This window comes from Sphaeramia orbicularis, chromosome 11, assembly GCF_902148855.1.
Source record: "Sphaeramia orbicularis chromosome 11, fSphaOr1.1, whole genome shotgun sequence".
NCBI lineage: Eukaryota > Metazoa > Chordata > Actinopteri > Kurtiformes > Apogonidae > Sphaeramia > Sphaeramia orbicularis.
Window position 1 is genome coordinate 9,188,271 of NC_043967.1, and position 144,179 is coordinate 9,332,449.

A 144,179-nucleotide genomic window follows, 5' to 3' on the forward strand; every position below is an offset into this window, starting at 1 on the left:
AAGTGATTATGTCTTATTTTAAGTGTGATGAGATATTTTGACTAGCAATGAGACAAATACACTTCGTAAGATTTTGATTTTTGCAGTGTTTGTCATTTTCAGATGTCTTTTTCACATTTTTACTATTTTTTGTCTATTCAAATAATAGTTTAATCAAATCATACATAATTATAATAACTAGATTAATTGATTATAAAAAATAATTGTGAGCTGCAGCTCTATTTGACAATACACATGTTTGTACGATCATACTCTAATGAAAATATAATTCTGACTATTACCTTACATTTCTGCAATTAGATCCTCCTAAATCCCTCTGAGCTGAACACACGGAGTGAACGTTCCTAATAGTTTCTAAATGGTTCCTAATAGAGGATACAGTTGAGCTCAGTTAGCTGACGGCGAAGACATTTTAGAGGAGTCAAACAGGACAGATAGTTATTTTCACATTTCCACATGCTTCATTTGTCTCCCTCTCTCTGTCTCGTTCCCTTCTCAGTATCTTTCCCCATTCTTTCCCTTCTTATTTGTTGATCCCACTATCACAGGAATTACTCATGGTTGTTGTTTTCTCTAAAACACACCTGGCTGCTAGTAAAAACATAACACAACACAACATACCAACAGCAAATATTACAGCAGGGGTATGCTTCCTGTTCAATATTTCACTTCCTCCTGTCATACGTGACTTGTAGGAGCTGAATTTTTCATACGTTCTCAAAAGCGTCTCACACAGGTTTACATGGACGAAAGCAGACATGTGATAAGACATGCCATAAATGATTAATAAGTGTTTTAATGCCCGAACAGTGAATGTGAGTCTCTAGAGTCTCAAAGGGAGTAGAACTGAAATGTACATTAGCATTTTTATTTTTCAACGCTGAACTGAAGAGTGTAAGCTTTAATAATGGAATTTGGACAAATTTTAAATTAATAGGTAAGGAGAAATACCTGCCCTTTCTAAATGAATGGTTGTCAGCTTCACATAAGAACCCCTTTAGTCACTACGCTTATTAAATCTCTTTAAAAAATCCAGATCATAATGACAGGTATATTGTTAAGAATTATTTCTTTTAATGCCTAAGCACTAATCACACTGGAAACTTTTGACACAAATGGTCACTCTTTGACATAGTGGTGGTTCGTGGGGGGAAATGAAAGGGGAGGCTGATTGTAAATTATCGGCAGCTCCTATGGCTTGAATCAAAAGGAGCTCAATCACAAATATATTCGTGCAGTGAAAAAAAGAAAGAAAAAAAAACAACAAAAACCTTAGACTCCTGGTTCCATGGCCATTAGTCCAAGAAATTTTCCTGACCTCTTTGACTGTGAAAAAAAAACTTCAGGAAACTAAAGTTTGAACATTCAAGGTGAACAAGAGTTTTCTACCAACATGTCAGAGAAGTTTAGGCGATCTGAGCGAAGGACAGACCCTGAGGGGCCGCAGGCAGCGCTGCTACCGCTGCCTCCTCCTCCAAATAATCAGCTGGCAAGGGATTATTGTGCTGCACACGGATTGTTGAGCAGGTCAGGGTCGTGAGTATCTGTTTCTGATAAGTGAGCGTTATATACATTTATTTATTTATTTTTTTAGTTTTATTTGACCTTTATTTACAAAGGATTATATCTTTATCTTTTCATTTGTGGAGTTCTGGCCAAACTTGGTGCAAAAACACACAAACCGGTAGACACACACAAGAAAGAAAACAGAATAAATTCAACTTGAAACCTATAATAACACACTTGTTGAAATGATACACCAAAGAAATTTAACTATGGTTATTTAAATACAGATCATTGGAAATAGTTAATTATCTGTGGCAATGTAAAATCAACATTGGTGAGAAATGTGACATGGTAAGACACAATTTTCTTGTGAGGGACAAAAGGAAAAAAAAAAAAAAAAGCTTAAATGACACATGAAGTGTTTGTAAATTCATTGCAAAGATACACAACCTAGTCAAATATAAACTCCCCGTCTATCCAACATGGATTTATCTGAGTCAATAGTTCAGACCCTTCCATTGGACATTTACTGGGGTGACAGGGTGGTGCAATGGATAGCACTGGTGCCTCACAGCAAGAAGGTCCTGGGTTTGATTCCAACACCAGTCGATAGGGGTGGGACCTTTCTGTGTGGAGTTTGCATGTTCTCTGCGTTGGTTTTCTCTGGGTACTCCAGCTTCCTCTACCATCCAAACATATGCACTGATAGGTTAATCGGTTAATCTAAATAGCCCCTAGGTGATTGTTTGTCTCGATATGTTCAGCCCTGCGATGTGAACCCCACCTTTGGCCACAAGTAACTGGGATAGGCTCCAGTGACCCTAGTGAGGATAAAGTGGGTTCAGATAATGAATAAATGATCAATATGATTCAGCTGCAACAAATTCTTTAACCCTTTAACTCTGGATGTCAAAGTCATTTGAAGGGGCCACACACAGCCCAATGGGATCTCAGGTCGCCCAAACTAGTAAAATACTAGGGATGATGACCTATACAATGTATTTTTTCCTCTTGAGTTAAATTTTTAGTTAAATGAATATGTGAATAACCTGAACAACCATGTACACCCTAAAATATCGAGGAAAAAAAAGAACAAAAAGTGCAATTTCAACAATATTATGTCTTGGCTAATTATTAACACAATTTACAGACCACAGTGGATCTGTAAATGCACAAAACATTTAGTAGCAGGCATTGTAATCTTAAAATTGTAGGTTTTTTTTTTTTTTTTTTAAATGTTTTTTCAGGTTATTCACATTATATTTTGACAGGATAGTTTGTAAATGTAAATATTTTCCTAATGTAATTAAACTTTTTTTCACCTTCAACCCAAATTCAAGGAGAGAATTTGGAGTTGTTATTATTATTTAGAAGTTAATATGCTATTATTTTACTTGATGTTGCATTGAGTTGTATGTAGCTCCTGACCACCTTTGACTGTTAATATTTTCAGTGTAATATTTGCAGTTTGGTAATTCATCCTACTGAACCATTTGACAGGCCAGTTTTGACCCACAGGCCGTATGTTTGACACCCCTACTTTAACTTATGCAGCGAGTAGCTTCTCATTTCTGAAACAACTATCTGTTTGATAAAGAGCATAAAGATTGGACTGAGTTTCAGCGGGTAAAGGTCATGTGATCTGGTGAGTCCAGAAATACCCTGTTCCAGAGTGATGAACACATCGGAAGAGAAGGTGATGAAGTGATTACCCATCATGCCTAGTACCTACAGTACAAGCCTGTGGGGTAGTGTCATGATCTGGGGTTGGTCTAGGTTCACCAACATTATGTATCCATAAAATAATGGAAATAAAATGACAACATTGCATAGGCCTGCTGAAACTCTGCTGTAGTTAAAGCTAAAGCTGGTTTCTGTCCGGCGCTGTAGATTCATGCTCAAGGGCAACTAAACTGGATTGATGTTAACAATCACAGGGGGCCTAATCATTTCCAAAGCAGTATATTAAGCCAAAGAATTGTAAAATCATAACTTACATATCTCAAAATCATTTAAAATGAGTAACTATCTGTAAATATTTTATTATGTTATGTGTTAATACATTATTTAGAATGTGCCCAATATTCAAAACAGGAGTAGATGTAAGTTTTACATTTTTCCCCAGAATCAAATACACCTTAAAGATTTTTGTGTTACTGATGATCAAATCGTGTTGAGCCTCATGCAATTTTATAAATATCTTTTTTTTTTTAAATAGCCACCAATCTTCCACTCTATGTGAGTCCATAATTAACCAACGTTCAAACAAATCAAACTGAGACCTAGTGGAAAAAAAAGGACATTAATATTTCAATTTTTCTCTTATTAATTTAATCACATTTCATATGCTGATTTGAATTGGCCACGCTCCTCCACTCTGAGTTGACTCTAATCCCAATCTAATTACTAATTATACGGTTGGAGGTTGATTGGACCAATCATCCCAGCCAAGGCCAATTTGACTCCTCTGATGTTGAGCACCTTTCATGTACCATGTCTCCCAGGTTTTGAGGACACTATGTGTGTGTGTGTGTGTGTGTGTGTGTGTGTGTGTGTGTGTGTGTGTGTGCTAAATGTGCACCCCTATGCCTGTGTTTTAATCAAATCATTATTCTGTACCCTCAGTCAATAACAAATGAAAATGTTTTCCCACTGCTTCTAGCAGACTGAAAAACAAAACAACTAAAAGATTTGACCCCCCGGTCAATCCTATTAAATGAAAAATTGAAAAAAGGTTGATTTGCTTTTCAAATGGTTTCCAGTTATACCAGGAAACCTAATTCATGATAAATACTTTAACTTAAAAGACTGCTGAGATATAGTCATTTAATCAGCAGAATTTAGATGGAAACAATAGTGACAGGGCTGCTGCTGCTGCTGCTGCTGCTGCTGAGACCTTCAAACTTTTAGCAATATTAACAATTAATAAAACAACAATTATTGCATTATATTAATGTGTATCTAAACTATTACCAGGTATCATATGATAAGTTTCAACTACTTCATTTCTGGAAACATTTTTATTTGTGCTGTGTTTCATGGGGTGCATGGTTCAACTAAAAAACAAAACAACTAAAAGACTTGAGCCCCTGGTCAATCCTAATACAAGAAAAAGTATGAAAAAAAGAGCTTGATTTGTTTTTTGTAATGGTTTCCAGTATCATTGGAAATCTGCCATTTAACACTTCCTCTTTGTTCTCTGGGCCATGAACAGTTATAGCTACATTTTAGCAGTGACATCTCTACTTTGTGATTCTTGGACACTTCATAGACTAAAGAAAATGCACAATCCTTTTTTATCAGTTGTTAGTAAAAAAAAAACAAAAAAAAAACAAACAAAAAAACAAACAAACAGAATGTTAGTGTTCCACTAGCATTAGTCACTGTGTAAGTAGTTGCTTGTTTGCTGCTAGCTTACAGGTAGTAAGCTAACTGTAGTAAGCTAATGACTTATGGTGAATCGCATTGTGTTGGAATATTATTTACAGCTATATGAAACGTGAAGGACGTATATTTTCCACCAACATGGAACAGGGAACAGGGGCTATTCCAGTGAACCTTATTCTGAACCATGGGAATTAGCTTTGAACCGAGAACCCTTATTCTCAGCTGGAACCAAAAATAGAAGGTTTTCTGTTGAACTGAAGCATTATGGTTATGTCATATTCAGGATGGAAAGAGAGGACTGCAACGATGACAACACTGCAGTAGAGAAAGCAGGAAAGACAGAAAGTAGCACAAAAACAGAATTAAAAAATGTTGTAAAAGATGTGGTAATATGTCACCATGGTCTGTTGTGCACAATGCAATGACACATCTTATCATCATTCTTCTCAATCTGTAGAAGCACAAGCTCCTTCACTATGGAAACATGGTGCCAGGAATCCTAAACAGAACCAGTCTAAGATCCAAGACTGATTGTGTCGAAAAGGCCCATCGGTGGTTCATAATGCCAAGTTCTAGTGACTGTGAGACAAGCATACCCTGGACCTTTAATGAATGCTATGGTCTGTAGATACCAGTGCAGTCATTAGTGCATCTGCTGCAATGAGTTATGCATGTGCAATGGAAAGCAGCTTGGTCAGTGACCTCCTGCTCCTCACTGGCTCAAACATCTCCAAGTTTCCACTAATGATGATACTGGCCTCCTGGACACATTTATTGATCCTGCTGGTCACTCTGGATGCACTGAAGTCAGACCACAGCAGAGCAGATGGCACTCACCACCACAGGCCAGTAAAAAGATCTCCAGCATCCTGGATCTGGAAGGATGTGAACTTCCTAAAAAAAAACTGAGTCTGCTCATCAACTTCTTGTGTCCTTGTTGTATTCTCATCTAGTTCAGTTAACCGTTTAAATGGACACCTACGTATTTATAGTCCTCCACAGTCACACCCTAATGTCAATGGGCTCTGGCAAAGTTCTCCTCCTCCTCAAAACCTTCGTTTCCTAAGTCTTGTTGAGCAAATATTAGTTCCTTTCCTTAGATTGCACTAAAACTAAACCGATGTTGAATCTAACAAAAACTGCAGAAATTGCAATTGCAGATTTCATGCATTAAAGCACAAGTGTCAAACATGCGGCCAAAACCAGCCCACCAAAGGGTCCAATCCCATCCATGGGATGAATCTGTGAAATGCAAAAATTACACTGAGATATTAACAGTCAAGGGTGTTAAAATCACTTTGTTTGGGTTCCACATTCAGATCAATATGATCTAAAGTGGGTTGGACCAGCAAAATATTATCATAACAACCTATAAATAATGGCAACTACAAATTTTTCTCTTGTTTTAGTGTAAAAAAAAAAAAAGTAAAATCACATGAATATGTTTACATTTACAAGCTATCCTTCCACAAAAAATATGAATAACCTGAATAAATCTAAACAGCTTGAAATGTCTTAAGAAAAGTAAGTGCAATTTTAACAATTTTCTGCCTGTTATTAAATGTTTTGTGTGTTTATAGATCCACTGTGATCTGTAAGTTTTAAATGATAAAGTGAGAGAATATTTTTGAAATTGCAGTTGTTTTTCTTAAGACATGTCAGGTTGTTCATGTTATTCACATTTTTTAAGGAAACTTTGTAAATGTGAACATTTTCATAATGTACATTTACTTTATTCACTGTTATTATTTTTCCTGGCCCAGTTGAGATCATATTGGGCTGAATGTGGCTCCTGAACTAGAATGAGTTTGAAACCCCTGCATTAAAGGATGATAAAAACCAATATGTTTGCCTTTTTTTTTTTTAACAGTATCAGAAGGTATCACAATATACTGAATATATTGTATTGTTGATAATACCCTGCTGTAGCAGGATATAGTCGCTGTGGGCTTGGATGAAAACCACAGAGCTTGGGCTGCATTGCAACAACCATCCTGCAGGACTGCTTCTCACCCAGAAGTACCTCCTCAGAATCCAAAAACGCTGTGCCAGTTTTAAATGACAGTACAGTATACTATACTTCAGTGTGCTTCAGTCAAGCTGGGCTTCACTTCTGAATACTTTACCTGCCCTGCGATGATTGAAGTCAACTGAATAAGAACAGGAAAACAACTGTGAGGGGCCGATCGAGAACATTATGCTGAGTTATAAAGAAAATAATTAAGACGTTAAATATTCCGAAATTAAATTAATCAGACAATTCTGTTTGTTTAAGAGCTTATTGAATATTTTTGTGAATCAGTCATGGCTCAATCCAGAAATGTGGTCTGCGCCCAACATTTACACACTCAGACTGAGGTTGATGGAGAGCTCTGGTGGAAATAGCTACAGTAACACAGGTTTGGAGCATAAATGCTGAAAATGACAGAGAAGCAGTGAGAAGCAAAATGGTCCCTGCAAAGGATTAGCTTTACTACTACTCCTACAAATATTGTGGTTCCCATTCCTTTTTCATTTAATAAAATACAGTAACTAAACACACTTTAAGCTAAATCCCCAAATAATGGATTGCACCCCCTAATATTGTTGGGAACTGTTGTTATCATTGCCTGCAATCTGCTGCCTCAATTTGCCTCAACATTCCACTGTTTTGTACTGAGGTGCTGCTCAACACTCTTTATAAATGTTAATATGTTACGTGTTTATCTATGATGCCTGATGTTCATGGATCAATTTGTTATTAATTTCATGACATTCTACTGATTTTTGGGTCATTTTTGTTTTGCTTGGATTATTGACTGGAAAAGTGATCAATAATAGCAACAAGAAAATAATCTACATACCTGAGATTGGAATATTTGTTAAATTACTATTATGCCTCATGCCACTAATTTGCAACGTCGTTACTGTATGTGCTATATTCAAATTAACAATCTCCACTTAATTTAGCATTTTCTTGACAGCAATAACACAAATAATTTATTCATTCATTCATTTTCTGAACCCGCTTCATCCTCACTAGGGTCACGGGGGTCGCTTGGAGCCTATCCCAGCTACATAGGGGCGAAGGCGGGGTACACCCTGGACATTTCGCCAGTTCATCACAGGGCTGACATATAGAGACAAACAATCACTCTCACATTCACACCTATGGGCAATTTTACATTAACCAATTAACCTATCAGTGCATGTCTTTGGATGGTAGGAGGAAGCCGGAGTACCCGGAGAGAACCCACGCAGACACGGGGAGAACATGCAAACTCCACACAGAAAGGTCCCACCCCCCATCAAATGGTGTTGCAATCCAACCCAGGACCTTCTTGCTGTGAGGCACGAGTGCTAACCACTGCACCACCACAAATAATTTATGTCTTATACAATTGTAAATGCATCTAGGCAATAAGGGGTTAAGGACATATTCACAAAGTACTTTGCAACATGATATGGTAACACAAACACACCCACAAAGTTTTTGCATCTGGGTGTAAACTGTACTTGTCTTGCATCAGAGTTTCAAGTGTGTCGAGTAGTGCTGGGCGATGGGCTGCCACACTTTTATGATTTGATACAACACCGATTACTTTTTTGGCATATACATTTGATACCGATACGTTCAGTGACTTTTTAAAACTAAAGTGTTGCACTTAAAAGACATCTCACATGACAAATACTGTCCATTTAACAGCTCTAATATGCAAAACCTTTGGTAGCCATGTTTTTAAGCAATGAAATAAATTTAGAAAAATACGTCAATCATAAATAATTAACATAAACATCAATTAAAATATAAAAATAATACACAAATAAATAATTACCTCACTAATTAAATTAAAATAAAGAAATAATACTGTGACAAGGTGTGGTGAAGACCCAAAGTTTAGCGGTAAGGTTACCAGGGCTGAGATGAAGGTTCGAGGCTATTTGTCGGAACCCTGTAACACATGGAGAACCCAACACTGACCAATTTATACATTCCCAAACTGTCCTTAATTTCCATGCTGACATTTCCTATTAATCAGGACCATTTTATGCATTCATCAAATGCGTCATTGTCCAAATGTAAAAAAAACGCCATTAGCCATGACAGACGGTGTGCGTTCTGTCACACTAGGCAAAAGAGGACATTTGATCACCCCACTGTAGTTACACACTGTATATTTCATGTAACAGATCAATACATGTGTTGCATGAGGGAAATGTTGCCGAGAATATAGCATTGAGATACCTTATCTCACTGTCAAAATGAGGTGTGAGATCCTCTCTGTATTTAGTGATGATTTGTGCATGGTTACCCATTCATCTAAAGCTTGCAGCACATGGCATGTAGCAGATTTCAACTTCTTTTTCTTTCAGTAATGTAGGTAGGGCCATACCAAGTTGTGGAGGGTGGTGAAGGGGGGTGGGGTGGGGATACTATAGGCAGGATAGACACAGATTGCAATGAAATCTAAAAATGAACTACATATTCAATGTGGTTGATACATTGGATAAATAAAATTATATGTTTGTGAATATCTTACTCAAAAATAGATGGTTAAAATATCAGTGTCCTCTATGGATCCCCCAGGAATGCTGGGCCCCATGAATTTGTCATTGCCCCCCCCCCCCATTGGCGGCACTGGAGATACCCATTTTTACCAAAAAACATTAGTACTAATATTCTGTCAGGTACTCACAGCTGGCTGCAGCACTACACAAAAACTGAACCATAATTTTCAGAATTCTCAAAGAATCTGTGTGCATTTATGTGTGACGCAGCCGTGGTAACTTCATTAACACCAGATCATTCAGGATGTGAATGTGAGTTGTGTTGTGAGTTCTGCAGCTGATACACTCAGCTCTACTTCTTTGTAATCTGCCTAGCCTCCATCACTGGGGTCAGGACATTTAAGAAGCTAAAAGTTCAAGAACATCAATTGGATTTCTTTTAAGCATCACAAACTCGAAGATTTGAAGAAAAAGAGAGAGACAGAGTGAGTGAGGAGTGATTTTATGTTCAGTTAACGTCACCTTTCTTCAGGCGTTAATTGCATTAATCCAGTCTAACTCCATGTGGCAATTTATGCTGGTCTTTTGTGAATTAGACAAGTTCTGCAGTAAGGCTGATTTGCATAAAGAGGGGCCCATTTTCACGCTGAATCTATGAATATTCCTCCATTTATATCCATGCAAATGATACAGGTGCACCATGATGTTATTTTCTTGGCAGTGCAGTTTGCGTTCAGTTTCACCCTCTGCAACTGTCTTTGTAAATTACACACTGTGTTTGTGTCTCATTTTTCACTGTTTTAGTGACTGCAATACCTGAATCTGGCCCAAAGTGTTAAATGTGTACTATAAGAACGCACCATTAAGTATTGTAAGGCTTTTGGTCAGGTTTAAAAATTTCAGAGGGTTGTCATAAACACCCACCTAAATTTAGAATTTAAGAGGAGAAACAGGGACTTCACTAAGTTTTTGAAGAATTTTTAACAAGACTATTAAACACTTCTCTATGTGAAAATCTGACTAAATTATATGTTAACATGACTGGAGGGTATTGTTAAACAGTATCATTAATTTCCTTTTTGTCTATTTCAGTTCTGAGTGAAAAACACATTGTCTTAGTGTGATCACAGTGTCATCTGTGACTTTGTGAAACCCGCTGAGCACCCACACATTTCTACTTTGACGTGCTCAGAACAGAACGGGATAGAGGAAGATGGTGGATACTGCGTCATCCTGAAAGAGTCCATGATGGCAAGAACACAACAGAAAAGAAAACATACTACCCCTTGAATCCCAATTATCACTCTAATTGCGTTACTCAGTTTTTTATGAGATCTGACAAGATTTCCTATTAGTGTACTTTTTTTCTGGGTTGAAGTGGATTCACAAGTTTCAGAAAGTGCTCTTTCAGTCGTCTGTTTTCAAAGTTTAGACACGTTTCTAAATGTTGCCTCACTCTCAGTTGGGAAATGATGCATCCTCCTGTTAACCTGCTCTGGTGGACGCACTGGTGGATCTGGAGCTCCTTCACCATTCCACCTCATCTTTCACAATAAACTGCTTTGTTATACAGAGTTTGTACTGACAGTGGAACACACCCCCTGGGCAGAAGTGAACGGTAAAACATACAGTAACACGACTGCATTTGAAAAGGGGAAACTACAAAATCAGGAGGAAAACAACAAATTTTCTTCTTCAGTTAAATGCAGATGAACTCTGTATAGTTTATCAGAGAACCTGTACCTTATAAGATCACTAATCCTGTCAATACAGGTAATGATTAAAATTAGTAAAGAATTATTTACCTTCGCCAAGTGAAACAGTGGAGGTTATGTTTTCATCAGGGTTTGTCTGTTTGTCTGTCTGTTAGCAAGACAACTCAAAAAGTTACGGATGGATTTTCATGAAATTTTCAGGAAATGTTGATACTGGCACAAGGAACAAATGATTAAATTCAGGTCGTGATGGGGGTGGGGGAGGGGGGGGCTGATCTGCCTTGGCGGAGGTCTGTGCTCTCAGAGGGCTTTTCTAGTTATTATTTTTTATAAGGAATACCTAGTAAAAAAGAAAATAAGTAAAATGCAGTTCCTCAGTTTTTCATCATCATCAAAAATGACCCATTTGGACATTCAGAGACTCTGTGGTGAACATGGAATAATACAGAACAGTTAACAACAAAATGTGCTTAAAAGTCACTTTGTCTTCAGTTTTCTCCATTTTGATGAACTAACCTTTGAATTAATTCTTAACTGTATGAAAATCCACAAAAATAGTAATTTATACATGGGATAATGTATTCTTTTCTTTTCATGCAAAAATTTAAAAAGCAAGGCTAGATGTGGAGAAAAAATTATTTGAAAGTCACCATGAAAATCGTTCTGTTTTTAGCAAAGATAACAGTTTAAACAAAACTAACCAATGCAATGATATTTATCACAATATAAAGCTATATTATGATGTTAGGGGTGTAACGGTACAGAAAAATTTTGGTTCGGTATGTTTTCAGTACAGAGGTCTTCGGTTCTATACATTTTTGATACGTTTTCGGTATGGTGAAGGAGACCGGTGTGGGGTGGTGGTATGGGGGGGGGTAACTACTAAAAGTGAAACTTAACGCACTTCGAACTTCTGACTCAGCTTCTGTGCCTCTCGTATACTCTCTGTTGTCATGTTTATCCCCTTTATCAGCGCCCCAGCCTCAGAATAAAGTGTTTAGGGTTTTTTTGCAGCAATGCTGATAATTTGCCGTTGCTGAATGTATGTAGGGGAAACTCTGCACATGGGTTCTGCTCATACTGTGTGCATTTCGCTTCAAGGTTTGTGTGGAAACTTAAGTCAAGTGTTTGCATTCTTCACATAAGCTACATGTATTCATTCGGTACACCTTCATGTTGTATCGAAGGCCCCGAGCCAGTGAAGTTTGGTACAAATGAGTGCACCATTGCACAGTATTGTTTTTTATCCCAGACACCTGATAGAAAAGAAACACCTGAATTCAACATGTCCCAACACTTGTGTCCATATAGTGTATGACTTAGGTAATTATGCCATGAGGCAAATGATTTTTTAAATTGTAAAGAGACTTTGTGGACACCCTGTATGAACTACAGGGTGGGGAAGCAAAATTTACAATATTTTGAGGCAGGGATTGAAAGACAGTGTATGACCAATTAGTTTATTGAAAGTCATGAGAATTTATTTGCCACAAGAAAATTGACATAATAGAAAATGTTTTTATTCTATGTGTCCTCCTTCTTTCTCAATAACTGCCTTCACACGCTTCCTGAAACTTGCGCAAGTGTTCCTCAAATATTCGGGTGACAACTTCTCCCATTCTTCTTTAATAGTATCTTCCAGACTTTCTCGTAATAGTTTTGCTCATAGTCATTCTCTTCTTTACATTATAAACAGTCTTTATGGACACTCCAACTATTTTTGAAATCTCCTTTGGTGTGACAAGTGCATTCAGCAAATCACACACTCTTTGACGTTTGCTTTCCTGATTACTCATATGGGCAAAAGTTTCTGAAAAGGTATGGATAATAGTGTTAGGTATGATTATGACATCAATATATGTTTGGTTTCAAAACAACTGACGTAGTGCCTGCTGAGAAAAAACAACTAAATGTTCATTGTAAATTTTGCTTCCCCACCCTGTACATAGCATGGTGGGCAGCTATTTTCCATTGCGTTGACTTGTCCGTCAACGTTTCGATAGGTGACCAAATGTGTCTGAGTGTGACGTCATGTGTGTAACCTTTGTTTGGCGAAGGTTTAAAAATATATTTTGTTATCAAGGCAGCACTTCCCCCAACTGTCTATGGAAGAAAACAATTGCAAATGTTTGGGAAAATATACCAGTTTTCTGCATCTGTCTCTGTCGTGTTTACCAGTCTAACCTCTCATTTCAACATAGAGAGGATTTTATGTGTCAGCACAGGAACCATGTTTTCACGTAAAAGGAATATGTGTGTGAGTACCGAGGCAAAATAGAAGACAGAATGCAAACACTGCTGCAGGTTAAAGGTTTTATGTCATTGTTTGAGTACATAGGATGTGTGTGTGCAGCTGTAACTGCTCATAGCAGCATGGGCAGTGTGTGTGTGTGTGTGTGTGTGTGTGTGTGTGTGTGTGTGTGTGTGTGTGTGTGTGTGTGTGTGTGTGTGTGTATTTGGAAATGTCATCTCAATTAGTTGTTGAGCCCCGAGTCGTGAGAGCTCTGACAGGGCAGTAATGAATGGTATCACACTGGGACTGAAATACACCACGGCAACTGTGAGGAATGACCAGAATATTTTATTTCCTCTTAACAACTTCTTGCTGTAGTGATTGTGTGCAGGACAGAATGATAACTGAGTGGGTGGTTTTGCTGTGTATGTCACCAGGAACCAGAAAGCAGCTACTGCAGCTGTTGGCACCATAAAATGTACATTATATCTTCATCATCTTTTATCTTTTAGCTGCTGTGTTTAGTGTTAAGGACAGACTCACACATTTCCTCCATCCTTTAAATTTCTTGTTTTAAATCCCAACGCTCGTTCATCGTTTTCATCGTTTCTGGCCTCATAGGCGACATTTCCCTTTTTTTTAAAAGGAAGCCATAATATCAGCCATTAAAAGAAAATCATCCTCATTTTCGCGATTGCAGTATATGATGGTACAGATTCAAGGCGGATGTAATGGAAGCTCTGCATGCAGACAATTAGGGCATCATGCAATTAAACAGTCTTTTATCTATCACCGTCATTCCATGAGTCGCATCTGAAGACAGAATGCGGACATTAGGCGAGTCACATTAAAATGTAATTGACTGGTAAATAAAGTAAACAAATAAATTATCATCACAGCTGAGTGCTTGTGCATTAGAGTTAGGAAAATACCTTTAAAGAACCCTGTGTTTCCCCTGACAACCTCTGACTTCCACTTCTGAATTTCTTCCATTTCTGGGCACAGACAGATAAAGTACAAATATTTAGTTGTTTATACTTCAGTAGAGTTTCAAGTATCTGTACTATACATGAGGGCTTATTTTTCTCACATTTTACTTCTACTTCAGCCATTTTCATATAAATATCTTTACTTTCTCTTTTCATTTCCAAAACAGGCTTGTTACTTTTAGATTACATTAGATCAGATTGGATTAGATTAGATATTAGATTAGATATTTATAATTTTTATAATCACAGAATAAAACGTATAATAAAGTGATAAAAGTAATAGTCGTAACAGCGATATATAATAAGTATAATAAGTAATTTAAGTATGTAATGTTACTTTTTTTGTTTTAATGCACTTGAGGGCACTTTTATATTATTTAGATTTTCAATTTCAGAGCAACTTCCCAACATAAACACTAATTTTAACCTAAATGGACCTAATCATAGGACATGCACACACACAAAACAATTCCTAGGTGAAACCATTGGAACACATCACATTCCACCAACAAAACAAGAAGAGGACATCGTAAACAAGATGAAAACAATGTAAAAGATAAAAGACAAAGAATGAAGCTGAACATGATGTAAAAGAAGACACTATTAAAATGACATAGAAAATGAAAGAATGTTTATTTGTTTATTCATGTATTTGTCATGGATAATGTAGACCTAGACCATATAGCTTTGAACTGATGTTCTTCACAAAGAGTATATAGCATTTAGCTAATTCACAACTTCCATACCTGGTTGGAACGAAAATGCAGCAAAAGATGCAGCAAAATGAAATAAAAGACAAACCAACCCAAAAAAGTTTTGCGAGGAGGCAATGAAAAAGATATGATAATAACAAACAATTACAAAAGATGTAAAGGGTGAAGTAAAACAACAAAAAAGACAATGAGATGAAAATGACTTACAGAAAAAATATGAATACTGGGTAGAATGAAAATGACATAAAAGACAAAACAAGATGCAAACACCATTTTAAAACATAAACAAAACATAAACAACATACGAGATGTAACAAGATGAAAAACAATGTAACAGGAGAGACAAGATGAGAATAAAAACAAAATAAAAGACAACAAAACAAAAACTATCTGAGATCTAAAGATGAAAACAGTGTAAAAAGATGAAACAAGAAAAATGATGTAAAAGGTGTAAACATGGAAGACAAAATAAGATGAAAACAACATAAAAAACAAAGACAATGCAAGAAAATGAAAATAAAAGTGAAAACAAGGGTGAAACTCAAATTAAGATGAAAAAAACAGAAGAGATGAAACAAAATAAGACAACAGTAGAGACATAAAATAGAATGACATAAAAGACAAAAACACAGCTGGCCACCGTTTTTATGATTTAGTTCTTTGTTTTTCTTTCACAACAGTACAGATGTAACTATCACTGCTTTTAACTTTTTCACTGTTACTGCGAGTGAAGACGTTGACTCAGTCCTTCTGCTGTTAGAGTCTGTTTTTAACCAATCATCTGTATTTCCACTGAAGGAAATAAACACCTCAGACTCTGTCATAACCAGACCTAAGTTTGTTGTCTTGACTCCTTTCGACTCGGTTCCCTGCCGTTCGAACCAGAGGTGACATCAGCATCTGAAACTACATGGTTGCCAGAGGAAACTGTCAGTAGTGACTTTTGACAGACTGCGTGACGGTGGTTTCCAACAGAGTCGTGGTCTTGTTATTGACTGTGCTGCACAATGGGCCTGATTTAAATGCACCAATCAACCCTTATCTAAATATCAACCCTGATTATTAAGTAGCTCCATATCACAAGCACTGATTGAAGACATTTTATTATTAATTATTTCAGTAATCGTGGCTCAGACAGAGATAGGATTATTGTTTTCAAACTCCCTGTTTTTTTAAAGGATCCAGTTTCTCCTTGAAAACTGATTCAATCTGTTTCTTACCGATTGGTTTTATGCAGAATTAACCCTTAGATGCATACATGGGTCAAAAAAACCCAGTGAGGTTGTTTTCTTACAATATTTTTGAAATAAAAAGTTGATATTTTTACATATTCCATGTGTTTCTCAATAAACATGTTATTGACATCATACCATTTAGATTTTTAATTTACTGTTTATAGATTTTGTGAAATTGTAGTTTTTGTGTTACTACCCCAAGCCTCCATAAGTGGGTCAAAAATGACCCGTTTTCATTTTCAATGGAGTTTCATCTGAACCTTTGATTCATTCTACATTCTACACTCAGTCATTCTACACTCAGTCATTCTATATTCTACAGCAAGACCAAAGGAAGGCACACACTGAACCAGGTTTACACCTACACCTGCTTGTGTCAGACACAGAGGTGGTCAAAGGTAGTGCTGTAACACCAGGGGTGCCGCTACCAATTGTGGACCTCATGAAAGGTGAACATTGTGGACCCTTCAATAAATTCAGGATCTTCTCGATCTGTTGGAGCAGGGGGTTGTGGTGGTGGTGGTGCTGTCAGTACATAATGTCACTTACACCAGCACGGAAACAGAACTGTAACTTAACATACTTTCAACATCAGACTCCCGACTTCTATGCCTCTCCTATACAGTGGATCTTACATGACATTTTCACAACTTCTAGCCTGTATCCACTGGACGCCCTCCACAGATGCTGGGCCCCGTGAATTTGCCATGTTTACCCCTCCCCTTATCGATGCCCCAGTGTGACACCATAGGCCACTATATTATAGAATACTCATAGGTTAAATTGGGCCCGAGTGCACTGGAGCTCAGCTCTGCCTGCTTAGGTCCACAACAAACCCAATCACCAGGGTTCAAATCCCAAACCTCAAACCATTTTACCCATGCTAATTTCAGTTCATTTTTAGCTTACCGGCCGACAGGCCGTAAGCTATTGTCGTCATGCAGCATCCGTCGTCGTCGTCTGTTGTCGTCGTCTGTCGTCGTCGTCTGTCGTCGTCGTCTGTCGTCGTCGTCCGTTACAAAACTTTCAATCTTCTTCTTCTCCGACACTACAATTCCAATTGACTTCAAACTTGGTATGCAGTTTCTTTATTATGCTGTCAACAAAAGTTAGTGAAATTATTTGGATCCGGATCTGATTCTGGATTTGGTGCGACTTTGAAAAATTTCCCCATTATAAGAGATAGGAAGTGGATTGATGCAATAACTCAGTAAATATAAATGATTCCAAGTGTAAATTTCTACAGTCCAGCCCTGATGGGGAGATGACCAAAACATAATGGCCACATGCTGATCAGGATCTTCTTCTGGATCCGGGAACTTACAGAAAATTTAACATGGGCTCTTATGGGGAAAAATTTCAATCATCTTCTTCTTCGAAACTCCAGTTCTGATTGACTTCAAACTTGGTATACAGCTTCCTCATGATGATGTCAACACAAGTTATTGAAATTATTTCAATCCGGATCTGATTCTGGATTTGGTGCGACTTTGAAAAATTCCCCCATTATAACAGATAGGAAGTGGATTGATACAATAAATCAGTAAGTATCAATGATATCAAGTTGGAATTTGAATTTTTTACAGATCTGATAGGAATATGACCAAAACATGGGCCATTTCTGTAATATAATAAATACACATAAGTGGGTGATAATAGATGGCATCTGGATACATTTCCCAAAGCTTTTAATTTGACCGGTAAGCTACAGGGCCATTGGTCCTATTTCTACATGTTGCATTGACCACACACTGTATTCTGACAATCTGAAGTTGAACTGTATGAGGCTTATATTACTGTTCAGTGTATCTGCTGTACTGTATTTTACCCTCTTCATGTACCTTTGTAATGTGCACATAAATAACTTGTTATTGTTGCATGACAAAATTCAAAAGATAATAAACTGAAAAGTATTACCTATGCAATCACACAACCTACACATTGAAACCCAACAAAAAAACCCAAGAAGTCTTACATAAGTTATGAGCAATGGAAGGGCAGTATAATGTAGATGCACATGAAATAAGATAAATAAGATGACCATTGACCATGGACTACACAAGCCGCCCCCCCCCCCCCCCAAAAGCCAGTTTAACCACTGAGCATATAAGCCACCATACTTTACATCAGTGCCCTGACCGTCTACACCTTTTTCACAGCTCAGCACTGAATTCATGAGTGGTACCACCACTGCACAATAGCTCTTCATCAATAAATTCTCAAAGGAGCTTGTCACATCATACATGTGAAGGCGACAGAATGTTGTCCCCAACTGTTCACCCCATCATTGAAGGAATGGGAAGGTGTGGGGTGACAGAAGCCACTACTCAGCCACAGGACCAAAATCTAATACAAATGATTATTTCTATCATGACAAAATGACAAAAGTGCCATTAAAACTCATTGATTTTAACACGGGTCATTTTTGACCCACTTATGGAAGAGTGTAGGGTCCAATGATTTGTGCGTCTAAGGGTTAAGAACAGACACGTCGCCAAAGCTCTGACATTTCCTGACATTAATAATCTTTGTGTTTGTTGTATGTAGATGTCTTACAGAGGTAGATGTTATACAGTCATTTAGAAATATTTATTCTGTATATTTATTCATTGTCACCCTGTTTGGTGCAGTCAGTGAAAAAAGCATTTCTGCAGTATCTGAATATCCTCCGTCCCTCCTGTGGTTTTTTTGCTTCTCTTCTTCACACAGTGTTGGCCACAGTAAAACTGATCTGACATCTCCAAATTGCACAGCGATGAAACCATATCACAGTGTTCAGATTTCAATTCTTCTCCTTGGGGAAATATTGTTTCAAGCCATTACTCTTCATCAAGGGGACGTCATCCCACTTCTGTGCAGCTATTGTCCTATATGTCCTGTGTCTTCAGCTGTGCCCCTGAGACGATGGCCTTCATGATGTACGAGGCGCTGAACCGTGTCCATGTGGAACCACCACATGATGATCAAAAACCCCTGCATGGAGTTTGGACTGAAATGTCAGCGTTATGTGGAATCAAACCCTTTAATGTGATAAGGTGATCATATGGTAATTACCAAACAAAGCCCTGATAAACAGATCTGTTCTCAGTGTATGGTTTCGTATTGGTTACACATTGAACATTTATTGAAATGTGACAAGTTTAGAGGAGGTAAAATCACTATTTGATGGAGCTGTTAACAACTCATAGACATTTGGAATGTGAGCCAGATTACACAGAGATGCCAGAAGAAAAAAGACTGAAACAATGTGTTTGATTTCCAAAGCATTCTCACTGTTTAATATTGAATATTGTGTCAAATCTTCCTCTGAAAGGAACTAAGCTTTCAGACAAATGCAGCGAAGTAAAAGTTATCTAACCTTAGCTGCCCTCCACCGCTGGTTTATACTTCTATTTGTTTCTTACACATTTGGAAAAATGTGCCATGTACAGAATATTCAATTTATTGTAATGTATTTTATAAGATTATTTGCACCAATAAACACTTCATTAAACAATTCCCCTCATGTCATTTCATTTTTTACAGCCAGTTATTCTTTTTTTCTCAGTTTGTTTCTGGAAGTTTATGTTTTTTGTTTTTTTGAGTGGCCCAATTTGGTTTACAAAACAGTAGAAATACAGGGTGGGGAAGCAAAATTTACAATATTTTGAGGCAGGGATTGAAAGACAGTGTATGACCAATTAGTTTATTGAAAGTCATGAGAATTTATTTGCCACAAGAAAATTTACATAATAGAAAATGTTTTTATTCTATGTGTCCTCCTTCTTTCTCAATAACTGCCTTCACACGCTTCCTGAAACTTGTGCAAGTGTTCCTCAAATATTCGGGTGACAACTTCTACCATTCTTCTTTAATAGTATCTTCCAGACTTTCTCGTAATAGTTTTGCTCATAGTCATTCTCTTCTTTCCATTATAAACAGTCTTTATGGACGCTCCAACTATTTTTGAAATCTCCTTTGGTGTGACGAGTGCATTCAGCAAATCACACACTCTTTGACGTTTGCTTTCCTGATTACTCATATGGGCAAAAGTTTCTGAAAAGGTATGGATAATAGTGTTAGGTATGATTATGACATCAATATATGTTTGGTTTCAAAAGAATTGATGTAGTGCCTGCTGAGAAAAAACAACTAAATGTTCATTGTAAATTTTGCTTCCCCACCCTGTATACTACAACCAGAATGACTGCAGCAAATAATAAATTGCATACGTAATTATATCTGATACAAGAACTTTAGTGGAGTAAATTTAGGTCATCGTCATGCAAATGGGTTCTTCCATAGCTTTGTGCTTGTTGCCTCCGCATAGAACTGGAGTTCCATCCAGTACAGTCACACAAGTAACCGTTGATGTGCTAATATTGGCTGACCATATGTTGATTTCCAAAAAAGAGGGCACTCACCTCCACCTGAAGATACTTGATCACACACTGTGTATGTATCATAGTATTCTGTGCAAAGCACTTATAACCCCAGAGAAAATATTCCAGTGGAACAGGCTACTTGGAATTATTTTATTATTCTAGCTGTAGAAGTGTCATAAAAGCTGCTGTGTGGATGTACTTGTGTCTTTTTTTTCAGGACTACTACTTTCAAAATCTGGTAAGATCAGGTTTTGGTTTACTGTGTGTTTTAGGTGTGGAATAATAGACAAAAACAAAACAACAGAATTGGATTTTTGTAGGTTTTTACTGAGTGAGGCAGTTTATCATTTATACATGTGCATTATAAATGAAGTGGTGTGAACTGTTGAGCTGATCAGTTTTACCTTCACTATTACAGCTTCCAGTTAGAAAATATGTTAGTTTCAGTTTGATGCCTGCCAGATAAGATGTAAGGGATAATTTAGTCATCCTTAAATAAAATGAGAGAAATAATATCCATAGTCAGGCTCATATCATAGTAACATCATGGAAATGATATATTCATATTCACTCCTTCATACTACCATTTCAGACCAATAAAAGGATAAAGTTGATGATCAGATAGTTAAAGTTAGGCCTACTCTGTGTAAAGCTGGTACGTAGCTGGTAGATCATCGTAATAATAATGATTTGAGTTTATGCCTCTAATCTTTATCGAAACAAGTGGCAGCCATGTAAAAGGTTGGGTAGGAGTGAGTGAATAAGTGATTTTGATTAGAGTAACTAAAAAAAGACATACACCGACATGGAAATATCCATTCATCATTAATGTAAAGTATTTAGGGCTTTTAACTATAAAAACTGATTTAATGATGTTTTAAAACAATCCCCAAAGTCTTCATATATAAACATGTAAACCTGTGTCATACTCTGGGGTGCTTCTGCCCCCCAGAATTTCATCTGACATGACACCCCTAGTTCCACATGCATAAAAGTATCCCAGTGTAGTTTAGAAAGTACCGATTAAAAAACAATGCATGTTGAATCACTTGGATACTGGGAAGTTCCCTACTGTCTTACTTGAATATTCTCAGTTACAAAGTGACTGGCACAGCACCAATGATCCATGGACGCACCCCATTCATCTTCAGCGTTCGCTCTGTGTAAGGAATGCCACAAATTACAACCCTGGTGGATTCACGCTGCTCTAATCCTCAGCAAAACTGTGAGGGGTTATATGGGGAACCCTGCCAGTTACCTTGGGGGGTGAATGATCTCCCCGACCTACCCCTACTAACCCCAGTGGTCGCTCCGCAACGGGAAAAGATCTATCTCTGCTTATTATTACTTGTGCCTCCCACGAACGGCGCAGAAGATGAATCATACCTGTCAATCCTCATCCCTGGTGCAGGGAGGCCATGTTTGTTTTTATTGATCGGCGGCATATGTGGCACAGCTGTTGCCGGAGGAGGCTGGCGCTGCTGGCAGAGGTTTGTTCACACTTTCCCTTGGCAACAGTACAGTTGGCAGCCGAGACAGCGAGCAGTACGCACTTGACTAATCAATACAAACAATGAAGCAGCAAATCAAGAATAATGTTGGAGAAGACAGAAATAAGGGAGAGAAGAAAGCTTTTGATTATTTGGTGCTCAGAAATGGTTTTGTTTCGGGATCTAATAAACTGTGTGTTCATAACTGGTGTGTCTATGTGTTTAAATGATCCAATGCAATGTTGTGTAGTTTGGTTATGAGACTGTCAATGTCTGTTAGAAATCCAATGCACCATTGTTTACATTTATATGACTTCACTCTAACTATTCACCATCAACTGTAAAATACAGTATTTAACAGAACATAAAGATTATTTAACCCATAAAGACCCAGTGCTACTTTTGTGGCAGTTTCCAAATTATAATTTTTTTCTATTTTCACCCTTTGTTAAGCAATTTATCAGCATTTTTTCCAATATTATGATCTGTATTTTACTTTTTTAAGAAAAAATCAGGTATTTTCCCATATACTGATCATGTAGATGTCAATAAAAGTTTGGGATAAAGTTGGGGGTTATTATGTCATAAACAGAGAAAGCTGAAGAAAAAGTGTGTTTTTCAATAAAATATATCATTAACTAAACATAAACCAAGTGTCTCCATCCACTATCATTCATCAAACTCCATGGGTTTTACTGGTGAATCAATGTTGTAGAAGATGTCTGTGTGTCCACATTCGCTACAAAGCCTCGGCATGTCCAAATGGGTCATATCTGAAAAGATAATCAACTGCATTTTACACTAATAAATTGATAGGATTAGTGGATTAACAGATATCAAACATTTTAGATGTGGATGTTTGGGTCTTTATGGGTTAAATTCAACATAGACTGTGTAAAATATGGATTTTGGGATTACGTTATCATCCACTGTGTTAAAAAGAACTGTAAATGTGGTGGTTACAGCAGCTGCTATGTTGACTGTGATGGACAGTAGAGATGTTGGGATGCCATATAATCAGCCTTATTGACTGTGTTTACATACACACTAATATCCTGATTATGAAGCTTATCCTGGTTTTGATCATATTTGGATTAGGTCTTGTTCATGGAAAACATATTCCAGTATACATGTTAAATGCTATTGTGGGCCCGGTGGTGTTGTGGTTAAGACTGTTACACCAAAAAGGTGCTGAGTTTGATTCCAGTGCCCACTGATGTGAATGTGACAGTGAATAGTGTTTTGTCTGTTTATCAGCCCTGTGATGAACTGGTGACAGGATGAAAACCACCTTCACCTCCGGGGTCCAGAACCCCCACGACCCTCTCGAGAATTAAGCAGGTTAGAAAATGAATGAATGAATGCATCTCTCTCATTTATCTACTTCTCATAATATTGCAGATTCTTATTTGGGTGTTAGATCTGCAGATACATATGGTATGATACAATGATATGTGGTTAATGTGTGAGTTTTTACTTAACTTCATGTCTATGTATTCTTTCTATTTTGTTTATTTATGTACGTTTATTGTCTGTAGTAACTGTGTATTGTAACTGTGTGTTGTATTTCATGCTGCCTTTTGGCCAGGACTCCCTTGGAAGAGAGGTTCTTAATCTCAATGAGATCATTTTTCCTGGTTAAATGAAGGTTAAATAAAATAATTTTAAAAATTATGTTGAATTATATTGAATAAAAATGTCCTTTAGCTTCCTTTAGAAAATGATAAATTGAAGTAGAAGGCTGGTAATATAAAGTATGAAATATGTCTTTTGTTTGCCTAGTTTTCATAAAATTGTAACTTCTGATTTTATGATTAAATCGTGCCATTTGTAGTTCTCTTACGACCTGTATGTTGTGTTGAAAAGACTTATGTTTGAAGAGTCATGCACAGGATGTGATGTCAAATCGGTATCAAATATGGTTGACCTATAGATGGATAGATAGAAAGAGAGAAAGAGAACACCATCTGAGGTGAACATAAAACTCAGTATTTGGGGTTTTCAACGGATTTTTATGGTCAGCACATGACAAACACTTAACAAGTACATAACAGATAGATAGATAGATAGATAGATAGATAGATAGATAGATAGATAGATAGCCCCCCCACCCCCCATCAACACCAACATTTATTTCATTTGTTCATTGTGCCAGTATCAATATTTCCTGAAAATTTCATGAAAATCCGTCCATAACTTTTTGAGTTATCTTACTAACAGACAGACAGACAGACAGACAGACAGACAGACAAACCCCGATGAAAACATAACCTCCGCCGTTACACTTGGCGGAGGTAATAAAATGTAAAAAATGTCATTTAGTTTTGATTACAAGACAAGTAAGCTTGATATAGGAGTGCCTACACGTTCAGTAGAAGCGTATGTATGTATATATTTGTAATGTATGCACATCTTTGTTGCTTAGTAGTTTGTGTGAGAACTCAACAAACTATACAGTTGCAGAGTAGTGTGTGAATGCAAGAAATCATAAGTGCAAGTGTAGGAAGTGGGGCAAATTACTCAAGGTGCAGCATCTGGCAATGATTAGTGGCCATTAATTGGTGTTAACTGGTGCTACTAGTGTTTACAGAGTTGAAGGATAATTAGCTCGGGGTCAACTCAGGGCTGAAATTAACATGTCAGAACTCTGCAGCTGTCTCATGACAACTAGGGAAGGCAGCCGTGGGTGTACCAAATTCTGTTGGCAGGATAGTGTAGGATTATAAACGATACAACTGTGTGTGTATGTGAGGTGGATTATTACGGCACCAGGTATCATTTGACAGAGTGAGCGAGTCAGTTAGTATGTGGTGTGTACATGACGGTGTGTGTTTTAGGAAAAAAAACTAAACACAGCAAACGAGTGTTGGTGTGTCTGTCCTGCTGTGGCTCACGGCATGAGTCAAAGTGACAAAAATTAAGCACCTCAAGAATAGCTCTCAACAGGACCTTGACCGGGCTTTCCAGAGTAAACAGTGAAAAGTAATACTGTGCAGACCAGTCGGCCAGTCTGTGGTGTGTCCTTTGGGGACCCGAGAGCTGAGATCCAGCTGCTGCACCTGCATAAACACTAAAAGTCAGTGTGGGCAGCCGCCGCTCACAGCTGGGGACAGAAGGGCTCAATGTGTGTCAGAGAGAATGAAGCAGAAGCCCGGCTCTGATTGGAGGTTTGGTGCAAAAGCTGATGCACCATCTGTATCCAAAAGGCCGGGGATGGAAAGGTGTTATATCATCCATCCGTCACAGACAGTACATGTGGGGCCCAGTAAAGATATCAGCACTTAAAGGAGGTCTAGAAGGTTAGAGAACAAAGCTGAGTGTTAGATCATCCTCACATCAACAAGTGAACATGGACCTCTCATATCCTCCTGAGACCCAGCAATGCATTTTTGTCCTCTGTAGTGGACAAAAGTTCCACAGTTTTACTTAAAAAAAAATGTTGTCCATTGCAAAGGACATTCCATTAAAAAATAAATAAAAATAATTTTAAAGATGTATCTGAAAAAACTGTTGCAAAAAGCTAAAACTCTCAGGAAGATATAAGAAAGCAGTGGGATGGAGAAAAAAGGGTGTTCAGTCTTTACACCAGCATAAACAACCCACAAAGACGTCATCATAAAAGAATGATTTCAAGGTACCTTTAAATATAAAGTGAAAAAAGTTTATTAGCCTAAATTGTTTGTTGTTTTCTACGGAAGCGTATTGCATTCACAAAAAAAAATAATTTCGGCTCTGTTTTTCTGAATTAATGAGATAATTATCTCATAATTACGAGAAAAAATGAGTTAAAAAAAAAAAATCGGCACTGTTTTTCTGAGTTTATGAGATACTGTTTCCTAAAAAAAAAAAAAAAAGCTCTGTTTTTATGAGTTTACGAGATACTGTTTTCCGAAAAAAAAAAAAAAAAAAAGCTCTGTTTTTATGAGTTTACGAGATACTGTTTTCCGAAAAAAAAAAAAAAAAGCTCTGTTTTTATGAGTTTACGAGATACTGTTTTCCGAAAAAAAAAAAAAAAAAAAGCTCTGTTTTTATGAGTTTACGAGATACTGTTTTCCGGAAAAAAAAAAAAAAAGCTCTGTTTTTATGAGTTTACGAGATACTGTTTTCCGGAAAAAAAAAAAGCTCTGTTTTTATGAGTTTACGAGATACTGTTTTCCGGAAAAAAAAAAGCTCTGTTTTTATGAGTTTACGAGATACTGTTTTCTGAAAAAAAATAAAATGTGGCTGTGTTTCTCTGTCATTGGGACAGTGGTCCCTGGTCCAGGCAGGAGCTCCTTCTATCTGTGCTGCTGAAAGCCTCTCGGGGGAGCGTGAAGTTGTTTCCGTTCTCGTAACCGGTTCCGATTACGGATCATGGAACTAGTTTCGTTCACAGAAATCAGAACCAAGCCCCGCTTCGTGCACGGATCAAGCCCTTCAAGCACACCGGCGCTCGGAGCCTGTAACCCGGCTTCCTGACAGGGCACGACCGCGGTGATGGGAGTTGGCATTAATGAAGTCAAATAAAATGACATTCACCAGCATTAAAGAAAATATACACAGCAGAAGAGTGCAAATGTGGATTCATTTATTTGTCAGACCTGATGGAAAGCATTAGTCAGAACTAGATCCATGGAGGAGCGGCTTGGTGTACCGGTTCGTCCCCCCTCCAATAACTTTCCATCAGGTCCAGGTGGACAGCTATCCGCTCCCCGGTGTGTAAGCCGGACTGGAGCGGGTGGACGGAGCAGCTCAACTCCACAGAACCCCGGCGCTCGGAGCCTGTAGCCCGGCTTCCTGACAGGACAGGACGCGGTGATGGGAGTTGGCATTAATGAAGTCAAATAAAATGACATTCACCATGATTAAAGAAAATATGCGTCTTGGTGTCCCGGTTCACCCCCCACCCCCGGACAGCTTTCCATCAGGTCCAGGTGGAAAGCTATGGGGGTGGGGGGTGAACCGGGGCACCAAGAGCTCCTCCACGGATCTAGTTCTGACTAATGCGTTCCATTAGGTCTGACAAATAAATGAATACACTTTTCCACTCTTCTGCTGTGTATATTTTCTTTAATGCTGGTGAATGTCATTTTATTTGACTTCATTAATGCCAGGACCTGGAGTACGCTGCTGACACCATCCTGCTCAGCACATCCTACAGTCAGCTGACAGATGCTCTGGGCAGTTACAGTGAAGAGGCACAGAAGCTTGGCCTCCAAGTGAACTGGACAAAAACCAACCTCACGCATGTCGGTGATGGGCCAGATCCACCTCCCTTGCAGCTTAGTAATGACATTGTAGAACCTGTCAAGAGCTTTGTGTATCTGGGGTGATGACAGACAACGGGGACCTAAAACCAGAGATTACCCGCAGAAGGGCCCTGGCAGCATCAGCTCTGCAGTCTCTCTGGAAACCACTGTGGTGGAACCAGACCATCTCACGCAGGACGAAGCTCTGGATCTACAACTCTGCCGTCCTCTCCATCCTGCTCTATGGCTCGGAAACATGGCCCTTAAACCAGACTCTGGCTGCCAGAATAGATGGCTTTGATAGCAGGGCTCTCAGAACCATCGAAAACATCAGGTGGACCCGGCGGGTTTCCAATCAGGTGCTTGGAGCCCGCACACGCCAGCCCAAAGCATCCAGCCTGGCCGCGCAACGTCGCCCCCGCTGGTTCGGTCATGTCCTCCGCCTCCCTCCTGACCATCCAACAAGAGCCATCCTTCAGTTTGACCCAAAGGCCGCAGACTGGAAACGACCACAAGGCAAGCCCTGCACCCGATGGCTCGACGTCATTGCAGGCGACCTCCAACAACATGGAGTTACCATGGAGGACGCAGAGCAGCTGGCACAGGACCACCAGCCATGGAAAACACTGGTTCACCTGGTCGGCCCAATGCACCGGGACAGGACACCCGCCCCATGGCATGAGTCCTAGTAGTAGTGGTAGTCATTAATGCCAACTCCCATCACCGCGTCCTGTCCTGTCAGGAAGCCGGGCTACAGGCTCCGAGCGCCGGGGTTCTGTGGAGTTGAGCTGCTCCGTCCACCCGCTCCAGTCCGGCTTACACACCGGGGAGCGGATAGCTGTCCACCTGGACCTGATGGAAAGTTATTGGAGGGGGGACGAACCGGTACACCAAGCCGCTCCTCCATGGATCGAGTTCTGACTAATGCTTTCCATCAGGTCCGACAAATAAATGAATCCACATTTGCACTCTTCTGCTGTGTATATTTTCTTTAATGCTGGTGAATGTCATTTTATTTGACTTCATTAATGCCAGCTCCCATCACCGCGGTCGTGCCCTGTCAGGAAGCCGGGCTACAGGCTCCGAGCGCCGGTGTGCTTGAAGGGCTTGATCCGTGCACGAAGCGGGGCTTGGTTCTGATTTCTGTGAACGAAACTAGTTCCATGATCCGTAATCGGAACCGGTTACGAGAATGGAAACAACTTCACGCTCCCCCGAGAGGCTTTCAGCAGCACAGATAGAAGGAGCTCCTGCCTGGACCAGGGACCACTGTCCCACTGACACAGAAACACAGCCACATTTTATTTTTTTTCAGAAAACAGTATCTCGTAAACTCATAAAAACAGAGCTTTTTTTTTTCCGGAAAACAGTATCTCGTAAACTCATAAAAACAGAGCTTTTTTTTTTTTTTTTTTTTTGGAAAACAGTATCTCGTAAACTCATAAAAACAGAGCTTTTTTTTTTTTTTTTTTTTTTTGGAAAACAGTATCTCGTAAACTCATAAAAACAGAGCTTTTTTTTTTTTTTTTTCCGGAAAACAGTATCTCGTAAACTCATAAAACAGAGCTTTTTTTTTTTCGGAAAACAGTATCTCGTAAACTCATAAAAACAGAGCTTTTTTTTTTTTTTTCGGAAAACAGTATCTCGTAAACTCATAAAAACAGAGCTTTTTTTTTTTTTTTTTTTTGGAAAACAGTATCTCGTAAACTCATAAAAACAGAGCTTTTTTTTTTTTTCCGGAAAACAGTATCTCGTAAACTCATAAAAACAGAGCTTTTTTTTTTCGGAAAACAGTATCTCGTAAACTCATAAAAACAGAGCTTTTTTTTTTTTTTTTTTTTTCGGAAAACAGTATCTCGTAAACTCATAAAAACAGAGCTTTTTTTTTTTTTTTCAGGAAACAGTATCTCATAAACTCAGAAAAACAGCGCCGATTTTTTTTAAACTTATTTTTTCTCGTAATTATGAGATAATTATCTCATTAATTCAGAAAAACAGAGCCGAAATTATTTTTTTTTGTGAATGCAATACGCTTCCGTAGTTTTCCAGAGATAATGATTTTTTTTTTTTTTTTTTTCCAAAACGAACACAGAACCAAATACTTTCATTGTTTTCGAAGGTTATTTAGTTGAACTTCCTTGATGATGATGATGATGATGATGATGATGATGCCTGTGATATTTAATATCTCACTTGAAATTGTGAAAATGCACTTGTGTTTCATTAGTTTGCTCTTCTTCTCTAACCTCAGTGTTTTTCTGACAGTTTAATACATCCATTGCATACACTTCTTCTAATGCATAACCTACAAATGTGCATTTTACTTTTCCATATAATCTGCAGTTTCATCATATAACTGATATAAAACTTTTTTTTTTTTTAAATTTATATAAAAGCAAGCAACAGTTGTTTAAATAGTTTAACAAATCTCATTGAAACAGACAAATACTTCAGAATGTGGTTGGTGGTGGCTGGTAGCTACAATACAGAAATAACACAATCATCTACTAAATTCCCTAAAAACAAATATGTGACACACAGCAGCTAACTGTTATAAAAGCTAATAGACCCAGCAAATGAATTCCACTCAACCAAACTATTAAAATACTGACACTTAAGCACAGTCACACAATGTAATAGGGTGTCTCATGTCATTTCTCATACAATTTGGATTTCGCTAATTTTATTTTAAAACTTTTTAAGTGAAACAAATCATTGAGTTAACTTAAGTTCCTATTGGAAACACCATCATGTAAAGGGGACTAGTGTAATCTACATTTTATATAGTGAATGCATCGATATATATTACTGTATGTAGTATGCATCTTCTTACTTAACTGCCATTAAGCTATTTTAACAATTCATGTGAAAAGTGAAAAGTGCTATAAACGTCATTTATCCAGTTTTAAAAACCTCATTAAAACAAAAAATACAACATTTTTTGACTCTCAAAAAATGCAGTGATGTAATGTCTGAATGGCAAAAAGAAATCTGAATCTGAATCCCTTGCAAACTGTGCATCTTGCATCTGTGCTGAAATGACTAAACTCAGCACTTGCTTGTCCTGAGTATTGATTGTATCGCGTATTGACTTGATGTTGACTTAAAGGTTAAGACTGGAGACTGTCTCAGTGCTTGCACATATGTATGACTTTTTCCTTTTGGCTGATGTGCACAGAGGACACAGAGAAAAAAAGCCATTATAAGTTCAGTTCTGTGAAAGTATTAAAAGAGTGATCTTTTGCTTTTTTAAATGGAATTGTGCATTTTGAAACATTTCCCTGTGGTCTACATAAATTGTAAATGCTATGCTTGGGTCTGAATTCTTCATTAATTCAACTCCACAGGTCTATCTTCAACCCTATTTCTGAGTAATGACACAGAAAGTTCATTTTGAGCGCTGGCCCTTTAAATGCACATGAGCCACTTCAGGCCCCACCCCCTCCAGGTTGTTGGCTGTGCTGGTCTGTCCCATTCAACCAACAACTGAACATTTTAGGTAAACTGCTCAAAGTTCGGACATATTTTCTGTTTTTACTACAACCGCTGCTGCTGACAAACAATTATGGTGTACTCAGAGAAAGGTTCATTGTAAATCTGGACCTTTTATGTGCAAATGTCATGACGGAACTACTTATAGACGTAACAAATTAAGCAGGAATTAACAGGGGTTGTAGAAATCCACTCACTTTTGCCAAAATTAATATAGAGAGCTTTGCAGCACCTGGAGGGTTCAAATTCAAAGGGTTTGAAATATTAGGGTCCAAATACATAAATAAATGAACCATAGACTAATAAAAGTGGGTTTAGCAAAATATGACCCCTTTAAGTTCCAATGGACTGTCACCAAGATCAGATTCTGCCCTTCCAAAATAACAGTAGGGACATGTCCCTACCGTCCATGTGCAAAGCTAGGCCCTTGATAGTCTCCACTACGGGTTGCTCAATCTGTATTTTTCAAAGGTGATACTGATATTGATTATTGGAACTCACAGATACTGATCTTCCAAATTTTCATAACATATAAAGACTCAAAAACAAAACTGGTAAAGCTGAAAATGAAGTCTGTATCAGTAATCCTAGTTCAGCAGGGTGTGATTGTGTTGCTGAAAGCAGAGCAGCTCATTGTTCCTCAGACAGAGAAGCATTTGCACCAGAGCTGTTTTGCACTTTTGCATTAATCCATGACGCCCTAGAATTATTTTTTTGGTGACTTCCAAATAAATGTTCCTGTAAATTTAACTTTTTCTAAATGATTTATCACAATTTATTATAACACTATTCTATGCATTTTGCATTTTTCAATGAAAATCATGTATTTTCCTGTATTTAATTTACAGAACATGTGATATTCATAGAGAAAATTTAAAGTTTATTATGTCAAAACAAAGAAAACTGAAGTAAAGGTGACATTTTCAGCAAAACATATCATTAACTGAACATGAAAGCAAGCATTTACAGCCACTGTCATTTTTCAGTGTTTCAGATGACAGAATTTCCATTTTCACTACGAAGCCTCTGAATGTCCAAATGGGTGGTTCAACTGTCATTAAACACATTAGACCCTTTTAGTCACTGGGTGGCTGTATAGACCTATAAGGGTTAATTTATTTATCTGGATATCACATTTTAACAATGTCAATAGGAATAATCATGAAAATGCTGAATATTGATGTGTGATAAGCTTTCTATCTCACATTGCCACAATAACTTCTTAGAATTGTACCATTTTGTTTGGTAATTAAAAAAACAAAATAAAGTACAATATTTTCATCTGAATTCAAAGGTAAAATATTCCTCTTCTCTAATGGTTTTTGGAAACTGAATATTTTGGACAGTGAGATAACAGCTCTATCCTGTTGAATCCCATCCACTGTATTTACTTTAAGACCAGCTTCGTAGGTTAAAAAAAAAGCAAAGATTTTTTTTTTTTTTTTTTTTTACCAATCTTTGCCAACTGCTGCAGATCACAAAAGGATGTCTGCTGTGATAGTCCTGACACATCCAAACCCAGCCTACACACGGGAGGATAACTCCTGGCCATCAAAGTCCCTGTGCTCCGATACAGGATAATGACTGGAGTGAAACGGGACTAAATCCATTGTACGATAACTTATCTCTCTAGGTCTGTGAGACTTTTTTTTTTCTTATATGAGGCGTTGCGTTTCATAAACCCCAAATTCATTTCACTCTGTAACCGTGCTGATACAGTTTCCCTGTCAATGAGAGGGAACTCTGGGGCTGTGAGATAGAGAAGAGGAGAGAATTCACTGCACACTGCAGGCATAGTGGGAAAACCGAGATAAGAATATTAAACAGGAGAAAGAATCGTGTCTTCTCCTTGCAAACCAATAATATGACTGAGGATGGAAATGAAACGGGAACACTCAACTTCAGCCTACGAATTTCTGAGAATTTAGAGAATGGACTGTGGTCCTGTGTTTGTGTGTCCATAGTATGATAATGCTAACAGAATTCATCTGTTGGGGATTAGTAAACTGACAGTTATGCCAGATTTTGACCTGATGTTACTGTCAAGGAAGCACTAACATTCTTACTGTTTTAGGTTTAATACAAGGTCCAGACCACATGACATCAACCTGACGTAAGTCAATGGAGCATGTGCAACATCTTTCATTGAGTTTTCAACTGCTGTTTTAAAGCCAAGATATATATATATAGGGATGGGGATCGAGAACCGGTTCTTTTTGAGAACTGATTCCTAGTAGCATGATTCCTTGGAATCGTTTGTCTGCCTGCTTAACGATTCAGCTTATCGATTCTGCCTTCGTTGTACATGCGCGAGGATGTCACATCTACGCTGCATTGTTTTGGTCAGAACGTAGCCAACATGGTGTTGAGGCAGAAATGGTCTAAAAAGACGACACCAGGTCCACTTACTTGGAACACTTGCAAAGCTTCCATGTCTTCAAAAGGGTGGAATCCCTCCAATATCCTCAAACATTTGTCCACAGCATGTGAATCATTACAGGAATGTCACGTATTTGATACGCTACTTAGCAGCACTTGTGAATGTAGCGGCAGAGTGACGGTTCCGGTTCCAGTGTGGGCAACAAACGTCATAACTCCTCAAATGCAAGTTTCCAAAGGTAAGAAGGGAAAGGCGATGAGGTGCACAACAATGGGAGACAAGCTGAGCCGAGTCGAACCAGTTCCACATAGTAGAAATGCGACAATAGAGGAATTAGTAAAGCGTCTTTAGTTTCACGTTCACTGTACCCCCCCCCCCCCCCCCCCCCAACCAGGCCCGGCGTCATCTGTTATTATTATTTGTACATACTGTATATGTTATATTTTCTGTGCAGAGATGGAACTATAAAAGACAGTTAATGCAAACACACCCGTTTGTACTCTTTTGTTCCCTCACCCAATGAGAATCGATAAGAGAATCAATAAGGAATCGGATCAATAAGCAATATTGACAATGGAATCGGAATCATTAAATTCTTAACGATTCATATACATATATATATATATATATATATATATATATATATATATATATATATATATATATATATATATATATATATATATATTTATACAGCACAGGCCAAAAGTTTGGACACACCTTCTCATTCATTGCATTTTCTTTATTTTCATGACTATTTTCATTGTAGATTCTCACTGAAGGCATCAAAACTATGAATGAACACATGTGGAATTATGTACTTAACAAAAAAGTGTGAAATAACTGAAAACATATCTTATATTCTAGTTTCTTCAAAGTAGCCACCCTTAGCTCTGATGACTGCTTTGCACACTCTTGGCATTCTCTTGATGAGCTTCCAGAGGTAGTCACCTGAAATGGTTTCCTAACAGTCTTGAAGAAGTTCCCACAGATGCTTAGCACTTGTTGGCCCTTTTGCCTTCACTCTGCGGTCCAGCTCACCCCAAACCATCTCGATTGGGTTCAGGTCCGGTGACTGTGGAGGCCAGGTCATCTGGCGCAGCACTCCATCACTCTCCTTCTTGGTCAAATATCCCTCACACAGCCTGGAGGTGTGTTTGGGGTCATTGTCCTGTTGAAACATAAATGATGATCCAACTAAACGCAAACCGGATGGAATGGCATGTCACTGCAGGATGCTGTGGTAGCCATGCTGATTCAGGTTGCCTTCAATCTTGAATATATCCCCAACAGCGTCACCAGCAAAGCACCCCCACACCATCACACCTCCCCCTCCATGCTTCACGGTGGGAACCAGGCATGTAGCATCCATCCGTTCACCTTTTCTGCGTCGCACAAAGACACGGCGGTTGGATCCAAAGATCTCAAATTTGGACTCATCAGACCAAAGCACAGATTTCCACTGGTCTAATGTCCATTCCTTGGGTTTCTTGGCCCAAATAAATCTCTTCTGTTTGTTGCCTGTCCTGAGCAGTGGTTTCCTAGCAGCTATTTGACCATGAAGGCCTGATTCACGCAGTCTCCTCTTAACAGTTGTTGTAGAGATGTGTCTGCTGCTAGAGCTCTGTGTGGTATTCATCTAGTCTCTAATCTGAGCTGCTGTTAATTTGCGATTTCTGAGGCTGGTGACTCAGATGAACTTATCTTCAGCATCAGAGGTGACTCTTGGTCTTCCTTTCCTGGGGCGGTCCTCATGTGAGCCAGTTTCGTTGTAGCGCTTGATGGTTTTTGCGACTGCACTTGGGGACACATTCAAAGTTTTTGAAATTTTCTAGACTGACTGACCTTCATTTCTTAAAGTAATGATGGCCACTCGTTTGTCTTTACTTAGCTGATTGGTTCTCGCCATAATATGCATTCTAACAGTTGTCCAATAGGGCTGTCAGCTGTGCATCAACCTGACTTCTGCACAACACAACTGATGGTCCCAACCCCATCAATAAGGCAAGAAATTCCACTAAGTAACCCTGACAAGGCACAGCTATGGAGTGAAAACCATTTCAGGGGACTACCTCTTGATGCTCATCAAGAGAATGCCAAGGGTGTGCAAGGCAGTCATCAGAGCTAAGGGTGGCTACTTTGAAGAAACTAGAATATAAGAGATGTTTTCAGTTATTTCACACTTTTTTGTTAAGTACATAATTCCACATGTGTTCATTCATAGTTTTGATGCCTTCAGTGAGAATCTACAATGTAAATAGTCATGAAAATAAAGAAAATGCAAAGAATGAGAAGGTGTGTCCAAACTTTTGGCCTGTACTGTATGTACATATAAATATATATATATATATATATATATATATATACACTTATATGTATGTATGTATGTATATATACTTTAGTGGAAGAGGAAACATTAATGCCTAGATAAGAGCACTGTTGTGTTCAAATGATACCACGTAGAGTTAGAATACCACCGCAGTTATTCAAGCCTCTGGTACCACCTAAATGACAGACACATTGTGGCTAGTACAAAAACACCAGAGCTAACGTAACACTAATGCTCCTATTACCACAAAACAGAGTCACCAAATGACACTCCACCAGATAATGGGTTTCAGAGCTACAATGAGTGAGTCCACATCTGATAAATTAACAAACTCACTGGTGAAATGGATTTCAGTGGACTGTAGACCACTTTAGAAGATCAGGGGTTAGAGAAGGTGCTATAGATAGCATCATCTGACTCCACTCATGAACTGCTATGCTGAAAGACAATTTTAAACAAAATCCAGCAGCTTTATGACACTGAAAAGCAAGTAAAAGGGAAAGAGGGACTGAGGTCAGTTAAGGAACCATTTTTGTTTGCCTCTTTTCCTTTATCATTTTGGATGGTAAGGCACTTTAACAGTTGGTCTGTTCATTTTTGGCCAAGGATATTTATCACTTCACTAATCTTCTGAAAAGTACTTGAAAGTACTGTTTATTTACAAAACAAACATGTTTAATTGATTATATACAGACGGGATTTGGTTGTTTAAACTTATGTATGTATCTGGTTATTGATTTAGTCATGCACTGTTTGAATAAGAAAATGTTGCTTCTGGTGTCAAATATTGATATGTGATAAATATAGAGTTAAATAATTAAATAAATTGAGGTTTCTAATGAATTAGATTTTTTTTATTGAGTCCCACTACAAAAAAAGCAACAACAAAAAAAAATCTATCTATCTATCTATCTATCTATCTATCTATCTATCTATCTATCTATCTATCTATCTATCTATCTATCTATCTATCTATCTATCTATCTATCTATCTATCTATCTATCTATCTATCTATCTATCTATCTATCTATCTATCTATCTCAATCACCAGAATGCTTATTGGAGGGGTCCATATGAAAAAAGATCAGAAATGCTGACTGACACTTGACACTGTATGTCTATGGGAGTCTGTGAGCAGGGAGTCAAATTTGAAATTATCTTTTTAAACTTTCATGTCTTACTTGTTAATTATATTTATGAATTTTTATCTTTTCATTTTTCTCATCTTCACACAACACTTTTCAGTTTTTTCAATTGCACTCATTATCATATTGTATTTTTGTGTGAGACTGTGGGTTAGAGATGTTGTGTTTACCGTTTCACAAATAATTGCCCCTCTGGGAACAAATAAAGTTGTATTCAACTTGACTTGAAAAGTAATTGTGAATAGTGTGGCATAGAGAACAACTGATGCAGCACCAGGAATACCTCAGAACACCGCAAGAGAAGCAGCAGCATGTTTGAAGATTTATTCAGGTTTGTTTTTCCACAGCCTTTTAATTTTTTTTCAGCCTTTTTGTCTTTTTTTTGAGGGGGGGGGGGTCATGTCATGAAAGGTAGTATGTGAATATGTGAACGATCAGTCAGGGAGCAACATAGAAGCAATGACAAGTTAATGTTAGTGTAAATATGCAAATAATATTTAATTTTAATTCTAATTCCTAATTTATATAAATATCTGTATGAAAATCAGATTTTTTATTTTCTTTATATATTAATTTTTTTTTGTTTTTGTTGCTTTGCTACTTGTCTTTTCTCTGCACTTGCGAGTTTGTATGTTGCTGCTGTTATTTGCAAAATTTCCCCCACAGTGGGATAAATAAAGTCATATGTTATGTTATGTTATGTTATGTTATGTTATGTTATGTTTATATGGTCAAAAAAAACAAAAAAAAAGAACCTGTAATCACCTAATCTAACCCGTTGACAGTGGTAAGAAAAATAACAAATAAATGACGAGAAAATGGCATGGTCTGAACCTGGCACTACTTACTCCTGCTAACAACAATAACTGGACTAAGATTCAGTAAAAAAAAAAAAAAAAAAAAAAAAGATCTCTAGCCAAATGGATTCATTTTACGTTGCTGCCTTTTTACAAAATGGAAGCAGCTCAAGTGGATGACACAAGGTAAGGAATTAAATGTTCTTTTACACTTTGCAAAAAACTGATTTTGTAATTTTTCACAAATTTCACATTAGCACACAGTGTAACATGTGATTAACCTGTAAGATCCTTTTTTTCTAAAACGGGTTTGAAAGGCAGTTCTATTATCTGCACGTCACAGCGTTTTAAACAGGTGGATTAGCATTCATGTTCATGTGAACGCATTTTGTTTACTGTTGTTTAATACCAGCTAAGTGAGAGACACAAAGATGTAGAGAGATGATCTCGCTGTTTACAACTGACACTCAGAAACATTGAAAATTAATCAGTCCCCCTGTTGATGACTGCAAATTGCCCGAGATTATGTCGACACATCTTCATTGCTGCATGTAGGAGGAGGCGACGGCGGCAGATCTGCCATTTAGCCTGCCAATGGCCCCAGGGGATTCTTCTTCTCCAGCATTCTTTTTAATGTCTAGCAATTAAAGGCCGTCTAACTGCCTCAGAGAATGAGAGATGGTTAGAGTGACGGAAAAGGAAGAAAGTGTAGAGGAGTGAGGTTCAAAGAGACAGAAGGACATGAAGAAGAAGAAGAAGAAGAAGAAGAAGAAGAAGAAGAAGAAGAAGAAGAAGAGATCAAAAAAGACAAACATGTACACAAATAGAAAAAAATTAAAAGGACATATTAAGAAAATGCTGAGGCTTAACAAAGGCCATTTATTCAGTTGAAATCCGATTTATTAATCTAACAAGGGGTTCTCAGTCAGTGTTGACATTTTTCACTTCACACTAACAGGCCCTGGGGGGACGCACTCATCTTCTTTAAAGTGTTATCTATACATTTTGGTGTCGTACACAGGGCTATACGCTGCGACTGTTCATCAGACAAATCCATCCTGCCTAGTTTTCGCTCACATTAGCAGTTGATGCTAATGCTTTCCATATCTATCAATGTGACAGGCACAGCACGTTGGTTTGTTTCACTCAACGGGAGAAATTAATCACACACATTTAGTATAACAAGAGAACATTTGAGCTCTGCATTAACTCCACTCATGCTGCTTTTGATGGCCACATTAAGGCAACATTTTCAGGCTTCTTATCGAGGTTATTTGTTAACAGTTGTAACTTAACTGTCATAGCAGCTTTAGTTGATCTTTTTCGATACATAAGTTGCATGTGTTAATATAGTTTGAAATTACAGTGTGAAAAAGTACCATGATGAGCTCTGAGTACTTTGTGTCAGTGAGTATAATGTCACCTATAGTTGAAAACCTTTTACATGCAATGCAATTTCGCGTATGTACGGTGGTGATTTAAAGGATAAAATTATCATCACTGACAAATGTCATTCAAACACATCAAGAGTCAGAGTTAAAGTGCTCACTGTCAATGGCAGTTCATATGAAGTAAATCATAATGCAGGCACATTATAGGCAGATTACATCTATTAGCGACTGCTGTGCTGCAAGCAAATGGTATGCCCATGGGAGAGCAGAAAATCATTTTAAACTTCAATAAGTTACAAGCGCTGGCAAGTCTACCCATAATCTGCACAAAGCCCCAGGCAGCAATGAGGCTGGATGCAATTAGGAGGAAATAAAATTCTACACAGTAAACAAAGAAAAAATGTAAAAAGACTAATGAAAGAGAAATTAACATTTTGGAGTGAGATTGTTTCATCTTTGATGAGGTCGGTTGTTGCTTCTTTTAATTGTCACAGTACAATGCTACTGTTTTCAACAAGGATAATACGGTCTGTTTTTTTTTGTTTTTTGTTTTTTTATGAGGTGAAAATGACTTGAGGCTAACATGTCAAAGAAATGTGGCATTTTAATTAGAAGAACATGTGTCTTTGTCACTGGAAATAATATATTTGAGGGAGATGCTAAAGTGCAAGGATGTTTGCTTATACATAAGTTGTGTGCATAAGACAAAGACTGTATGAAGCAGTGTTGACTCACCACACTTAACTCCACATGTGGTAGGTATGATACATCTGGTTGCAGGTTGATGCCACAGTTCATATCGTTAGCCTCATAGCATAATTGCCCAAGTCATATTTTTAGTGATACTTGTGATATCTGTGTAATTTAACTTTTCTAACACTGCTGTTTTATTTTTAACATTGGCTATGTTCTGAAAAAATATGACTTTTATGCAATGACGCTAACAATATGCAAAATATGGTCAGGAGGAAACATGTGCACATGAGAAATCATGTTTCAGTATGAAAGTGGTCCTACACAGATAACATAAACAGATCTATGCCTTTGACAAAACTTTGCATTTTCAGTTTGTTGCTGCAGTTCTGAGATTGTTTTTTCATGTAGTTTGGGGACAGCAGGTAGCAGTTTTTCCAGAACAGGGTACAGAAATATAAAAGAAGTCATATGTGAACTAATGCTACAAATGAGCTTACTGACACAGTAAAACAGGAAACTTCATCAAGCATTAATTTATTTGATTGTCTTGTTAGTGTAACTTAGTAAACAAAACTGTTGCCAACTTGTCAGAAAAAAAAACCAGAGGCGGACAGAATCAAAACCCCATATGGCAGATATCTGTGTGCTGCTTCTCCTCAAGTCTTTTTAATGGAGCAATTATTTGAAGATGGAACATCAGGACCAGGTCTGGGAATCTCAGAGTACCTCACGATATGATACGATTCAATATAATACGATATGAAATACATGGCTCACGAGTATGATATTATTTAAATATGGCAACATTGCGATTATCAGTATATTGCCTTTAATAACCTATGATATATTCATATGTTTATAGGGGTGAAACAAAAACAGACAAAAAACAAAAAATTTATTTCATAGTTTATATTTTGCAAACAGCAATAGTGCAAAAACTATGACACTGTCTTAGTGCAACATAACTGTAAACAGGATTTCTTTATGTGTCTGACAAACAGTGACACTGTTTTAAACAACATAATATCATGACTCACATAAATATTCGTGCTAGTGATGTTCGAGACCACATATTTCCTTTCCAATCCGATACAGAGTAAAATTCAGGCTGGAATTGCTGATACTAATCTGATACTGATATTTTGTACAAATACACTTAATGTCTGGAAAATCTAAAGGAAAAAAAAAAAACATAACTTCATAAAGAATACAAGACACCAGAATAATTATTGTTTAATTATCAAGAACTATTCCAAAAATGAAAACTTGCATATTAGGCTTAATTCACGTTACATGAACGTGTTAATATGAAACATGAAAGCACTGAACAAGTAACACTTCAACAATAGCATCGAACATTGACTCTTTCCCTCATTCACAAGTTTTTGTTATGGAACAATAACATATTTACTGTTTTCCCCTTTAGTCTGTTCCATTTTTTGCTCAGTACAGACTGAGTCAGAGTTGACTGACTAAGAAGTGTAATGCAGTACACACACCCAGGCGAAAGAAGAAGTAGTTTCCATCAATTGGGATCATTTGGACAAGATCCCAATAGTTTAGCCACTGTGCACTGTGTTCCTGATATACATTACCTCAAATGACAGAAGTATCAAAAGTATTGATATTTTGATTTGTGAACTGATTCTGGAGTGTAAAGATCTGGTATTGGAGATATCGATATTGCAGTATCAATCTGCATATCAGTAATGCATGCCACTTGTAATTGGTGTGTTATCTGTACGCATTATAAGCTTTCCACATGTATGTTCATGCTATTAGTAGCCCCCTGTTCAACCTAAATCGATGCATCAAATACCGTGCACTGAGGGTTAGGGTTACAGTTAGGGGTTACGGTTATTTGAACCGGAGATCTTGGCGTACATTGACATGCCATCAAATGGCATTGAATAACACGTGAAAGGTCGAGAATGCGTACGTATAGAATGCCAAATGCCATAAGAACTGGTGTGACATACAACGCTGTGTCATGAAATCAGTCTCATTTTATACTCATTCAGAAAACATGACATCTCATGTCTCTCAAGTGTGCATGCTTGTTGTGCTGCTCCTGTATTGTATTTTTGAGACAGTTTGTACTTCTTAGATACTGCAAAGTCCTTATCCAGCTTTGTCCCATCCACACTATAAAACCCAAAATGAGTCCACACTTTTGATCTTGACTTGACTTTTGATGGAAGTGCATCTTTCTGTTTAACTTTACTGCTCGAGTCTGCCATATTAGTGCTGTGGTTTGTTTTTTCTTCTTCTGTGACAATTTTCAGCCACTCACACGAGGGGCGCCCCCTGGATGACATGTGAAATGGTGAATGGACTCACAAAAGAGGAAGTGAAGTGAAAGAAGTTTATAGCGGCTCTATTTTAATAATAATTTTTAAAACACAATACGTGGTAAGAGTGCAGTGATAATCCGTCGTAAGATTAAATATCACGATAGTTCGCCGTATCAATATTTTGTCACACTCCTAATCAGGACACTTATTAAAACAGTGCAAATAAAACAAATATGACTGGAATGACTTCTAGAGACAAGTACTGACCACGCATTTTTAAACAGAAGTTCAATGCAAGTCATTGTCCTGGTCTTTCAGTGTAAAGTTTTTCCATCTTTAAGTCAAACCATATTTTTCTGAAGTTTGTGTTTTTTCCTTCCCATTTTAAAAAAATATTTTCTGCAGGAATCTCTGACTCTGGAGCTGTATGATAGGAACCCTCCTGGCTGTGTTATCCAGTGTTTCAGTGTGCTGTCTGCTGCTGTGTCTTGATGCTGTTGTTTCTTTTTCCGCTCTTTCTGCTCACCTCAACTGATCAAGGAAAATGGCCACCCACCCTGAGCCCAGTTCTGTTTTTTTCTTTTGTTAAAGGGAGTTTTTCCTTCCACTATCATCAAGTGCTTGTTCTTTTTGGGATTTATTTGTATAACATTGTTCATCCCCTCATTTAAATCATGAATGAAGCAGAGGACTAGAAGCAGAGGGAAAAGTCACTATAATATTAATAAGTGATATAACAATACTTTACATCTGACAGCCATACAAAGGTCTGAATTTGAATTTATTCAAAGTACATTACAAAGTAATTCATAAAACGGTCTACTAAACTGTTATCAACTCACCAGAAATGAAGTGTTTACTGGTTCAATTCTGTAATAATAGACTGTATAAATATATGCATTATTTGATTTTGATTTTATTTATTTATTTGCAATCTGTCGTTCAAATAGAGCTCTTTTTTAGATTCCACAATTACAGACTGTTAAAAAAAAAAAGAAAAAAAAAAAAAGAGTTGGAATGAGTTTTTCAGTGGGTGTGTCTCGGCTGTCCGCTTATCATGTGTTTATATTTTTCACTCAAAATCCCGCCCATTTTTCGCATTATTGGTCAACTTGACACATACCGGCATCTGATTGGAGGAGAGCACCGTCAGTCATCGTTGTTCCTAGCGTAAACCAGGAACTAAATGTAAAAGAAGTGGTGTGTTGGCAGAGCTGAGAAATTTGGACCAAAGTACAATAAAAGAGGGATTTTTCTCGTCCTCCGTGTCTATTAAAGCAGCCAGGCATTTCGTAATGTGGTAACATCTCCACTGAACCACATTTTCTCTCGATAAAAACAGGAGCTGAGTGAGTATGTCCGTGAATGCAGTCAATGCTGCCGTCAGTCAATTACATTATGCTGTAAATTCACAGAGTAATGTCATTTATCTGACAAAATGGGGTTACACCGTTAGCATCACAGCAGACATTAGCACTGCAAAGGGGAGGAAAAGTGCAAAGGCGTGAAAATATCCTAAACCTTAGCTTGTTTATAGTAGAGGTTGTTTTCTTTCTTTTTAACTTAGAAAACAGACTCCAGGACATGTCATTTAATACAGGTCCTGTGGTGTAACATAACAGCCATACAGTAATGTTCACTCTTAACTTTCATTGTTTTCAGGAGCTCCTCAACTGTAAACCACGGCCTTCATTAAAAACATATACAGGCTGTTATACTAGGATTACAGCAGGCTTACACTGTGGTGGATGTGGGGTTTGTAGTGGGTTAAGGAAAAGATAAGTTTCTTAAGGTATTGCTTAAGTGAGAGTCACTGAATATGTGTGAATCACCAAGACTTGAGCACATGAAGCTGAGCTGTAATACTTAACAGATTAATTGATTGCTTGTAAAATAAGTTCCAAATTCATTAAATTCATCAATGACTATTTAGAAAATTGATTATAGTAGTATTTATTTATTTTTGTCATCTTTGGTGTTGTGAAACTCTTCTTCACCTTGTCCTGACATTGTTTAGACTAAATTAATTGAGAATGTAACTGAAGGAATACATGTGGCAATACATGTTATAGTAGCGAATTGGTTGCTATCATGATCCATTAGGTCAGTGGAGCATTCTGTGCATTCTATGATGATATAGTGCTACCCTTCCGCCATGTTGGACTAAAACCTTTGGTGAAAAAAGCACCAGTTTTGCCTCTTTGCTTATAGACCAGTTGTACCATAGGCTACCTGTACCTCAAGCCCTGATCAGCATAAAGTGTTTACATAATACACATAGGTTCACCCCTTCGACTTTTTACTGAAGGGAAAATGTTTAATCCTAACCTGATTTATTTCTGCACACATTTTATTACAGCTTTGTGTACTTTTTTCTTTTAATCCAGTGCAGCACTCATTATTAACATTTTTTGTTCATTGATTTGTTTTGTTACATTGTTGTCATTTCTAGCAGTATTTCATGTATCTTCAGTCAGGACTATGTAGGGCTGCATGATTTAATGAAATAAATCATATTGTGGTTATTATTATTAGCAGTGTTATGATTTTAATTTGATTCAACTTGTTTGGTTATGAGGGAAAATGCACATGTGTATTTTTTTTTCTTTCAAATGAAGTGTACAGAACAAACATACATTGCCATAAAAAATTACACAGTTAATTGTTACTGAATGTAATTTATCACCACATCAGAAAGGCTTTCTCCATTTCTGCATTTAGATCACCTTAAATCCCCCTATAAGCAGACCTTTAAATTGCAGGCTTTTGCAAGTACATAATTGCACAGGCTTATATTGAGATTATGGTTGCAATTATGGTTAATTGTGCAGGCCTTGTGCAGTTAATCAGTGTTAACCATAGGTGTGAGTGAGTGTGAATCTCTGTAATGAACTGGTGACCTGTCCAGGGTGTACTCCGCCTGTGGCCCAATACTTGCTGGCATTGACTCCGATCCTTCTGCAAGGGTAAACAGTTATAGATAATGGGTACGGGATATTTTCCATCATGCAAACAGTCACAGCAAATTGTATTTTATCAGCACCCATGTACCCTTCTTCGCTCAGCCTTTATTTTTATCTTCCAGACATCCCATGTGCCTTTATGTGTTGTAAATACAAACTAAAGTGTAAAACATCTTTTCAGAGGACAATAGCCATTGGTGATAACATAGGGCTCAAAAGTGCTGCTTTCGACAATTTAGGTGCAAGAAGGTTGTGTTTCTGCACAGTACAGATGTAGCCAGAAAATCTCAGAGCCCACTGTGTCGAACTGTAAACATTACATTTGGACAATCTCCCTCTCTCTTCCCTTTTGTCCTCCTCCTCGCCATGTTTAATTTGCTGACTCTGGTTTCCAGCCGCCAGAGAACAATAGCTGTGCATTCATCCTCCGTCTCTGCAGGAACTAACGGTGTTTAAAATGTAGCTGAAAACAGTGTTTTTTAGTGTATGGTAAAAAAAAAAAAAAAAAAAAAAAAATCACATCTCCCAAGGCAGCAGTCTCCCATGAGAAGGTATCAGTCAGCACAGGCAGCACAGCCACGCTCCTTGAACATGCTAATTCAGTCTCTTTCCTCTATTCCCTGGCCGCGCCTCTAGATTCTCACCACTGTTGTTCCCCTTGAATGCACATAGACACTTTTTTTCCCCTTTTTTCATATTTCTGTTCTACCCCATGCACACCTGCTCAGACATTTCTTCCTCCCTCCACACTTAAACATATGCTTCATGAAATCAATTATCATTACTCTAACAGGTCTTGATCGACGTGGGTGTTTGTCAAAGCGTAAGGGTGGGTGCAGATTCATTTTTCTTTCTTGCTTTATTTCTTTCTTCTTATCATGCTCAAATTTTTTGCAGCTCAGAGGGGCTTCAATATCATCAGAAAGCAGCACACCTGTACTCATACTTGCTTTTTCCACTATTTTAAACAAAAGGCTACAATATTGATTGAGGTGTGTGTGTGTGTTGGGGGGGGGGGGGGGCGTCTGGGGGTCTGGAATGTAGAGCAGAGTGCTCACTGGGAAGCAGAAAGCACACACACCCTGATACACACTTTTAGCACATTGTAAAGACAGAAGTATCGTGTCTACATATACTTGCTTGGATACCTGTTTGCATCTATGGGCAGGGTTATTCTCTTAAATGAGCTTGACAGACAGACTTCGAACCCATTCATCCTATTCTTAGCTCTTTCTCTTTATATCTTCCCTGCGAGCCGTCATGGTAATCAAAGAGAGCTCATGGTGTGAAGGGAAATGGTGTTAGACTAAATGAGATGGAGAGGAAGTGTGCATACTGTGAACGTAGCACACGCGGAAGGTTGGTGAGAATTAATTTAATTACGTCTAACAGATGTATATGAAAGATAAACCATCTGCCTGATGGAAACTGACTCCTCTTGTCTTGAATATGATTGTATATTACCTCAAATCCTTTCCGCAGGTTTCATAAGTTATCGCAGGCTACAGTAACAGGAGCACGTTAGTATTTGATGTAATTAAATGATTGAGTGTAAAAGTGCAGATCGGAGCTGCTGCAAAGTTCTCACTCTAAAGGCTGTTTTTTTCCTTTTCATTTCTTGCTAGGTTGATTAAAGACAATGGGCAAGAAAGATGCCAGCGCAACCAAATTACCAGTTGATCAGTATCGGAAACAGATTGGTGAGTGTCCCTCCTCATTGGTTGTTTTGCTTCGATACTGTGTTTCAGAAGTGTTCGTACAATGTGGGTCCCTGTGTTTTATAACATAAAAGCAGCTCTCTGGTCTCTAGCGGCTAGGGATGGACACTGGCTAATCATTTTGTAGACTGTGATTGATAGATTAATGAAAAATTCAATCAGTATATTAACTGTAAATTAAAATCATAAGTTTTGCGAATTAGTTGGTGATGCTCCTCGACAGCTGGGCTAGATCTTCCACTTGTTTTGTAACTGCAATTTTAACAAAACACATAACTCAGTGTTTGATGTGGGTAACACCACAATGCAGCAATCAACTCTGTTCTCTTATGAAAACAGCTGAACGTCATGCTCAATAATTCACAGATGCTGCTGTCGTCGTGACACAGTTCCTAGTGGTATCACATAATACCAAAATACCAGTGGGACTCATCTTAAAACCTATACATATACATACATTAAGCAGGAATTAGCATTAATTACTCAGTTATTTTTCATATTGCTTGAAGTCACTATAATTTGTGTCAGATGTAGAAGTATGAATTCACTTTTTTTCCCCATCTATTTACATAAATCGAAAGGGTTGCGTACGCCTAAGCATTCTACAGATACAGGATGTGAATATCTTGTATTGTTTTGTTACATAAAAAAGGGAAAAATATGAGAAAAAAAGCTAAAATAATATTCTGAAATGTAGATATGCTTCCATGTATGCATATACCACATAACATTATGCCCACTGACAGGAGAAGTGGTTATAATATTGATTATTTAATTACTGGGCTGGATATATTTTGAAGCTGTTTTGACAAGGGCCATATTGTCACGGTGATGACTGGGTCAGAGCATCTCTAGGGTATTCCTGGTCTGCAGTGGTTAGTACAGACCAAATGTGGACTAAGGAAGGACATTCCAGTCTCAGGACCATTGATCATCTGTGGGAGGTGTTGGACAAATAAATCTGATCCATGAGGGTCCATCTCTCTACTTCCAGGACTTCAGGGATCTGCTGCTAACGTCTTGGTCCAGATACCAAAGACCACCTTCAGAGGTCTGGTGGAGTCTAGGCCTCAGGTCATAGCTGTTTTTGTAAAGAGAAAAAAAAACAAAAAAACAAAAAAGCGAACCTACACAGTATTAGATGGGCTAAAAATGTTCTGCTCCAAATAGATGCTGGATTGGTTAAGATCTGGTTGTTGTTCTTTTGATACATTTAGTCAGTTCAAACCACTTTACATTGGAAATGAACAACAAGATCTGGAGATGCTCTGACCCAGTGATTTGACCATTGCAGTCTCTCTTTTGTCAGAGTTGCCCAGATTCCTTCACGAGCCATTTTTTCTTTTTCCAACACATCAGCTTCCAGGTCTACATGTCCACCTGCTGCCTAATATATCCCACCCACTGATACGTCCCATTGGAATGAGATAATCAACATTAATCCCACTTTGTCTGTCAGTGGTCATAATGTTATGGCTGATCAGTTTATATCCACATTTGCTGTCTATACATTCATATGTAAAAGGATCACTCCATGTGAAATCCCCAGAGGTCTTCTGACAGTTTGCTTCATACTTTCAGAAAAAAATGTTTTTAGTCCCAGTAAACATCATACAAAATTTCAGCCTTCTTTCTTCATTAGTTTTTGAGATTCTGGGGCTTTGATAAAGGAATGTGACATTGAAAATGAACAGTTCAGAAAAAAGATGCCACGTACAAGAAGTCATTACTTTATGAGGAATTGCTCTAATGTGCACAATGACTTTACCCATTATAAAACAAGATCCACTGTTACTGTAAAAAATAGCATTAGAGTAATAGTTGTAGTATTATTGTGGTAATTTATCTAAAAGAAATAACATTTTCAGATTTATGCAGTATTTAAATGTAGAAATGATTTTACACTTATGTTTCAAGTGCATATTACTCATGCATGACAAGGTCTAGCATAAAAACAATTACATTACTAGAGAGAGTCAAGCATATCTGCAGTAATTTATGCACAGACATGAAGTTGGTATCTTGTACCAAACTACATTTATTAGTGTAATTTATTGGAATTAATTGTTTCTCTTCTGTACATATCATGAAGATTATTGATGCCCCTCTTACATCAACTGACAGGTGATATAAACACATTTCTTTAATCTGGTGATTTGAGGTGGATTTTCTGAAATGCACGTAGTCACTGACATATAGGTTTAGTTCACACTGTCAGCTTCACTTTTATTGTTCAGATCTGACTTTTGTCTTTCAGTCTATGATGATACCAGACCTGCCATAGCTTAATTATGGGTTTTGGAATGGTGAATGGTGAATTTTGACATTTTGTCTTTTGTCCATTAAGGAAGTTTTCCCTCACCGCTATTGCTAAGTGTTTACTCATGGAGGATTCTGTTGGTGTCTGTGAATTGGCTTAAGTGTCTGGTTTAGACCAGCTCTGAATGTAAAGTGTCATGATATAACCTTTGTTATGATTTGGCTCTATATAAATACATTTTGATTTGATTTTGATTTGATCATGACACTTATGATCATTTGATTTGCAGAGCATAACGAGAAAACTGTTTAATGATTTTGTTTTAAGTACTCTATTTCCTTTGGTAAAAGTGCTACTATGTGTGAAAACACAGCACTACAAGTAAAAGTTGTACATTCCATACTTACATTTAAGGCAGTATTATAAAGTAGTCGTTATCATTAATCTGTCAGTGAGCCTGTTTACATGACCATAAAAGTCAGATAACTGAGAGTAATCGGATAATAGTAATAATCAGATCTAATGCATTTACATCCACTTAAGAATGCAATAATCGATAAACTGTGGTTTATTTTAGTTCATTATCTGACTTTTTTTGGAGTACGTTCATACATAGCCAGGGTTGACTTAAACTTCCTGTTATTATCTTCCTCTCATGTTTGATTACATAACTTCTGTTTTCTATTATTTTAAGTGTGTTTACACATGCGCAGACGTAGAAAAATGAAATTAGTCAAATGAACCTGTATACATGCAAGAAGACATCAGAGTATTAGGGAGAAATCCAGGTGTGTTAATCTGATTTCTCATAATCAGATTACTGCTGTTAACTAATAAAACATATCAGATTATACTGTTTACATGGTTACTTAAATAATCTGACAACTCCAGAAAATGGATAATGATCAGTGTATTGGTGTAAACAGGCTCAGTGTTTGATGTATCTGATTTTGGATTCATATTAGTGCTGCATTCATGTGGGTTTTATATTGAATTAGGGCTGGACGATATTGGAAAAAACTGACATTGCGATTTTTTTCAACCCTGCGATATATATTGCAATATGAAAAACTACTCAGGAGGATATAACAGCTGTGAGGTGCCAGCGTGTTTCAGTATCATCCTTCTTGTAGTCGAAATAATTCTGGATAACTGACGTTGCTTTTCTTTTTGGCACCAAGTCTTTGTTTTCGGTGATTTTCCCTTGTTTGTTGCTCATTTTTCAATGTTGTTACCAGCGATTCGCTCCGTGTGCAGTTGGCGTTGTCTGCTTCGGCAAACTGATTAAGAACGATTGTGACTGGTGGATCACTGCGTGCAGTGTGTGTCAGGTACCCAGGATGAAATTACTTGAGAACACATCGGGTTCATTTCCCTCCTACATTGCAGGACCTGCGATGTGACTATTGCGCACGTGTACATTGCAATGACGATGCTCAAACGATATATTGTGCAGCTCTATGCTGAATTACTTTGTTGTGTTTGTATTTGAGTCTCTCCAGTGCAGACTAGACTGATGAATCCTCATCTGACTGCCGAGGTCACATACAATCTGTTCTCGTATGGACCCAGATCATGAAGAAGCAGATCTGTGTCACATATGAACAAAAGGATCAGATTTAGGACACTTTTGTCTCCAGTGTGAATTTGTTTTGTATGCATAGACAAGGAAAAAAACAAACAAACTCTGAATTAACTTAAACCAGACCCACACCCAGCGGAAATAAGATGAACAAGCACCATCCGTGGTTTCAATACTGATAAACAGCGCCTGCCACAATTAAAAGAAGAAAAACACTGCCACTTTGATATCATGTCAAAAGTTGTCTTGTCAAAGTTTAATACCACTCTAATCCTGCGGTATTTTGTTTTCCCATCTTCCCCCTTACATCACAAAGGCTTAACTAAGGCAATATGGTTGGTATCAATCATAAGTTTGGCCCCCTTAAGCATGCCAGCTGTGGTTGCTTGATGATCACAGCTCATATCATGTCTCTTTGTTTTTGTTTTTCTCTTGAGGAGGAAAACCAAAAGGTCTCCAGTGGCAAATGTTTGATTCCTATGAGGAGCCCATGGCTGAGGTGAACACAAAAGGAGGCTCTGTTTTCTAAAAGTTCTTGCATCAAATTCAAGGCGTAACATATCATTCATCCTGAGACATTAAAAAGGGACTATTTTCTGATCCGAATAGTGTCAGATTCTACCCAGTCTGTGTGAACCAAATGATCAGTGTGAACCTCTGCAAAAGCTGAAATATGTGAAATGAAGCTGAGAATTAGTTTCATCACAGCGGAAAAGAATGACAAACTCCAAAACATGAGACCAATTAAACCCGTAAAGACCCAAACAGCCACTGGCAACCAAAATCATCTACTGATCTAAAGTGTTTAATAACTTCTGATCCACTCAACCAGTGTTTTTCAACCTTGGGGTTGGGACCCCACTTGGGGTCGCCTGGAATTCAAATGGGGTCGAGTAATTGATAAAAATAAAAACTTAATAATAAAAAAAATATGTTGAGTTGAGAGAGACAATCCCAATACATGAAAGACATGACAAGCTCTGAAGCAGAAACTGAAGCACTGTGGTTCTGTTTATCTTTCAAATGTTCATTGTGGTCAGTTTCAGATGCTGCAGCTCTTCCATAATTCATAGTTTGAGGTATTGTTTTTTTCAGTATTAATTGTCAGCCTTGTAAATACAAGCTGGACTGACTGTACATATCCTGACCAAGGAAAATAAATTCTCACTGTGTGCAGTAATCTACACCTGGTTTTTCTGCCTCCGTCCATAATAATATACATTATATAGACTAAATGTCATCTAAAATTAACGTTTATTTGCAACACAGTATAGCAAACTATTACATGATCAAAAACAAATTAATTTTAGCAAAAAAAAAAAAAAAAAATTCTGTTTTGAATGTCTGGGGTCACCAGAAATTTGTGATGTTAAAATGGGGTCACGAGCCAAAAAAGGCTGGGAACCACTGCACTAAACCTATCAGTCCTTGTAAATTGTAAACTGCAGTTTGTCGTCTTTTCATGGTCATCAGATATGACTCATTTGGATGTTCATGGGCTCCATAGTTACTGTGGAAACACTGTCATCTTCTACAACATCGACTGACCCTTAAAACCCATGGAGTTTGATAAATGATAGTGGATGGAGACACTTTTTTAAATATTCTTTTATTGATATCTTTGCTGAAAAGTCACTTTTCCTCCTTTTAAACTGAACTTTTATGAACATATACATGATCAGTAAATTAAATATAGGAAAATACCTGATTTTCACTGAAAAAAGGCAAAATACAGAGGATAATTTTATAATAAATGGTGATAAATCACTTACTAAAAGTTAAAGAGAGAGAGATAAAGTAATTTGGGAGCTGCCACAAAAGTAGCACTGGGTCTTTATGTGTTAAAGTTGAAAAGTTTATGCGTACTGTTAAGTACAAAAACTACACAGCCTGGCCAAAACAAAGACCTCACATGGATTTAACTTTGCAATAGCCTAGTTCAGATCCTTCCATTGGATAATTACTGCAGTGATGACTATGTTTCAAATACAACAAGTTCTTTAACCCTGATGCAGTGAGTAGCTTCTCATTCCTTAAACAACCATGTCAGAAGATATATTCTGTGGTTGTGGAAAAGATGTCACTGTTCGAGAAAGGTTAATGTATTGGTCTGCATCAAGCAATGCAAACAACTAAGGAGATTTCTAGAACTACTAAAATTAAGTCAAAAACTCTACTACACATTATTTAAATCAGAAAAAAAACTGTTGACCCATGATCCTCAAGGAAGAAATAAGGTCTTAGGCTGTGGTGAATTTAATTCATGAAGAAAAAAAAAATCATCATTAACTAATGCCTGTGTTTAATAGTGAAACTAAGAGCATTTGCACCTGGACAGTGTGAAGAGAACTTGGTGTTGCCTTTAGAAAACCACTTATCTGTGAAGCTAATTGGGAAAAGGGCTTTGAATTGCTAGAGAGCATAAAGATTGGACTGTGTTTCAATGGAAGAAGGTTATGTGGTCTGATGAGTTCGGATTGACCCTGTTCCTGAGTGATGGGTGCATCAAATAATTGGATGAATTGATTACCCATCATGCCTAGTGCCTAGAGTAGAAGCCTGTGGGGGCAGGGTGATGATCTGAGGTTACTTCAGTTGGTCTGGCCAAAACTTAATGCGACTATGGATGGAAATGAATGTTGTGACATTTATAGTGACACTGAATAAGCATTTCGTGGCATGATAGTGATGATGATAAATGATACCACAAAGACTGTGTTTTATAAACAAAGATTTATTTTTTTGTTTGTGGTCTGGGCAGTATATAAATATATGACAGTGATTTCCCTGGCACAAAAAGGAGGATGTATAACAGCAAAAACAAAACAAACAGAAAACATGTAAAACATGTATTGACATCGACCATAGGTAAAATTGTCATTTTAAATACCGGTATTACCCCTGAATTTATGTATTTATGTACTATAACATGTGTTCTGGGATTTAGTTACTGTTGAATATACACTGTAATGTCATATAAATGTCATTCAGCTGTAATGTCAGAGAGCAACAGGCTGGTGCTTCTGCCCTCACTGCCATCTTGATTTCACACTGTGACTACATATGTTTTGCATCAATTGGCGTCTTTTTATGCTTAAATAGTAGTTGTACATATCTTTCTGGGTCACAGTGAAAGCAATTGAGAACCTCTCTGTCTTGTGTTCTCTGTGAGACTATAAGGGTCTCTTAAGCACAGACAGTTCAGGTCAAATTGGGACAGAAGAATGGGATTATTTAGCTTTGCAGACCAAACCATAACTGTCTGTCATCGTGTAAAATGCAGCAGATTCAACAAATGAGAGGCAGACATCACATAACAAGCTCATCCCCACTGTCATGACATCCACCAGAGCATTTTCTGTTCTTTTTTCTTTCCCCATTCACTGTTTTTTCTCCTCTGTACATCTCATCAATTCAAAAATATGTAACACAGGTGTCAGGGGCATTTTCCACCACCACCCTTCTCCAAAACCTTCAATTTTTACCATTTCGTCTTCCTTTTGAATGGGATGGCTATCAGGCAATTTCAGTGAACCGCTGTTTAACAGAAAAGGTGGAAAACAGAGAGGGGGGGGGGACATCAGGGAGGAAAATGAAGCCTTCAAAGATAGCAAGGGGCTGTTCCTTCTGAGAGCTGCACCGGTCCATACGTGGTAATTTGAAATAGTAATAGGGTGGCTTTTCATGGCACATCAGCAGTACTCCAGGCTGGTTGTTGAGCTGTACCATCATCTCTGCTGGAGTGCTTTTGTCATGTCAGATGGCCATCAAGGGGCCACTGTTGACTCTTTTTAAATACCATTATTAAGCCTGTTATAATTGACCGTGCCGAGCTGCCCACTGGAAAAGGTAAGGCTATAGTGTGCCTACATAAAAGTGTAAGTGGTCACTTTGTTCACGCATTGAACACTGCCTCCTGAACAAACCAGGGAAAATTGACACTCAAGCATCCAAAATGTCAGGGGTTCAGATGTGGTTCATTCACATTGTGTGGAAGATACCAGCAGGAAAACCACATGTATCTCATTCAAGTAAGGGCCAAAATACGGTCTTTTTCGCCGTTGCTGTGATGTTCTATTAGTGTTTTCACATGGATCCCAAAAAAAATTTAAAACTACATGCTGTGATGACAGGGCCCCCACATCCCTTGCACATGAGGGTGGGCACCAGTAGAGGGTTTTTTTTTCACCCACTTCCATATATTCAAGTTCTATCTGGATGTTAATCGCAGGGTTTAAACACTCCGTGTCCACTATGTGGTGCCGGAGAACACCTCCCACTTATACATCATCAGGTTGTGTATCGCGTGTAAATGTCACATCAGTCAGATGACGTTGGTGCTATAAGGTAGACTTCCTGTTGTAAATAGATACAAATACCAAGGACTAGACGTTAATATTGTTACGTCATGACTGGAATCTTATCAAGCATGAGAATTTGATGCAAATAGATAACAGATAAGGCAATAACAACTTTCTGTTTCCTATTGAAACCTCGTATTTCACCGTAACACCCCAGTCACAGTGTACAGCATTTTAACAACTCCTAATCATTTGAAGAAGGATGAATTTTTTTGTAGTATGAGGGCTTGGAATTAAAAAAAAAATCTGTTAAAAAAAAAAACTATATATTAACACCAAAATAGCAGATTTCTTGACAGATTTAGGGTTTGGTTTGACTTTGAAGTGTTTTTTTTTTTTTTTTTTGTCTGGATCAAACTTGTGCTTCCCAAGTTTGGGAGACAAAGACAAGACAAACTTTTTATAGAGTTACTTAGCTGTGTTCATTTTTGAACACTTTTAAATGTTAAAATTTCCACATTTCTCATGTATGTGCTAATTTTGATGTGTTTTCAACCATGTCTGGCCTCCAAAAATACTTTACTTCATGGAGAATAGTAATCTTGACAGATCTAATGGGATATACATTAAATATATATAACAAGGATGAGCAATATGGGAAAAAAATATGCACACCATATCTTTCCAGAACATTTCCATATCAATATTGAACATTATATGTAATTGTAAATTGTTGCGTTTTGGAAGTGTACCCTCATAATGTCTGGATGCTGAAGTAGTAGAGTTCAGCTTTTCCCAAATTTAGAGTCGAGACCCAAAATGGGTCATGGACCTGTTTTTATTGGGTCACCAGTTGGCAGGGTAAAATACTATATATTGCAATGCTATGACATATTCATTAATTGTCCTAATTAAAATAGAAAAAGAATGTTCTGTTTTTGCTACACTGGGAGGAGGAAGGAAATGGAAAGGAGACTTATTGTGTTACCAAATATGTACATATTTGTTTAGGAGCATTCCACTCATACATTTGATTTCAGCTGTGGTAAACTCATGTACCTAAATGTACGTACTTCATACATATTTAACTTAATGGTTTGTTGGGTTTATTAGTAGCATAGAATTGAAGTCGTAGACCTGAGAAAATGACAGATTTCACTGTGGGCTTCATTATGTGTCTAGAATATTACAGTTAAGAAACAGTGTATCCAGAGTGGAGTAACAAATGTTTTTAAACACAAGAATCCACATTTCCATTTTAATACAACGTTTTATGCCATTTTTTCAGCATAGATTTGTTCATTGTACTTGTTTTCTGGATTGTACTTTTATGCAACATTCCATCTGTCAACACCCATGTGTTATGGAGGTATGGAGGTTTCAGAGTTTACGAGGTGTACTGAATGCATCCTTGTTCCTGAATGTCTTAAACTGTGAGAGCAGCTCATGTGCCAATCAGCAGTCCCAGATTTACCTGCCTATTGGAAAATTGGCCTTTGCATCAATTCACCATGTGATAGGCTGTTATCTGTATTATGACAGAATTTGTAACATTTATTATACTGCATAAATTTTACTACAGTCCCTTTTGAGATTTAGTTTTAATGCTCAGGCCTAATTTTAAAGGCATTTTTTAAAACCTAAAACTGGCTACTGTTGAGTCCTAATCCTGCTTCTTGGCTCTCTCTGCCACCTGAGGTTTTTCCTCCTTCCTCCTGCTTTGACATGATGCAAAGGACAAGGCATAAATATCTCCCATGTGTCTGGCATCAACCCTCCAGTTCCACTATCCTGCTTTCTGGCAGATGCCAGCGATCCGCACCATGTGGTCGCTGACTGTTCGGTCACTATGCCAAATAGACACAGAAGCAAAACAAAGCATGGAGAAGTCTCTGACACGCTGTCAGGGTGTTGCCTGAATTGTCCCAGGGCTCCTAGAAAGTACTGGACAGTGGACTGTCTGTCCAAATCACCCACTGTGCATGTGGTGCATCTGCAGAAGGGCCAAAGAGTCGGACCAGCACACATTCACATGCTGACCTGTCGCCATTTTGCCTCCACGACAGGTAAACACATTATTAACCCAACAGAGACAAATAGCATTAATACAGCAAATATTTCCTTTTAAATAGTTCAAATTAAATAGTTCATTTCATTATATGTTTTTCTTCTGAGCTATGAAGTGTGAGGCTAAGATGTTTGGGTATCTTTTAGGAGATCATCTTCTCATTAAATCTGTGTAGGACTGGTTAGGTGATGCAGCCTGGGGAGCATGTTATTTTTCTTTGGATTCTCTTTCTACACTAATTTGACAAACCAAAACTTCTGCACACGAATCAAGAACTCAGTAACTTAGGAGACAGCGGCTGCTATAGTTGGTGCTTGCTCTGTATTTGTAAAATGAGATCATAAGAACGTTCTTTTACCATTTAAAACAATTATTTACATTTTACTAAATGATCTAAGACTGAAATGCAATGAATGCTCATATTAACTTATGGAAAATGGTGCAGCATGTAGTTGACCTTTTCTCAAACAGAAACCAAGTGATGGTACTGTCACAGATTGCTACCTGTGTGTCAAACCCATCAGAATATTAACACTGTGTGAAAACATGTTTGACTGTCGGTGCAGTACAATTCCTGTACAGGATTTCATAGTTTGGAATAAAACAGGATGATCCAGAGTTATGACTTCATGAACCTAAATATTGTATTAATACAGTGGTTCTTAACCTTTTTTGAACAAAGCCCAGTAACAGCATCATGAGCCTACTGCTGCTCCCCTATTCCCAAAAAAATGTGGGACGGGGGGTGGGTGTAATTTTAAAAGTAACGCAGCAGACCTGTATGTGGAGGTCACCTGACCCCATCATTGACCACCTGCCCCCCCCTAAAACAAATTTGTGCAGGTAATTGCCTCTACTACATGATGGACCTCAATCCGCCAGCAGGGGTGGTAAGTGCCTCTGTTAGTCTACACATTGGAGTTTACACAGGGTCTTTACGGGGGGGGTCGAGTGATGTATAATGTTGTGATGTACAACAGTAGTCACTAATGTAGTCATTTGCGCCTGAGCGCTCCCCGCTCAGCTTTCTCGTTCCAAATGGTCCCTGACAATGTCGCTCCCTGATGTGCTCGGGCCCCCCGGGGAGAGTGTCCCCCCAGTTGAGAGCCACTGTATTAATAAATATTATTATGCATTGTTGACATTTTACATTTATTTTTTTGAAATACAATTAAATTAAACAATCAAGAAAAAATCAAGTGAAAACACTGAAAATCTTAATCCCTAAATTGATTAATAGGTGTTTGATTCAATTCAATTCCATTTTATTTATAGAGCCCAATATCACAACAAAGTTGCCTCACAGGGCTTTTCAGAAATTTTTGAATTGATAAACAAAAAAACCCACAATGAAAATAAACCAGCAGTCAAGTAATCAGTTAGTAAACACTCAGTGATGCAAATGGATCAATGTCCCAGGCATCCCCCGTCCTTAGACCCTCCTTCTCTGCATGGGAAAAACTCCAAAAAACCTAGTGGGAAAAAGAGAAACCTCGGAAAGAACCACAGTGAAGGAGAGATCCACTCCCATGGACAGACAGGCTGTAGATGGTTAGATGTGTCCATGTTGCCACTGAATTATTTCACTTCTTATGTCACTTTAACTTCATTAGAATGACCACGACATCTGAGGAAGACCTTTGGGGATTTTTTTTAAATTATAATTTGGCAACATGCATTCACATGGATTTTAGGGTAAACTGAATGAATTTTTGTGACCAAATGTCAGAGGTCAAGGTCATTGTGTCCTGACAAAACACACAGACCTCAAGTGTCAAACATGAGGTCTGTTAGCCAAAACCGGCCCACCAGTTGGACCAATCTGGCCCGTGGGATGAATTTGTGAAATGCAAAAATTACACTGAGTGAACCCGACCAGTAAAATACTATCTTAATCACCTATAAATAATGACAACTCCAAAATTACATCAATATGTTTACATTTACAAACTATCCTTTCACAAAATATGAAAACCTTGAAATATCGTAAGAGAAGTAAGTGCAATTTTAACAATTTTCTGCCTGTTACTAAATGTTTTGTGTATTTGTAGATCCACTGTGATCTGGAAGTTATAATTTACATGTGTAAATGATAAGATGAGGCATAATATTGTTAAAATTGCACTCATTTTTCTTTAAACATTTCAGGTTGTTCATGTTGTTCACATTTTCAAGGAAACTTTGTAGATGTAAACATTTTCATAATGTAATTTTACTTTTTTAACTTATTATTTTACTGGTTCAGTCCACTTCAGGTCATATTGGGTTGAATGTGGCCCTTAACTAAAATGAGTTTGACACCTCCAGCACAGACCATAACTATTACTAATGGAGACAACTGCATGAAGACATTATGATACAAGGAGGCAGGATTTACATGGTTGAGTCTCAATTATTTCTATTCAAGGGTGTTGTCTTTTTATACATGCGTGTATAGTTAAGACTTTTTATTGAGTAAAATATCTGATTTTCTCTCATCAAAAACAACTGTGGAATCATTAATTTGACAGTGAAGTTGATGGTCATTTAACTGCAGCAATGATATGTTTACCGCAAACACAGGAGCCCATAAAAACCTTGACAAAACGTTTTGCGGTAAGTTTAAACAGCGATGCAGAGATGCAGGCTTTTCTTTTAACTACAGATGCTTTTGATTCATACGTGCTGCAGTAGCCTACTCTTAGGTGTCTGTCCCTGTTTCAGCTTCACTTTGTGTGACACACAAATCACACACCTTTTTCTCCTCCCTCTCTTAAGTGCTCAATCACATCTGGCTAATTTTAGCTAATAATCCCTACCTGTCTCATTATGCGAAGAACAATAGCTCAAAATAAAAAAATAAATAAAACCCTCCATCCCCCTCAGCCTTAATCAGGCAGCCTTTACAGGTAAAGGCGATGACAAACAGGCAAAAAAAAAAAAAAACTCACAAAGCTACATTTAATGGAATGTTCAGTAAGTGGTGTGTGGAGATGGGTATTTTTGCTTTTCTCTTGTCCCCTTGACATGAAATGACTTCAATGAAAGGAACACTCATGGAGGCCTCTCGGCAGCCACTCCAGACCCACCTTTACAGCGGCTAATGTTCGTCGGAGACGCGACGTTGTCTGTTTGGGGAGGACAGTGATGCCTTTTCAGACTGGCAGAAAGAAACAGGGGGGGTAGGAGGACGACAAAGTAGCCCAGCACAGGTAGATAATTGGTGACAGAGAGTGTCTACAGCACGGCAGCGACAGGGGGAACAGCAGTGACTAATAGGAGTGCTCATAAGCCCAACGCAATATCATCAGGATGGTGTGTGTGTACGCTGGTACTGTGAGGCGATAATACAACACAACACAGCCTGATGTAATTCTCAGGCATTTTCCATCTATATAATCTATCCATACACACACTTGGTTATTCTGATTTTGCTTCAATTAAGTATTGACTTTGAACATATGGTTTTGAGTGTGTTTAGGTGGTGATGAATGTTTGTATATAGATGTAGGCTAATTCCTCCTTGTTCCTTGATTCCCCTCCACTCATGAGGGAGTAAAAACCAGCATTCGTGCATTTTGTTTTGGGAAACTGTAAGAGGAATAAATATTTTCTGTTGATGAAACCATAAATCCCAGCCTGTTTGACGTTCTGATATTGTTTTGTCTTTGTCCTTGGGCACTTCATCTCAAGGACACATGCTATTTAAATGATGTGAACAACTACAAAAAAATTTATAAAGTGAGTATTGTTTTGTTGTAACCTTGTAGAGATCACTGTATGCTGGATATGAGAAGTGGACGGAGCTACCTTGACACGTGAAGTTCTGTTTTGAAGCCTTGATTCTGTATTTTGGACATCACAGTGTTAATTCCGTGGACCTGTGGACTGGGCGTAAAATTAACTTTTTTACCTCGTCTGCCATTGGCTAGTGACCTCCAAAAATTCACCGATCAAAATAATTTTTCACCGGCCAAATTAAAAAATTGTGCCTCATTTGACTTAAAATAATTACTATACATTTTTAGTATGAAAATCCAACTTAAGCATCACTTAAAGAATATAGTTATGTGCAGATAAATTTGATTATTGCTTTTTTATGAGGTTATATTTCATTTCAAGGTGACTGCTGCATCATGCAAATATTGAAAAGTGCAACCTTTGACATTGACTGAGTGAGTCAAATGTCTGTCTGACAGCTTTAACAGGAACATTCCATTTAACCCACAGGAAAAGGGAAAAAAAAAAAAAAAAAAACATCAATTGGATTGAGTTTAAATGAAATGAACTCCACAGACCAGATATGAAATGGTCAAATGTATGAAAACAAAAACTCACATGCAATTCAAAATTTTCCATCGGCCACTGGCAGGTGAGTGTTTTTTGTTTTACACGCCAAACTATTTTTTCACCTGCCATTGGCGCTTTGCGGGTGTTAATTTCACGCCCTGCCTGTGGATATTGAAGTGACCATATTTGGACAAAATCAATGCACACTGGCCAATTAAAGTCCCTCACTCTTAATATTTCATTCGACAGCCTTGAGCTGAGATTATGGCATCATTTCTGTAATCTTATACCATGTCACCACATTTATTTCTATCATTTTATTGGACATATAATGACGCTGAACCCAGACTTGACCAACTGAACCAACCCCAGATCGTAACACCGCCCCCACAGGCTTGTACTGTAGGCACTGGGCATGATGGGTAATCACTTCATCCTCCTCTCTTCGCACCCTGATGTGTCCATCATTCTGGAATAGGGTCAATCTGGACTCATCAGACCAAATGACCTTTTTCCTTTGAAACATAGTCGAATCTTAATGCTTTGTTGAACTAAGTAAAACTAGCGGAATGTTCAGAATAAAGCTTAGCTGAAGAAAAGCAAATAAAAAAACTACTGAACATTTCATAGCTAAACTAACTTGTGCCATTTATTTATCCTAAGTATAGAAATAAACCATGAATGTTGATGTTAAATGCAGACAGTTGACTCCTCTGTGTTTTTAACTTCATTATGTAATAACAGCCCTCCCTATCTCCATATATTTATGTCTTTTTGCCCTTTCTCAAATCTATACAACTCCTTTCCTTTTACTGTGGATTGTATGGTGTAGCTCACGGTGACTCACATTATCATAGCCGACCATTTGCAGTGTTTGGTCCCTGCACAATTTCTGTGAATGGCGAGCAACCCCAGGTGCCCTCCAATCAAATTTTTACCTTCTCCCATTTTCTGACAAGTGGAGGAGACATCCAGTGGCCCTTCAAATGAATTCCCACTAGCTCGCTGTCTGCTTCTGGCAATACATACCCCATTTCTATTAGCCCTCCACTGGGATGGAGGAGGAAGAGGAGGAAGAGGAGGAAGAGGAGGAAGAGGAGGAAGAGGAGGAGTCTGGGAGTTGGAGGGATAGGGTAAGAGAGGAGAAGATGGGAACTGAGCACCACTTCTTGTTTAATAGAAAAGCCAGATTGAGAGAGGTTATTTTAACACTCTATGCTCTTTATAAATACAATTTCCAATGTTAAAACTGGAAACTGGACGTTGACTGGAGTCCCTGATAATTTTCACTTGTTCCATTGGCAATTTTTTTTGCTTAATTCAAGATTTTATTTTTGCTCAATTCAAGCAAAAAAATCTGCCAATGGAACAAATGAAAATTATCTTGGTAAGATTTCTTGAAATAAGATCTTCAAGATTTATTGTCTAAAAATAAGTTCTTATATCTCACTGAAATGTTACTCTTCGGGTGATTGTCTTATTTTAAGTGTGAAGAGATATTTTGACTAGAAAAATACACGTGATAAGGTTTAGATTTTTGCATTGTAGTTATTTGGCTGGAGACGAGATCATTCTCATTTATTCTTCAAATGTGATTTTTGCAAATGTATAATGTATATGTATATTGGATTTCAAGGGTTTATACAGTATTTTAGAGGAAGCAGCTGAAACTCAAATATTCTAGCTCTTATGTCTTTTTTTATATGAACATTCTATGTCATTGTTTGGGTATTCATGTGTACTAACAGAAAATCCTTAAAAAGTGTTAAACATAACTTTAAAGTTATGTCCAAGACTTTAAAATGGCTTAAATAGTCTAAAAAGTTAAGTATTAAATTTGACTTGAAGCAGGAGTTTTTGTTACCCCTGTCAAGGGGCAAATGGGAGTAGATTTTCTCTACGGTTTATTCATCATCTATTATTTACAGACACACACAGCTGTCGGACTTTAACACAGTCACACAACGCAAGCAACTTCATGTTGCATTCATGGGTGCCTTTTAAAGTCTGTAAATCACACAGCTTTGTATGGTATGGTCTGTGACCTACATGGTGCATTCAAGAAAGTAGAAGAACTGTGGGTGTTTATGTTCAAGCTGACTCTGCTCTTGATGAATACCCCACCATCTAATTTGTCTATATCTGGAACCATAGTAATAGTATTAGTTAGTATTTTTAAAAAATCTTAAAAGTCATTAAACTTGTACGAATACTCTGGCAATTTGTTCAGTAAATTGAATCATATCATCAGACACAGACTGTACAGTGTTTGGGGTCTTCTTTATCATTAGCTCATATGCACAGCCCAGTGTTGGTCTATGCATTATAAATGATTTCACCATCACCATATTAAATAAAGTTATTGCATATCGTCAGCTTCATAGCATAATTGCCAAAGTCATACACAAATGGACGAAAGTGTTGGGACATGTTGAATTCAGGTGTTTCTTTTCTAACTGGTGTGGGATAGAAAATAATAATGACAAATGATATAATATAGTTTCATATTGGGATAAATGTTCATGCTGATTTGAGATATAAGTTAAACATCAATATTAACAATTAAAATGATATTTATTACAATATAAAACTATATTATGACATTTGTCATTATTGTTTTGTAGCTCAGACCCCTGTTAGAAAAGGAACACCTGAATTTAATGTGTCCCTATACTTTTGTCCATTTGTGGATGAGATAGGCAATTATGCTATGAAGCTAACGATATGACAGTCTGTCCTTGTGTCATGCAGCTCCTCCTCAGCCCTCTCTGTTCCAAGACTCTGAACCCTCCTTTATTAACGCACATGGCCTCCCATCCTCCTTCTCTCACTAACCCATTTTTACACCCTTTTACACATTTGTATGAACACTCGGTTCTCTCTCAGTCCTCCTTCCTCCTCTTTCCCCTTCCTCCATGTAAATGAAGCTTAATTGGCTGGGAGTGAAACCTCCGAGCGACCTCCACATGTCAGATCACCGATGCTGAGGGAGTCTCAGAGCTCGACCAGGTCCCAGTCTCTCTAACTCTCACACATTTCTGTTGTGCCTGAGAATTTTGTCCATTGTTTCCCAACCTATGACCTATATAACCTAATTATAATGTTAAATTTAATGCTGAAGTAAACTCTATAATGAGTTACTAAACCATCTACAATCTGAGCAAATAAATTGGTTCTTACAGAAATAGAAATATGAGAACACACACACATACACACACACACACACACACACACACACACACACACTGTTCAGCAAGCTGTTGCCTTCCCCAAACTATTGTTAGCAAAGTTCCTTTTCCTGCAGTGTGTTGTTTCTAATTAGACCAAGACAGCCTGCTCTGCCTCGTGTGACACACACACTCACACACATGCTTTGCCAGGTGGCTTGTTTGCCACAAGAGTTACCCTTTCGAGTTTAGTCCGTAGGACATCAGCACACACGCACACACGCACACACACACGCACACACACACACACACACACACACACACAGATGAAGTCAGAGAAAGGTGCACAATTCTTTTGTAGCCACAGTACAGTTTGTGCGCAGCTAAATCCTCTAAATATCCAAGGCCAATGATGGGATTTTAAAGGCAGATGTGTAATTTTGATTGTCTGGAGCAGGGCATTAAGCATTTTATTTTTCATTTTATTAGTAGCTGGATGGCTGTTAAACTGAATATCCAAGTCATATAATAAATACTTAAACTAGGAAGACCTCAGAAAGCCTTATCATCCACCAAGGCTGATAAATTCTCCCTAAATTCCAAATGATCTCCAGTCTGAATATGACAGTTTATGGGCATTCCCTCAATTCTTTGTGTTGTATTCTGGAAGACAATGGTTAAATGACACCTCAGTTAAAATGTAGAAGAAATCCGTGTAAAAAAAAATGTCATGAGATTTTTATAAAGCAATAAGACAAAAATGACATCAAAGATGTAAAAACAGAAGAGACAAAATTACACAAGATGCAATGAGATAGGAAGAGAAAAAGACAAAAATGAGGGGAAAGACACGGCATGCAAATACTGAAATAAATTTAATTTAGCAAATTTGTGAAAATTTCCTAATACTTTATGCAGCTTTCTGGACGACAAAGGATCGATGATATCTCAGTTAAAATGTGAAATAAATCTGTGAACAAAATCTTGAGATTATCAGTCAGACATTTGATTTCATGCAAACTGAACAAATATACAGTATGCATATAATTATGAAAATCTAGACCCAATTTTCTGAAAGTCACTATATCTTTTCAGAGTGCAAATAAAATCTTACAATTATTTATAAATTTGTGTAGTCATGCTGGTGATGATATTTTATTAGGGGGGATTTTAGGGGTTTGTGGTCTCTGAGTACTTTCTAGTATTATTTTAACACGTCAATCAATAACGTTATATCGTTCCAGTTTATCATTGGTTTTACAAAACCTTAGTCTTGCATTTCTTTCTTTCTTTCTTTCTTTCTTTCTTTCTTTCTTTCTTTCTTTCTTTCTTTTATTCATTTCAAACATGCAAAGAAACAAAATAAAACAAAACAAAGCAAAATAAGACAAAAACAAAATAACATTTAAATATACAGAATCTATCTTCAAGTACGTGCAAGTCATAATTTTGCATGGTCAAAAAGTTCTACATGTCATATTTACATTTGGAGTATGTATGAGTGGGGAAAAGAAAGAAAAAAAATATGCGTTAGTTTGGACCCAAACTGTGTTTTTATTGGATCTCCATCTAAAGAATCATGCAATACAATTTAATTTAAAATGGAGGACAAGATGAGCATTTTGTGGTTTGTATTAATGATGACATTAACAAAGCCATGAGAAACACATAGATGATGAAAATGACAAAATGTAATAAGATGAAAGCAGTGTAAGTAAAAGTCGAGCAAAAAACTCACATAATGTAAGACACAAGAAGATCATAACTACATTAAAGACAAAAATATGTAAAAGATCCAATGAGATGACAAAATAAAAAAACATGAGACTATAACATCAAAGACGCAAAAAGATGATAAAATAAAAGACAAAAATGGTACAAAAGATGCAATAGAATGTAAAACAGTAAAGACAATTATGACCTAAAAAACGATGATAGATGATGATAATGAATTAAAATATTAAAATGACATGACATATGTGATGAGACATAATGAAAAAAGATGTTAAAGATGCAGAACAATAGTAAAAGTTTTCATCTGTGTTTCAGGTAAACAGGACTATAAAAAGACCAAGACTGCATTAAAGGCTACACGACTGAAAGCTGAAGCAAAGAAGAATTCGTCTGGATTCAGGGTAAGACCAGTGTGGACTTCTCCCCTTGTATGTGTTGTTAGGTCACCCATCATTCTGTCTGTCTGTCTGTCTGTCTGTCCGTCCGTCCGTCCGTCCGTCCGTCTGCCTGCCAACTGTATTCTTACCATTGGAGAACATGTGTCACCACATCATATTTCGTATCCAGGCCTCTTCAATGGTTTTGCTTTACTGTGTTTTAGGGTCAAAACATGGTGGATTAACAGAAAAAAAACACAGAGAGGAATTTGAGTTTGACAGGTTTTTACTAAATAAGGCACTAAGAATGTACATCAATAAGAGATTTAGGATGTTGAACAAGTATTTGAATTTGGGTCCTGTAGTTTTTGTTTTGGGGTTCTTTTTTTCAAAATCAGTCAGGTGCTTTTTGGCACCTGGTCGAACTCCAAAAAGCAGTTACATGGTCAAAACTTGGTAAAAACTCAGTAAAAAAAAATAAAATAAAGGAAAAGCACCACAACACTGCAAACAACAGTAAACACAAAAAATAACAAGGAAAATGGTGAAAAAAAAGCCCAAACCATCTATTTTTATAGTAAGTTAGTTAGGAGGGGTCAAACACCGAGCAGTAGAACTCACTGCTCGGTGTTTGACCCCCCCATTCCACAGATGACAGGGGTTGAACTGAGCATGCTCAGATGTCTATGGAAAGAACAATGTCTATTCTATCAGCACGTTTTGAAAATTTTCCTATTGAGGAAGTGGTTGAATTTTCATGAGTATTTAAAATAAATCTATTACCCCAACTCTAATACATTCAGAACACTCACCACAGACACGTCAGGGGTTAAAGGGTAAACTGAAATGATGTGGGACAGTAAAGAGGACGGGACTAACACAAGCAGAGAAGAGAGGAAAAAGGAAATGACAGTGCTAATAAGAGAGAAAGATCATGGATAATGTGAAAGTGGAAGAAGGTGGGGGGGTTGCAGGGTTAGAAACGTGTGTTTCTCTTCCATGCTTTGTCACACTGCAGCGATTAGGAGCTGTTGTGCACAAAGATGGATGACTTAACGTTTATCACTGTGGCAGACGTGGCCCTGCTGTTTATGCTTTTCCTCATTCTGTCTCACTTATAAACACTTTGACTACTTCACATTTTCTCCATGCAGAACCAAACCAGTTTGTAAATCAACCGGCAGATTTTTAAATCCTCTTTGAAATTGCAGAGACCATGTCTTTGGTGATTTTTTTTTTTTTCATGTGTACAAAGTCAAAGCCAAGTTGTAAGTAGACATAATTCACATACATCTGATGTTATTTTTTGCATGTTTATTTTCCTTCTCAGCACTGGAGATTGTTTTTCCTTTACAGTGCATTAAAAAGCCAAAAGGCTTCACTTCCTCATTAAGCTTCAGTTGGCACATAGTACACAGAGATGAACAAGTCATAGTGAGGATTAAACACCGGGTGAAATGGTCAGGTTTTAAAATATGCATCTCTTAGACACGCAAGGCCTCATTAAGCACGTCTTTAATCCAATTAGATTAGTCCATATCTTGAAATATTGATATTGCTCATGAATTATTCAGGTTTTCACACCCAAGACGAGGGAAATTTTCAGAGGTCGGATTAAAAATACCTCGGGGACGAGGATATTAAACTGACTTGGACCTCTTGGCCCTGAGTTTGATTGAAATTCAGCCCAATTGTAATGGATATTTGGTCACGCTTGCTTTCCCACTAAGTCTTTTTAACGTTCTATAAAGTTGTGATTTTTTACACAGCTCTGTGATGACAGTAGAACCCCCCACCCCCTACCCCTCCAAACCTTTCCTTCACACAAATAATTTGACAACGGTTTTTTATAGGTTGGAATACTCTTCTCTTCTCTTCTTCTGTCTGTCCTTTCCATTCCTCTTCTCTCCTGTCCTCGTTGTGCCTCCCTGTTTCTCCTTTCTGCTCCTCATTTTGCCTCATTTCTTTTATCCTCACTCTCATCTCTCCTTTTCTTGTTTCTCCCCTTGTTTGTCTTCTCCACTCCTCACCTCCTTGTTTGTCCTCGTCTCGACTCTCCTATTTCTCCTCTCCTTGTTTCTCTTCTGTTCTCCTCGTTTTGTCTTCTCTTTGTTACCTCCGCCAAGGAGGTTATGTTTTTGCCAGGGTTTGTTTGACTGTCTGTTTGTTTGTCTGTCCATTAGTGTGCAACATAACTCAAAAAGTTATGGACAGATTTTGATGAAATTTTCAGGGTTTGTTGGAAATGGGAGAAGGAAGAAATGATTAACTTTTGGGGGTGATCCAGAAGAAATCCTGGATTCTGGATCACTTTGAAATTTTCGTTAACATTGTGGTAAATGGAGCCAAAATTTTCATTTCCCAATATCTCGCTTAATTATTGACCTAAACTCATGAAATTTAACTCAGGAATTGACAGTGGGGTCCTCTATCACATTTCAAAGGCTGATCCGGATCTGATCCAGAAGGCGGATTTTATTTTAAAAAATAAATGTAGGATTTGTATCACCGATTATGTGGGGAATTTTTGCGCTTGGCGGAGGTCTGCGCTCTCCGAGTGCTTTTCTAGTTTCTCCTTGTTTCTCCTCTCCTTGTTTCTCCACTCCTCATTTCTCCTCTACTCTCCTCTCCTCGTTTCTCTTTGTTTCTCTTCTCTTCTACTTGTTTCTCCTCTCCTCATTTCCTTTCTCTTCTCTTCATTTCTCCTCTCCTCTCCTTGTTTCTCCTCTCCTCATTTCTCCTCATTTCTCCTCTCCTCTCCTTTCCTTGTTTCTCCTCTCCTCTCCTCATTTCTCCTCATTTCTCCTCTCCTCATTTCTCCTCTCCTCTCCTCTTTCCTGGATGAAATGCTGGTCTCCGATGCAGCTGGCATCTCTGAAGGGCCCACAGACTTTCCTGCCCAGAGACTGTGTCAGCTGCCAGGCCAGGCTGTCTCAGGGCTGTCCCAGTAGCAGACCAGTCTGGAGAACTTGGCAAGGACTTAGATGGAGACACACAAATGAGAAAGCAAGAAAGGGGGGAAAGAAGTAGAGAGAACTTCTTGGACTGAGCAAAACACCGACCTGAGACCAGGTTCTGAATGTCCTGCTGTACTGGCCCATAGAGGTATCGCGGCCTTACAGAAATAGTGTGTTCTTGCCTGAATGCACTCGTTTCCTTCAATGCCTCCATAAACAGTGGATGGCGTGGGGTCATCACGGCCTCCAAGATGAAGTCTGCTGCAGCATCTCCTCAGGTCACCCAGTGAAGAACAATCGCCTTCAAAGTAGCTCAGACACACTAGCTTGCAGCAGAGGAAACGAGCCGGCTGCCTTGTCTAATTGGCACACTAGCCTTCTGTTCAGTTCTGCACAGTTTTCCCTGGGTCTTATTTAGCTGCTGAGACTAGAAAGTTGGTAAAAAAAAAAAAAAAAAATGCTTATGAAACTGGCAGAGGAAGGAGACTACAGATAATGAGTTTGGATATTTTCCAGCTGTGAATCTACTGCACTGTATGTTTAGAAGCAAGTAAGATGGTATAGAATTATTTATTGCCAAAGATAAGAAGTATTTGAGCCTTTAGCTGAACTTGAAAAAATAATTTTCCATTTTTATTTTTATTTTTTTTTTCATGTCTTTGTTTTTTTTTATTTAATTTAGTTGAGATACTCAAAAGGGTATGAATAAAGTGACAATGTATGGACTCTGGTGCACCTCGTGACATCAGATTGTGATTACAGCTGCTATATACATTTGAATACAACACTCATTAGTGAAGTGAGTAGGCCAGGTTGTTTTATATTCAGAAACTGTACAGTCCACACAGGGATACACCAAGATGTTAGCCGATTATCAGTACTGATTCATGTAGGTGTTGTTTATTACCACTGACCTAAAGGCAAATCAGATGACACTTCAAGTGTGTATTTATTGTTATATTTAAGTTTCACAAACTGGCACAAAATTACTATATATCCAACACTTCTGTCCAGACAATATGCATTGCATGAAGTACATCATTTCCTTAAAATAGTGTAAAGTCTTTACCTGGACTTTATTTGAAGGAGGGTGGTATTAGAGACAGGCCTTTCCTTCCAGTTTCCTCTGTTTAATAAGAAGAATAGTTGCAATTAATTAAAAAATAAAAAATAAACTTGTTTTGATTGAGTCTTCAACAAATCCAACACTTCTTTACTTTTTACAATATAAAATAAAAATAAAAAAAATGACTGATCTAGAAGTGTAAAACAGCTGGATTATATTGTTGAATCTGTTATGTTAAACTTGTATATCTGAACATTGTGCTTAAGTGGTAACTTATTATATGACAGGCACCAGAAGTTTATCCACATAGTTTATTTGTACATCAGCTAGTATCATCTTGTAACTGACTCCTGGAATTTATTTGAGGAAAAACAGCACAAGACATGGAGTTTTTGGAAATCATTATCTGCATAAATTCAATGTCCACTGAATTTTGCTACAGGGGTGGATGTTTGTGCTTCTTGACACTGTAGTATTGTAGTACTTTCTAGTACGTTAAGGTTGAACATGACATTAGCTGTTAGAAGATGAAGTTTGTCTCAGCTGTGTTGTATCAAAGGTTGTTTCAGAAATGTGTGAGTTAGGGCTCAGTTTAAGACATTGCAGCTGAAAGGACTGAAACACTAACAACATTAAGTCATTTTTTATAGTGCGAATTTCTATGACATAAAGAAAATTAGTTAACAACCAACCAATGAAATAAAATTTTTATGTTCAATTTTGATGTTGGTACTCGCCCAGAATATCGCAAACAGTGTGAGTTATTTTCTCCTGTTTTAGAGGTGTTAAAAGGTCTTGATTGGTTGTACCATTGCACTTTGAAAAGGAGCAGATACTAGACATAGGCTGACTAACTGGTGTCAATGGGTATTTACTGTATAAGTTGTTGATTACCTTGAGTTTGATGTTATTTGCTACTGTAACGCAGATGTTCATGAAAATGATAATTTTCTGCTGTGTCCTTTTTTTTTCAAGGAGCAGTGATAGGATTTTCTGCTGCAAACTGTTGCAGTTTTTCATATCTATCTTTAAACATGCACTATCAGTCATGACAGAAAGAATGACTAGACTCATACGCATAGTGCTGAAGGGAGTAAATGGGTTTAGTGGTGGGTGATCATGGTGAGAGTCCGAGTAATGGCTATGAGTAGAAAGTCCAAAAGAGTCTATGGAGGGGTGTGGAAGTCTGTGGAGTAGCAGCAGCAATGATCTGGCACCGCACTGGAGCAGAGGAGCCCCTTAGGGCGCTTTCACACAGCATACTCGAGTCCGTACTGTACCTGGATACGTTCACACTTTTCCCGGAGATGTTGTGTCCACATGCACGTACCGCAGCCCGTGCTCGAGTACAAAACAGTAGGCGGCGGTGTGGAAGGAATTCTGTCCCTATCCTACAAACGTGGGCATCAGAATAAGACAAACCCTTACCTATCTGTTAGCCTGTTTGAGGCAAAGTGAAGCAGAGCGACCTTCTTTGTCCCTGATATATCATCCAGTGGTTCAGTTGATCAGGCGATCCCGTGCCCTGCAGATCCGAGGCTTTTTCAGGGGACAACAGGAACACCGTCTATGGTCTTGTGGTGCTTAACCCACTTCCGTTGTCGGAATGGTGATTAGGTCACTTCTGAACTCGGGCCGAAATTGCATTCACGTGGCAGCGTACCATACTGGAGTACGGGCAGTCAGGACCCAGGACTACCGGGTACGGTACTCAAGCACGGAACGGTTGCATTCACATGGATAAAATTAAGCGGACTTTGGGGTTCAGCGTACTCTGATTCGGACTTGAGTGCGCTGTGTAATAACACACTTATATGGAACCCTGATGGAGATCTGCTCCAGGTGCGGTGCCAGCAGGTGATGATCAGAATTGGTCTGAGGGACGGGTCAGTGGTAACACTGGAGTGCACCGTGACACTACCAGTCGGCCTCTGGTACAGAGCATGGATAATAGATCTAAGTGATCAAACTAAAAATAATGAGTGTGAGACATCATTTTATTATGTTCTACATTTGTCCCTTGAAAGAGACCAGTTAGTAATAATCTTTTGATATAAAAAAAAACAACACATATTTTCTAAAGGCAGCTCTTTTAACCTGCCATAAAATTCAACCTAACAGCATTTTTTGTGTATCTTTATGAGAGTAGACATGCCCGCCAACAGACGCTCTAATACACCGGTGGTCTCTGTGCCACCCACATACAGCACATAAACATCCCTGAATCCTCCACATACAGTTCAGAGTGACGTCCTCATACGCACACACTCACACACAAGCAAACCCATGAGGAGAATTAAAGGCGGACCAGATGAGGGGACGTCTGCTGAGCTGTGGCTCGTCGCCAGGGTGACAGGGACTGAGCTCCCAGCATGCCAAGTGTGCTGCAGCTGCTGCCGGTGCAAAGAGGGAGAGAGAGAGAGAGAGAGAGCGAGAGCGAGAGCCACATGATGAAGATGGTGATGTGCTTGGGCTCCATCCAGGGGTCTCCATCAGAATGTGGGCAGAGACGCAGTGTGTGTGTGTGTGTGTGTGTGTGTCTGTGTGTCTGTCTGTGTGTGGGTGCATACAAATGTGTTTGTGAGACATGGCAGGAGTCAACACAGTTGGCCACTCTCCTCCAAAACAATGATCTCAATCAAGTGCAGGTGCTTTTCTACAGCTCAAGTGTTTTCCCCCCATACCCCTCCAGCTTGTTTTCATAGACGAGTCACTGTAACCAGCTGTTCTCTGTCTCTATGAAAAACCAAAGCACAGAAAAGAAATAAGAAAAACACAGGGATTGCATCTCCACGCGTCCTTTTGTTTTCAGTGGCTACTCCACAAAAAACACTTGCTTACGTCACGCAAAACACTTTCTTTGCGATATTGTCAGAGACGGAATTACAAATGCTATTCTTTGTTGTGTTTTTCAAAGCCGCAAGAGAACACAAAGAAAGAAAGGAAAAAAAAGCAGAAAACAATCAAGCTCCCTGTGATTTGATAACACTTCTTCTTCTACTTCTTCTTTTCTCCAAGGCCTTGGTGAAATAGAAAAGTAAATCAAGCGGTGTGGAGCCTGGCGGTTAATATATGAAACTAAAGTGCATGAAATTTAAAAGTTTTCCAATTAAGCGAGGACTTTAAGCTGTTTGGAGGCTGCCGGGATGGAGATAAATGTTGGGCTGAGGCTAATGAAGACCAGTGCCGCTGATGACTAGGCACTACAACATGTACACAGATAGCTGTGGATGCTGCGACGCCTTTTAATTGTCACCCCCCTCCATCCCTACCACGCTCTTCGTCAGAGAGGAATTATTATTAACCCCCCCCCCAAACACCACCACCACCCCTCGCTTATGCAGAGTCTTATCTCTGGCTTGTTTTGTTTTCTCTCATATTCTCACTGTTAACTGTCTTTTCTCAGTGCAGTTTGGCCACTGGGTTGAATTTGTACTCATCTGTGTGTGTGTGTGTGTGTGTGTGTGTGTGTGTGTCTGTGTGCGCGCGTGCGTGTTACATATGGCAATTACAAAGTTGATGTTTCTCAAGTTGTCACTTTTTTTTTCTTCTGCATGTCTTTTTTTTATATTTGTCATGAGTCTCTGTTTTGTCTCATTCACCTCTTTCCTGTTTTCGTTTCTCCTCGCTGTGGCCTTGTATCACCCTCGTCTGTCAGTCATATCTGTACAGTTTAACAGCCATGACTCATTTAATCATGGTTCAGGTGCTTTTCAAGAGAAAGCTCTACAGTCCTACAGAGGCTCTGTAGGACTAAGAGTGCATTGGTATAAAAAAAGTCACCATATGTTGTGAATGACATTTAGTCTCCATCTGTGTAAAACTACAATCATGAATTCACTTGTCATGACATCTTTTGTTGTTGTGGCCCACTTCCTTGTTCTCAATCAAATTTTTCTTCTTTGAATAACCTCCAATCAGTATGCACTCTTTTAAAGCTCTCCAAGCCCTCCAGTGTTGATTAGAAAGTTTGCTGCTAATGAGTTCTCTTGATAAAGAATAACTGGCATTGTTCAATACTCTGAGTGGCCCTAATGAAACTCCAACTGATGAAGATTGTAATCGTGCAAGCGCCACATAATGAACGAGCGCTCCAAATTCCCATTTTCAAGTTGAATGCCACTCCTCTGGAAAGCCTCAATTTGTTTGACAATTAACCAATACAAACCTAAAAAAAAATTAGGCCATTTTGTTGCAGAAAGTTTAACTTCTTGGTAGAAATTTTGGAACTGCAGGGATGCAGATGGAGGAGATAAGATAAGACTTAATGTACGTTTTTTAATGCCCTTTATGTTTTCAGTTGCTCTTTCTGTTCCATAATATAGAAACCCTCTTCCTGAAAAGTTTTTCAGGCTAAAATCTATTTGTTGATTGACTTTAACCTTTAAATCCAACACAAAGATTTTTCCAGTTTTCACTGACCAACTTAAATGTCTTTTCTAAATTTAAAATAAATTCAGATTTTTAACCTAAATGTCTTTATTAGATCAGAATCATTACAATACCGGAACAGACACACAAAGTTTACAGACAACACAGGTAACAGGATCACATTTGGACATAAAAGTAAAATCCTCCAAAGGCTGACTCTTCACATGGATATGTCTTGACTAGGGATGTAACGATATGAAAATTTCATATCACGGTTATTGTGACCAAAATTATCACGGTTATCATTATTATCGGGGTATTGTTGAAATGTGTTAAAAATGTTCAAAAAGTACTTATACACACACTGAAATAATATAACCAAGTTGTATTTTGAAAAAAACTAATAAAGTAACATGCACAATGTACTTTCTGTTGCAGAAACATTCAAGTAATAACATGTAAACAACAAACATACAAATGTGATTTAAGTTGGCACCTTAGGGACACAAGAGATATCTGCACCAGGGATGGAACTGATAGGATTTGATCAATATCAATGCCATTATTAGTTCTACTTATCAATCCAATTCCTTATCAATTCTCCTATTGATTCCTGAGGTGTTTTTGAGTGTGAAAAAAAGTAGTTGGATGGGTCATAGTGGAGTTTGAACATTTTCCAGATCAAATCATTCACAGTGTCACACATATACACTATTGTACACACAAACAGAAAGTGAAACACAGTCATGTTTTCCTGAACTGTTTCATGAACAAATGTAAATATTCTGAAAGATGAGGATTATAAAACATGTTAGGCTGATCTGATCCAGACTGGTCAGTGGTTCACTCCTGGTCAGTGACAGACCAATCCCAACAGTGTCATATGGTCCAGTTCCTCTGGAGGTCAGTCAGTGGATTTCCTGTTGAATGTCCTTCAGTTCATAAAGCCTCCTCTCCTTTGGTTTTTACACACATCATGTGTCTTTGTACAGTTGAAGCTCACTCATTTGGGCCCATTTGAACTGACATGAGTTTGTCCTGAGGATCTATATTCAGACGGTAGGGGGTTAACACTAGCGCGGACCAGGTCTGTCTGCTCGCTTACTAGAACAGAGTGAGTCCGTGCACGTGCTTGTTTGGACCGACCCGCAGTCGGACGGACAGGGGGTTCATTTCTGCACTAGTTCGTAAAATCGTTAAGCCCAGCGCAACACAAAATGCGTCTATTTAACGCATTTTGCGCTATCCCGTTTCTGGGCTCGCTCTTTGTTCGTTAACAACTAGTGCAACGCAAAATGCGTTCGTTTGTTCGTTAACCCAACGGAACACAAAATGTGCTATCCTGTTTCTGGGCTAGTTGATTAAAAGTGTGCGCTCACCCAGTTCCTCCTAAAAGACATGATTTTAACGCGGACCTCAGAGGTCCACGGTAGAAGGAGGATGTATTCTTGTAGATTCATTGCACTTCGTTTCTGTCATGTATTTCCTTTGAAATATTATTTACATTTGTCGAAGATTTTAACACAAGTCTGACAATATCTTTAATATCAGATTTTTCCCATGAACATTTTGCACTGATAACTTATTAGACTTATTTTCTATGGATTTATGGATGACTAGAAAAGCACTCGGAGAGCGCAGACCTCCAACAATGCAGATCAGTGCCCCCCCCAATCACCACCAAAATGTTGAGATTTGTTCCTTGTGCCAGTATGAACATTTCCTGAAATTTTCATCCAAATCTGTCCATAACTTTTTGGGTTATCTTGCACACGGACAGACAGACAGACAGACAGACAAACAGACAGACAAACCGACGCCGACAAAAAACATAACCTCCTTGGCAGAGGTAAATATAGATTAGTTCAGGACAAAGCGTGTGTGGCTTTGAGAGATGAATGAATGAATGAATGAATGAATGAATGAGAACTGTATGGGACCAGTGCCAGGGAACGGGTGCCACACACACCAGCGGGGTTGTGTGTGTGTCTGTGCGTGCGCCTAATGAATATGAGCGCGTGGATGAGAGGAACAAACAGAACAGAGTTCAGTTTTTCTGTACAATCTGTTTGTCCTGTTGTTGCCATGGTTACGACCAACAGTGACCATTTAGAGTTCTGTTAATAAAGTCACCAGTGCAGAATAACTGGGGTCATCCTTAGACTTCCAGCCGGATGCACGATATACGTATATGTGTAAATAATTCAGTTCAGTTCAGAGTGTGCGTGTGTGTGGGTGGGGGTGCAGACAGCTGAGGGGGTCCATCTATAGTCAGGTGAGGTGAGGAGGTCCATCCAGACAGGTGAGGGTAAGGGAGAAGGTCACAGATCCGGGCTCACAGATATCCTATAATAGTTCTTCATTCTAACCATAATGCTGTCAGGTGACTGGAAACAATGGGAGCAGAGGCGTTCATTCTGGGTTAAATAGTGAACGCACCTGTTTAGCGCTCCCTTCAACGCAAATAGTGAGTGAACGATGGCTTAGCGAACGAAACGAGCACAGAAATAGATTTTGGGTTCGTTAAGCCTCTGTGTTCCCCGACCCATCGTTCGCTCACTATTTGCGTTGAGGGGCGCGCAAACGGCTGCGTTCACTATTTAACCCAGAAACGTACCCCAGGTCCGTGCGCACACGCTCTGACAGACCTGCAGTCGGACGGACCGGGTCCGTGCAGGAGCCCCTATCCCCAAATCTTTGGACCTCTGTCCATGCAGGTGCCTTCAGCCATGTTTTCAGAGGCCAAACATTACAAACTGCACACACGCCTGGAGTGCCGCTGCCTCTTCAGGAAATGAATAGTACCATGAGTTCTCTAGGTGTGGTAATCAAACATGGTTATCATAATAATTAGAATTTAAATGGTAATACTAACCGTCGGAAATTTTACCGCGGTTTATCATTATACCGGTTATCATTACATCCCTAGTCTTGACTCAACATTTTGTGCCAAACTTTGTGAGACGATTGTCTTTTAGTTCCAAAATCGCAACGAGTTTCAGTCTTTCACCATGTGCACAACATGATATTGTGAAAACATTGCAGGGTCAGTGTGTTAAGGCCAAGGGTAGAAACTAGTGTTGAATGTGCATGACCTTCTACTCTCAGGCATTATTGCATGAGACACCATCATGTTACTGTGGTGAATACAGACACATGGACTCAGCACCACTTTGGTCTTCTGCTGCATCCAGAAATGGAACCTCAAACTGTATCAAATTAGGAAGAAATGTGTTAATTCTGCGCAGAAACACCTTTGAGTTCCCTGGACTCAGACTCATCTCATTACAGTAGAAAGGTGTCCTGTAGACAGACATGTCCACGTTTCAGCTGATTTCCAGGAAAAATGGACTTCACATTCTGTGTATCACCAATGGTCGATCTTGTCGACCTTAATACTCTTATCATAATGTATAAAGCTCATGACCATATGCTCCCCTACAGTCTGCAGGAGATGTTTGAGCACAGGCAAAGTAATTATAATTTAAGGGGAACTGAAATCTACAAGAAAATGAAGTGTAGAACAAACATTAAAAGCCAGTGTATCTCTGTTAGAGGGGTACATCTGTGGAATAATCTGGAACAAAACTTAAAAATGTCTTCTTCAATTTGAGCATTTAAAAGGATGTATAAATCCAGTATAATAACAAAATATAGAACATTATCTGAATAAGTGAATATCTCGTTATAACATAGAAGTACACATAAAATAAGATATTATTGTTATGAATTAATTATCATAAGAATATATTATCCCATATATTGATTATTGTATTTGTAGTAAATATTTAAAGTGCCTATAAATTTTAGTTTATATATATATATATATATATATATATTTATATATATATATAAAAAATGGTTGATTATGCAAATCTGATTGTGTGTGAGGTGACCAAAAAAGTGTATGTGAATGGTTTGTATGGATGTTTTGTGTTATTGTAAAAATATACAGAAGAAAAGGTGCGTTAACAAAGCAAAGGAAGCAGATTTAATTGAATTATTAGTTTGTAAGAAGGGGTTGGAGTCAATAAGTTACACTTCTTCCCACTCCCTTTTGAGCACAGGAAAATTTTGTTTGACCATGTTGTATGGTTCTTTGTTATCTTATGATTCTATGTGCTCGAAATAAAACTACACCACTATTATGGCGTTAAACATCATGTTTATCATTATACGTGACGTACCTACATTATACAAATTCAACATGTTTAAGGTTAATTGTGTTTACATTGTTATCTATGCTAACAAAATACTTCATAAGTTTGTATTTTGAATCAGAGTTGAATTTCTTTATCATTAGAATAGTTTTAAATGTTGTACCTTAGTCATAAATCACTCCTCATTAAATAGTGTTCACCTGTTTCTTCCATATCAACAATACTGTGCAGAGGTTTGGAGCAATAACTACATCACCACCATACATCCTCTAATAATCTGGGTCATTCATGGGGTGAGTTACAGACTTCACACAAACCCAATTGTTCAAATTTAAAGATCTCATAGAATTTCGGACAGCTCAGATACTATTTCAAGCAAAAAATTAATTACTGCCAGGAAATATTCCAAAATGATTCACAAAAAGGGAAGGAGGTTGTGAATGAATGAAGAGGACAACTTAAGTTCAAAACCTTCAAAGTGTGAATATCAAGGAAAAGCTTCAATATGTGGAGTAAAATTATGGAACAGATTAAAGAATGTCAACATCAGACTATTTAAAAAGACATTCATGGTTTAAAAATGTAGAAGGTGTCCGTCCGAGTACTACCAAATGTTTACTGTGGTGTTTGTTTGTTTGTTTTTTGGTTCATTTTATTTAATGATATATTTTTGCTGTTCACTCATGTCATGTTACCTTCAAAAATGTATTTATTTATTTTTTGTATGTCTGTATAGGTTTGTATATATGTATGTTTACTTTTTTGAAAAATGACAATTGAAATTAACCAATTACAAAATTTTTCGTACAGCTTTATACTGATAGGAACCTAAATAATTGACTGTCGTGTGGGATTAAATACATTTAAATGTCCTCCCACTCCTTTTCGAATGTAAGTTTTCATGTTTTCTTGAAATCTGGTTTTGTTTCTAGACACTGATGTATGAGTATTTTGCTTTTCAGTGTTATGACCTAGTCTACGGGTACTAAAAGGGCATAACATAAAAGTGACTCCAACTCGAATCCCACTCCCAAAGAAGGCAGTGACAAAAATAAGCAGCAATTTATTTCCTTCAGGGTGAGCAGTGCCAAAATAATAAGCAAAACCAGCTCAACAACCCTAAACTTCCCTAACAAACAAAATAAAGAAACTAAAATACACAGGTCTAACCTGGACTCCTAAATTATAAACAGGAGAAAACATATCAAAACAAAATAGGCTTCTCACCCTTTCCTGGTGCAACCATAAGTGTATACAGGTTATTTACAATATTTACAGATACAGAAACAGAATCTCTCACTCTCTCACACACAGTCAGACAAACTAACAAACTAGTGTTGGTTGGGACCAGGGTTAGGTCAGGAGCTGGTTGGGAGATGTCATCCGGTCCTTTTAAAGATCGGCTCAGTCTCTTTCGACTAATCAGCGTGCCATTCGTCGCTCCGGGTTTGTCATTCGGCGAACTCCACCTGATCTCCGACACACACACAGACATGCACGCTCACACATGCACCCCAAAAATGCACAAGCATAGATGCACCTCTGGCCCTCTGTAGGCCAGTGTGGGAGGAAGGCAGAAACCATAACCAGAGAGAGAGAGGAACAGAAGAAACACACAACACACAATACACAATACCTATGAATACATGAACACACCCGACCTCAGGGTCCTAACACATTTTTATTTCATAAACTGAACTGAACTGTTAGATTTCTGAAATGTTTGTCATGTTTTGACCATAAGTAATAATTTTAAACCATAAATAACAATCTGGTTTCTTCAGCTTTCACACAAGGAGAAAAGTCAGCTTTGGAACATAATAGAAATATTGATTCAACATTTATTATTTGTATATTTTTTTTATACTTTTTGACAACAGAGATGAACTTTTTATGATAATATTTCAACCCGCAAGCTGTAGGTGTGATGTGTCCTAATATTTTGTTCATGTAGTTTATAAGATGGTGCATCCATGCTGCTAGAAATAGTCATTTTACTAAATTATATTTACTGTCAGTTTCATCTAATGGGCCACCGTTTCATCAGGTAACAATTTCCTGCCGTGAATCTCTCAAAGCAGCTGAGAGCGTTTTTGCCATTAATGTGCAAATGGGTCCATCAGAGTTAGAACACCTACTGGGGGGACCTGGTTTACTTTTTAAAGAGTCTGAATCCATTTCCACCAAATGCAGATACATTTGAAAACACATCTGTGTTGGCCGTCCATCAGCAGCACTCAGCTGGTGAAAAACAAAGCTTGTTGAAAATGCTCTTCAGAGTGGATAGCTTTGAGAAGTGTTACACTGCGGACAAGACACACTGACTTGTTAACCCTTTTCTCCAAAAGATGAACACAACTGTCTTCTTTCTGTTAGCAAATTTCTCCTTCTTCTGCAAAGTATATACAAGCACAAACTAGTAAATAATGAACTGGTTATTTCCAGGTTAAAAATCCAGTGTGTGAGATTTACAGGGATTTAGTAGAATCTAAATATAGACGTAGAACATAATATTTATAATTATGTTTTTATTAGTGTGGAATCACCTTCTATCATATTACACTGTCATTTCTACAATAGCTCCAAAAGGAATTCCCCTTCCTTCATTTTCCATTTTATAGCATGTGATATTCATTTTAAGGTGCATTACCATCACCTACTACATCAGAGTGTGGACCAGAGTAAATGTCCCCTGAACTAAACACTCCAGATCAGACAACACTGACTGGAAGGAGGGGCCAGTCTGTTTTTCCCAGCTGTCATAGGTCAGTTAGAAGTAAGGGAAGAGTGGTCCAATCAGCACCTTTGACATTAGCCCATAAGTATTGCACAGCAGTGATGGATGGGATGGGACATAAGATAATATTCTACTTAATGCAAGTTTGGCTGGTCGACAAAATACATCATCAATGACATTTTTAACTCACCGGCAAATAGGCCATGAGCTACTGCGAAGGTGCTGTGACTGGTGTCGTCTTCATCATCGTCTTCATTAGCAATTTCCTCAAACATCTTCTATGATGAAATTACTAATGGGAAGTCATATATGGACTTTCATTTGGGTCCATGACCTTTGACCTTTGAAGCTTTGAGGGGTCAAACTCAAGGTCACCAATGTCTAGATTTCAACAATCTTCTTCTCCAAAACTACTGGTCAGATGCATTTAAATGTTTTCTGTAGCTTTCATGGGACAATGTCTACAAAGTTTGTTCACACTTTTGAGGAATTTTTGAATGATTAAAAATTTACCTTTACTTATAATGGTCCATATTTTTATGGCTTATAACATGGAAATCGTTAGAGACATTCATATAGTTACTACTGAGCATTGATAAGAAGTCATATGTAGACTTATGCTGCATTCCAGAGTCCTGGGAGGTAGAATATATGTCAGTTGGAGTTAACTATATCCCACCTCAAAGTATTCCAGGTGATCCATGTTGAACATAAACAACAAACATGTAGATCGCAGATCTAAGCTCCTATTTGCTTTGTTACTGAAGAGGCATTTTGACTGTTGACAGTACAGTGTTCTCATATACGCTAACGAGATGGAAGAAGCGAAATGACGGATGAACTAATTATACACTGTGAAATTTTTTTTTCTATTGCAAACTTGCACACTGTGTGCTGCCATTGTTGTGTTGATGTCATGCTGTAGTTTGCGGTGAGTTCGGGGTTCTTTGAACTAAACACTTTGTAACATGGACCTCCGGCTTGGACAGGCATTCCGATGCATTTTACCGAGTTGGACGTCGGAAACTTCCCATCTCCTGGGACTCTGTAATGCAGCATTACCACCCATACCACCCACTTCTATTGGGAGATTGATCTCCTGCATCCAAACCACAGGTCTGGATGCAGGCAGAACCTGACAACCTCGCAAATTCAACTTGTTTTTGATTCTTGATAGAACATGCTGGTGAGATTGGTCCTATTTTTTTCTTTGTAGGAAACCCTACCATTTACTCAGGCACAGGGTGGGGTTACATCTATCCCCCTATAGTACATATGAAGGACATACTGTACACTGATCCGCTATAACATTCAGACCAGTGACAGATGTAATAATAATGTTGATTATTCCCTTTAAATGGCACCTTTTAGTGGTAGGGTGTATGTACATGTATGAGGCAGCACATGAATATGAAATACTTGAAGTTGATGTGTTGGAAGAAGGAAAAATGGGCAGTGTACAGGTCTGATGTGACTGATTCAGGCCAGGTTGTGATGGCTTGGCTGCTTGATCGTAGCATCTTCATAATGCAGGTCTTGTTGGGTGTTCCTGGTCCATAGCGGTTGGTGCCTTCCAAAAGTGGTCTAAGGAAGGACATCTTGATCTCAGAGCAGATCTTCATACGCAGGCTATATCTTCATGTCAGATTAAATGTTAGAATTATCTGTAATAAGATCCTTGTGACAGCATGTGTTAGTGGTTAACTCATGTGAGAAGCTGAACTCTAAATGATTACTTAGTCCGCTTGGTGATGCAGGGAATGAGCCCCAGGTGGATTCTGTTCTCTGGTATCAGCTTCCAGACAGACAGCGACACTGGTCAATGCAAAGATCCCCTGTAGCGCTGCATTATGTAATAACGGTGCAATAGGTAATAATGTAATAATTGTTCACCTCATTATGTAATAACGCTACATTTTGTAATAAAATTCTTGAACGTATTTTGTAATAAACTTTACCGCATTTTGTAATAACTTATTACATAATGCAACAGTTATTACAAAATGCAGGTGTAGCACTTTTTTTTAAAGGAAATGTAATAATTTGATGCATTATGTAGTACACCATCAAAATTGATGCCTTGATTGGAAAAACCATCATACCAGCAGAACAGCTTTAAGCATTCCAGCTTAATTACAATTCATTTTAAAAAAACTAGTAGGATTTTTCACTGGTCAAACCTAAATCAAATGTAACTGTGTTTGTTATAATGGAGAATGTGTTTGCAAGTTACAGGCAAAAGCTGTACTAATTAAGTATTACTTACAAGAAACTTACTGGTGCACTGAAATTTGGAAGACACAATTCGTAATAAGCTATTACAAAATGTGTTCAAGAGTTTTATTACAAGAAGCAGCATGTTATTACATAATGGGGTGAAAAATTAATACATTATTACATATTGCATCATTACTACATAATTCAGATTCAGAACACTATTTATCCCCAAGGAGCAATTCAGTTTGCAGACATGGGTTGCAGCAAAGGACAGGACATTGCACACTAGACACATTCCACAATTCACATAATGCAGCACTACATCCCCCCATACAGCATTAGGTGTTTAGGTGGGCGATAGATGAATGAAGTATGCACTCACATGGATTTGAGAGGCAGCAAATATGTGCATCGCAGTCTAAGGATGACAGTTTCACCTGTTCTCTCATGGTGTGCAGTCAGTAATAACACCTGTACGATGTCATCAGAACAAAGTTGTATGCATATTTTTAGTGAGTTCTTTGAATATAGTGCTGAAAGGCTCTTCCAGCAACTTTCTAGCAACACACAGAGTGTATATAAGTGTGTTCATCAGCAGTATAGTTTATTTGGACTGCATGCATCTCGTAATCCAAGCAGATTTTCACTTCATTTTCACTTTTAAAATAGAAGCGTGATGATTGACATTCCTATTATTACATTTGTCTTTAAAGTACATCCACCTATTGTCTTAAATATTTATTTCTTATTATGTTTTTATCACTAAATAATTCATTCTTGTGAAGTCAGGCTGATAAGAGGTCTATTAGGAATGAAGGAAATTCAGATCAAAGGAAAGACAATGGGGATTTGGCAAATATAGACATAAAGCTAATAAATAAGCACGTTCAAAAGATTCTCATAACGAAAATACACACGGGCTAAGGCAGATGTAAAAATAGTGCTGTAGACAAACAAGGTAAAGACAGAGTCTTAAAACTTTTTTCCTTTCTCCTCTCAGGATGCATTCCTCGTCATCGCAGCGATCCTGCTCTTTGTGCTTTGTGTCTACGCCTTCTTCTACCTCAACCTGAGCACCGAGATCAACCTGGACGTGGATGTGGATTAACTTCTCTGTATTTAACATACAAGGGCAAGAGGGTGATGTAAAGACATGAATGACCATCTATTTGTAGTTTTTAGTCATGTAATAGTGACTACCTAGAGGGTAAAAACACTGGTCCCACATGACAGCTAATCTTGGAAACGTAGCATAGCCCTGTATGTTAGACATCTGTTTCAATCCACAAATACTGAGATCTCCTTTGAAAAGAATTAAAAAGAATATTTGTAATGGAAGTATTCCAATAAAGGTAAGACGATATCCGATGACGTAAATCCAATCTAAACATCCTTTTAATGTCAGGCGAACATCTTCCCTCAGTCTACACTGAGGGTCTGCTGTTGTGGATTGAAAAACTTTATTTTGAAAAATATAAATATATTTTCACAGGATTCTGTAGAAATGCAACCCAGGCTTGTGTCGCTGTCAGATGCTGCATCTAACTGAATAACAACCATTTGGCTTCTTACCTAAATCAAGCTGGTAAAATAACCAGTGGGCAGGGGATGAAAGCCTTGTTTTGCCTCATGTGGTCATTACAGGGCATAACAGGCATGTTTCCACTGCAGGAACCTCAGGGTACAAGTGTGGGGGGGTTACAGGAACGTCCTCTCACCTAGCCGTCTTGGCTGCTGTGTCTCCATTATGGAGTTGGACCCACAATAATAAGTTAATTAATTGCGATCGTTGTGTGACTGATTAGGTGGTACAGTATAAGCAGTGCCTGCAAATCTGCGTCGGTCCACTTATCATACTTTATTGTTTCAACTGTAAAATCCATAGATACTCCCAAAATCTACTATTTCCTGCTCGACTTCTGCAGGACTTTCAAAATGCCGCTTGTTTCCTCTCCTACTCTGGGCCTACCCAGTCAGCATCAAGTAAACCTTTAAGCTCCACCCAGGAGTTTTCAGGGGTGTTTGGAGTACCTACTTTGAAGCAGGGACTGGGTTAACCCTGTAAAAATTCCTGCAGTGGAGACACGCCCCAGTGACCACACCCCCTTAAAACTAGCCGAAGTTGCTGCTCTGGAAACATACCTAATGACACATGAAAACTACGGATAGCGTCCCAAAACACACACAAGTCCTGTGTGTGATTTGAGACTGGTTAACACACTAATGGCAGCACTGATACTGAAATTCAGCTACAAGACAACCACATCAACTATTGAAGTTTAAAAGCCATTTTTGAGATTGTTTGAACACGTGTACATTTCTATCCTTGTTTTTTTCTGTGTATTAATATCTGTTGTATTGGGAACATGTATTGAAGCTGTAAAGGGGTTCTACGTAGTATCAATATTCCAAACTCTCATCAGAACAACAGATTGGGGAAGCCATGAACCAGAACACACACACACACACACACACAGTGAACAAAACCACCAGTGAATCAACACTGGATCACCAGAAACGTTCACTGAATAACGTGTGAAGGTCATTGTTTACACACATCTGTATTATGTTATCATCAAGTTTTCTTCTTCAAACAAAAACTGGTTCAAATAACACTGCGTTTTAGAATCGTCACATGCTGCATCAGCCGATAGTTTACATCATAGCTCTGTTAGCTCTGTTTTTAGACTGAAAACAGACCCAGTGAAACCATACATCACCTGTTTTCTCTACAGTTTGTGTTGTCACTACCTGCACTAAAGATCTGTTTGGAATCGAACAAAGTCAGAACTGTCACAGTTTAGTCTGAACTGTGCATCAACAAACAACAACTTAGCAAAGATAAGAACATAACAGTAACTTTATACCTTCATAAATCTCATAATCCAACTCACCCGTGTTGAAGAAATGCTGCCATTTGAGCATCAAACTGCATTTGTTTACTTTAGAGCAGCGTTCAGTGGTGGAAACAACAAAAATGATTCTACTTGTGAACTATTTTGACTGTTTTGAACATTTTAAAGTAAAAATGCTAAACTCTTTTAATATGTAGACGTAGGGCTGGGTGATCTTCCTCTCAATCTCTGCTTTTCAGAGAGATTGTACAAATCTTATCATTCAATGCATTAATATCAGCGCTGTCCAAACTTAGTTATTTACTGCTCAGCTAACATTCAGTTTAAATGGCTTGTACCAGAGCCATTACTGCAGAGACTGTTGTTGTATTAGTTTGTAGTACTAACATTCCTAGGCTAACAAGTTTATTGCAGTCTGTTGACAGTGATTCCTGAGCTACTAGGGGTGTGTATTGGCAAGAATCTGAATACGATACAAATCACAATACTAGGATCACGATATGATATATCACGATACTGTTAAAAAGGCAGTTTTTTTATTGGTTTTGTTTCTTTTGTAAAATATTATTTCCTGGAAGAATGGGATTACACCAGAAATATGCACAAATACTAAACACATTTTTATTTGATCAGAACAGGATCTAATGCTATATCACAAAATGTTCCTGTGTTAAAACTTAAATTATGTTTTACAGACATTACAGTTTAAGATAATACTCAAATGTTCATATTCTATTAGTTAATAACTAACATCATAACATTATTTTTGTGCAATCCCAACAAAGGAACTAACATTATTTAAAAAGAGTGTTAAATAATAATAAATAAAGGAAAACCAAAAAAACCAAAAATGAACCTCCACAATATCTGCATTTGAATAAATACCTAAAAATATAAATACAGTACTTAATATCGATACAGTATTGTGAAATGAAATATCACGATATATTGCAGAACCAATATTTTCTTACACCCCTGTGAGCTACTGGCAGCAACAACAAGTTTCAGTCTACTTTAACCTGAGTTTGTAAAGTTTGTTTTTTGTTGCTGAAGAAATAATGACAGAAAACGAAGAATTATAGTAACTCTGTGAGCTGCAGGTCCAAACTCTGAGCTTTGATGTGCTTTAAGTCTGATGTACACTGAAATAACGGTGCAAAACACATTAAAACATTTTTTGTGAAGCAACAGTTTATAATTAATAAAAACTCTGCTGCAGTCACAGATGAATATACAGCTGGGAAAAAACATGCACTAGTGATTTGTTTTCAGTATCTTCCAACTAATGTCAAAATACTGCAGTAATATTGGTTGGGAAACTTGCTGTTTGGTTGAAACTCACCTATATTTTTTATCAGATTTGAGAAATATTGTGATTGAAAACATGGACTGTGATTCTACCTCAAAAGACTGTCATGTGTTCTTTAGGCCAGATCACTCAGCCCTAAGTTTTTTACTAACAATTCCTCTTCTGCAGTTGAGTAGTCTTAAAAAAAAAAAAAAAAAAAATACTAAAAACGTATTTCATATGGCTATCCTCATAGCACTTGTTACACATCTGTTTCAGCAATAACCAGCAAAGAAAATTAACCTTTTTTTTTTTTTTTTATTTTATCTGCGTCTTCCGAACTACAGTCACGACCCAGCCCCGGTAATGATATTCTGCAGAGTCACGTCCCTCTGTTTTCTCCACTAATAGAAAAATGTAAATCTCCCACCGAGGCTCACATCGAGACAAACACTCGCCTCACATTCCAGTGCACAAACCTCTCCTCGTGGATATCTGGAGATCACAGTGTGTGAGATTAGGATCCACAAAGCCGTCGTCCTGATTGAACATGTGTGCAGAATACAGAGCGACACATTCTACCTGCTGCACACAGACAGACATGCACAGGATTAGCATCACAAATATGATGTGGCTCTTTCATTTCAATGGAAATTACAGAGACGGACGACGGCTGAATAAAGGTGACCCTGTTTCTTGTAAAGAAGGCCTTGATTATTTGCATTCTTGTCAGGTGTACATAATGCTGTTCTCTTAAGGACGTGATGCGTCTCTGAAGGAGGGAATATGAAGGTTTTTCATTGCCTTTTTATCATGTTGCCTTGCTCTTTGTGCGCTAGGCCTACAAGATGTATGCTTCGACCTTCCGCAAACCATTTGAGTCCCAAGTGCTTCCCACATTCAAGAGAGTCTTTGTTAGTAAAGACCGCAGAGACAGGGTTTTTTTTTTTTTTTTTTTTTCTTTTTACAGTCCATGTTTTTTTGTTTTTTTTTCTGTGAGAAATTCTACACATTGTTCCTGGAAATGATGACTTTCTGTTATTTTTTATCTCTAAGTACATTGCATTAGTTACTAGAAAAAAAGCAATACTGTTATCTATATGTGAACTGTTTTCAAAGAGGCACTTTTATAATGACGTGGTGAATAAAAGATCAAACATAATACAGGTTGTGTACAGGTCATTAATATCACACTTCACAAGGGGGAAGGACGGGGTGCAAGGAGAAACAAATGACTGGAGTAGTATTTCAGGGGAAAAAAATTATTTTCAAGATTAAAGTCATAAATCAACAGGATAAAAAAACCTGAATACACTCAGAGATTATAAATACATGTATTTGTGTGTGTGTGTGTGTGTGTGTGTGTGTGTGTGGGGGGGGGGGGGGGGGGGGGGGGGGGGGGGGGGGCATTTGTAAATTTTATTTTTATTTTTTTTTAATTAAGAGAATAAACTCAAATATTCTCAGAGGTTATACCAGAAACAGAGGAAGCCATGTCATAAATACAGACTGAATTAATTAGTTTAGTTTAGTTTAGTTTAGTTTAATGGACTCGGTTGTAGGTAGGGCGACAACAGGGGAGATGAAGGCTCACACCCCCAAAAATCATTATACTGTATCTATAATCAACACACCCTGGCCAAAACAGAAAACAGAAGTCAAACATTTGATTGGATCCGCTGTAGTTTTTTATTTATATCATGTCTTATACAACCTCACATTTATTTCCATCATTTAATGGACATAGAACGTGACCAACTGAACCAACCCCAGATCATAACTGCCCCCACAAGCTTGTACTGTAGGTGCTAAGCATGATGGGTAATCACTTCATCCACCCTGATGCCCCCATCACTCTGGAACAGGTTCAGTCTGGACTCATCAGACCACATGACCTTTTTCCTTTGAAACACAGTCCAATCACTGCATCAGTTAGAGTTAAAGAATTTGTTGCAGCTGAAAGATATCCATCACTGCAGTAAATATTTACTATTTGAACTATTTGATTTGAATCCAGGTGGGGATATTCATTCACACTGTTGTTTTGAGTCATTCTTGTCTAGTATCTTGTCCATTTTCTGTTTATTACTGTTAAGTTGGGTGGACCAATAAAGAACCAAATCAAATAGTCTAAATGATTAAACTAGAATTAACTGTATTTATACTTATCATGGCCTCCTGTTTTTTTTTTGTTTTTGTTTGTTTTTTACTCATAAGTTTGTCATTTTTGTTTCTGAAATTTCCCAATGTTTTGTCATGCTTTTCAGTTTTTTCCTCATAAATACGCTCATTTATTCTCAGAATTTTGTTTTGTTGTTTATCAAAATAACTCTTCACACAATTGTTTTTCCACTTAAATTCACAATATATAATTGTCAAAAAGTTGTAAATGTTTTGAATTCAATATTATAAATGTTAGACATCATTAAGTAGGTTTATGTTTTAATATGTGAGGTCTTCATGGCACATGTTCTGTAATTTGACTGATCCATCTTTCATTCATTTAGTTTTTCGTCATGTGCGTGAAGCTTTTTTATTTAAAATCTAAAACTGTCCAACTCTGTCTTTCTAGTTACACTTTCTGCAACCAGCATGAGGATGATTTATACAAAACTTCAACTTCAGTTGGTAAAAAAAAAAAAAAAAAAAGAAGAAAAATCTTGTTGAAAAGCATTAAACTGATCTGGGTGCTGCATGTAAACGCCCTGTTAGACACAAGAGGCTTTGTTTTTATTCCTGATGCCTCTTTGGTCGTCCCTCTGACTGTGTGATATGATTCTAGGAAATGCGAGACACATTTTCAGCTTTCAGTTTCAGCCCTTTATTTTCTCCCCTCGTTTCTCCCATGACCCGCTGACCTCTTGTAAAATACTACATGTCAAAGAAGCCTTTATGATAAGCATGCCCCGTGCCCTCAACGGTGACTTTTATCTGGCCTTGGTATCATCCAGTCCCCCCACCCTCCCCCCTGTGAGTCACTCACATGTGTAACAATAGACAGCTCAGCCTTATAGACCTTCATACATGACACCTGTTATCTAAAGGGTCACCATTAGCAGCTACAAGATGTCTGACATTGGCATGGTTGAAGCACAGCCTATTTATTCAGCCCTATGTTTGGAAAGATCACATAGGAGCTATTTTTCACAGCAGTGTAATGGTTAGTGCTCTTATTGGAACAGTTTGTATGGTATGTAATTATGCTTGGGTGCTTTGTCACTGAGATCCAAATGCTGGATATTATGTGATGTTTTAATTGTTATCCTGTATTTCTATAATTAAATTACTTCAAGCCTGAATCAAGTGTCGCCTTTGTAAGGAAACAAACTAAACTGAGATTAAAGACCTTCCTCTCCATTTTTGTTAAGTTCCATTAGAATGGATGTTTTGTGATTGTGAACCAAACTATGTGTCATTATCTACCATGGAAAGATGTTTCCTATGCTAATTAGTTCATTGAAATCTAACACCTGTAAGACATGGACCTAGTTTCATGTCTGGTAGCAGTATGTATTCTCAGCTACTTGGACCCATTTTTATTGATTGGTCAAAAGCTACAGAGAACTCCCAGTATTTTGATGATGTTAACGTTGCTTAAATTCTTTTCTGTCCACAGATTGCCTTTCAGTCGATTGCTTGTAGTAAATAAGAAAGAGGAAATAGTATTTCCTTTTCAGGGTATATATACAGAAATATGTGATATACACTGTAAAAATCTAAATCTTATCAAGTGTATTTTTTCTCATTTCTAGTCAAAATATCTCATCACACTTAAAATAAGACAATCACCTAAAGAGTAACTTTTAAGTGAGATACAAGAGCATATTTTTAATCAATAGATCTTGAAAATCTTTCTAGAAATCTTACCAAGATAATTTTCACTTATTCAGCTGGTAGATTTTTTTTGCTTGAATTAACCCAAAAAAAATCTTGAATTAAGCAAAAAAAAAAAAAACTGCCAATGAAACAAGTGAAAATTATCTGGGTAAGATTTCTTGAAATAAGATTTTCAAAATCTATTGTCTAAAAATAAGTTCTTACATCTCACTGAAAAGTTACTCTTTAGGTGATTATGTCTTATTACCCCCGCCAAGGAGGTTATGTTTTTGCCAGGGTTTGTTTGTTTGTCTGTTTGTTTGTCTGTTTGTTTGTTTGTTTGTTTGTTTGTTTGTCTGTCCGTTAGTGTGCAACATAACTCGAAAAGTTATGGACAGATTTGGATGAAATTTTCAGGGTTTGTTGGAAATGGGATAAGGAAGAAATGATTAAATTTTGGTGGTGATCGGGGGTGGGGGGGCCCACGAGGGGAGCCACTGATCAGCCTTGGCGGAGGTCTGCGCTCTCCGAGTGCTTCTAGTTTTAAGTGTGATGAGATATTTTGACTAGAAATGAGAAAAATACACCTGGTAAGATTTAGATTTTTTCAGTGTAACTGTTAGGTTGACTTTCTGTATATTGATGTACAAAAGTAGCATGAGATACACTGACTTTATAAGGTCACACCATATGATCCTAAATCCATTTCCAGAGGAATGATCTGGCTAGATTATTTTTCAAGTTGTAAGATATTAATTAACACTAAAGACGTTCTGACTATTTTCATACATTAATTCTTAATCGCTAGTTGAGAAGGCTGATGCTGTTAAAATTCAGATCTTAACAGTCGCCTCATTAACTTTATCCTGTCCCTTTAGCAGTAAATGTTAGACCATTTATTAATAAGTTACCACCTTGTTGTAAAGTGTTAAAAGTATCACTTTTTGAGAGTGTCAGTGACATTTAAATGCGGTGTCACTAGAACACCCCTAAAGCAGTCAACATTTACAGGTTTCACCTTTTCTGGTTGTGCCCATTGGGATTTTATTTTGAAAAAAGTGAACTGCATCAGTTATCGACACCAAAATGACCACTACCTCAATATTCTGTTCTTTGACGGAGAGGTGAATCGTGTGTTTATTTACATTTATAGTGATTTTGCAGTGTCAGTCGACATTAAAATAATAATAATAATTCATCACACTTATATAGCGGTTTTTTGGACCCTCAAAGATGCTTCGCAGTACAAAGGGGCTCAAGAAAATGCAAGTCTGAACAGGTGAGTTTGAGTAGTGATTTGAAGTTTTGTATTGAGTCCAAGTTCCTGATGTTTTGTGGGAGTGGCTCATTCTGTTTAAACCAACAGAGTCTGTGTAAATTTAGTTTTTTGTTACTGAAGAAATAATGTTAGTGAAAAATTGTAACTTAAAATAAGTGGAAATCACTGAAAGTCTGGTCATGTTGAAGCTTCAGTGACTGAACAGATCAACAGGACATTTCTTCATTCATTCTTTCATTCTCTGAAGTGTCACCTATTCCCTCCAGTCTGGCCTGTGAGATGAATTTGTGAAATGCAAAACTGACACTGAAGACATTAACAATAGAGGACACTGAAATAATTTTAGTTCAGGTTCCGCATACAGACCAATTTGATCTCAAGTGGGTCAGACCAGTAAAATACTATCATAATAACTCAGTTTAATTCAATTTTATTTGTAGAGCCCAATATCACAACAAGGTCGCCTCACAGGGCTTTACAGAATTTGCTGAATATGAAAATAAGCAGCAGGTCACACAATTAGTTGTAATTACCTTCCTAGTAATAAGCTATAAATAATGATGAAATGAATTAAATAATGAATTTTCTCTTTGTTTTAATGTAAAAAGGTGACATTACATGAAAATGTTCTCATTTACAAACTATCCTTTCTACAAAAAATGTGAATAACCTGAAATGTCTTAAGAGAAGTAAGTGTAATTTTAACAGTATTCTGCCTGTTATTAAATGTTTTGTGTATTTGTAGATCTACTGGGATCTGTAAGTTGTGGTGGCCAAGAGGTACAACAGCCCCCAAAAATTATCCATCTGAGAAAAAAAGACAACAGCCCCAAAAATTATCCACTGTCAGAAAAAAAGAGAACAGCCCCAAAAATTATCCACTGTCAGAAAAAAAGAGAACAGCCCAAAAAATTATCCACTGTAAGAAAAAAAAGAGAACAGCCCAAAAAATTATCCACTATAAGAAAAAAAAGAGAGAACAATGGATAATTTTTTGGGGCTGTTGTCTTTTTTTCTTATAATGGATAATTTTTTGGCCTGTTCTCTTTTTTTTTTCTTATTGTGGATAATTTTTTGAGCTCTTCTCTTTTTTGCAGTATCATGATGATTAGGCCTGTAACAGTACACATACCGAACCTTTTCAGTACACAGCTGTTCGGTTCGGTACACAGCTGTATCGAACCAGCACAGTATGATGAGACAAAGGAAGAGACTGCAGACCCTCTGCCATCATTACAGTCCTGTTTGGGATCACTACAGGTTCTGGTGAAAGACAACAATGGGGAAAGAGACAGTGGTAAGATGAACGGTGTTTGCCGCCTATGAACTACGGTAGTTCTAAAACACACCAGCTCTCTCTGTCTGTCTGCCTCTCTGTTTCTCTCTCTCACACACGCTGTATAATAGAGGAAGAGAACCCGAGAGTGGGATGTTGAAAGTACTGTATGTAAAGTTTCACTTTCATTTCACGTGTTTGTTACGTTAGTTATGGATATATAACTGGTATATAACTGACAAATCACACCCTGCACACACAGACACAAGTACACAAAGTGGCCTAAGCAGTTTGTTCTCTGTCCTAAAATAAATAATTTGGTTAATTTTCTTGTTAATGTTTCTCTTCAGTTTGTTTAAACAGAATACCAGTTTACCCTCTTGTTAATGTTGCACTTCATGTGGAATTTTTTTGTTGTTATTTTAAAATGCAGAATGTGAACTGACAGAACTGTGATTAGATTTTTGTTGTTTGTTCAAAACTACCTGTCAGGGAAAAGTGCAACACTAATGTAATACATTTAGTAATATTGTATTTATTAGGGACCGAGCCGAAAGGTAAGGCCCTCTCACACAGTGAGAGGCCTTATTTTATTTTCTATTTGATTTATAGCAGCAGAAATATATTATTCCTGTTTTTCTATATTCTATTGTCTCCAAAAATTGGGGGAAAAATGTTCAGAAATTCATAAATGCAAATGTTTTTTTTCTTCCCGTACCGAACCAAAAAACCCCCCAAAATCTTACTTTCAAAACTGAAAATGTAGCAAACCGAAAATTTTGTGTACTGTTACAGGCCTAATCATGATATATCGTATCGTGATCCTGGTATTGTGATTTATATCGTATCACCAGATTCTGGCCAATACATACCCCTAATTGTAAGTTGCAACAGTGTTTTATCGCTGAATGTTTATCCCTGGAGGTTTATGTTTAGCAGTTAAAATCAAACGCAGCTGATTCTTTGAGTCTTACAAGTTAATGAATAAACCTCATTGTGTCCATTGACTTTTATTGGTTTACACTGACGTTATTCCTCCTGATCCTTTTATTTCTAAGCTCCAAATAACCTCTTTTAATCAGTAATGGATTATTAAACTGTACTGACTGCAGTAAAGTATAGGTGCACATGTCATGTCATGTCATGGTGTTCTGAGATAAGAGCAGAATGAACTGTGAGGACGTTCACCCTGATCACATGTTGTATGAGGTCAAACAGCAAAGAAGATGCATATGTTTCACCTTAAATTGGTTTGACAGTGACAAAAAAGGGGCACCAGTAACAATGTACATCATGTGACATATGTCTGTGTTTTGCTGCACATGAAGTCAAATGGAAAACTAATCAGTAGAAAAGTCATTGCGTTCAGTGTGACCTTACCGGTGTTCCACAGGAGTTGAACGCACTGAAGCTTTACCTACCGTCCTGTGACAAATGAGCTGGATGCTACTCGCCCAAATCCCACTCATTAGTCATGTGAGCGACGTCAACAAGAGTAATTACATGTACGCCTAAACTTGCGTATGCACTAGCACACACTCATACTGTATGTAATGCTGATGCACTTTCCCACACTTTAGGCAGTCAGGAGCGTTCCCATATATGTTCGGCAGTTTACGGAGACATGAATCATAATTATGACTACTCATACACACTCCGAGTGTGCTACGTTTGGCTTACGTTCAGCCTCCATGGTATTTGCTGTTTGACATAAACAAACACATGCGTTCTGTCACATTCTCTCTGTGTATCACGACATCATGTGAACATAAGTGCACACTGACCTTAGACTATTTTCTGTTTAGTTTCTACATTTTCCGTGTTTGTGTGTGTGTGTGTGTGTGTGTGTGTGTGTGTGTGTGTGTGTGTGTGTGCATGCTGGAGTGTGTTCGAGTGCAGCAACCCCTCTTTCGGAGTGTGTCCATATTTTCAGTATTCAGCGCTGCACACCTCTTCCTTCTGCAGCTCTCTCAGTTCAAATCAAAAGACTAAAAATAGACAAATGTCCCTGTCGTTTCTCGCCGTTAGGGCAAAGTGCAGCCATTTTTGAAAGACTCAGCAAAAGAAAAAGTTTTCAGACACAAAAGCTACATAAAAAAAAAAAAAAAAACTTAATGTAAATACGCAGTAAAAAATGCAGTGTAAATATTTCAGAGTCAAGCTTTTTTAACCTAGATAGAGTATTTACAGCTCTATGGAGAGTAAACCAGCTCTAACAGTACAGATGCAGTGTAAAATTCAACTCTACAGAGTGATGATTAGTGCCAGTCTGCCACATTGCAATGTGGGTACTGGACATTATACTTAATGTGCTCTATTTTATGTGCAGGGGTTCAAGAGGGGGGTTTATGTTATTGTTTATTTAGGTTAATATTTCTGTTTTACAACGTTTATTGGCCTTTTTATGTTTTTGTTTTGTTTTGTTTTTTTATTAATGTGACACCATTAGTCAAACCTGTAGGCAGAACAATGCCTTACCTGATTGTCACTTTAAAATCATAAATTTATTGCAAGTGGGGAAGACTTTCCTTTATCAACGTAAAATCAACTACTGGGGTGATTGATACCCATAGAGCATTTTCCCCCCTTCAAATTGAAAGTATAATGTTCATACATTTAATTTATCAACACCCCCCTAAGAACTGTTGCAGGACATTTCTGAAAATCATCTCACAACCCCACCTCGGGAACCCCTGCAATTCTATATGTTTCGATATTAGCACAGGGGGTGAACTGATGAAAAAAATAACACTGCAGAGAAATGAATATGAACACATTATAGTCATTTTTAAACTATATTTGGAGTAAAAATAAATCATATTTCTCCAACAGTGTGAAAACACCACAGTGTTGAATATTTTTACATGTTTCATTGTTAATTTTAACACTGAATTGAATAGAATTAACTCTGAAAATTTGACACTGGCCATAGAGTAAATTTTACTCTAATTTTGAGTGGGACCAAATGTAATCTGAAACAGAGTTAAATTCAACTCTCTAAGAGCTAAACTGACACTGTTTTTTTTTTTTTTTTTTACTTTGTAGCCTTAGTTTGCACAAGTTTCTACACCACTTTATATAAAATGGGTCTGTCAGATATAAAATAAAATGTAGAATTAAAAAGAACAGTTTTAATAACTCTTACTTTTGACATAAACAAACACATGCGTTCTGTCACATTCTCTCTGTGTATCATGACATCATGTGAACATAAGTGCACACTGACCTTAGACTATTTTCTGTTTAGTCTCTACATTTTTCATTGGTTTTTGTGCGTGCGTGCGTGTGTGTGCTGGAGTGTGTTTGAGCGCAGCATCGTCTCCCTTTTGGAGTGTGTTCGTCTTTTCTTTTTGAGTGTGTCCATATTTTCAGTATTCAGAGCGGCGCTTGCGGCCATGCTCCAGTGGAGCGCTCAGTCTCTCTGACGGACCGGTGAGAAGTGAGGAGGGTCAGTCCCACCAGGAGCTCATTTAGTCCCTATCTCGATCACGCAAACACACACAGTCACATACACACACACACACACTAACACACCGTCTCTCTGCAAGTCACTGACAGTGAAGCTCACAGTTCCCTCTCACACACACATGCACACAAACACGTACTGCTGTGCTCCCATTAGGGAGATATAGTGAGGACTGATGATGCATGTCACAAAGTACGACTGCAAGGCTCACACATAATGTCTCCTCCCTCCGTCTCTCTACTCTTCTGCTCACCTACTGCCTTTTCTACCCTCACTCATTGTTTTGCTACTTTGCTGCATATTCTCTCTCTGCATCTAAAGTTTGCATAAAAATATATGGGTTCATACTGGTGCATAAACAGGAAACTGGAGATGGTGATATTCACCAATTTGCATGGATGTACTGCCATAAAAGCTGAAGATGCAAGTAGGCCTGTGAAAAATATTACATAATATTACATAATCAACAGAAATAATTGTATGTGTTTGACAACATTGTGAGAATCTCCCCATTCTTTTGTATACAAAGTTGGATGAAGCTGATGAAAATAACATTTGATGATTTTAACCACATTTACTCTTGTTTCCCCCTTGTAACCATTACTAATCATCCCAAAATGTCCAATGTGAAGGACTTTGACTGAGGTTTAGTTTTCTTTTAAAAAGAGCAATAAATTAATAAATAGTAATAATAATCCTACTCTAATGGATGTTCTGTGTCGGGCGCATGTTTGTCCGACGCGTGTGTCCGATCAATGTCCTGATGTTGCAGCACAGGAGGGCGTTTGTACGGGTTTTCCTCAGCCTTCACAGGCCCGATCGCTGCCAAACTCGCCAAATGAATACAAACATAACCCGGCTATCTACTAGGCACACTTTTATGTCCGTATTCAAATGTTGTCAGGTATGCTGGGCGATTTTAACATGGTCCCAGCTCACCACAGACCGGCTCCCAGCTCACCTCGGACCAGGTCCCTGCTCACCTCGAACCGAGTCCCTGCTCACTACAGACTGGATCCCAGCTCACCTCGGACCACGTTCCAGCTCACCTTGGACCGAGTCCCTGCTCACCACAGACCTTCACAGGCCCGATCGCCGCCAAACTTGCCAAATGAATAGAAACATTACCTGACTATCTACAAGGCACAATTTCATGTCCGTATTCAAATGTTGTGAGGTATGCTGAGCAATTTTAGCCTCTCATGCTATTGTACAATGGCACCACGGGTACAATGCCCTAGTATTAATAAACAGTGCTTTTATCAGTCTTATTTGATCATCATACGCTACAAACAAAAAGGTAAGAATATTTCTTTTTTTTGTTTGCCTTTTTTTGTCATTTTTGCCATTTGTAAATAAAACTATGTCTGGTCATTAAACAAATGTGTTTCAATTCAATTCACACACAAAAAAGTAAAAAGTGCTGTGCAAGAATCCCAACTGAAAAAAAAGCCCAAAAATTAAAAATATCTTTAACTTTTTGTTTGTAGTGTACATTTGTCATTCGTACATTTGGTTCCGTAACTAAAGGTTTTTCATATCATTAAATACCTTTTTTTTTTTTTTTTATCTTTTAGCAAAAACTATTTAAAAACTCTAGAAAACTAGTGGATTCCTCAAAGTAAAAACAAAACTAGAAGTAATCCATTTGTAAAATTGAAACATAACTGATATTGAAAACCAACCAAAAATAAAAACTAATCAAATTGTCAAACTATAAAAATAATCCTGGCACTTCTGTGAATTCTGCATCTTCTATACAACTAGTTGGGAGAATATACATATATAAAGCAAACATGGGTGCATCAGCGCTGAACTTGACAGTAATGCTCTGGTGTTTAATTCACGGACGACCTCTGTTGCCCGTGTCTCTGATATGAATGCATTTAGCAGGATTGTGCCGCGCGGTGGATTAGAAACTCCCCCGTGCTTTGTGAGGTGTGTAGTAATGCCAGACTTAGTGGATTGCTGCTGCGAATCACATCCTCCCATCGCCTTCTTAATCCCTGATGCGCTGCCTAATGACACAGAGACTGAAGAACTCAGCAGGAGAGTGGAGAAAGGCAAGTGAGGGCAGGGAGAAAAGTTGAGAGGAAGTCTACTCTCTGACTTTCTTGTAGCACAAACTATCACAAATACTTGTGATTTACAAGAAATGCGATGTGCAAGTTGTGGTTTTTGCATGTGTGCATGTGTTCTGAGCCGTTGCATCCATAATCGGTGTGTTTCGTGAGCGTACGGGGCAGGTGCTCAACAGGTGTGCTCTCTGATACCAATCCCTCTCCATTTGCCTGTCTGTCCTTCCCTGTTTGCACACACTCATTGTGTTCTTCATAGAGGAACACCTGGGCTCTGCTGCACCTGGGCTTGTTGCCCAGTCTTGTGTCTGACAACACACACAAACACACAGAAACACATTGGATCGCAGCCAGTTCCTGTTACTGGCTAAAGCAGGAAGCAGCAGCTGACATCCTATCCCTTCGTTCCCAGGAGACTCGACACCCTGAGTAAACCATCCAGCTCGTACTCACTTGAGACTGATTCACCTGCGAAGTGAGCCCCTCACACACACCGGTTAAACTGAAACGGAGAGCGCTGAGGACTCTGTTAGCGCATTAAGCTAATAACTACTGGATACTTCTGTCCTCACAGGCTGATTGCTTTGGGCATGCATTTGTTTTGCCTTTCTATTGTGGTTTATCAAGCCAAAACAAAAGCTGCTGTATGCATCAGAGAGTTTTGTGAGCTAAATTTCAGTGAATAAGCTTCAGTGGCAGATGCCAACCTTGGCAATGGTTTGTCTGTTTAGATCAGTGTATCTTTCTAAAGCCCTATTCGCACAGGACTGGTATAACCCAGGGACTTTGCTGATTTAGAAATGACTCCCTCCACATCTGTGTTTTGTGCAGTGCACTCAAACGGAACAAAAAACTCTGTGTTTTACTTGAATGTACTGACCTTATCCCCTAGATCTGATGGTAAGGAAGACAATTAATAGGTCCCACTTACAGGAAACAGTTGACTTAGTTTGAACATATAAAAATATTTCTTACTCAGCGCTGTCATGCATGTCTTTCATCAGTGCCAGTAGGATGTTTTGTCAGTTATCAGTATCTGCAGAAGTTGGTGCAGATAGTGAATGATTTATTGAGTCCCTGAACTCTTACTTTCAAGAAAATAATGGCTCAAAGAGTCTGATGTTCATTTACAGATTTATTTACTAAATACAGTAAGTTTCATGTTCAGATTTATTCCATTTGAGTGTTTATCTCTTAGGGCCTGATTTACTAAGATTGCAAATAATGCAAATAATGGGCGCATATGTGTTTGCTCGTGCCAAAAAATGCATGTGCTATTGATTTGCATGTCACAGGTCATCAACAAAGATTGTCTGCGTAAATGACAACAGGAGCAAAGTCTTGGAGACCGCCCTACTTAAATGAGGATTTTGCATGCGCTACTGGTTGTTGTCAAGGAGACAGTGTAAAAACTGCTTTGGGATACGACTGCGCTAATGAATATGAAGTTGCTCTTTTTCCACACAGAGGGGTGAATAGGTATTTCTCTGTTGTTGTTTATCAGTGGTGAAGTGTGTTATTAGTGAAATAAATACCTTCTCTCTCTATGTCGCTCTGTATGGTGAATGAAAACTTTTAACCCTGTGGGCATGAGAGAAAACCCTCCACATCAGTGCTTATATAGCTGGACCAGGAGTCCAGTCACAACACCATGGAGAGTGCTGTTTGTGTGTGTGTGTGTGTGTGTGTGTGTGTGTGTGTGTGTGTGTGTGTGTGTGTGCGCAGCACTAGAACCTGTTCTGTTCAGGCTTCCCTGTGCGTGCACACACCAGATGCCTCTCAGAAATCGGGTCCTGGCCTTATGGTGATGTGCCACTGGTGGAACCGGGCATGGGGGCAGGCCCATAAAGTGGGGGGCCATATGTCTCAAATTATTTTTTTGTCTTTCGTTGTTCCATAAATGTTGACGTGATCAAAACAGATCGGTTCTTTGCGTTGCCCTTGTTTGTGCCTATGATGCCGCCTCCTCGCCACAACTGCAGCCAGTTTTGCGCGAAGCTGTGCCAGTTAAAACCTGCCTTTCAGACACGCTACATATAGACGCAAAATCAGCCACTGCAATCAGTTTCAGGTTTGGTAAATCACATTGTGCACGCTAAATAAATATTTGCATCTAAACCTCCCAATAATTTTGCGTGTTCTGGCAGAAAAAGCCATACTGCACATTCATCAAGGCAAACACACTAAATGGGTTGTGTGAGCTATTTTTCCCATTTGAGAGGCACAACCCTCAGTACGTCCTGTAGATAAGCCTCAACATGTTTTTGCATGTGCAGTCAAGTTTGTGCATGTTTTTACACACACAAACCTTTAGTAAATGCATCACACAACAACAACAACTAACAATGGGAATGGACAGTCACAGAACCAAGCACCTGAAGGGGTAGAAGACCATCAACAAGTCCCCAAGGATGGAACAGAGGAGTCTCACCACTACGTCGGTGGCAGAAATCAGCTGTTGAGACGATGATGCAGTTCTGAGAGTGAGCGTTGAAGGTGACTTGATGCATTATCGCTTGTGGATAAGACATGTCCTCTGGAAGAAAAAGGGGCTGAAGGTCCTTGCAAGATTGTTGAGGTTCAAAAGTCTTGTAAGATGACTTCTAATAGAGCGAAACATTTTCGACACAGCTAATGGTTTTTGGTATCAAAATTTTGGGGGGAGAGCAGGGATAACACAGGACATTTAACTGACTGTTGTCTTATTCCAATTTCAGTCTAACATTATTACATCAGCTTTTATCTGAAGGATTAGATTTCATGGGTTCTATTAATGGGACTTCATGCTATGTTATGATTCACACCTAAAACACTGAAAACACTGGAAATTTACCACACAGACTCCAGAATTCTTGACTGGGAAATAGACAATAGAGATTTTGATTTGCATGTGACTAACATTATCAGAATACTTGTGTGTTTGGTGAAATAGAGTAGGTATTTAGTAGTGGAATCTATACTTGGTAGATTCACTTATGACAGCCTCCACAATCACTACAGAGTGCCAGAGGTCCACAGGTAACAACTAATCCTACAAGAATGGGGCCTAACATGTACAAACAACCATACACTGGCTTATGTGCAACTCCACCTTCAATGCCCTGTCCTCAGCAATCGGAAAGATGTCCTCATGAGATGAAACAAATACATAGAATTGAAGACATTTGCCTTTTCTTACAATTCAACCAAAACCATATCTAAAGTGATGCACAGTCTAAAGGCAGACCTTTGAGAAGCAGAGCAGAGTTGCTGTGTTTTTCACGGTGGTGTGCTTGCCTGGCCATGCACTAGTGAGCATGGGATTACCTGAGGGAATAACACCAACAGGATGTCTTCTGGCTCTGTTGATTGGTCGTGGTCTATATTGGAACAAGTAAGGAGATCTCGAACCTCTTCTTCTTCTTCTTCCTCTTCTTTTTTTTTTTTTTTTTTGTGAATCACTGTTCCAGAGTGTAGCCAAGCATTAATGTGTGCAACGAGGAGGCATGGCTGCTCACTCGATTGTTTCCTCATCATCAGACTCCCTGATATGAGGGTGTTAGTTTGGAAAAAGCACAGTAATTGAATCATTTAGATAAGAAAGTTGTAAACTTTCTCATGTTATCACCTATTAGTGGGATAAATCTGTTAGTTTAACCTTTGTATGTGTAGGATTTAAGATCTTTTTTTTTTTTTTTTTTTTTTGCCAACTTGTGAGGAACAGAATAAGATGCATCAGTTATATTTATCACCTCATGATGATGATATTGCCATGGCTGCCAGTTTCCAACAGTCACACAGTCTTTATTCAAGGTATGAGTTGTGTTTCTGCAGCTCAGTTTCCAGAATTAAATGTTACCATTGGAAGTTTCTGTAAATCTGAACGTCAATTATATTAACCCTCCGGTATCTGGGTGTGCCTTTTAGGCACACTTTGCACATTGTGTTAAAAAACTTCACATTATTTTTCACAATTTAAATAAGGTTAGAATTCAAAAGTTGTTCATTTGTGCATTATCTTTAAAATTCTGGCCACCAACTCAACTTTGCACATTGTAAACAAAAGAAAATTACCAGACTAGCATCTGTCTCCCAAGTGCCTAAAACGCACTATTTCTTCCATTTGATATGTATGATTAGGACTGACCTTGATTTACAAAAATGAAATCAAATTAGAGCAGAAAAATAAATCAATATATAATATTTAATAGTTTGATTTATAGGTGTGCATTTTACTTTGCTTGGTGACAGATGCTAGTATTTTGGAACATCTGACCTAGCACCAAAAATAATAATGCAAATTTAACCGATGTTGGAGTTTATCATTGACATATGCCAGGATGAAAAAAATCAAATAATATGTGATCCACTTTTTATGTAGTATACTGAAAAAATAATATTTTTTTGCGTTTTTTGCATCCAAAAAAAAAAAATCTGTTTACATTACAAACACAGCATTTAAAGGGTTAAAAAATATGACAATTATTGAATATTTGGTATTTTTATTTATGGTTCAAGTTGATGAAATAGAAAAAAGTGTAAAAGAATTAAAAACAAACTGTATGAAATTTTTTTTGACATTATTCCACAAGTGTGCGAAAATGGCACACTTGGTGCTTAGTAAGGGCCTTGCTGGATGGGATACCAGAGGGTTAAACCAAAAATATGCCTCATAGCAACTATTGTCAATCGATGTGGCTCATGTGGCTTTTCAATGGACTGTAAACAAAATTCTTATTACATGTAGTATGTAATAATATAAATGTATTAGTAGGGTGAGGTTTAGGCATTGGTAGCATTTGTTAGAGATAGTTAATGTAATGACGTCATTTAATACATAAAGATATGAAGAAAGAAAGTTCACAAAGATGTGATAAAAAAAAGACTCATAATGTGTTTACTAAACCATCACCTTATGCAAACCATAAGAAAATTGCTTTAGTTGTTTAAACATACAAATTTAAGGGTTTAATACCGAAAAAACTTGGCAAAGATGTTGCATGATTTACCCTGTCAGAAATTCTACTACTAACTGAACACCATCCTTTCATAATCTGAAACATTGACTTGGATTTTCTAAACCTTAGAACTGAAGGGAGTCTGCCATAGAAGGGTCTGTGTATGACAATGAGCACAAGTCGGGTTGACATTTACATGTGTGTTTGGGAACTCTCAGTGTTCTGTTTGTTATATTGCTCATCTTCTGAGCTATTCATAAGTTAACAAACGTCTCCTTAGTTAAGTTAAAGACCTAGTTATGCAAAAATGTTTCCTTAATACTAATCTGCAATGCTAGAGGTCAGTGTGTTTCAGTTATCAGTTCATTATTTGTCTGCTTTAATTTGTTATAGATGTTCAGCCTAGCATTAAAAAGGGCAACTTAAGTTGAGTAGCCAAGCAACGGCATCACAGTTGTTGAATTCACCAAAACTATGAGCTGAGAGATGCTTGACCGCTGTAATGAGCTCTAAGAAGGGTATAAATCACAAGCCCACCTTTCACATCATACATTCAGTTTCTTAGAGGAGCTATATATTACCTCCCATAATTACCTCCGCCAAGGAGGTTATGTTTTTGCCAGGGTTTGTTTGTTTGTCTGTCCGTTAGTGTGCAACATAACTCAAAAAGTTATGGACAGATTTTGATGAAATTTTCAGGGTTTGTTGGAAATGGGATAAGGAAGAAATGATTAAATTTTGGTGGTGATCGGGGGTGGGGGGGCCCATGGGGGGGCGCAGACCAGAAAATTTCATCAAAATCTGTCCATAACTTTTTGAGTTATGTTGCACACTAACGGACAGACAAACAGACAGACAGACAGACAGACAAACAAACCCTGGCAAAAACATAACCTCCTTCGCATGGGGGGGCCACTGATCAGCCTTGGCGGAGGTCTGCGCTCTCCGGGTGCTTCTAGTTCTAAATAGAATGTTTGGATTATATTAACCTTTTAACATCCCCTATTTTTCAAGCAGCCCGGACACTGGTTTAGGTTAATAACTGAAGAATTTAACCACCTGTACATCTGTAGTAGACTCCATTTGACAGTGGACCATATCTGTGGTTAACATGTGGCTGAAACACAACTTAAAATACACCACTTTAACATGGCTCAAATGTAACCTAACCCCAATCTTAACTCTAAAATGGGTCGTCAGTGACCTGGTGGGTGTTAAAAAGTTAAACTGCTAAAGACAATCACAATTGTTCAGATTTAATTATATCCTCCATTATTTTGTCCTCTACTAAATCCTAACCCCAATAGCAGCTGCTGCCCATGTTTTTCCAGGCCTCATTTTTGACCTAAGGAGGAATCAAACCCCCCGAGAACAACACATTAGTTACATTAGCAGCGTAACCCACATCATTAGCAGTGACATTTTAAAGGGCTGAAGCAGCAGTCGCACTGTTTTGGCAACAGTGACGATGGCAGATGATTCATAGTCCGAGAAGATCGTGGTTATCAATCTTGCTGTTCACCTCTCCATCATGTTCCCTTGTTCTGTCTATGTGGGTGAAACAAACCTGAGCAGATATCACATGACACGGGGGGTAACAAGCCAGAACGCAGCCTCGGTCTTTCGACAGAAGGTGCCCACAATCTGCACATGTACTGCAACAGCTGACTGTCTTTTAGTATCAGTACTTTTATGTTTGCTGCCTCATGTTGTGTTGTGTTTTATCTGTTTGGACTCAAGGATTTCACTGCATCCTAAGGGAATGTTTACTCTTTTGACTAGAGCGAGGTAAAGACGAAGCAACTCTTGGAACTTTTCAAGGTAGTGAGAGGGTCACTGTGTCTTTTGAAGATGATAGTTTTGTCCTGTCTTTGATTTAAAAGACTTAGAGCAACAAGACTAATACCCTAAGGGGCAAAAGGACAGCAGAGACTCATAGAACCACATGCTCTTTCTCCCTCCCCTTTTCCTCCTTTTCTAAGTTTCTCACAAATGCACACACTGCTCCTTTCTGTATGAACACCAACGTCCACTCTGTCGCTTAAACCAGAGGTCAGCAGAGGTCAGGGCAGATATCATTAACTCAGAGGAAGAAAGACCCCTTTTAGAGAGAACTTTTCTCTTGTTTCTTTCTTTCTTTCTTTCTTTCTTCTTTTTTTTTTTAATCTCAGCACCTCTGTCATTCTAGATGTTTAGTGCCTGAAATTTTTCTGTCAAATGGTGGAGATGAGATGGATGTGATGGTTGTGAAACTGAGCTACAGATGCCCACAGTCTTCACACAGTCAGAGTTCTTGAAGTCTTGGAGCTCCAACACCCACATCTTTACAATGTTTCCAATGCAACTGGAAGATGAAGTTACTCAAGTCATTGTGGGATTTTAACACAGAGAGTTGCCACTCTGAGACGAGGTGCTCCAAAGAAGACATGCTTTGTTTATTTCAAGGCCTTTTTTGCACAGATAAGAGCTCACACAGCAACCAAGGACAGTCTGGGGGTGAGGAGAGAACTCTGCCGACCATCGAAAAGAAGGATACTTTTATATCCAAAAGTTTCTTTGTCAGGTGTGTTAATAATTGCGTTAATTTATGTTTATATTTAGTCTATTGATTGGGACTGAGAGGAGACAGCTGCAGAAGGAAGGGGTTTATTTTGAAACTCCAACAACTTGGTCAGACTGGAAAGAATGAGATTTGGGAAAGGGATAGTATAAGAAAATGAGAGACAAAGAGTGAATACACACAAATACATACACCACGAAACAGGACACAAACCCTGGTCTCCTGTGTGGAAATCTGCAAACTTTGGTGTTCTGCCATAACCACTACAAGCACCTCCTACTCAGAGTTTTGCTACTTAATGCTATTACCTGGGTCAGGTCAACATATTCTGATGTGTATGGATTTACACTGACTTTATTCCACAGTCCACATGTAGGAACACTGCATGTGGAATGTTGATGCTATAGGGATATATGCCAAGGGGTCATGAGCAAGAAGCAGATGTAATGTTTTAGGAGTGAGAATTATTTCATTATGTATGTGTACATACATTATTCTTCTTTGTCTTCTTTGGTGAGGTCTTCATCACTGGCGTGAGTCTGCCTGCTCGCTTTCCCTGAAGGCGTTTAGGACTGACCTCCAGGCTTTTCTGACTTGGGCAGCTAGACAGGCCGTGTGGACGTCACAGCCTTCTCCCAGGAGTTTTTGGACGTCCTCTCCGAGGGTCTGTATGATGTTGATATGAGTCTGACCTACACCACAATATCCATGGGTGGGTAGTAGTAATTTCAATACATGTCTTGGGAGACGGGATATGTCCATCCATGCAACATGACCAAGAGAGTGCATCCGGCTGAGAAACAGTCTTGTGCAGAGCAGAGGGCAGTCGTTCTGGAACCTTATTTCCTTCTTTGAAACATGGTCTTGCCATGTCACTTTCAGAATTCTCCAAAGACAGGCACATTGGCAAATCTTTCCAACGCTAAGGTTGTTGTTCTTTCAGGGCCCAGGTGGAGGAGCCATATAATAGTACTGATAGCACACCACATTCAAAGGATTTTGAGCTTTGGGCCAAGTGTGATTCCCAAGCTCTTCCAGGTGTTGTTTAAAGCGTTAAAGCCCTGGCTGATTCTCACATCAATTTTTTTGTTCTTTTTGCATGCACTCTAATATTCACTATTAGTCAGTATATGAGATGCATCATGTAAAAAACACATTCCATTTGGCTTTTCTGGAGTATTTGGAGTATTTTCTGATTAAGAAATCTGCTGATATTGGTCTGATTTTCTTTGGACATTTGAAAAGCACATTCAGAATAGAAGTCTTATTTGTGGGTTTTACTGAAGGTTGTAACACGCAGGCTATGTTTACAGTCAGGTGGACTAAAACCAAGATCCTCTTTGGTGACAGTGGACCCTCCAAAGGAAAGTCCCCAGGTTTAGAAACACAACTACTTTATAACATTATGAAAGATCATATTAGTTGGTTTTTGATTCTGACCTTTAAGGTTCATCTAAATAACTAGATTTGAGCCATTTGGAGATATACTGCATCTTATTGGCTAAGAAATATTGACCAAAGTAGGGAAGGTCTAAACCACCCCTGTCTTTGGTCTGTTGTAAAGTTTTTAAACTAATACGTATATGATGGTTTGTTTTTACAAAAAATGTAGATAAGTGTGAGTCCAGTGACTTGAACCAATGTAGGTTTTAATGTGTTCAGTGGAACATCTGCATCCGTCAAAAACCACCCATGTTTAATCATGACACACACACAGCTGCATTTGCATTGGTCTTGTAAACACGACCCATAAGCAGGTTGCATTATGGATTGTCGGTCGGAGCAGGGGGGATAGCGATCCGTGATTGTTGGAACAGGTGGGGATAGCGATGCGTTATGTCTCTTTACTGTTCCTCTAACTCCACAGTAACTGATAGTATCACCTATTGCTGAGTGTGGATTTCATGTGTATAACTTTCCTAGAATGACCGACTTCTGTGACCCACCTCGGAGAGCCTCCGCTGACCAGATGGTCCTGACGGGTTCGAGTTTGAGGCTGGGAGGACCTCCTGTGGACGTGTTTTCCCCACCCTTCCTCCACCAGAACCATTGCGAGCGAGACCGAGACACCCCGTCTCCCCCAGGGGCTCTCGAGATGGAGTTAGTCATGTCTCCACGCTGGCAGTCAGGTCAAGTATTCACGATCCTGCTCTAAAAAATTGATCTCATCCACTATTACTCGATTATGCAAAATTAAAATAAAATTGATCTAAGATCAATTTTTTTTTTACCCAGCCCTAGACATGAATGTGGAGGACGTTTCGATAAAGCTGTGAGACAGTGAAAGTGTGCTCCCCTCACCTTATTGTTGTTGACTATCTGCTGCCCCCCGAAGTTGAGAACTACATACATGGGCAGACAGACGGACGGACGACCACTTGATGATAACACCGTGAGGCCGAGGGTAAAAAAAACTATTTTATTTCTTTTTATTACATTAAAGGCTTTCTGATGTTTGCCTTTCATTTCAACAAACATGTTGACATGCAGGAGCTGTTTCTGTGGTAAAATAGACATTTGACAGAAAGATAATGACAAACTTCAGCATTGCTGATTATGGACATGATGTTTCACAAATATGATCCCAAGTGTGTTAAATATGGATTTACATACTCTAAAAAAAAAAAAAATTCTATAAAACTAAAATCCAAGTGTGTGATGAGAGAACTAAAACACCAAAACTGAACCAAATACACTCTATTCACTTAACAATGTGTATCAAGTGAAAACAGGTATTTTTGTTAGTATTCTTTTTGTACTCATTCATGCAGTCATGGTGTTCACTCACACTTTATTATCACTGTGCTCTGAATACAGTGGTGAAATTGGGTGTAATTTTTGTTATTCAAAAGCTCACAATAAAATTGAACTTGTGTTTTCAAGCCCATTTTGGACAAATATGTTTTGTTGGTTTGAATTATATTATATTAAATTATATTATATTATATTATATTATATTATATTATATTATATTATATTATGTTATATTATATTATATTATATTATATTATATTATATTATATTATATTATATTATTCATTCATTTTCTGAACCCGCTTTATCCTCACTAGGGTCACGGAGGTCACTTGGAGCCTATCCCAGCTACTTACGGACGAAGGCGGGGTACACCCTGGACATTTCACCAGTTCATCGCAGGGCTGATGTGTTATATTATATTATATTATATTATATTATATTATATTATATTATATTATATTATAAAAGTTGGTCAAAACTCAGTGGTTATGGAAAAATGTGGATTACAGTTGAGAAGCGCTGATGTAAACAACTTCTTAGGATTTATGCCTTTTTTTGGTATAATGGCAAAAACTGGAATATTTTGAGGATGTAAATGTTAACAATCCTCCAGCTGCACGACTAGTCTTACGATTTTTTAAAGATGTATTTATTTTACTCAGGTAATTTGTGTGAAATTTATATATGAACATCGTCTTCTTTCACAGTGTTCTCAAGTTTCCTTGTTATTCCAAACTGTAGATGTCCTCATAAAATTCAGAAATCTCAGTCCCTGTTTTTTTCAAATTCACTATTCATCCCAACAAAAATAAAACAAATTGACAAAAAAAAACATGAGATCTGAACCAACCACTGAATTTGGAGAATTTTTAACCCCTGTTTAAAAACCACAGTGCACAGTGAACAAAGATGTTTTCATGGCAGCTAGATTAAACTATTTCATGGCCAATCCAGATTTGTATTCAATGCATTCAATACTGAGATCCCTGGGTGGGGTTGTTGTTTTTTACTAAATTTGATTGATTGATTGATTGATTGATTGATTGATATTTACTTCTACATCCACCTGTCATTTCACTGTCATGTCTTGTTATTCTTACTTGTGATTTATCAAACACTTTTAAATGCTTTGGTTTTTAAAGTGCTCTGACTTAGAAAAACCCCACGCCCTTAGCTTCAGAGTTAAAAATATTCTAATAGCATCATGAATTTATTGTCATCCTTTGGAGATGATAAATTCAGAAAGGTTGCCGGCAGGAGAGTGAAGGTCTCAACGGAGCTAAACCCTGCAAAGCTGCTTATATCATGGAGATGTGCCTTGAAGTCAGTGTGTGTAAAAGGCTTGAAGTTATCGCAGAATCAACATCACCTGACAGGCGACTGTCTGGGCTGTCTGCACACACTGTGGCACATGTAGTGACATGGCAGTTTACACAGGTGTCCACTCGCCAAAGGGGGGGGGGGGGGAACTTCCTGTGATATTTGCATTTGACTTCTAAATATCCTGCTCCAAAACACACATACACACACACCTACACACCTACACACACACACACACACACACACACACACACACACAGAGTTAGTGTGAGAGACGGTGAGTTGACAGGCCTCGGGGCTGGAGGGGCATTTACATAGACAGACGACTGCCAATACACAACTGTTAGTGTGTTTAATGGAATACACATCAGAAGCACTGTGGGTAAATGTGTGTGTTTGTGAGTGTACACGAGGCACCAGCCTGTACAAGAGCTGTGTAATGATGACTTGGATTTTTTTTTTTTTTTTTTTTTCACTTTATTGTAATGGGTGATGGTTAATGGAGGACCCAAACACAGCCCAGCTGCAGTTTAGAGGTAGATCTAGTAAGAAAAGTTCTTCATTTGAAGGCAGACAACAGCACGAATGTACAGGGGTTGGACAAAATAATGGAAACACCTTAAAAAATCAACAAAATATAATTTAATATGGTGTAGGTCCGCCTTTTGCGGCAATTACAGCCTCAATTCTCTGAGGCATTGATTCATACAACTTGTGAATTGTTTCCAAAGGAATTTTAAGCCATTCTTCAGTTAGAATACCCTCCAACTCTTTTAGAGACGATGGCGGTGGAAATCAACGTCTTACTTGAATCTCTAAAACTGACCATAAATGCTTAATAATGTTGAGGTCTGGGGACTGTACCGGCCATACAAGATGCTCAACTTCATTAGAATGTTCCTCATGCCATTCTTTAACAATTCTAGCTGTATGGATTGGGGCATTATCATCTTGAGGTGAAGGTGTTTCCATTATTTTGTCCAACCCCTGTATGCTGACAGTCTTTGACACAAGGAGAGTTCAAAAACAGGATGTTGCTTGGGCGCGCTACCTGGACTCAAACACGGGGCTTGACTGTGACCGCCGTCGTCGCCACCTCTAGGCCAAATGAAGCACTGGGTCTGTGGTTCACCTATAGATGGCTGTGTCGGATCTGCAACCTCCACGTAATCACAGGCAGATGGCACAGGAGATCCAACAGTCAAGAATTGTGGTCACAAACAGTAAGGTGGGTCGGGGTACCAGGGCTGAGGGGAAGAGATGTGGTCAGAAAAACAGACAAGGTCGGCAACAGGTTCTCAGAGATATTTATTTATTTATTTATTTATTTATTTATTTATTTATTTATTTATTTATTTATTTATCACAACAACAAATCAAACATTAGGACAAACAAAGAAACAAATTGTGCAGGTGAGATCAGAAAACCCCATGGGGCTCATAAAATTAATCTCACCTCATTACAGCATTTGCTTAAAGACTGACAATAGGAATAAAACAATAATTTACAAAGTACAACAAAAATATAAACAGAGAATAAAAGAAAAAGAGTATGTGTAAAGGTGGGAGAGTGTGTGTATTAGAAATATTTAAATTTGTTGAATCAGATATGTCCTAAGCCCTAAACTTAACCCGCCTAATGCCACGTTTCCACTACATGGAACCGGCTCGACTCGACTCGACTCGGCTTGGCTCGCCTCGACTCAGGTACCAGGTCCTATTCCTGGAGACCGTTTCCATCACAGGACACTACTGACTTTACAGAACCTGGATGTCATAGCGATGCGGTGCGTTACTTCCGTGTCGTCTGTTCAGAGAGTTAGTGATAAACTTGCTCGTTGCGTGTTGTCTCGTCAAGCTCATGCTGAATTTTTACATCTGAGCCTCCTCGACAAACCATGGTGTAGTTTTGCGAGCTGTTATCATGTGGATTAACCTACCGCTATATTTACTGTAAACTTCTGCATCTGTTTTTTGTAAAATAGCGGGACTCTCTGACCAATCAGTGGTCTGCAGTGTTTACACGTCACATTTTAGTATCTGGTCCACAGTCCTGGAATCTCGGTGGAGGTGATACCAAAAAACTAGTACCGGGTACCAGATTCCAGGTCCTTTTTCGGAATGGAAACGCAAAAAGGCTGAGTCGAGCCGATACCACGTAGTGGAAACATGGCATAAGTGAGGTAGACTGAGGTGTGATTTGAATATATCTGTTCCATAGCTGAGCCCCCCTGAACCTCAGACAGAACTGGCCACGTCCAGTACGGACCATTGGCACATGCAATCAATCGGCATGTCCTGTATGGATGTTATGTACATATGTATTAAATTGGAAGAAGGCTTTACAAGGCAAAGAATGTGTAGCAGGTTGATGAATCGTTCAAGAGTCGGGTGAAATCCACAGACAATCTGGCAACAAGTGGGTGAATGTGTCCTGCTTGTCCATCTGATTGGGGACAGCAGGGTGAGAGGTGAAGCAGATGAAGTTACTGAAGTGAGGTGAAAGAGCGGACAGCAGCAGGACAGGCTGTGCCATTTATTTAATTATTCATTTAGATGTTTATTCATTTTGTGCTACCCTCAAAAATGTATGTATTTATTTGTATGTCTGTATGGGTGTGTAGGTTTGCATGTTTGTGTATTTTTGTGAAAAATGACAATTGTAATTAATTTACAAGAAGATCCAAGGGAATTAATTTTTCGTACCACCCACAAGCTAAATAATTGTCTGTTCTGTGGAAAAAGGGTAGGATTAAACAAATTTACATCTCCTCCCACTCCTTTTTGAATCAAGTCATTATATGTTGTAAGTTTTGCTGTTTTCTTGAAATCTGTTTTATTTCTAGCCACTAATGTAGGATTTTTTTTTTTTTTTTTTTTTTTTGCATATTCTAAATAAACTGAACTGAACTGAATGAAGTGAGGATTAAAAAATTCACATTTATGGCCTTCTCACATACAGTTATGTTAATGGGTTACCTTATGGTTCAACTATGGCTCAACCTTGGACTTTCAGTACATCATGGTGGTAAATTTGAATGGAAACTTCTAAGATAAATCTTTACTGTCATTGCAGCAACATACTTTTACAACAAAATTCTCCTCAGCTCTGTCGCAGCATCCAGAAATGCAAGATGGTGGGTCACACCTGGATGCACTACACATGGACGAAGTTGTATCCTGCAGAAGGTCTGGGTTGGGTGGTTTTTACCTCAGAACATCTGCTCAGAAGATTGGCCAAAGCATCATCAGTCAACCATTTGAGGAAAAATCGTGATCCACAATCTGATCCAAATTTTCTCCACTTTTATAAGATATAGGAAAGTTACAACCAAAGTAGCTTTTCCTTTGTTTTCTCTGGTTTCTGGAGACTTTTCACCTTTTGTTTTCATCCAACCAGAAACTCTGTATTTTTGCATCATTTCAGGCCTTTATAGAATATCATATTTTGACAATATCTAAATGAAGTACACAAACTTATACACATTTTCATTTACAAATTGTACATTTGCAGTGTTGTCTTCACAAAAGAAGCTAGTCAGATTTAGGATCCTGAGTCCCATCACACAGATCACTTTTAATTTGTTAGAAGTCATTATTGCAAGTGATATCATTCTGTAGGATCCTGTATCTGTGTGTAATGCCCCTCTTTGGAGTAAAACTTCAGTTGGTCTTGCAACAAGCATGAACTCATGAAACACTGATTAAAAGAAAAACACTCATGTTTATGTACATTGTGACGCACTTACATGAATAATCTCCTGAGACCCAGAGATGCATTTTTGTCATCTGTAGGGGACAAGGGTTTCACGGCTTTACAAAAAAAAAAAAAAAAAAAAAAAAAAGGGCTGTCCACTGCAAAGGATATTCCATTAAGAAATAAATAAATAATGTATCTAAAAAACTGTTGCATTATGCTGTTTCCAATCAAGAACAATATTTAATGTTGAACAGCAAAAACCTTTACTTTCCTAGGTCTCAGGAGTAAAGATAAAGTGATGTTAGTAAAATGATGTGATTAAACAGATAAATAGAGATAATCCATAGAAGGAGGAGGCAGGAGATGGAGTTATAGGACTTACAACCTTTGTGGATGTCCACTGTGGACCACTGTGGACATTTTAGTCTTTCCCTTGACCCTTTCTCTAACACTAACCATGTTATTTTTGTGCCTACACCCAGTCAGACATTTTCATACCATTACTTGACATACATAAGAATAACTGGCTTCAATGACAAAAACATAAGAAAGTCCTTGAGATCAGTATAAAATGTTGTTACAGAAAAATATGTTTTATTTAATTTCATATTTGGCAGTAACTTAACTTGAAACCTTTGGAGAAAGACACAACCTGCTGCAAATCAGATGGGTTTTTAATTTTCTAACCTAAATAATGTTTTTGCTTTACATATATTTTTGTAATTTGTTCAGTGATTTTTTTGTAACCTTCAGACAGCCAGTGACTGCCATTAAATTAAAAGTGGTGTTAAAATCTCAAGTTAACCTTGCTTGAACAATGTAGGAAATACACTTTTTGTTATTCTTGTCACATTCCAGAAATATGAAAATAATTTTCAGAAGACAAACAATAAGCAATCATGAATGTCAGGCAAAAGATAATGTAGTTTGACAATTCCTTGAACTGAAAATAGTTTTATTTTGACAGCTCTTATTATTATATTTCATTATTGTATTAGGTGAAAAATTACTTTTATGCATCGACATACACACACAGTAGGACAGTGTGTGTCTGTGTGATGGTAGAACTATCTCCACTTTTAGTTGAATAGAAAAATTTCAATTCAGATTGAATCCACATAACAGGGATGTCAGAGCACAAACCTTCAGCAGATAACAGAAGCAAAAGCAAAAACGCGCGCACACACACACACACACACATACACCTATATAGGTGTGTGTGTGTGTGTGTGTAAACAGAAAATTGGACGAAAAAGTTCTGCCTCACTTCCTCCCCCAGAAAAAAAAACAGGTAATTTCATTATTACTGCTACAGTGTGCTTCAAAAAAGAAAAGAAAAGAGATCACCATCAAAGACAGTGCAGACCATCTCCACTTCATTCTCCACGGTGAGGACCCGTGTTGTATAGTGACAAAGTAAAACTTCACTACTGTACTCAGTATGTTTTGGGAGAATTTGTACTTTACTGAGTATTTTTTATTCTGTTTACTTTCACTTTTACTTCATTACATTTCCTAACTCAATTGCATACTTGTACTCAAATACATTTTAATGCACAGTATCGTTACTCGTTACAAAAAATAAAGTAAAGGAATTTAGGTGTTTTCACCGTTGGGATGGAAGATCTGATTTGTCATTGAGCTTAACTGCGTAATGCAAATGTGGAAACGATGGTCCACACTCAACCTGTCAGCAATGTAGTGTAATGTAGCTCCATGTTTTGAGGTGGCATGTAAGCTTAATAGTTTTCTTTTTTTCTTTTTTTTCAAAAATTCTGATGTTTCTAATACCAGCACTAGCCTCCTCCTGTTTAGTTTTTAAAACTTTGTTTTTGAAGTGTGTGATGCAGGCATCATTTTAAATATTTTTGACTGTTCGTCTTTTACTGTACCATGTTTCAAAATCCTAGACTTTATAATATTCAAAATTCTGACTGCCTTTGGTTGTTATTAACATTTATTTGTACTTTTGTTTTCATTACTCGAGAACATTTCATTGTAGATTACTTGATATATGTATTCGACTGTTGTGAGACAGGTTAGTTTTACCCTACTGATGATGTGTTGTTGCAATAGTTCTATTCATTCTATACATGAAATCACCTGATATTTCAGTAAATACTCGCTGCTTAAAGACTTTAACTCGAGGAGCATTTCAGTTGGTGACTTCACCTTCTACCAAAGTAATGTTTTCAGTAGGATACCTGTACTTCTACTCAAGTGTGACGTAACACTGGTGAGGACTTCTACTGTGTTGTGAAGACACTAAGATGAGCATATATATGTTTGAAATTAGTTCACTGATTAATAAATTAATAATCAATAAATGTAGAAAAAAAGTGCCAGTGTCACATTTGAATCTTATAGGGTAACTTACTTCAAGCCTCCCGGCAGCATAAAATTGAACAGAGCAACAGTTCAGTTTGCAGCTGTCAAGGGATGATTTGAGTCTCCGGACGATGTGAGTCACACATGCACAGAAGCATTTATCTCTGTCGGCCATCTTTCACGACTTGCTACAGCATCCTTGCTAGGACAAATCACTGTTGTATGAGTCCAGTTATGTAAAAGTACAGAGACTTTACCTTCGAGGGGTGTCTTTCTAGTGATCAGAAGTGTTTTTGAGAGTGAATTTATACATGCCTACCTTCAGTTTCTTTCACAGCTGAGAGCCACACATACACATGTGTGACTCACATCGTCCAGAGACTCAAATCATCCCTTGCACAGGTCTGTAAAGGCGGCCATACACTGTGCAATTATTTCGATCGTTGCACGCAGCTCCATCTCAAACTGTGCGAATCAGTCGTACAGTCAGGCTCACGATTCATGTTCCCACACTGCACGGACCGACGCTCGTATGCGACCTGACTGCTCACATTGTAGGACCATACACCACAGGACGCACCACACGTTCGAGTGTTGTATCCTGAAATACAACATTAAAATACCAAGGAATTCGTAAAAGTGCATAGGCGATTGTGTATAGGTGTGAGTCACGAAATGGTAGTGCTAAACAAAAACCAACGAGCTGCTTTGGAAATATGTGCCATTATCTGCAGGGAATCAAAAAAGAAGAAAAGACAACGATGTGTTTGGTGCAGGAATTGATTGTCCAGACATGGACAGTATGGGCTGTCATCCTACAGCAGGAACTAGAGGTAAGCTGCAACAGTCAAACTGCACTAGGACAATAGGCAGCTACTGTTAGCTTGTACGCTACTGTACGCGTCTGTGTTCACACATGCACAGTGTGAGAATTTGAGGCACATCGGTTCGTGGCACTGCTTTGACAGTGCGATACCCTCACGAGGAGCGAGCAGGATTTCAAACAGCTCCGTTTTCCTTGAGAACACACGATTGCTGGTCGTGAGGTGGTCGTGAGGTGCTAATCGCTTCTCTTTACCCCATGTACACTGCACGAAGCACGACACACGATTAGAGGCACATCGGGCCCGATCCCAGAAATAGTCGCACGAGTGAGAAATCGTCTCTAAACTCGCACAGTGTAAGGCCGCCTTAAGCAGAGCATGGCTGAGAGAAAGAGAAGTGTGGTGTGGGCGTACTTTTCACCGGTGGATAAAACTATGGCAAAGTGTAATCTGTGGTAAATCTGACCAATGCTGCAGCAACGAGAGCAGCCTTTTAAAACATCTGAAAATTAGCCCAGTTCCCTCAGAATTCCACACAGTTTTATTCTTTTCTAACTTCGTTTTGTTATAAAAATGTGAAGGTCTTGTAGAAAAAAAAAGCTCTTTGGAGTTGTGACCAATTCATTGTATTCAATGAATACATTCAAATTATGTTATTTTTACCTCCGCCAAGGAGGTTATGTTTTTGCCAGGGTTTGTTTGTTTGTCTGTTTGTTTGTTTGTTTGTTTGTCTGTCCGTTAGTGTGCAACATAACTCAAAAAGTTATGGACAGATTTGGATGAAATTTTCAGGGTTTGTTGGAAATGGGACAAGAAAGAAATGATTAAATTTTGGTGGTGATTGGGGGTGGGGGGGGCCACTGATCAGCCTTGGCGGAGGTCTGCGCTCTCCGAGTGCTTCTAGTTATTTGTGTTTTATGTTTTATATTTTCATTAATATTTATGTTAATTATTTGTTATTTTTGTGTTTTTACCTCCGCCAAGGAGGTTATGTTTTTGCCAGGGTTTGTTTGTTTGTCTGTCCGTTAGTGTGCAACATAACTGAAAAAGTTAGGGACAGATTTTGATGAAATTTTCAGGGTTTGTTGGAAATGGGATAAGGAAGAAATGATTAAATTTTGGTGGTGATTGGGGGTGGGGGGGCCCACGGGGGGGGCCACTGATCAGCCTTGGCGGTGGTCTGCGCTCTCCGAGTGCTTCTCGTTTGTAGTGTTTTTTTCCCCACAAGATTGTTACTCACTACTTAAGTCACTGAAACTCATTTGTGTGTTTACCTATGGAGCCTACTTAGTTGATCTTGTAATTGTAAGAGAAGCTCATCTTAGGCATCAGTCAACATCACGTAACATCATATCTATTGGAAACCATTTAACATTACCATATGAAATACAGTAAGGTCTAATATCCAATCATTCTTCTAATCATTCTAATTTGTGAAGTGTATTACAATTACTTCAGGCAGGATCCTGTGGCTATATATCACAGGATCACAGGTCATGGAAGCTTGGAAGCTTGTCTAATTGTTTTGCATGCACAAGGTTTGATATGGTTTTTGTTCAGTCTGAGGTTGTAACATGGATGTTTTTTCAGTGCACTATTTACAGTATGTGTAATGATGTAATTTTTGAGGATTCCTGATTATGTAAGAGTATCTTACAGAGTATCAGAAATATAATATGTATTTCACTAGCTTTTTGGATGATGGTTGTGTAGAGAAGCAATGGTAATGAATATACCAGCAGCAGAAGTTTTTTACCTCTGCCAAGGAGGTTATGTTTTTGCCAGGGTTTGTTTGTCTGTTTGTTTGTCTGTCCGTTAGTGTGCAACATAACTCAAAAAGTTAGGGACAGATTTTGATGACATTTTCAGGGTTTGTTGGAAATGGGATAAGGAAGAAATCATTAAATTTTGGTGGTGATCGGGGGTGGGGGGGCCCACGGGGGGGCCCATTTCCAACAAACCCTGAAAATTTCATCAAAATCTGTCCATAACTTTTTGAGTTATGTTGCACACTAACGGACAGACAAACAGACAGACAGACAAACAAACAAACAAACCCTGGCAAAAACATAACCTCCTTGGCATGGGGGGGGCCCACGGGGGGGGGCCACTGATCAGCCTTGGCGGAGGTCTGTGCTCTCCGAGTGCTTCTAGTTCTAAATGTATTTAATTGCTTAAAAATTGGCCACCAGTGGTTATGCACATTAAAGCTGTTAAATGGACAGTATTTGTCATGTGAGATGTCTTCTAAGTGCAACATTTTAATAAAAAAAATCACCTAAAGTATCGGTATTGATTATCAAATATATATGCCAAAAAAGTAATCAGTATCGTATGGAATCATAAAAATATGGTATCGCCCAGCACTAACCCACTGTCACCTCTCCTGTCCTGATTTATGATCGGACAGTTGAAACTGTAGAGCAGTATAAATATCTTGGCTGTTTGCAGTAACACACTTTAGCACATATCCTTTTATCAGAAGCTCCAGAGTTTTAATGTTAACAGGACTTTTATGAAGACTTTATTCTTGTGTTATTGAGTCGGTTCTTACCTTCTCTTTAATCTGTTGGTATGGCCTTCTTACCATCAAAAAGAAAAACAGACTACAGGGTACTGTGAAGATGTGCAGCAGAATTGCAAGTGTGACCTTAAATGACCCCACACACATAGAATAGAATAGAATAGAATAGAATAGAATTGAATTGAATTGAATTGAATAGCTTTTATTGTCATGTGTGTACAATGAAATTAGGAGTGCTACTCCAGTCAGGGCAACAAAATTAATAAAACGCCAGTGCTACAGAAAAAAGAATAGAGTGGATATAAAATGACAAAAACTAAAAATAAGATAAGAAAATAGAATATAAATGTTACAATTTTACGAAGTAACATAAAAATAGAGCTAAGTACCGTATGTACAAAAAAAAAATTACAATCAGACTTTCTGCAATGATAACCTTAAAAATAGTGAATCAATCAAAATGTAATTTCAGGTTGAAACTATAACCTATTACCTACATCTTGCAGAAAACCCCATTTGATTTGCTTCAGTGGTCACAGACAAATGGGGATCTTTGTAAAACATGTCAGAAGTCCTTTCCCTCCAAGTTTTGTAAGGAGATGTGTTGTCCATTGTGTTCCCGCCTTACAAATACATGGTGTTCTTGCACAAAAATATCTCTTGCTTGTTTCTTTTCATTTTCAACTAATGAAATGAATAATGAATTACATAAAAAAAGCAGATTTCTGAGTTTTGCAAAGATAGGTAAGGTGCGAAAATGAATGATTAAAGACAGATATTAAATTATTAACTCATGGAAGACTGGATTGAGCTCTTTCTCCTGTTTGGTTTTCTGTTTTCTTTTTCTTTTTTCTCTCTTGTTTTCATCAAGATGATCATGACCAATAATACTTGCACTGAACTCTTCCTTTAAAAACAACAAAAAAAAATTTTGGTTCTTGGTTAAAACAAAATAATGTAAACGCTCAACTTAGCACATTGAATGACAATGAACACCATGAATAACTTAGTACTTGTAAGGCGTGAACACAACGGACAACACGTCTCCTTACAAAACTTGGAGGGAAGGGACTTCTGACATGCTTTACACACTTCCCCATCTCTCTGTGACCACTGAAGAAAATAGAATAGGGTTTTCTGCAAGATGTAGGTAATAAGTCATGGTTTCATACCCTGAAATAGCATTTAGATTGTTTAATTATTTTGAAAGTTATCAGTGCAAAATAAATAAATAATAAATAATGAAAAATAAAAATGGACAAAATATGAATAGACGTAAATTTACAGTATTAACAGTATGTGACAGTATGTATAATCAATGAACGATATTAATCATATTAACAGTATTTATTACTCATGAAAACAGTACGTATACATATGAACCATGTCTATATAAAATTTGAGTGTTTATATTTTGATAAATATTGATTAAATATTGCATTATTATTGCAGAACTGAAGATTATTGTGCAACTTATTGTACGTAATTCACATTTGAAGGATTATTGCACATTATAGGAAGGGATTTTGAGGATACATTGAGGGAAGTGGTGCATTGCTTGCAAGCATATTGTGGTGGCTGCATGAAATCAGAAGTCTAAATCAGACCCGGTCAGTTCTGAATGACCCCAACCCCCCTCCTTGGTCTGAGTTCATGTTGCTTCAGTCTGGTCACACAGACGCCCTACCACAGTGCAAAACCTACACACAGAAGAACTCTTCTATTCCTGCTGCTATTAGATTCCTGAATGGTATGTGATTGGTGTTTTTGTATTTGTATCTGCTGTTTGTGCTGATGTGTGTACTGTTGGCTGTATAGCAATTTGCCCCTAAGGGATAATAAGGTACCTTGAACCTTGTACTCAAAAGGAATATTTGTGTCAGAGCTGCCAGATTTACTTTAAAATACTGTCTGCACATTACAGTACATTCAATTTTCAGGTTCTTTCTGATGGAAAATTCATACATTTATTGTATAAATGTGCATAAACCAATATATATGTGTAACAACATTTTATTATTTACATTGAAAACATCAGCTAACAAGCGTTCTTGTCATTCATTTTATTATAGTATGTAAGATTTAGATCACTTAATCTGTGAAGTAGATCATTTCTAAAACATTGTAGACCAGTGATGCCTTTGCTGAAACATACAACAACATACATACATGTTTACCTTCTCCTCCAAATTCTTCACATTAGAAAGGAGTAAAGCTTTAGATCGAATCACAGAAATGGTATTAAATCATACATTTGACAACGCACATGCTGTTTAGTGCTATCCTCATTTCTTATAACAGGTCTCATAAATTGGCAGAGTTCCAGTGAACACCATCCCATGTTTTGTTTGGGATATTTTATATGTTTGACCATATCTCTGAGAACCTTCTAATAAGTTCAAGCTGCACAGACAGAAAAGCCTTGATGGCATTCCTCACACATTTTCCCCATCAGTCCATCACCTTGACCAGACTGAAATGAAGGGAAAAGGTCTCTGCAAATCATTTACAGCTGACTAGGAGTGTGGAATACTTGCTCACTTGTGTGAATGTATGTGTGTATTCATGAAAATCCACCACATGTGACTTATTAAGGCAGGAGCTTGTGGAGTAATTGTTTTTTTTTTTCTCTGCTGTGGTGATTTTGCTTCAGTTTGGACTTCTCAGATCTGTCTACATCACACAAAATATACACTCTTCACACACATCTCACCCCCCCTTCCACACACACCTCCTATTACTAACTCGTCCCATCTCACAAATAGAGACACCCACACACACACACACACACACACACACACACACACACACACACACACACACACACATACACACCCACCCTGACCCAACCTTTCCTCCCTCAAACACAGATAGTGTAAAACAGGGGGTGAGCAAGACAGATCCCAGGCCTCGACACAAACCAGTACCAGGATGAATCAGGGAGCATCCCCTGCATACTTGCCCCCTGACTCACCCATAAAACCCTGGTGAGCTCATCCGGCTCCCCCTGCCCCATCTCCCACGCACCCACTCAGAATCATTTGTCTCACCTTTAACCATCTTGTGTCTTTGCCATCTTCAGTAGTATGTGTTTTTAATGTTGTTTTGTAGAGTTTGCCCACAATTACAAATTACAGATTTTTAAAAAAAACTATTTTATCAATTTCTACTTTTGTCAGGTTAAGGTGACTTGATTTATCCCTGCAGGTAGACTACAGTTAAGAAAAGGCATTCATTATGATGCACATTTTATAAACGGCACCAACCGCAGACAGCAGACCAACACAACAGAATAAGACAATAAAACACAATACAGTAAAACACTCAGTGCTCCAACAACATCAGTACTTCAGTACAGAAAAAATACAAAAACCAATTGAATAAATACATTTTAAGCTGCTTTCTGAGAAATATTCATATGAGTTGTCCATCTCAGTTTTACATCCTGGGACTATAAACCTCTGTCTGGATGGAAAATGCTGAGTTTCACTGTGCAAATGGTGGGAGAGGCCAGTTAAAATGGTCTAGTGCTGACTTTCCCAAGCGTACAAACCATTAATGGATCACACAGCTGTTTTTATTGGTCACCAACTGGCAAAACATGTAGCACTAGTATGATATGGGACTTTAATATGTGAATGTTGACTTCATCAAAGCCTTTTGAAAATGAGCAGAGACTCAGTTGTAAAAGAAAATAATGTAAAAGTTTCAACAAGATAAGATAAGATAAGATAAGATAAGATAAGATTAGATTAGATAAGAAAAGACTTTATTTATCCCACCATGGGGAAATTTCACAATCAACAGCAGCAACATACAACAACCAAATGCAGAGAAAGACAGGTAGAAAACGCCACACAAGTGAAAATGAAAAATCTAAAAAAGAAAAATAAGAAATTTGGTATTTATATAAATATTTATATTGAGTTGCAGTAGCTTTCTTCAACAAGACAAAGATGACATAAAAGATCCCACAAGATGAAAATAACATTGAAGACGGAACAAATTGACATAAAAAAAAAAAGGCTCAAGATGAAAAAGATGTAAAAGATAAAAGCTGAAAAAAAAAGAAAAAAAAACAAAACAAAAACAACAATATGAAAAACAACCTATGAAGGACACAAGATGAAAACAATGTGAAAATTTGGTCTTTCCTAAGCAGTACTTTGATGACCCAAACATCCGTCAGTTTGTGTCCATTAGTATTTGTTTGTGCATTTGTTGGTCCATGATGGCGTGGTCCTGCCTCACTAATATTACTTGTTAAACGTGATTGATGCAAATAACATTTTTCTATCAGTAACTGATGTTCAAACATTCACGCAAAGTGCATTATTCAACAGTTACTTCATTTACAACCAAAACTGACTAATGGTGTTTAATGACAATCACTATTCTACTTCCTTCTTCCTGTTTATATGACGCCGTGCATATCCCAATTAAAAGTAGTATCTTTCCATAGTTTTCCACTGGTAATGGACTTTCCACTGTGAGCTTTTTGATATTTGCTCACATCCACAAACCCACTGATATCCTCTCATAATGTTTAATAGTAAGTGTTTCATGTTCTGAGCAGAAATCTGGATTTTTCTCAGGAAGATCCATCGCTACCAGAGAGGATCTTAGTTTTTACCGCAGCTGATCATAAACAGGGGCCATGGGTCATAACCTGCAGTTAATTGTGCAAATGACACTCATTTCCCTAAAATCCTTTATACCTGACTAAAGAATCCTCATAAAGGTCTTCTGTCAGGATATGATGTTTATGACACTTGTCACATTCAGAATATATTCAAACTGAGGTAATACTGACATCATAGAGTTCATGTAAACAAACTCATGCACAGACATTATGGCAATTCATGACAACTTTTGGCTGCAGAGGAGACAGCATTTATAATTTGGATACTGGTCTAGTTCAGTGGTCTTCAGTGACGCAGGTTAAAACATGGACTCACCATTCAGTCTCTGTTATTACCTCCGCCAAGGAGGTTATGTTTTTGCCAGGGTTTGTTTGTTTGTTTGTCTGTCTGTCTGTCTGTTTGTCTGTCCGTTAGTGTGCAACATAACTCAAAAGGTTATGGACAGATTTTGATGAAATTTTCAGGGTTTGTTGGAAATGGGATAAGGAAGAAATGATTAAATTTTGGTGGTGATCGGGGGTGGGGGGGGCCCATTTCCAACAAACCCTGAAAATTTCATCAAAATCTGTCCATAACTTTTTGAGTTATGTTGCACACTAACGGACAGACAAACAAACAAACAAACCCTGACAAAAACATAACCTCCTTGGCGTGGGGGGGCCCACGGGGGGGGCCACTGATCAGCCTTGGCGGAGGTCTGCGCTCTCTGAGTGCTTCTAGTTTAAGAAAATGGGTGCAAAGTGTGATAGCAAACAGGCCTGTAGAACGGATTCTTCTGTCCAGATTTATTTCTGTTAGAAACAATAATAACATGCATACTGCTATACATTAACTAGGCCTATAGAAGAATGTCTAAATCAACAGGCACTCCTAATTTGCCATCTTTGCTGTATAACTTTGTAAAATTAATAGCATACATACAGTTACAAGCATTTTCTCTAAATACTCGACTCTGGTGTCACGTGTAGTAAATGCACAGCAGTAAAGAGAACTTTTCATCAGTTGACAGTAGACAACAGCCACTATATCATCTGTTCTAGTACAGCAGGCATTTAAAGCTTTCTGTTGACAATTAACATCATTTTGTAGGTTTTGGTGGTTAACTTGGTGGATATGAAGAAGTGCAATGGAAACAAGCGCATCAGGGAGACTGGCCAACTCAAGAATACAGTGACTCACTACTTCCTCTAGTGGTTACAGTGACCATCCAGCCCATGACAGTTTTTAAGGGTTGGTGATATTCTGTTGTATTTTTGTAGTTTTTCTGTTACAGTGTGAGGATGAGTTGCAGGTGTGGTGCTGGAGTGCTCTCTGATTATTGGTTCCTCAGCGGTGAGTGGGAAAATATAAAGTCGACTCACTCTACTTCCTGTGGACTCCTCTCTTCCCGTCCCCTTCGTTTGACCAGCAACCTGCAAATTTGTTTGGAGAGATACTTCTTGTGATCAGACTCGAAAGGCGGGAATCTTCTCTGTGTTTAAGTTTTCTCCTGTTTCTTGATTAGGAGTCTTTGTAAGACCAATGCAATTTGTTTTTTCTTGGTTTATGTTGGTAGGTAAGCATAGCGGGCTTAAAGTACAGGGTGGGGAAGCAAAATTTACAATACTTTGAGGCAGGGATTGAAAGACAGTGTATGACCAATTAGTTTATTGAAAGTCATGAGAATTTATTTGCCACAAGAAAATTTACATAAGGGAAAATGTTTTTATTCTATGTGTCCTCCTTCTTTCTCAATAACTGCCTTCACACGCTTCCTGAAACTTGCGCAAGTGTTCCTCAAATATTCGGGTGACAACTTCTCCCATTCTTCTTTAATAGTATCTTCCAGACTTTCTCGTAATAGTTTTGCTCATAGTCATTCTCTTCTTTCCATTATAAACAGTCTTTATGGACACTCCAACTATTTTTGAAATCTCCTTTGGTGTGACGAGTGCATTCGGCAAATCACACACTCTTTGACGTTTGCTTTCCTGATTACTCATATGGGCAAAAGTTTCTGAAAAGGTATGGATAATAGTGTTAGGTATGATTATGACATCAATATATGTTTGGTTTCAAAACAATTGATGTAGTGCCTGCTGAGAAAAAACAACTAAATGTTCATTGTAAATTTTGCTTCCCCACCCTCTATTATTCTGTTTGTTATTTTTGTTACTTTGATTCCCTTTCTGATTTCACCTTTTTTATGTTCTTGTATAAATAAATAACTCAAATTGCAGTTTGGTTGATTGCTAGTCATTTCTTTTTGAACTTGCCCCTTTTTGTTAAGGGACATGGAAGGAGGGGAGTCTCACATCATGTTTGCGTCTCGGTAACCCCTAGACCGAGCATAACAACAGTACACATCCCTACAACACAATACATCTTTGACATAGCTTTGGGACTGTTTTCCTGATAATCATTTTAGACATTTTTAACTCCTTTAAGGCAGAGCTCCATACTTGTAAACCACATATCTTGCACAATGGAGACACAAACTGACAGCAATCCATCCATATTATGGTGAAATCAGGTCTTAATCAGTTTACACAGATAGGATTCCAAATGCTTGACCCTCTTTGCTCTGTTTGATGAAACTGGCGATTCTTATAACAAAAGAGAAGAAGTGGAAATGTCTGTTTTCATGCTTGACATTTTATTTCAGTTTCAATTTTCCTGCCATTACAGAGGCTCAGCGTTGCTTTTAATAAGAATTAATGTGTAAAATTTTACAAAATGTGGACTAGACCAGTGGTTCTCAACTGGTGGGTCATGGCCCAAAAGTGTTTCACAAACCTGTTTTCAGTGGGTCGTGGACCTTTGTCTGAGCAAAAAATAATGTTAAGAAACCAATCCTGTGCTTTAGTTTTTATGGAGCTGAGCGCCGTCCATTCACACTCCCCTACCACCAACAGTAGGTAATGACAAGTAACACCAGACATCTCACAGCATAAAAGAAGACCCAAAAGTTTATTCAAATCATGGTGAAACTGAGGTATGACAACAACTACATTAGATATGGTTGTACTTACATTCAGGACAAATTCAATGCTTTATAAGTGACTGAGTGCACTTTTTAGTTTTGGTCAAAATGTGCCTAATTTGGTATTGAAAGGAATATTTCCCTCTTTAGCATCACCACCTGCTGGTTTATCATTAAACTTGTCTTCTGTGTCTTCATACTGTGATATTCTGTATTATCTCAGGTTCAAAACCACCATATTTTCATTGGAGAAGTTTAACTTTTATCAGTTTTTATCGCAGCTTGTTGTTGAGAGGTGCTAGTGGGTCCCAAAGCCAGACCAGTTGAGAACCACTGGACTAGATAGTAACGTAAAATGTTGGTATTCACAACTGCTTGTCACCTTGAATATAATGTTCTGTTAACAGTGAAGTTTTGTTTTAGGTCGGATTATCTTAAAACAGAAAGTCTAATCCACATTCATTAGTGTCTGCTGCATTATTTACCTTCAACATGACCTGTTGTTGAGGCACTGACAGTGTAGAGGAAAATAAAAAAGGCTTGGTTGTCTATGTTAACTCAGATTTTCAGAGGAACACATTGCTGTGATAACATAATTTGAGTACCAAGCACAGATAAATAGGATTCCTGTGGCGCTCCATTGGTTTCTTTGCAGAGCTATGATCCAATTCATCGTCCGCCCATAGCCATTGTGCTGTGAAGGCATCAGCTGAATATAAAAAAACATTCTCTGAATGAGTTGCTTCTAGCATTTTATTTGCTTTAGCTAAATGTTAACCATAGCCTCTTTGTTAAAAAAAAATACAAGTACAAGCTAGAGAGGCAAAGATAGAAACAGAACATGAATCTAATTTTACCCAGTTGCAGCTCGGTGTAATTTTAAACTGGAGCCGTATGCTGTCCTCTGCTGCAAATTTTCCCTGGTGCAATTGATGGCCTATTCATCTCATTTAATGTTGTTAGTCTGAAAGGCAGAATTGCATTTGAGAAAAGGAATGGATTACGGCGTATTCACACATGTTACACAGACACAAAGAGCACTTAAAGAGACCCCTGGAACTGCAGCTGAAGGGAAAGGCAAAGCCATTCCACCCACCGTTCCCATTAGGTCCCTAAGACCCTCATCTGAGAGTTGGAAACCTAGATTACCTCTTACAAATCAGTTTAATCTGCACTTACACATACTCAAAGTATGGTACATGCGTGTCAGATTTAGCACAGAAACAGTGAATATGGCATGGTAGTGAGGGAACATTTTAAAAAGACGCCTCAGTAGCTTATAGACTATTACTTGGAACAGTGAAAATTGTGGGACTGTGCCCAGATCACATTAAAAAGCATGATCGTTGCTTTAGCAAAATTATACCACATATGACCACACATTTGCATTTCTCAGTCTCTGTATTCAGATCCAATCTGAGTATATGTGAAGTATGTACAGCAGGAAAAACAAAGGTTTCAGGGAAAAAACAGCTTCCATAAACCAAAGTGGTTTATTCCAGTTTCTTCCAGGTTTCATTCAACACATGTCAGATGTTTCTATAATTGTTTGTGCTGCTTCATGTCATGGGGTCAGGGGTCACATTAAATCGTGACTTTAACCTTTACAATCCATTTAGTTACGTTTATTGTGTGTGTTTTATGGCTCTGCATGCATTTCCTGTGTTTTTGTGTTGTACCTGAGGAAAAGAGAACAAGTAATAAATATATATGCTCATTTCAACCCTGCAAAAACAACAAACCTATAGGTGGCTCAAGACTATTTATTGCACGGCTAATCTAACATACATTTAAGTGTTTCGTCAACATCCTCAGTAATGGCCTGAATAAAAGTAACGCAAATTTTGATAGTGAGGAAATAAAATAAAATTGTGTATTTGTTCAGATTTTGTAGAAACTGTGGTTTAGTTATCCTCATGAAATTTATGCCAAGAAAACGTAGAAACTTAAGTGTATACATTGTGTCTATTTCAAAATAAAATCATGTTTACATTGTGAATTAAAATTTACTAATCAGATCAAGACGCAGGAGTCATCTGTCTGAGGCCTCGTCCTCTCAGACCATTTGAATTACAATATGCTGAAAGACAATTATGGAATTTGGGCCAGTGATGCTGAAAAAAACTATAAAGTGCTGCAGCTTTAAAGTAGTGTATTTCAGAATGAATAGTAAATGAAGTCATCTGACCTGGGCATTTTATGTTTTGGTTGGAAGCAGGAAGGATGTCTGCTGGTGTCAAGCATCCCATAATCCCGTTCTGTCCATTGACATCTCAGATAGTGCTTTCAGACAGACACAGTTCTGATTCTGTTCTGGAATCTCAGAACCTTGGTACTTTCTGACGAACCAGCCTAAGTTCACACCGATTTTAAAAGTGGAACCAAAGTGAGAAGATGTTACTGCGCATTTATCCATTGTCTACATAACCTACAATATGACACACCCACTGATGATGTCATCGTTTATAAGGAAGAAACTTTTTTCTTTTTTTTGGTTACATCTGAGAACCACCTGGAACCAGAACCAGCACAGCGCCCTGTTGGTGCGAAGAGTGAGTCACATGTGAAGATAAATTGAAGTTGACAAATGAGATTGTGTCAGCGTTGGAGGCTGCAGTGAGTCTCATGTGCTGGTGTTGCTGCTTTTTCTAGATGTGTCAATATGTTTTGGGTTTTTTTTTTCCTTTTTTTTTCTCCACCTATTTGTTGTTTTTATAGGAGCCAAATTGCATGCCCACTATTGCACATGTTGTTATGCATATTAACCACACACATACACTCAAACACTGTGTGGGTAACAGTAAGAACACCTTCTCTCACAGGTGTCTTTGCCATGTGATAGTGTTTAAACATCTTTTTGTGTGCTGTATGTGTGTGTGTGTGTGTGTGTGTGTTGGGCTCTGCACACATTGCCAAATATAATTACGACTTCCCAGGGCCACTTCCCACTGTCTGGGCTGGCTCTCCCAGCAGGGGTAGATTGGGAGAAAATAAGGGCTTATTCACTGGACTATAAAAAGAGCTGTAAACAATCCCACATTGTAGCTACTGAAAGGAAACAAAAGCTGGCAGCGTGAAGGAGACACTCGGCTGCACTGGCTGGCTGACTGGCTGCTTGGCTCTGAGGTCAGCTACTTGACTGACTATCTGGTTAGTTCGGTCGTTGGGAAGCTGCCGTACAGTTTGGCAGTCCACCTTTTCTCTACATGCCTCTGGGAAGTTCTGCCAAGAACTGAGGCGCTCTGTGGAGGAGGAAGAAGAGGTGGAAAGGTATAGTGTCAGAAGGGTACAAAGACACACAAACGAAGGCTGCATGTTTGGCTTTTCTTTGACCGGGTTCACCACAGTGACAGCGCTGGCAGATTTCCACTGTTCTCTGTCAAAGTTATAATCATTTATGTGTTCTTTAAGTTTCTTCCCATTGAATTAGCAGGATTGTGCTATTTTGCTGCATTTGTCTGAAAATGAGCAGCAGCTAAAAGTAAAGCCAAAACTGTATAAATAAAGGTAAAAAAAAACCAAAAAAAAAAACATACGGATAAAAGACCATGATGACTGTACAACTTAACCCATAAAGACCCAGTGCTACTTTTGTGGTACTTCCCAAATTACTTTTTTCTCTATTTTTAACATTTCTAATATCACAAATCACCATTTATTATGAAATAATCCTCTGTATTTTGCATTTTTCCAGTGAAAATCATGTATTTTCCAATATTTAATTTACTGATCATGTAGATGTTAATGAAATGTCAGATTAACCCTTTCATGCATGAATTATGAGAACCTTAATCAAAATTTTTTCCTGAGTGTTTTTATTCCTCTTTAGGCATGAAAACAACAATGCGATTGAAAATTTTCTTCTGAAAAATAAATAAATAAATAAAAATTATTAAAAAACAAAACAAAAAAATACATACAAAAAATAATAATGAAAAAAAAAAATTCTTATGAACCTATTTTTCATGAAGTTGCATAAATGTCCACTCAGCTGGACACCACATGTTTAATTTTTGACGCACAGAAACATTTACTGATAAATTGTGTGAAAACTATGGGGAGGGCTTGTGATTCTGGGGGTTTATGCTCAGGAGAGATCTACATAATGTTACCTACTCATGTCAGAAAAGATATGTAGTGTCTTAAAACTTTAATAAAGATATGAGTAAAAAAAAAAAGAAAAAAACAAAAAAAAAACAAAAAGAACAACAAAATCCATGAATATACAAGAGAACAGCTGTAGGAGAGCTGTCCACTGGAGTGACCACTGTGCATGAAAGGGTTAAATTTGAGGGTTAGTACAGCAACAAACAGAGAAAACTGAAAAAAGTGACTTTTCAGGAAAATATAACAACTGAACATAAGTGTCTACAATGGCTGTTATCAAACTCCATGGGTTTTACTGGTAAATCAATGTTGTAAAAGATGACGGGGTTTCCATGTCACTACAGAGCCTCTGAAAGTCCAAATGGGTCATATCTGATGACCATGAAAAGATGACAAATTGTATTTTACACCAATTATTTACATGTATTGATGGGATTAGTGGTTCAACAGGTATTATCCATTTTAGATCAGTAGATGGTTTTGGTCACTAGTGGATGTTTGGGTCTTTATGGGTTAATATTAGTAAAAGTCCAAAATGTAGAGTGATTGCCATAATTAAAAAGCCTTTATTAAATATTAAATAATCAACAAGGATTTTATTATGTGACACATTTTGACTCCAGAAAGTCTACATGAAGACATTAAACAACAGTGAGAATGTGCACAGTTTAAAATGAAACACACTGTGAAGTCGCCACCTCTGAGGTCGAAAAGTCAAAACAAATCAGACTTATCAAAATTTGCAGTAAACTGAATGTCCACTAGGGGGCTGGCTTCATAAAGGAGTCAATCCCCGTAGATGCCCTTGTAAAAATGACCAATTTTGCAGCAGATATAAACATATTTACAGCCTGGTAAAGAAACAGTTTCATTCTCTGAAGTTTATTTTGTCCTCCACGCATGAATTTTTATATAACTCACTTTATATTATGTTCTGTATGAGTGTTGCCAGTGTCGCTGTGCTGTTTGAGCTTCACCGACTTTAACTCGGCTACCAAGTCAGAGCTGTTGCTTATGGAATGAAACTTTTTTTCATTCCGTGACAGGCAGCTCTGTTATAGTTGTGATTAAGGCGTTACACCTACAAAACCATCAAAGGATTCTGTCATGAGTTAACTGGGATTTCATAGAAATAACTAATGTAACTTAGCTGCATTAGCTGATGTTAGCATTAACTTGTATTGATCAGTTATATTTTTTTCCCACTAGCCTGCTAATTAACTCAAGTAGCTGTAATTAGTTTGTTTGTACATTTCACGACTTTTGCATCACTGTTATCAAATCTGAATAGCATTTAGTAAATAGTTCATTGTGTTTATTATGACACTGTTATTGTATGTGATCAGTGTTGTCAGTAAGTTCCAGTTTCATTTCTCACTCCTCTCCAACTCCGCCCACTTATTTCCATAAAACCAACATGGTGTCGGACATCTACGGGCATGTAAAAAATGGAGCTTCTTGTGAGGTAAATAAACTACAAACTGTAGGGAAAATGATGTGTGCTAAAATGAATTTGTTTTCAAAGATTTGTTTTTTGGACATTTTTGTCTTTATTTGATGATTAACAAGACAGACAGAGAGTAGGGGGAAAGAGAGAAGGAAAATGGGAGCCAATTGTCTCAGGCTGGATCGAAACCTGGGTCGTTCATATACAGCATTGGCAGGAAGCAGTGACGTGGCACCGGCAGAGCCTCACCTGTCATCATGAAGAGTAAAAAAAACACAAAACAAACTAGAAAAGCACTCGAAGAGCAGAGACTTCCACCAAGGCAGATCAGTCCCCCCCCTTCATCACCACCAAAACTTAATCATTTGTTCCATGTGCCAGTATCAACATTTCCTGAAAATTTCATGAAAATCCGCCCATAACTTTTTGAGTTATCTTGCTAACAAACAAACAAACAAGCAAACAAACAAACCCCAATGAAAACATAACCTCCGCCATTCCTTGGCAGAGGTAACAATGATATAATAAAATAAATGTTCATATTTGTCCACTCATCTGTACTATAAACTTATATTCCATGTGATTGCAGTAATTACCTCCGCCAAGGAACAGCGGAGGTTATGTTTTCATTGGGGTTTGTTTGTTTGTTTGTTTGTCTGTCTGTCTGTCTGTTAGCAAGATAACTCAAAAAGTTAAGGAAGGATTTTGATGAAATTTTCAGAAGTTGATACTGGCACAAAGAACAAATGATTAAATTTTGGTGCTGATCAGGGTGGGTGGACTGATGTGCCTTGGCGGAGGTGTGCGCTCTCCGAGTGCTTTTCTAGTTTTGATCATTTTTCATTTGTTTATTTTTCCTTCTTGCTCTGCCTTAGTCTCAAAATGGAAGATTACATATCCAACTTAATTTGATTGAAAATTAAATTTTGACCTTAAATGAAATATGCATCATGTATATATGTGTAAAGAAAGCTGATATGAAACATAACATGTTAACTGTTGCCAATCAAAGGGTGAATAAGATACTCTTTGGGGCTCATATATTTGTAGATCTGTCTCTGGAAGAGTCAGTGACTCACCAGCCATGAACCTCACTGCACACCACTGGTGGGATGCACTGGACCAGGTGTGCCACTGGGGCCACCCCAATATAATCTTTTATTTTAGCAGATCATCAAACCTGAGAAGTTCAAATACCATAACCACCTTTTTCTGATTGTGTAAGATATGAAACACTGACATATGAAGACACACTCTTTTCCGTGGTGGGATATGAGGTATTCATGGAGGCTGAAGTCAGATAGGTGTGGTACACAGGGATGGGCTGAGGGTGGATACAGTTATTGTAATATCTTTCTATATTGGTGATATCGTGGCCAGTGGTATTCTGTTTGCAGGTTGTCTGTCAAAGTGTACGTCTGTGATTCTTATGAATGTGGTACAACAACAGGCTTTGGGGCAGAACTCAAGAATTCATGGCCTAATTACGACAAGAATCCTCACAAGCATCTTTACTACAATACTGGAAGGTCTCAGATCGACTGTGTGTGTGTGTATGTGTGTATGTGTGTGTGTGTGTGTGTGTGTGTGTGTATGCACATTTCTGAGAAACTGAGATGTTTTTAACTGGCCAATTTGGTATTATTTTGGGAGATCCTACTATTATGGACGTTCTGTGTCCGGCGCGTGTTTGTCCGGCGCGTGTCCTGTTGTCCGACGCGTGTCCCGATGTTACAGCACAGGAGGGCGTACGGGTGCAATGCCACTGTTGCATCACGGGAGAGCGCTATTGTACAATGGCATCATGGGTACAATGCCACTAGTATTAGTAATTTGGAATACAATAGCCTTACAAACTTGTTGCTCAGTTGACCGGATGTGCAGTACCAGGAAATGAAGTTAAAAACAGGAACGACGCATTTAATAACTTCAGTCCCTAGATATTAGTATTAATATTACCCACTAGTGTTATATAATACAATAAAGTGTTAATGTCATATCCAAAAGGTTAAAGGTCATCTTAACTCCAACACTTATTCTATTATTCTGAAGTATTCTGAAGACTGCATCATCTCAGTCTTACATGACAAGTTTCATTTCAGCATAAAATACACTGTGCCATTTGTTGAATTCCTTAAAAGTTGACCTATCATATGAATCTGGGCAGATACACAGTACATGTGAACTGGACCCTCAGTGGTTTGTTAAGGCATGAGACTGTGGGTGGTAGTCGTAGTTTTAAGTGAAAATTAGAGGTGGACCAACAGTGGATTTTTAAAGTCTGACACAATAATGATAGTTTGGAGCAAGAAAGACTGAGTAGCCGATTAACTGACATGTGTTTTACTCCTTTGTTCCCAAAAAAGAAAAAAATAACCAGTACTGCCAGAAATGAAGAAAGAAGATAAGGTTCAAAATTATGAATCAATGTATAATTGAATATCAAACAACCTGTAAATGTAGCTGGGAGTGGGACTGATTTAACTTTATCAGAACCATCCATGGTGCATCTCTATTAGACAGTGTATTGTTGGTCCAGTTACATGTAAAATAGGATATTTTAGGAAGACTTTGACAAAATGTCACAAAAAAGGCAGAATTGTTCACTATAATCCAGATGTGAGCTAACATGATTTTGTTTTTTTTTTTACCAAAGATCAAAGGTCACTGTGAAATCATGTCAATCACCCTTATAAGCACCATATCAGAGGAACAACTAGGGGGACGTTTTTATAATTTGGAATTGATTAGATTTTTATGGCCAAAAGACAAAATTCATTCATTCATTCATTCATTCATTCATTCATTGTAAATTAAAATACAGGTTTGGTCATAATTGCAGACAGAATTGCATGGACACATAAGGAAACGAAGATAGTGAATGCATCTGAGTGAACTTATGGTTCTTGCTTGTTTAAAGTCAATATTTGCTGATCTCATGAAACTGCGTTATATGAGACGCCAGTTTATTGCATTTGGCGTGCTATACATATGCATTTTCATCCTTTTGCATGTTATTAAATGCCATTTGATGGTGTGTCAATGCGCTAGCTGCTAATCGCTAACGCTAAACCTAACCCAAAACTTAACCCTAACTGCTAATCGCGCTAATGGCGAGCTATTTTACGTGGCATAAATATACACTCTGAAGGCTTATAATGTGTACAGATAACATGCCAGTTAAAAGTGGCATGTTATCTGTGCGCAATTCATGATACCACATTGATATTTGAGGAAAAGGCTGATAATCCACCATCAGGACCAGATTCTCTTGATACAAATAGCCTGTAAAACATCCTTTTGGCATAGATAAAATAAAGAGTCTGTCTTTACTGTAAATTATCTGTATGTTTTTGCTTTTAACAGTCCTCATCAACTTATGTGTCTTTTCATTAATTTTTATATCTGACACACAGGTTTATATTTGATCTTTACATCTTAATATTAACACTAGTGTTTATATTATTAATAGTTGTCCTGGTCCGCTCAGTCCCAGTAGTGGTTTGAATGTGAACAACATCCTTCTTCAATTAAATTATTCAGTTAATAGTCTCCTTTCCACAGCACTTCCGTTCTGGGAATATTTCACCTTTATTCCAGAATGACGTCTGTGTAAACGAAACGATGGGATTATTTGGTCTCACCTTTATTGCAGCTCTGTAACGCCTCTGAAGGTAGTAACTGAGCTGTGATAAAGATGGAATCATGATTCGGGAACTCTATGTAAAAGGAACACCTCTTGTTCTGCAACCAGGGTGTGACCTTTTGATTTTAGGAATTTAAAAATGAGCGTGGGCCGTGTACAGTAAACAAACATATCAGCGCTACCAGAAATATGTTGAAGGGGGGAGACGCCGAGATCCGTGAGCTGTTGTCACTTCGGGCGGAGGTTAGCAACACCGCTATCCTCTGGGTATTTCCAACGCGCAAGGTATACGTCACACTATGCACTGTGCTGCATCACCGCCCCTTTCATTCCGGAACACAGGTCCGCTGTGTAAAAGTCCAGCCTGTCTCACCTCTGTTACTCCTTTGGCTTGGCTGTGGAAATCGGTCAGTGGTGGAAAAAAGGTGGGATCACCATCTTGCCATTTTTCCAGGATCTCTGTGTAAAAGTGGCTACTGATGTCTTTGCAGCTCTCTGTATATCATATATTGCTTCTGCTGGTTAGAGACCATCTATACAGGCTTTAAAAAGTGAAAACAGCATGGGTTTACATTTGTTTCTGTATAGTAAATACTGAGCATATACTTACATGCAGGGCCGAATTGAAGTTCCGATCACCTGCCATTCAACAGCCTGGGTTGCAGTGGATTAATATGCCTGTATGGCTGCATCAATATGCATACACAGTATGAATGGGGCATTTATATAATGGCTTGTAACCACGTCCAGCATGTAATAATTACGCCAAAGGCATTTGCCTGGTAATGGCATATAATTTCCCCCATCAAGATTCCTCTCAGAGGTGTCCCATTCTGTCGCATATTGATTCAGCTGTAATGAGTGTCTGAGCAGCAAGAAGTTTCACAAAGGTTACAGGCAGCGTTGACTGCTACTGTGCATCAGTAATGATTTAGAAACCAAACGTTTGCTTTGGCATTGTATGGTTTGTTAACATTACTTACTTACTATTTTTAATTACTTTGTCAATGTTAGTTCAATCAGAACTGCTTTTGTCAAAATATAAAGTATTTGATCTCCTTAAGATATATTTGGTGCTATGGTTCTGTCCTGTTCTGTTCTGGAAATGATCTGTGGTTCCTGGTCTTCCATAAAACATAAGAGACATTAAGACCCCGCCCCCGCGTTATAAAATGGAGCAGCAAAGACAGGAGCCTCAGTGAACAATGTTGGCAGTTTAATTAAGGAACCCTGAATAAGGTTAACCAATAGGACGCACAGAAAATGATCACATGAGTCATGATGTGGGCTGACCTTGGATCAGCTGCTGACATGTGGGCTGACTTTGACTTTGTGTCTTCCCTGAACAAAAGCTATGCCCAGTTTTTTTTTTTTTTGTTTGTTTGTTTTTTCAGTGTTCCTGCACTGACATTTAGAGCTGAACCATTACCCACAGTTCATGTTTTTGTTACATTGCACACATTTGGTTCGCTTAGCTTTGCTCTCACACATTATTATGGGGGTATTTTTGGAAGATTTTGGGATTAATATGTTCTGCTGTCATCATATGTGTGCTAGGTCTCTATTTATAAACTGCAGGATATGATCTTAATGTGTTGTTATTTCATCTTATTTTTAATTTCATCATTATTAATTTTTTTTCTTCTTAAATTGTTTTTCATAGCAATAGCTTTGTGCTATATCCTGTGATGTTTGACCCCTTGACCCCTAGTCTGACCATAGGTTTCATCAGGACAGACGGTGGCTGTTTTAGTCTGCACTGTGCATCAGTGGAGATTTCATACCTACACATTTAGTTCAAAGTAGAAAGTCTGGAACAAACAAGGCAGTTGAGAAAATCATGCATTTGTATCAGATACATTTGAACTGGTGGATGTTGTAAGTATAACCAAAAACTTTTACTTCTTTTTTTTTTAGAAATACTTATTTGAGCAATGATTTGAGTTAATTGTAACAGCTCATTTCATTATATTTCATGTTTAGAACTGTACAGCAGTACATCAAAACAGAGTTAATTTGAAAAAATATTATTTTGAAGCTCCCACAATAAAAAAAAACAAAAACAAAACTGAATGTAATGTTTTCCCTGATGCCAAGTGTATAAATGTCCATATTATATACAATATTATATACAATAGGAACCACAGTCCAAAAGACATCAATATTTGGTTGAAATGTACTAATGTCCAATTGAAAAACAGCTGTGAATAGACTGATAAATGTTATCTGTTGGTGACTAGTCACTGAATCTACTCAGCACATGTTTTAGGTGCATGTGTTATTGTGTGTGTGTGGAAACACATGTACTAGGCTTCCACCCAATGATAAGCAGCTCATTATAACAGTCTGTGTGTTTTTGCCAAGTTCCCTCAGCTTTGGGGACATTACTCTGCGATAGACACCACTATTTGGGAGCAGGGGGATATCATTTACCGTCGCACAAGTCCGAGGAGCCACTTACGCGTGAAAGGCAGATGTGTTTGTACTGTAAACAAGAGAGGGTAGATGGAGAGTGGCGCAGAGCCATGCCAAGAGATCCTCTTATGTCTGCCAAGGGGCTACAGTGTTAGACTTCATGAAAAAATGTGGACAGAAACAATACTCTGCATGAAAGCACAATAATACATGTTTATGTAATGCTGTGCCGGTGTTTGCCAATGGCACACACCTGTTGGAGGAACTAAGTGAGAGCTATTTCCATTCTTTTAAAGCATCCACTTGGCATGAAAAATATCAGGAAATATTCAACACATTCCCTGACCACCAAAGAGCAATTTTCAATCAAATTCATGTTGTATTCAAGCATCTGTTAAGTTGGAAAACTTTTAAAATCTGCATCTGTTTTGGAAGTTTCTTCACAACTTAATTTAAATACTTTACTTTTTTTTTTTTTTTTTTTTTTGCTTTCCTTTATATCATCAAGGCATCTGTCTGCAACCTGTTTCCTGCAAAGCCTTCAGCACTCACAGGACAAATGATGTCAGATGTGCTAATGTGGTTTTACTCATTCACATGCTTTTTGATGAGAGGTGAGGGGCTGTTTATCAGAACCAGGTGCTAATCCGTACAGTTCAAATGTTTGCACTGTCCACACTAATAATGTCTAAGTGAGTATTGTTTCCCTCATTTACCTGGGGAACAGATGGGGGGTGGGAGGTTTTAAGTGCCTTGCTCAAGGGCACATCAGGAAACAATTTCTCTGCTAGTTCGAGGAATTGAACCGGCATCCCTTCACAAGCCGCTTATCCAATCCTCAAGGCCCCAGCTGCCCCTGAACATCTAGGACTCAGGAGCTGATCAAGGACAAAGGCTGGTACGGTGGCCGACAAGGGCCAAACACATTGCAACGGCCCAATTCTTTTCAGTTAGAGAAAACAGCTGCAAGTACAGAAATGATACAAATTCACAAACTCAAACTCAAGTCTAAACGAGATACAAAAACAGGAATGTGGTGCAAATGAAAAAATGTGCACAAAAAGACACAAAAACACATGCATAATCATGGAATGCTCTGCAAATAAAGAAACGGCGCAAACCAAGAAAACATCTGCAAATGAAAAATGCTGCGTAACCAGTCACTACAGCGTTAGTGCTCCAAACCTGTAGGGGGCAGCGTTTATAGACAACAGACTAGTGTCAAATATAATCAAATAAAAGTCACATTACCGTGCTATGCCGTAACTTCAATTTGTTCCCACTATAGTTTGAAACACTGTCAGTCAGCTGTTTTCTGTCTCTCTCTCCATCCTGTGTGTCTCTGCATTGAGCTGTTCTGCTGACAGCGCCCCCTACAGGTTTGGAGCACTTCTGTTGTAGTGACTGGTTATGCAGCGTTTTTTCATTACCTCCGCCAAGGAGGTTATGTTTTTGCCAGGGTTTGTTTGTTTGTTTGTTTGTTTGTTTGTCTGTCCGTTAGTGTGCAACATAACTCAAAAAGTTATGGACAGATTTGGATGAAATTTTCAGGGTTTGTTGGAAATGGGATAAGGAAGAAATGATGAAATTTTGGTGGTGATCGGGGGTGGGGGTGGGGGGGGGCACTGATCGTTAGTGTGCAACATAATTCAAAAAGTTATGGACAGATTTGGATAAAATTTTCAGGGTTTGTTGGAAATGGGATAAGGAAGAAATGATGAAATTTTGGTGGTGATCGGGGGGGGGGGGGGGGGGGGGGGGGCACTGATCGTTAGTGTGCAACATAATTCAAAAGTTATGGACAGATTTGGATAAATTTTCAGGGTTTGTTGGAAATGGGATAAGGAAGAAATGATAAAAATTTTGGTGGTGATCGGGGGTGGGGGGGGCCACGGGGGGGGCCACCGATCAGCCTTGGCGGAGGTCTGCGCTCTCCGAGTGCTTCTAGTTATGGGGGTATTTTTGGAAGATTTTGGGATTAATATGTTCTGCTGTCATCATATGTGTGCTAGGTCTCTATTTATAAACTGCAGGATATGATCTTAACGTGTTGTTATTTCATCTTATTTTTAATTTCATCATTATTAATTTTTTTTTCTTCTTAAATTGTTTTTCATAGCAATAGCTTTGTGCTATATCCTGTGATGTTTGACCCCTTGACCCCTAGTCTGACCATAGGTTTCATCAGGACAGACGGTGGCTGTTTTAGTCTGCACTGTGCATCAGTGGAGATTTCATACCTACACATTTAGTTCAAAGTGGAAAGTCTGGAACAAACAAGGCAGTTGAGAAAATTGTGCATTTGTATCAGATACATTTGAACTGGTGGGTGTTGTAAGTATAACCAAAAACTTTTTCTTCTTTTTTTTGAAATGGGATAAGGAAGAAATGATTAAATTTTGGTGGTGATCGGGGGGGGGCACTGATCGTTAGTGTGCAACATAATTCAAAAAGTTATGGACAGATTTGGATGAAATTTTCAGGGTTTGTTGGAAATGGGATAAGGAAGAAATGATAAAATTTTGGTGGTGATCGGGGGTGGGGGGGCCCACGGGGGGGGGGCACTGATCAGCCTTGGCAGAGGTCTGCGCTCTCCGAGTGCTTATAGTTTGTAGATGTTTTTTTTTGTTTTGAATCGTTTTGTGCTTTGCATCATTTCTCTATTTGCAGAGCATTTGATGATTATGCATTTGTTTTTGTGTCTTGTGGAGCATTTTTTCATTTCCACCACGTTCCTCTTTTTGTACCTCGTTTAGACTTGTGTTTGAGTTTGTGAATTTGCATCGTTTCTGTACTTGCAGCTGTTTTCTCTAACTGAGACGCACTGGGCAATTGCAATGTGTTTGGCCCTTGTCGGCCACTGTAGGCTAGAGAATGAAAAACAGAAGAGCAAAAATGACTGGCAGAAAAAACAGAGTAATCAGTTGTCAAACAGTAAGTGGTGCAAAAATACAACAACCAGAAAGTCAGGGGCAGTCGGCAATACAATTCAGTGAAGACACAGTGTGGTCAAAATGCATTAGTGATGGTGTCCCTGTGTTGTTTGTCTTGTCCAGTGTGGACCTTTAGATAATATTGGACTCAGCAGACAGAGGGGCTTCAGTCTGTCATAACACTGAACAACACTACAAGTTAGGAAATAAACGTAAGTTTTGCCACAACACTGGTACATGTGTTCATCTCCAAATGTATCTGTACTGACCTCCATCCACTGCAGGTAATGCACCCACCTATATACATACATATACACGTATTAGACCCCTATCTGATGTTAGAGGCTTAAACACATACAGGCGCATGTTCATTTATGCAAAAAAATAATAAACATGTCCTTTCAAGTCTGTCCACATTAGTGTCTGCATGTGTCAATGGGAGTCTGATGAGTTACAGGTGAGCTAATGCTGAGGCTGAATCCCAGTTCACCCCTTGGCCCTACCCCTTACCCCTCCAATGCTCAATTAGACGGAAGGGAAGGGCTAACGTGGAGGGCTGTTTGGCCCTCGAAATGGAGATTTTCCAGGACCACACTACGAATGGAGGGGTAGGAGAAATTTCCCATAATTCTGTTCGAATCATTGGCAAGATGGAGGTAAACACAGCAAAAAAGTGCAGCAGTCTGATGAAAGAAACACACAAATGTATGTATTTTCTTCGTCAAGAACTTAATTATTTGATCAGCTGTTTAATGCCGTTTCAATGTGTTATAGATCGCATTTCTGTGGTTTTCAGTTGATAGCTGCAAAAAGACGACCAAAGCCCATGCAACAGAGATGGTTACAGATGCTGACAGTATGGTGAATACTTTCGGAAACAAAGTTTTTGCATCTGTTAATAGCGGCATCGATGACTGCTGATGACATAACAGGTCGCGAAGGGTTGTCTTATTTCATGTGAGAATGTTTCAACCCCTTCCCCTTGCAACTTCATTTCAAGAGGTAGTGTCAAGTGCAAGGGCAAAGGGGGAGGGGTAAGGGTAAGGGTAAGGGGGAGGGCCAAGGGGTGAATATGGATTGGATTTAAGTGTTTCCTTCAAAGATTTTTTATCATCAATTCACTAGATGCACAAAATAGATACAGATACTGTTTCTCTCTCACTTTGTTAAATGTCATCCTTTAAAAAAATAGAATTAG

General features: G+C 38.1%; 1 protein-coding gene across 1 annotated transcript; it reads left to right on the top strand.

Moving 5' to 3' along the window:
* The first annotated feature begins 43,055 nt into the window (after window positions 1-43,055).
* triqk (triple QxxK/R motif containing) lies at window positions 43,056-86,819 on the top strand. Its single transcript, XM_030148070.1, has 4 exons — window positions 43,056-43,222; window positions 46,462-46,536; window positions 66,251-66,336; window positions 84,821-86,819. The coding sequence occupies exons 2-4, from the start codon at window positions 46,476-46,478 to the stop codon at window positions 84,926-84,928; spliced, it is 255 nt and encodes an 84-aa protein (XP_030003930.1). The 5' UTR covers window positions 43,056-43,222; window positions 46,462-46,475; the 3' UTR covers window positions 84,929-86,819.
* Window positions 86,820-144,179: the final 57,360 nt, after the last annotated feature.

What these genes read in the sequence shown, in the direction of transcription:
- triqk (XM_030148070.1), top strand. Translation starts at nt 46,476, where the DNA reads ATGGGCAAGAAAGATGCCAGCGCAACCAAATTACCAGTTGATCAGTAT. An exon ending in TCAGTATCGGAAACAGATTG is followed by an intron (nt 46,537 to 66,250) that starts GTGAGTGTCCCT and finishes TCTGTGTTTCAG; the next exon opens with GTAAACAGGACTATAAAAAG. An exon ending in AGAATTCGTCTGGATTCAGG is followed by an intron (nt 66,337 to 84,820) that starts GTAAGACCAGTG and finishes TTCTCCTCTCAG; the next exon opens with GATGCATTCCTCGTCATCGC.